Here is a 121,663-nt window from a genome sequence, read left to right as displayed (position 1 = left end):
GAAGTTTCGGACACAGGCAGGTTATTTAAAGATTAAGAGAACTTGGAATTAACGCGTCTACGGCTTAAAGTCATCATATTACATTTGAAGGAGTTGAGCGTCGTGAGCCATTTTTCACACCACCTAGAAGTATTATTAAGGTCCAGCTGAAGAAGGTGATACCCATCACATTATTTTATTTCACGGTATATTAAACAATCATCAGCAAGCAAACGCACACAGGATACTGTATTAGTTGGCAAGTTATTAATATAAATAAAGAACAACAAAGGGCCTATAACACTGCCTTGTGGAATACCCGAGATAACACAAGCAGATGACGAGGAGTAATGACTAAGAAAGGCAAACTGCACGCCAAAGGAAAGAAAGTTACGAAGCCATAAGAATGTTAGGAATTCGAGACGAAGGGCTGACAATTTGGAGATTAGACGGCAATGGGCTACACGATTAAACGCCTTCGAAAAATCAAGAAAGATTAAAACCATCTGTTCGTTTTTATCCATATTAAAATTCAGATCGCTTGTTAGCTCGAGCAGTTGTGTGTAACACGAATAACCTTTTCTGAAGCCGTGCTGGTTAGGGAAGAAAAAGTTATTAGACTCAAGATGACGGCGAACGTTAGAGGAAACAACGTGCTCGAGTAATTTACAACATATGCATGTGAGCGAGATGGGTCTGTAACTCTCAGGAGAACTTCTCTCCCCGCTTTTAAAAACTGGAATTATTTTGGCCGTTTTCCACTCTGCAGGGAGTTGACCTGTCTGTAATGATTGCTGAAATATAAAACATTTCGCTTGACATGGACTTTGTATACTTCAGCACCTTAGAGTTGATGTTATCAATTCCAGACAAAGTAGAAAGGTTGAGGTTTGTCGATTAGACGTCATATGCCTTCAGCAGCTATGGTATCAGGTTCCATATACGGCCAGTCGATTTCGGGGACAAATGGTACGCCGGAATGATCTTCCTTTGTGAAGACAGATGAAAAGAATTCGTTGAACACAGACGGACACCCTGTATAAGACACGGGCACGTGTGTGTCTCCACGTACAGAAATGTGATTCCTATCTTTATGCGGCGCAATCTCCTACCAGAACTTCTTTTTTGGCGTAGATTTCAGCATTGCAGGGGAGATCGTAAGAAAAGTGTTTATGCTTAGAGTCACATACAGGAAGCACGGTATGATTTGGCACACTCCTTATCATTCATCCAGTCGGACTGATTACATTTCAATAAGGCTTTCTCGTATAAGAAAAAGAAACTTTATTGAAAAGAATGGTCCGGCAGCTTTGGTTGTGGTGGCCTCCGGTGGCGGCTCGAAGTCCTTGGACTCGGGCGGCATCTTGGGCTTGCCGGACGGCCCAGAGCTGGTCTGCCAACTCTGAACTTTTTGAGAGGCGGCGTTTATTTTTATTTCTAAGTCTTCTTGAGGATGTGTTAAAACAAGCATTTTACTTTTCGTTGCTCACGTGGGCTAACGGGACGTGCAAGTCGACCAACTCGCATGTCTTATCCCTGAAAAGAACCCAGTTTTCACGAACCGTTCTAGAAGAAAAATGTGTCAGAAACGTATGAGGAAAGAAGATTTCAACAGCAGCGTTCATTTGAGAGTAGTTAGCCTTATTGTAGTCACGTATCTTTTTAATTTCGCGACAGGAGTGCCTGTGCGCCTTTCCTATTGTTAACTGCATTAAATTGTGATCGCTAAAGTCATCATAATATGCAGTGTCGCCGATGCTATCAGCAATGCTGCTGAGAAAGAGGTCGAGAGTATTCGGGCCACGTGTAGGATCGTTAACAATTTGAGACGGGTTTAAGTCCAAGGCCATATTTAGAAAGTCATGGGATGTATTGTTAGCGGTAGGTAAAGAAGGCCAATCAATATCTGGAAAGCTGAAGTCACTAAAGAAGTATATGTGGTAACAAGATAGCAGTTTCAATGCTATGGTGTAGATTTTCAACAAAACAATGACTGTGGCCCGGTGGACGGTAACATACACCAATAAGTGCCTTTGTCAAAGACGAGACAAAAGTCCGTCCAGACGATTTCAAGTGTCGAAAGTGTGTCAACTACAAATGACCCTATTTTTTTTCGTTTTTTTTACGGCTATCAGAACACTTCCGATTTTCCTTTCTTAGCGGTTATGACGATATATGCAATATGTGTTATTGTCAGGAAGAATGTCACTCTTATTTATCTCAAGGGGAAGCCAGGTTTCTGTTAGTCTGAGAATATCTGTGTCGTTATCATCAATGAAAGAACATATATGTGTTCACGCTTCGGAAGTCAGCTGCGAATATAAGCGAAAGTTACTGATAAAGACGGTACCGATGTACTTCTTTCAGCGAATGTATGTGTGTGCGGGACTCTTTCTCGAGCTAGTCAGCTGCGTGAGACGACGGAATCTGTTGCACCGTCGTAAAGATAAGTCCTGCCATCCATGCGCATTTTGTCAAGAGACAACCTGAACTTCTTATCCTCCGCTTTGGCGTAATGTACCAATATGTTTCTCGCGGCAGCCGTGTGGCAGCAGAAAAATCCTCGCTGATAAGAAAGCCTGAATCTTTGCGTTTCCGAGCAGCAGCTAAGATCGCTATTATTGGCCGTTGCTTGTCAGGAGCAAACTTTCCTCTACGGTGGGTTCTTTCGAATTGCGATCCGGTAATTGTATTTGCTAGCTGTTCTGAGCAAAAGTCCTAATTTTGGATTAAAGGCTAGCCAGTCTTCTTTAGGGTCATCACTGATGCCAAAGAACAGCAAGTTCGAACGCCTAGATTTATTTCCAGCGTTATCGCATCTTGAATGAATAGATTGTAGTTGTTTTGTGATGTCGGACATAACATTATTGTTAGGCGAAACACTGGTTGTAATGCCGCTGGGGGAAGTAATGGTAGTTTCTAGGTCACATACCCTGTCCATCAGACATTTGCTTTCGCTGACAGTGGCTATTTGTTTGTCTTTAATGCCCCTTACTTCATCCAGCATTTCCGCGTGCCCTGCCTGAAGTCTTCAAATTACATCAAGAACAGATGTAAAAGCATTATCATAAGGATCCGGGTTTTCTTCGATATGACCGCACATAATGAGTAAGAAATCAAGCAATAAAGCGCGAATATGCGACAACAAAAAGTAACCTTTCGTCCTATCGCACAGTTCTGCTGGGTACGACACCGGTACAAAACAGTAGTTAGTGCTTTCAATACAGGTGCAATGGTTCAAGTAACTAACCTGGAAAAGTGAGCATGGGTGAGTACCCCGTTCTGGTAGCGGTGTCGTACCCAAACGAGGCCGGTGAACGTGGACGTTTGTATGTCGCGCCGAGTACAAGTTATATGTAAACTGGTAGCGAAGCCGGCGAAGCTTCCACAGAAACCCACATGTCAAGGAAATGGCGGCTCGTTGCAACCGTCGCCATCTACGTATCGGGGCACAAGTAACAGCAAGAAAAAAAATATAAACAAGTGACGTCACAACGGGTAATGGCAGCGACGTCAAGATATTATGGTGCTTGGCGCAAATGTGTGCATTTCTTTAGCGTCCGGCATTTGGACCGCTACGCCAGCAGTTATTTTTCTTTTGAGGCTGAGCAGAGCTTGCGACTCACCTCAGCTGAAACGCCAGCATGTCATTAAACTATAGGAGTGACGTATGTCTTAATGTGAACATGACTAGGATGTTATTCACGGCAATTGCTCCTGCAGGTTCTTGGGGAAGGTGAGCGAATAGGATGGAAATAAATGACAGTGCCACAGAGGTTTCAAAAGCATGCATCATCACTTTTATTCGTCTAAAATAATGCAACAAATATAACTGACCAAGCAAAACTTGCTTCAATGGATGAAAAGTAATATCGCCAGCCCGCAGTCGTAATGTATAGCAACATATGCGAAACATTTTCACAGGATCCGTCGCAATTCTGTGCGCGACAGAAGGGTTGAAATTCGGGCCAGTTGGTACATAGTTGAAGGAAAATAAACCAGTCACGAAAGACTAAAGACAAGAGGAGAGGTGAACCTCTCTTCTTGTCTTTTGTGACTGTTCTTTTTGTTTCTTCAACTGTGCGACAGCATCTATTCAAATCCAACAGCTATCAGACATTACCTCACAGTGTCATTTAAAAAGCATTCGACTTAATATATTATTTTTCTGCCCGTCGGACACTCAGTGCCTGTGTTAAGGAATGAACGAACATAGCGCGACGTTTCTTCGCAGAGCGTTCCGCATTTATCGTCGCGACGAGACACAGCGCGTCGGTTGCCGCAGCGTGAACTTGCACGATAACAAAAATCCTGCACTCACACTTTTCACCAATGAATGCCGTGCGCTAGGACACGCAAGATTTGAAGTGAAGCGCACGCCACACTCTGAACAAACATGCGAGGAAATGAAAAAAGAAAACTGGGATGCAAACTCCGCGTTCCAGTGAGCAACACCGTTCCGCACGACATAGTAGCTGGTGTGCACAGTTGTGCGAACTCTTGCGGTCACCAAGAACGAACTAATAAGTTGTGAAATAGAAAACATTAACATTTGCTGTTTTAGCACACCAAAAATATTTGAAACGGTATACGTACTCGTATGACAGTACTCTGATTAAAAATTTTCAAACTTTTTTTTTCAAATAGGTTTTCTAGTTTCAGTGTTTGACACCCCTCCACACACACACTCATCTAGTCGCACTCGTGCACCACTAACTGATAACTCTGGCTGTGTTCCAATAGTCGCCGTAGACGGCAAAGTAGACGGCCAAGTGGACAGCGGCCATCTTACATCTCGTTCCAATTCTCACAAAGACGTCAAAGTAGACATCTTCGCGAAGGCAGCATCGAAGTCAAAAACGATGCAGGCTGCTCTCCTCTCCAAACAAGATGGTGGCTTAACAGGACGCTTGGCCGATTTTTCTTCAACTGCGAGGCTTTCTTGCTGGGAAACCTGTACGGGTTTCCTTTGAAGCTTCGGGCTACAATTAGGATGGATGCCGATTCGCTGACGATGTTTAGCCATAAGGCCAAGTATGCTGACGTTGATCATAAAATAATAAACAATGGTACTGCATGCGTTCCTCTTAGCAGCTCTCACGCGTGGCAACGGCAGCAATCATGGGAAAGGGGCGAGGTTCTGTACCGCGATGTCATGAGGCGTCCGCCTCCTCGGTACCGAAGCCGTAGCGGGCTCGCAGAAACAACTGCTATATTCAATTATTTAGTGTGCTCTGATTATTTCCAGTATTCTTGCCATGTATAGAGGGTTCGGACCTTTCCTGAAGGGGAAGAAATATTAGGTCGGAAATGTCTTCTAAGTTAGGAGGGAGATATGAGCATTATGAATATCTTGGTAAAACGAACGAGAAGAAAGGGGGTTAACCGAGACCAAGGGGCCCGATTTTTATTACTCACATCATAAGAAGCCAACAAACACTGACACCAAAGACAACATAGGGGAAATTACCGGTGCTTAATAAATTAATGTAAATTAAGGTGGATGAAAAAACAACTTGCCGCAGGTGCGGAACGATCCGACGACCTTCGCATTTCCCGTGCGATGCTCTACCAATTGCGATACCGCGGTGCCATTTCCCCATCCCCTTTCTTGGGTATTTATGTTTCCTAGTAGAACCCTGGGAGTGTTAGCCAGCGCCACCACTCACAGACCATGGCGGTGGATGTGAAACCTCCTTTCTGACGCAGGCGTCACGAGAACGTGATCTTTTTGGGTGAAGGTAACGGTCAGACGATGAAACGGCGCCGCGGTAGCTCAATTCACGGACGGACGGAAAAAACTTTAATGGAAAAAGGACCTGCGAGGTTGCCAGCCCGGGCTCAGGCCACCCGGGCATTGTGTGCGGTGAGGCATAGCCTTTCCACCACTGCCCGGGCCCGCTGGATAGCCCATAATTGGTCGTGTAGTTCTGAGCTAGTCAGAGCGCTTAGCCATCGCTCCTCGAGAAGGTCCTGTTCTATCTTGTCCTCTACGTATACTGAACCGATCTGTGTGCACTTCCACAAGATATGTGCCATGTCTGCGTGTTCGTGTTTGCAGAGCTTGCAGCTTGCGTCTGGATATTGTGTTGAATTTATTCTGTTTAAGTGTACTGGGTTTCGGAACGTTCTGGTTTGCAATCTTCTCCAATCTGTTTCTTGAGACCTGTCGAGTTGTTTGTGGGGTTGTGGGTATGCTTCTCTTTGTTTCGTGTAGTGTGTCAGTATGTCCTGGTACGTGACCAGTCTGTCCCTGTCGTCTTTTATCGCTTCTTCGTCGTCCTCGCCTCCTCCGTCTTCTCCATCGCCTCCGCCGCAGTCCTTTCCTCTTCCCCAAGGGTTGCGGGGTGTTGGGCCGTCACTGTCCGTGCCGCGGTGGGTTAGTGTTCGCGCGACTCGGTGGGCCTTCTCGTTGAGGTTGGGAGGGGCATTCATGGTAACTTCTCCCATATGTGCCGGGATCCATTTGAGGTATTTGGGTGTAATTGTGCCGTCCTTGAAGTCTTCTGCTCTGTGGTTCAGGATTTTGGCCGCCTCGGTGGAGACCCAGCCCTTTGTGAAATTCCTAATAGCCGTCTTCGAGTCGCTGATTATTGTTCTGTATTGTTGCCGACCGCTGATTATAGCCAATGCGATTGCCGTTTCTTCCGCTGCCTCCGAAGATCTAGTCCTTACGGAGCCCGCAGTCACGGTCTTTCCTTTCGTGCATACGACCGCCATTGCGAAGAGGGAGTTACCTTTGTCAGCGCCGACACCACCATTGTCGTCCCTGTTTCGGGGGTACCACGCGGCGTCTACGAAGAGCACCCCCTCCCGCGCGCCGTGATTTTTGAGAATCGTTTTCGTGCGGCATTTTCTTCTCTCGACATTGTGCACGGGGTGCAAGCTCAATTCACGAGTCAGGCAATGAGGTGCGGATAAGAGATGAAATGACGATGACAAAAATAGAGACACAGATTCAACGGCACATTTACGCCTTCTTAGATAAGACTTAAATATTCAACATTTACCATCTTTGGGGCCCTCTACCCCTGGTCAGGTATGTTGCCGATGCCATTCAGAATTTCATTGCAGGGTCAGAAAAATTTCGACTATAAAATCAGAACTTAGGGTTTTGTTGTGTTCGTACATCATTAATTAGATTAACTGTATTTTTTTCTATTTATTCCTTCATTCTATCGAAATCATAGGCTAGAATCTAACAGTTATTTCTCGTATGCCAATTCACAAATTGTGTTTACATTTTATCTCTTCTTTATTGTTGTTATGTTGAACTACCCGGTTCTTGGCCAATCCCGCACAGAGTGTATGTGTCACTAACATATATACTGTACATGTACATCTCTAATACCGATAGCAAATGCCGTGATCTATAGGGAATCACGACTACCTTCCCTAGAAATGGGATTTGAAATACTACCCGTTCAAACATCCATAAAGCTCTACGCGTGTCCACTAAGGAGGTCCTAATCAAGCTTTATCAGTCAACCAGCTCGGTTTCACAAGCTACAGGTGATTATAACACAATCGTTATTGAGATCGCTAAATGTAAATATAAATTATGTAATCACAATGAGCAGTATCTCAAATTCATTGGTTATTACTTATGATTACACATACCCGAACAATCCAAAACGGCTCCTCTGTCATATTCTTAACGGCCTCCTCCAGCATGTACATGCTGAAGAATATGCTTTTCAGTGTGAGAAAAGGCCGTAGTTGGTGTTTTCTCGTCGTCATTTGACTGGAATTTTTCTGTTCGGCCAGCAGACTTCATTCCAATATTCCTGGCGAAATTCCTTGCTGTTGTCCCAGGATTGCGTAAGCAATACAGCCTTCTACGACAAGAGGGGTGATAATCACAGATTCTCTATCGTTCCGAGACTAAATTGCTGCTCCCGGCAAGTCGCATATATTAGTCACTTGCGGAATTTAAGATTATGGGTACCTGGACACAAATACATTATGAATGATGCGGCCGGCAGTTTGGACAAGGCTTCCATGGCAGGCCCCGTGTTTTCACGTATTCCAACAACGAGTTTTATCATGTCTGTCAGATTTCGAAGATACGCCCTTTTGAAATCGAAATCAAATCTAACGTCATCAACGGAACTACACCACTTACAGTTAGTTCCCTTGGAGGAGAAAATTTTGCAAAACAAGAGACAGTTGTGATATTAACGAAACTACGATGCCGAGTCCCACCCCTAAATTTATACGTGCATCGATCTGGCCTGGCGATTTCCCCTTTGTGCCATTTCTGCAACACATTAGAAACAATTGAACATTACTTACTGGACTGCCGGCGCTTCTCCTCCCTGAGAAAAAGGACAGTGCAAATTACAGTGCGACAGCTCGGCCAGCCATTGAACTCTCCGGTGCTTCTGCCTTTCGGAGCTTCTGTGCTTGGACACTCACACAGGAATGTATGCATCGCCATGAAGAACTTCATAGTTGAATCAAACCGATTTCGTTCTTAATCGCATTATTCATTTCAAACTTCCCTCACTGCCTCACTTCATATATATATATATATATATATATATATATATATATATATATATATATATATATTTATTTATTTATTCTGCGTTCTGTTCGTTTTCTACTTGTTTTAATTTATCAAAACCATGGATATCTAAACGTATTCACTTAACACATACGTAAAATCTGCCCGACACTCGGCCAAATAATTACGGCGAGTGGGTACGTGCCAACGACCTTAAAGTCACCCTCCCCATCACCACCAACGCCGTCCACCGCAACAACGGTTACATGGAATTGAGGCATTACAGTGCCTTCCGGCATCGGTGGTGTGCAAACGGTCGAAGCGATCCGGTATTTTAATACGAGGCTGCACCACAAAACTCTTAGCGCATGCGAACGAAGGCCGCCACATTCGTTGCCATCGCGTCCGTTTCGCGAGTCTCCTGCGAACGTCATCAGGACTGCTTGCATTGCGAACCCCTGCCACCGGCGTCGCTGCCGTCGCGCCGACCCCCGCCTCCCGGGTCGAGGTTCTCGCGCCCCGAGTCGACGGCCGACGGACTGTCGTCGGTCTCCTCCAATGGAGGCGACCGCAGGCCCATGCTCGGCGTGCGGCTGGTATTCGGGACAGCGGTACAGCCGCTGCCCGGGGACATGGGTGACTTGGTCCTGGACGAAAAAGCCACGCGATCGGTCGCACTCAAACTCCGCATCCAGTTAAAAAAATACAATCCTCCTTTGTAGGGACACTAAAAAGAAAAATTATTTGACCTGCATTTGACTAGTACCCCTTATACAGTACCAGAAAACGGCACTCTTCACGTGAGAGGAGGTTCGAGCCAGAAACCTTTAGCTTCCCGCGGGACCGGCAAATATGGAATACGTGCTATTCTAAAGGAGCTAGATGCTACAGTCAGCAAGTGTCGAGAGGTATTACTGTACCACAACGGCCAAAATACAAAAAAATAAATCGGAGACACCTGACGTCACAATACCGTGCCGGTGTTGGTGTCTCCACGCGCATTTGAAATATCGCAGGTATATAAGCTGCCTAATTTGCTAGGTCCTTTTCCTCAGGAGCAACGGCAAAAGTCCGGCAAGTAGTGACCAATGAATTATAAGTCACTGTAGCTGACAGCGCATACAGTGCTGCTCTGGACATCCGTGCCAGGATCGAGCCGGAAGTCGTAATAAAGCCGTTGTTACTCAACTTTCGCAAGATTGATGCTCCCTGTCTGCCTGGGTTTTTGCGACACTCGGTCGTACCACAGCTCGTCGATCGCGACCCTGGAGCCTTGTCAGAGAGGAAAGGGTTCACACTGCACAAAGTGGACTCGCCATCCGAAGCTAGAGCTTACCAACCATTATCATCCTTCATAATCCGTCACGCTATTTGCAGCTGCTCTCCACCTGCAGGCACGTGGACTGGAGAAAGGTTGTCAGCAGACGGCGCGGAAGGTACTGGAGCCACGTGCCACCGTGGTATCCAGGCACCGACACTTTTTTTTTTTTTTCACAAATCAACGCCATAATTTAGTTCACGCAAGTAGCGGGGACTTTAGATGATGATGATCGTGATGACTAGTATAGTAGTAGTAGTAGTAGTAGTAGTAGTAGTAGTAGTAGTAGTAGTAGTAGTAGTAGTAGTAGTAGTAGTAGTGACCTCCGCATGGAAACGGGGCGGCAACAAACAGACACTTCACAACACGATGCGCGGAGTCGTGTCCGGACTTTTGCAGCAGCAGGCGCATGCCTAGTCCTCTTGCGAGTATATGTCAAATGGCAAGGCACTGCCCATTGTGTTATCGCACATACTTTCTTGATTTGTTTCTCACAGTATTTGTAATTCTTCGTGAATTTCTTTCTTTCCATCCTTTGCACGCAATTAACCCTCTCTGTCTTTCAATTTTTTTTTTCTGACGCCGGGTTGTGTATTTACACTTTCAATAGCCATTTACGTAACTTTCTTGGCAGCTTCGTCCGTTCTGTGTTCACGCTTCTAAGGTGCAGATATTTGTGCACTTTAACCACCCATTTCTTTTCATCCATGTTCCTGAGTCTTCAAAGCTAATTTTACTCTTCGCTTCTCTGACTTTACAAGAGACCCGTGTCAACCTGTAGTGCCTCCCTTTTGGTATTAACGGGTTCCTAATTCCAATCGGTCGACCGACCTTTCGTTAACTTCCAATTCTTACAAGATCTCTGGTTTGAAGCACAGAACGGGATTTGTGAATTTTAGCGCTCGCACCATCACTTTCCAAATTTCCATATTTCCCCCCGCCATATTTATTGCGGCCCAATAGTGTTCTATGTTTCATTATAGCTGCATTCCACTTCGCCTCAATGCTCAGATTATCTTGGTCGATGTTTGAGTAGACTTTTCCTTCGTTAATGCAAACACCCGGGAATTTATATTGATTCGCTATTTGTATGGCGCTGTTGAATTAATACCACGTCATTACTCGGCTCTTCTTTAAAGGTCGTAATTCCCGACTTCTCGGTGTTAAACTTAAGACCTGAATTTGTCACTTCCCTGCCACAAACATTCGAAATTAAGCCTCTGTAAATACCTTGCGCGTTGTCCGTTAGTAGCATACTGTAGTCCGCATACATCAGCCCGAGGGCCTTCTGTTGCACCTTTTGCCCATTACGAATGTGAGATAGATCAAGTCTTAACTGCTTTCCAGTCACTCTCTATGTCCTTAACATAAAGCGTGAACAGAAATCGAGACAGTGGACGTCCTTGCTTCAGTACACGGTGAATTTTCGCTAGTTCTGTGCACTCCCAGCCTTCCTATACTATTTATACTCAGTTGTCACTGTACACGTCCCTGAGCAGCTCCAGAAAATTGTCATCTAGTGCCCTCGTGTTTGAGAATATCCCACAGCAATTCACTGTCTACGTTGTCGTAAGTTCCCTTAATATCTAGAAATGCTACTCATACAGGTCTATTCTGAGCTATTGAAATTGTAGTGCATTGATCCTCTAAGCATCTGCCTGGTGTGAATTCATTCTGTAGTTTCCCCAATACATTATTTTTCTCCACCAGTTTCGACAACCCTAATTCTGTGCCTTTATTAGTCATTCTATGTATCACCAACCTTACTGTAAGAGTGTACGAGCTCCTCGTATTCTTATCAGCTTTGCCTTTATAGATAAAGTTCATCTTGCCTTCACGCCACCCAATCACAATTTCCTTCGATTTAATCAGATGCTCGATGACCATAGTAAGCTGTGTCTTGCTCTTTGGACTAAGCTCTTTGATCACCTCAACTGGGATTTCACCGGGTCCTGCTATTGCGTTATTAGGGAAATTTCCAGCTTTCTTTTTCATTTAAAGTTCTTACGTTAGATGTTGTGCTCTTTGTGCTGGAGTTGTTTGAACTTACTTTCTTATCGAAGTTTTCCCGAATAACGTCGATGATCCATCGCACCAGGTCGTCTTTTGCGAAGACGTTATTGTCTTAACCAAACATAAAGGTTCCTGGAATTCCGAAATTCTGAATTTCCGAATAACGTAGATGACACACCGCACCATGTAGTCTTTCTCGAAGACGTTATTGCCTTCCCCCCGCATGCAGTTCCTGAAAGTTTATTTCATGCTCCTAGATCTATTACATAGTCTCCGAATCTTTTTTGTTTGCCTTATCTCTTTTGTCATGATTATCTGTTAATGCAATGTTCTCAGTGTTCAATTGTACATCTAATTATTTGTTGTACTAATTAAATCCTCGCTAAGTAGACGGCAAGCGACGACATGGCGCCTCTTACAAACAGATACATATCCGAACCCGGTGGCCTACCACCGCTACTACCCGAACCTTTAAACGGACAGATGTAGATTCTGTCAAGAAAGGGTGGTCCTACAACATATGCCTTGGGCTTGTCCTCAGACACCCACACAGAATAAAATACACAATACCAGAGAGCGGTGGGAGACCGCGTTGCCCAGCTGCGCACGGCAAGACCAACGTAAGGCAGTCCAGCAGGCCGAAGATGCCGCCAGGGCCCTAGGGCTCGAGGCCGTCATCTAGGTAGAGAGGCCTAGGTCTCAAATCTGCTGTCCACAAATAAAGTTGATTCGTCCTCGTAATTCACTTTCCACCCTTTTATTTTCCCGCTACTTAATTGTTCCACCTAAGCAGTACCTCTTCGTGTAGACCCAACGTTCTGGCTTCGCTATGACCCCAAGGTCCCTGTTCACGCTTTTCTATAGATTGCTTTATCTGCTTTTTCCACCATTTGCGTGGCTTCTTCTTTCCACTCCAATGAATTTGAGCCATGTTTGTTTTACTTAAAGCTCGTATGCCAGCTTCTTGTAAACCCAGATCACTGTATAGGGAGGGTCTAACCATGAAGCATCAAAGCCTGATGTGCGCTACTCTTCCCTGGTTCGTCGCGGACACCTGTCCAGTGCCCTGCTTCCTGGATGTCAGCTTCCGGTAGTTTTGCTTGCGCGCTTTCCGCTTCCTGAATTTCTGTTTTCACTGATTTTTTTTTTCACGCCGGTACTTCCATAGAGATTCGTAATAGAATTACAAAAGGAAACTCTGGCCGCTGCCATCACTCCCGTACCATGAGGTAATGGTCAGCCCACGGATCTGTCTGACCTTCGTCTTTCTGTCCTCGTTTACTGCGCTTCAACTGCCCTAATTGGCTGCAATTTCGTAGCAATCCTATTTTTCTAAACGCAGAAGTCAATAAGACGCGTAATCGTTGAGAACAGTTGCATTCCTAACGCAACGTTTTCGTTCCAAATTATCAGTTTGCTAAGTCACAAAGCCATTCGAAGCCACAAGGACGAAGTTTAGGCGAATCCATGTGCTAACCATCATTTCCACGCTAACTGAACGACCACGCTTGCAGCTCCCGTCGACACAAGGCGCCGTTCCCTATACATTAGAGACTTTTAGCTTGTACGCTATTCCGGTAAACGGGAGCGGTTTGGGCGGATTACCGGATGGTCGGGGCGTAAACGTGAGCGGTGAAGCCGCCTGGTGTTGTAGAGCTCAACCAGACAAACGCATAGCTAAAACTGCAGTAACTCACCATATCCTGCTTCGCCACTCGTGCAAATTTTTGGCAGCGGCGTAATTGTGAACACGATTACGCCACTGTCGAAAATTTACCCCAGCAGCTAAGCAGAATACAGTAATTAGCTCTGTGTTTGTGTGGTTGAGCTTTGCGCCACCAGCTGGCGCCACCGATCGGGCCGCTCACCTTGACGCCCCCGCTAAACCGGGAAACCGCCCGCGCTTGCCCGAATACCGGACACGCTAAAGGTCTCTATTAACTGTTGCAAGAAACTTCGTGTGCTCTTGGCTTACGCAGCAGTAGCAGAAAGCAGATGACGTCACTTCCACTCGGACCAGAAAGCGAGGCGGCGTAAGTTGGGCTTGACACCGGAAGTTAAAAGGATGACCTAAACGGGAGCGGAAAGGAAGCGACAAAGCTTCCCACTAGGATTCCTCGAAATGACTCTGGCTGCTGCGACAGTTCCGCTTCCATTAATATGACAGCTAGTGCATGGATATGCCCGATCTTCGGGCTTGTGATGCGAGACGTTCTTGTGGCTTTACTTGCAACGTGGTATCTGTCTTTATTGGCCGGAATTTCAAAGAAATTTTACTTCTCTAGATGCACAAAGTTGTGTTCCAATACTCGACGTAGACGGCAAAGTAGACGGCTAGGCGCACAGCGGCTATCTTAAGTCTCTTTCCACTTCTGACGACGCCGCCAAAGACAACGCCAAAGTCAAAAAACGATGCGGAATACTTTGTTATCCAAACAAGATGGCAACTGAGCACAAGGTTTGGAATCGGCGGTAAGGTCGCCTGCGCACAAGAAAAAGAAAACGTAGTCCCACTTTACCTTAACATAAGCTACATTGCGTTTCTCATAGGTGCGCGCACGCAAATAGCTAACATACAAAGATAATGAATGCTTTTCTTAGCTCTTTCATTTCAACGCAGGTTGGCGTCACGTCGCACGCTTCCAGAAAGTTCCAGAAGCGTTGTATTACTCGGGCTCAAAGCTGTCTTAGATGTCTGCGTAGGTTCTCTCCGGTCGTGGACAAAATTGGAGCACACCTTTAGAGGAAACTATAGCGTTCCGATCGTTCAGAGGGAAGGAAATTTTCCTTCTGGGCGTTCGTTCAACCGTTGTGCGAATACGTGAGCTTCGCGTACGGTGCGTGGAGACCTTTGCCTCACGATCGAAACCTGCCTTCCCCGATTCCCTACAGTACTACGGAGGAGGATGCGCTTTGTCCCGTTTGTCCCTTAAGCGAGCTGCACTACGCGACAGTGGGACGGGCGTACTTTGCGTCCACGTCAATGATGCTGTGCGCGGAGCGAGTGCTTTCGTCGGTTTCCGTAGAAGGCGTGATGGCGCCCATGCGACGCAGTTCAGGTAGGATGAGCACCGACGATGGCCTGCGAATGGAAGAGTGCCAAATGAGTTCTTGTTGGACAAGATTTCGCTATTTTATTCGCATTTGATTTAAGAATTCGAAATCTTGAAACATCGAATATTAATTTGTAAACTGGCACAGACGACAATTACTGCACGGAGAGCGGTAACTGTAACGCTGGTACAATCGTTCTTTGTTAAACCATATTACCAGGAAAGCTAATTAGCCCATCTAAATGAGTTAGAATTGGATAAGATATCGCTATTTTATTCGCACTTCGCTTCAAAAATTCGACATCGTAAAGCATCGAATATTAATTTATAAGTGTCTACAGGCGATAAGATTTAGCACTAATGACTACACGGAGAGTGGTAGTTCTGTAGCGTTGGTACAACCGTTAAAACGTATATTAGCAGAAAAGCTAGTTAGCCCCTCAGCCATTCCTGCAAGAACTGTTAATTTTTGGAAACTGTACTCCATGAACTCTTATTACTGTGATGAGGCACGTATTTCTGAGTTCACTTGTGTACCGGCATTTATTTATTTATTTATTTATTTATTTATTTATTTATTTATTTATTTATTTATTTATTTATTTATTTATTTATTTAATGTGTCAGCTAACAGTAACGGCTTACCCTGTGTCTTCATTGACAAGGAAACAGATAGCCGAAGGCGCTGCGTCACAGCAAATGTCGACAAAGGATTTGGCGCGTTGCTCTTATCTGGCGTCACCTACGCCAAGCCTGAGCTCAAGGCTCGGTGAGGCACCACGTCGACGTCCACGCCAACCAGGCACCATTCGTGGGTCACGTCAGCGAATATGTCATGTCGAACATAGTGGACGCACAACCAGTGACTTTGTTCTGTTCTGTTCAGTTGGCTGAGAACTCTCGATCGCGCCTTCAAAATATTCGTTGACAGCATGTTGGGTCCATGCATTCAGTTTTTCGAGATCGTTGTAGGGGTTCCGCTCTTGTAAGCTTTCGCAACATAACGTCGAATGTGCGTTAATGTTGACTATTGCTTGTAGTACTTCCTTTGCGGTGAATTCCATGCTCCCTACTCATATATTTGAAGCGAGCAGCGCGAAAATAACATTTGAACGAAACGTAAGGAAAACGAACAGAAGCCAGGTACCTACCGGTAAAATAGGTACAAGCGTGACCCAGCCCTGGTGCTCGGCAACTACAGGAGTTCGAGACGCTTTAAAGGTGATCGGCCTATTGCGAAATTGGCGACATGGGGCCGCAAGGCTCTCTCCTTCTTTTTTTTCTTTTTTTTTTGCGCGACCGAATGTGTGCCAATTTTCCGAGCCATCAGCCATCGGCAGAGTGCGAGGTGATTTCCCTTTTCGCAAAAGTGCTCGTTCCTGAACAACGTACAGCAGAAAGGCAGTCGTCCCGCAGACGTCCCTTCTTGTGTTGAAGAAAGCTTGTTTCAATTTTTTTTATCAAAAGAATCGGAGCAAGCTTTCTCCAGACAAGCTTGTTTCAATCCTTTTGACAAAAAAAAAATCCGAGGACACCTAAACCCTTCTTAAGTGTTGTGAATGCGAAAGCATTAATTTCCAATTGAACGCCGCTGAGCGGTCCTTGGCCTTATGAACTCCTTGCGGGCTAGCAAGCGGGTTGAGACGCTTGACGCGTTTCGATCTGCCTGTGTGGCCAAGGGGCAGTTAGAACGCAGGCGAGAGCTCGCGAGGTTGAGGAACGCGCGGCTACCAGAGGCGTCCGAGAGCGAGAGCGAATGTGACGTGGCGTCGCGGCGATGCCCTTTCTCGTCACGCAGCACCTACGCTGTTGCGGAGCCAGTGTAGGTGCTGGTAGGTGCAGGTGTAGGTGTAGGTGCAGGTGTAGTAGGTGCAGGTGTAGGTGCAGGTGTAGGTGCAGTGCAGGTGTGTAGGTGCAGGCCCGAGCAAGCGAGCGCGGGCCAGCATGACGGCACGCTCGTGACGAGGCGTCGCAGCCAATGGGAAGTTAGGGGTGCGATCTTGTACGCGTTCCAAACTCGAACGGAGGCGGTCCGTTCTTTATGTCACGATATAGGCAGTCCGTTCCGTTGCGTTCGTCCGATAGCAGACGGCACGGAAAGATTGAGAGCAGATATCACGTCAGAATTGACGTCATGGCGATCGTCACGGTTCAAATTGACCAATCGTGTGCGGCTCGGTGGAACGGACTGCCTCCGTTCTATTTTGGAACGCGTACAAGATCGCCCCCTAGGTGCCGTTTCGCTGCTACTTACGCCGCCAGCTTTTTCGCTAAATGGGCCATTTGACGCTTTCACATCAAAACTCCTTGCGCCCGAGTGTTCCCTCTGCCGAGTGAGGCGACAGGCCACGTCGGCGTGACACCCGTCTCCTTCTCGTGCCGTCCTTCTTGCGCTAAAGCTTACTGCATGAATACACACTAATAGCCCGTCAATGCATTCTGCCCGTATATATATATATATATATATATATATATATATATATATATATATATATATATATATATATATATATATATATATATATATATATATATATATATATATATATATATATATATACTACCTAGAACAACGCCATGTACCTGCGCAGCAACTGACGCCGACGCCGCTCCGCGTGCTCTTGCGAGTTCATCTCGAACAGCAGCGTCTGGAAGATGCCCCGCACCGACGGGAAGCGTCCCATCACCTCGTGGAAGTCGGTCGCCAGCAGCGTGAGAACGTTGCAGTGATCCGCGGCGACGACGTTGTCCTGGCGAACCTTGGCGCCCATCAGGGACGATTCTGCGCGATATACAGTAGCAAATATTGCTCGGAAAATCGGATATGCGACTGAGTCGCGCGTATGCTGCAGGACGCATTTCCGCCAGCAGACAGCACCAGTTTGTTACCTATCAGCAGCGCTGCCGAAGCTTCAAAATAAGAACTTTTGCACCTTTAAAGGGACACTAAAGCCAAACAATAAATCAGTTTAGACTAATGAAGCGTTGTTTGAGAACCCAGCAGGCAGTCATTTCAAAAAGATTGTTTGGTTATTGGATGAAGAAATGAAGGTCCAAGTATCAGTGTTTGAATTTCGCGCCGAAATCGCAGCGCCGGTACGTCAGCGGGACGTCAGGGATTCCAAAGCATGTTTTCGCATATGGGCCGCGTTTGCTGAATAAAGGTTCCCAAAACTTGCCATGTTTAATATTTAGTTCCTTTAGCACACAATGTAGTCAATCTGTACCGCTATATATAATTAGTAGGCCCTAGAAAATGCCATCAAAATCCAAGACGTCACAGCCCCCAGGTGCGCGAACTTAAGCAGGCGTCGCCAACCGTATTTCATTCTTGCGCTTTTTCTGGCTTACCAAACGTTTTATCGTTGTAAGAGTGGTGTTTTTGGTGTTGTAGAACGGTAATTTGCTGATGCAGAAGAAATGATTTTTCACTTTAGTGTCCCTTTAAGCTTAGAGTGATGCTTTGTCCCATGGCCAACACCTTGCCCTTAAGGGCGTAAACAAGGTTTACCGTATACATGAACGCCAGCTCAATCTGCAGCTGCAATGAGAGAAGCTGTAGTTGAAACTGTGTACCGAATGCTGGCCACCTAGTGCACACCAAAATAACTAGCACGAGAGCTATACAGCGACGGCTAGCAAAGCTTCTTTCATGTAGTTTACATGGCATCTGTTTTTGTGCAGTCATGTTTACTCGCCAAAGAACGCCGCCAGGAAGAGAACATTTGTCCGGTTCAATGATTCGACCTACCCCTTCAGGTTATAGGGTCGTAGGGGCAAATTTTTTTACTCTGTAGGCAAGTTAGTGCGGCCATAGAAATCTCCCTTCGCGCATTTTGCGGCGCGGTTGTTTCTGATCTGCGACACTATCCACGGAACATAACTACTTGATATGTTATAACGGCAACTCGTCGGTACAAGCTTACGTCGAAACACGTATTATTTGTGCCTCTTCGCACTTCCAGTATGCGAAGTACTATGTGTTCTCGTCGCTATATATATATATATATATATATATCGCAAGAGTTGCCGCTGGTTGGAGACCGAAACTTGTCGCTCCCTTCGCTCGATGGTAAATAGGCTCTAAATTGGAAGCACCTTCTATGTAATAAATTGCGTCATATTCTTTGCGACACGAAAGCACGAGATTTCATGCCACATCGAATTACAGAGACCTTTCATACGTGACGCGACGCGACTTCTTCGTCGCGAGTGTTGGGGGTGAGGGAAGACTTCGTATCGTTGCCCGTTGTGTATACGAAATGGAGCACTGGGGCACGGCCGAGCCTGACCGCGACTGAATACGAATGAGTCTAGTGAGTAGTTGTAAGCAACGCGGCAAGTCTCTTAATGACTCCCACAAAAGACAGGTTTGTCAGGAAAGAGCGGCTAAAAGGTAACACACAGGCATCATCTCGAGAGAGATACCCGTCGTTTATCCTAAAAAAAAAGGCATAAAGACGTACACGGCATCTATATATATACGCGTCTCACAGCCACAGTCATGAAAAAAAAATTTCTAGTTCATTTCTTCTTCTCATGCGAACACAGCCGGCTATGTGGGTGCGTCTCAATGAATGAAACCGCGACACAGAGGTTCAAGGGAAACGAGAGAAATAATGTACCGAGTTTGATATCCCCCCTTCCTCCCGCTCCCTCCCCCCCCCCCCCTCAAGAAAAAGAGAACGGGTTATCATGTCTGTTGTGCCGCTTTTCGTAATCACTTAAGAATTTCTTCGAGAATGTGCACTGAATACATGGACGCGCCGCCTCCGCTTAACTAGCCAAGAAGCGGGTTTCAATGGACTGTCCAGCTATACTGTAAGGATAATCGCATTTTCGGGGTTAGATTGGATGTCCAAACACCCTTCTTGCACCCTTACTTTCTCTCAAAATTTCGAAAATGACTGCATTCCCTAGCAGAACATCCTTACTGCGCCCTTTCAATAATCTCAGGGTGCCGAAAGGGTGTTTTGTGCGAAACATACACCTTGCAGAATTGAAGAGTGCTGGGACCGTACTACATTTCAAGCAACTAAAAAGCCATAAGTATGTATTTTCCAGAGGTTTGCGCGAACCTGCTGTTCGAGTACGTGATGTGGTCACAGTCGGCTGTGGATGTCACCCTGTTCCTTCGTGTGCATAGCACTTCCGGTGCATGGTGAAGTGGAAAGACGGAGCTATTTTTTCTTTTATTTCCTATCCTTACCTTTCGTTTTTTTGACCACTGGCTTCGTTTATGTTTTTTGATCTTGACGTTGTTTTATAGATCAGCTGTCAGTTATCAGCATATGATAGTGACTCAGCCAATCATACTCCTTAAGGTGCATGTTCTTTCTAGTCTAGCATCAGGGCCGGTGCTATATTTATGTCTAGCGCCGTTTCATGCAGTATAGGTTATAATGAAAATGCGCAAGTACATGCGGAGCAGTGTGCTAGCGCTAGGAACACAGAATTTACTGTTGAGGTGGCACGTGCCAGTTGCAAAATGGAAAGTCACATTTACTTTGTCCCGTTCTCGCCTCCCTGCCTTTTCGCATCTCACTGGTAGCTGCGCTTAGATTGCTTCACCTTGGGTCGCATTTATAGATAAACTGAAGCATTAAGAGCGTGGCGTCCGCCTATCACAGCAGCCAAAGGGCGCTACTGTACTTTTAAAGTGCTGTATTAGGCACAGTATTTGCACCGGTAGAGTGGCCGAGGAATAGCATTTCCGACTCGCAATTCGTATGTCTACAGTTCGAATCCAGGCTGTGCTAATATTTTTAACCATCTCAGAAAACGCTTTGGGATTACTATACCGCGGGCGTCCGAAAGACTAGGATGGTGATATAAAGAAAGTTATGGTTGGCAAAAATAAGACGTAGGTGTACTTTGACAAAACGCCCACTGGGACACAGGGTGCACTTAAAGAAAAAAGTCACCCTCTCAACTAGCTGTATATTAGTTCGCTATACACCCTTTTCTATGGGCGTAAGAAAGTGAGTTATAGAGGCGAGAAAACGCCCTTAAGGGCTCAATCTTTCTTAGTGTGTAGGTACTACGCGATATATCGTAAACAGTAGCTGGACAGGCAATACTTCCTTCTGTGCTAGTAAGCGGCGACAGCCATCCATGTATTTAGTCCACTTTTTTTTTTTTGAAGGATACAATGAGCACTGCGCGCAGGGTCACCTGCACAAGACCATCTACACGCCTTCAAGCCCATGGATGCTTCTCATAGAAACATCGTGCCAGGGCACGCAACTCGGCTAACGCACGACGTGTGTACGGATAAAATATCTCACGGCCGAAGTAGCCTCCCGTGGTGTAGGTGTCGAGCAGCTTTCCCTCCTCGCTGAGGGCGTTGGCGACACCAGACCGCACGAAGTACACCTTCGTACCCATGGTGCCGCGTCGGGCGATCACGTCGCGCGGCTGGTAGTACTCGGCGTTGAGTCGCTCCGCGATCGCGTTCGTGAAGTCCGGCTCCGCTTGCGCGAAGAACGGCACCCGCGTCAGCGTCGCCGAGTAGTTGTGCCGCAGCACTTCCTGCGTTTCGCGACGGGAAAAGCCGCGCTTTCATTGCGCGCCGACCCACCACTGCGGATCATACGCGTTTTGAATGCGTGGAATACTATTTGCTTCGTACATGGGCACTTTGCGGTAGGCGCGTTCCTATCTCGCATCGTTTCAGGCCTCTTTAATCAAAAAAGAAATAAAAACAACAAAAGAAAAAACAATTGTGGGGTTTCACGTGCCAAAACCACTTTCTGATTATGAGGCACACCATAGTGGAAGACTCCGGAGATTTCGACCTCCTGGGGTTCTTTAACGTGCACCTGAATCTAAGTAGACGGGTGTTTTCGCATTTCGACCCCAATCAAAATGCGGCCGCCGTGGCCGGGATTCGATCCCGCGACCTCGTGCTCAGCAGCCCATCACCATAGCCACTGAGCAACCACGACGGGTAACAAAAGAAAAGGATTATGCACCCGATTGGTGGTAATCCTCCACTCACCCGGCCACTCACGTTTTTCTTTTCTTTATTACTACAGTAAACAATCCAAGCGCAGCAAAAAAGGATGTTCCGAGCAACCATGCCTCCGCGAACTGGATTTGCAAACCCCAATTAGAATTTGCGCATGCTTAACAATGCTTCAAGTATAAGGACATATTTTGGCTAAAGCACTAGTAAAATTGTAAAAATTGTAACTGTACACCAGTTTTAAAACTCAGATCAGGAATTGGTCAACCTACTTCGCTCGCACGTACGGCGACTAGCGATTTCAGGTGGCTCGTGCATCCCCCATCGCACATTGCAGTAATATCCGTTAATAAATCGAAAGCACGCGCGCGCGTCCCACAGACGCAGGAATGTAACATAGAAACATTGACACCCTCGTCCTTCGCACGCATCACGTCGCCTAGCAATAGGTTGCTTGAAAAGCGAGTGCGTCGCCGTTTTTCCCAGTATTTGCTCGATATTTCGCTCTTCCAGAATTCGCGCCGTATGATGGTGGTATGTTTATTATTATTATTATTATTATTATTATTATTATTATTATTATTATTATTATTATTATTATTATTATTATTATTATTATTATTATTATTATTATTATTATTATTATTATTGCCTCAGTGTATATAATGTACTCTAGAATAGTGTCCATCTGTTTTGTTCTTGCGTTTGTTAACGACATTGTTGCTGCGTTCCTGTGGGTACTAAGAACGGGACCAAGAATCTTTTTTTTTTTCAGGGCATCAAGTAACGGCTTTTTTTTCTTTGACCAGCGCTGTGGCCATACGGCAAGGCCGGCGTGAAGTTGAGGTCGCCGATGACTTTTGCAAATTACTCGTGAGCTCCTCGAACGATATACCAACCCATTCACGACTGACTTTCCCGTCATCTAGTGATCACCGTCTGGACTCGCCTTTCACTATGCACGAGCTCGACGCTGCGATATCTTCTTCCCGCCGATCAACTTGTCCAGGACCAGACGGAATTACATACTCCGCGATTTGTCATCTTGGAGTAGAAGCTCGAGAAATTCTCCTGGTGCTCTACAACTCTACGTGGGACACAGCAACAGTGCCTAATCACTGGAAGTGCAGTCGTCTTGTGGCTTTGCTAAAACCTGGGAAATGCCCGCATGATCTCTCACATTATCGGCCAATAATAGCCTTGGCAAGCTGTGTCGGTAAAGTGATGGAGCGGATGGTACTGAGCAGACTGGAATGGCTACTCGAGAAAAGTGGTGGACTTCCTGATTTCATCAATGGATTCAGAAGAGGCCGATCATCCATTGACGGTGTGATCGACCTAGTATCTTCTGTTCAACAGGAAAAGAGACGCCGTCGTCTGGTATGCGCAATATTTCTGGACATCAAAAGTGCCTACGACAACGTCTTCCACCATTCGATTCTTCAGGCGCTTGAGGATATTGGTGTTGGTGGCCGGATATATGCATGGCTGCAGAGTTACCTCAGTGGCCGCACCATTTTCATGTCCACTTCGGATGGCGAGACTGATAGACATGAAGTTCGCAGGGGTGTTCCGCAGGGTGGTGTCCTTAGCCCAATATTGTTCAATATGATACTGGTGGGCCTTGCAGACGAGCTACCTGAAACAGCACGTATCAGTACGTACGCGGATGATATTTGTATTTGGTCATCTGGGGCCACACGTCCACAAGTGCGTGCAAGGCTTCAACGTGTGGTTACCATAACGGCGAAGTACTTGCGCCGTAGAGGCCTGCAACTCTCAGCAACTAAGTGTGCAGTCATGGCATTTACGCGCAAATCGATGTCAAATTATCCAATCGTTGTCGACGTACGGCGCTCCCTTTAGTCACCCACCACGGATTTCTTGGCGTGATAATAGACCGCAATCTTTCTTGGACCAAACATGTTACTGCGCTTAGGGCTAAACTGACCAACTTCATACACGTTCTTCGTGTAATATCAGGACTGAGATGGGGCCCCTCTGAGCGAAGTTTGCTCCAAGTGTACCAGGCACTTTTTGTCGGCTACATACGCTACAGCATGCCTGTGTTATCTAACATGGGGTCATCTTGTATACGCACGCTGGAGAGCCTTCAGGCTCAAGCACTACGGAAATGTCTTGGCTTGCCACGCTGCACGTCAACTAAGGGCACAATAGCGGAAGCACGGGCTTGTCCTATCGACATATACAGGTCTTGTGAACCTGTGCGAACCTATCTTCGCCTGCTAACCAGACACTCACACCATCCACTGTCAACGCTTCCAAGCATCAACCTTGACTGTGCTTTTTCTAAAGCTATTGCATGTCACGCAAGCATTGTACCTGCCAGATTCCAGGCACCCGACATCCCCGCGACACCTCCATGGACATTGCCAATACCACTAGTCAGGCTTCAGATACCCGGAATTAGAAAGAAATCTCACGTTGCCTCCATTGGCTTGAAGCAGCTCACCCTGTCCCATATATTTACTTTATATATTGGGACTGTACAAGTATATACCGATGGTTCGGTCACGCCATCTGCCACAACGGCCGCATTTGTCATCCCACAACTTGGAATTACTCAACGATTTCGATTAGACCACAAATCGACATCTACGGCTGCGGAACTTGCGGGAATACGGGAGGCTGTCCGTTTTATGAGAACGCAGACACCCCATAAATGGACAATATTGTGCGATGCCAAATCAGTGCTACAGGCGCTAAAATACTTTTTAAACAAAGGGTCATACTATCTGCTCGTGCTGGAAATCGTCGAACTTTATCACAGTGCCGAGTTAAGTGGCCACGTGATCACCTTTCAATGGGTGCCTAGCCATTGTGGTGTTTTTGGTAATGAACTCGCTGACAGTGAAGCAAGATCGACCTCCTCTTCCTCTGATGAAGTACGGATTGCCTACTCGCGACCTGACACCAACTCCATGATCAAGGCACTCATGCAGGACCTTACGAAGGCTTACAGAGCCCACTCTGATAACATCCACAGACGTCTACGTATGATCGACCCAGACGGTAAATTCTGTTTGCCCCCGAAGCTTACACGGAGCAAAACATCATTGCTACACAGGATTCGGCTCGGCGTTGCTTTCATCCGTCGCTACGCACACCTCATCGGCCAATCGAACAGCCCTGATTGTGTACACTGCCAGATGCCCGAAACACTGCAACACGTACTGTGCGACTGCCCAGCATGTATGCTGGAGCGAAGGACGTTGGACAGTTTCCTAGCCAGCGCTGGCAGACAACTACTGTCGGAGGAAGCTATCCTCGGCCCATGGCCTGACACTGCAATTTCTATGCGTGCAACAAAACTATTGTTGAAGTTCCTGCAGGACACCAAGCTCGACGAGCGGCTGTAGCGAGGCAACTGTCTCATGTACATAAGCACTCACCACTTCTCTTATCATCATCATCCATCCCAATACTTTCACTCCCCTTCCCTCTTCCCCAGTGCAGAGTAGCAGACTAGAGCGCACTAGCTCAGGTCGACCTCTCTGTCTTTCCTATCAATAAATTATATTCTTCTTCTCTTCTTTGACCACGTTCGCTATATGTAACCGTCTAGAATACACAAAAAGATACTGAAAGAAATCAATGATGAAAGTATCAGCAAACGGACGTAACATAACCCTGTATGAGGTAGAGGGGGAGGGAGGAGGAGGGAAGGGCTGACTGACAAAGTAGTACTACTAAGCGCACCTCTTGTTCTGCGCAATAAAAAAAAATCCGACATGCAACTGGAACATATGTACGAGCAGTAAAACAGCGCTAAACAACAGGACGAGGAGAGGGACACAGACAACAGCGCTTAATAACAACCAAGTGCCTTCATTCTTTCACTCAACATAGATATACTCCGCCGCTATCTGAAAGCACAGAATCAACAGAATTCAGCATGTGCAGGGAAGAAAAATGCAGTTAATGCGATAGGAAGGCAATCTCCTTCGGAAGAAGAGAAATAGAGGGAAGGCTTACACATGCTTCGCCGCTAACATGGATGTGGGAAGCTTCGGAAATAAGATGTGCGCGGTCATCGTGATATTTTGACAGGTAGATCACATCTTTAAAAGACGGCTTGCAGTCGTATTTATTGCAATGCAGTGATAAATGACTATCTCTAGCTCGTTCTTGAACTTTGAGTTCGCGCGAACACTCAAAGTTCAAAAACGAGCTAGAGATAGACACATCAATCAATCGTCAATCGTTACATAATTACCATGATTAATCATTATCTGAAATCGTCTAGTCAGATCCGTCTGCTCCTAGCAGGGTCGAAGCTGCGACACTGTGCTCCTCGGCCAGTGTCAGATACATCTGGTACCAACAGACAATTGTCAGTAATCAGCGACTTCGACGGACCACCGGCATTCACATGAATCGTTCAATAGGAAAAATAAATTATGGGGTTTTACGTGCCAAAACCAGTTTCTGACTATGAGGCACGCCGTAGTGGAGGACTCTGGAAATTTCGACCCCCTGGGGTTCTTTAACGTGCACCCAAATCTAAGTACACGGGTGTTTTCGCCCCCATCGAAATGCGGCCGCCGTGTGGCCGGGATTCGATCCCGCGACCTCGCGCTCCACAGCCTAACACCATAGCCACTGAGCAACCACGGCGGGTGTTCAAGCAGAAAACGTCATCTGTGTAGTTCCGATGTGCTCTGTTCGCAGGAGATCACGTGAAGACAAGCAAGGCTGCATGGCTACGTCACTTTTCCACAGTGCCATGTGAAGCCGGCACGCTTGGCGGCAATGCAGCTAACGCTCTTGCTACTTGTGGAAGCTGGTAACATTTTCCATTGCCGATTCATTATTAACTACAGCGCGACAGAAAAACAAAGGACAAGGACAGAACGACAAATGGCAAAGGACGTCCTCTTGGGCCCAGGAGGACGTTTCTAGTGTATACTAGAAGAATTAATAAAGTTGAAGTCGAAGTTGGAACGAAGTGAACACACAGAGCGCGGCTCTCAACTGCATTCGTTTGAAGAAACAAACAAGAGGCAAACAATGATACGCATGCGTAGATTTCACGTTGCAAAACGCCTCCCGGGCTCAAGCTAGACGTGTTATGCAAACATTCCTGCAAGCTACTCCATCCCATCTCTCTCTCTACATGCGCACTTATACATTAGGAATACGAGGAAGTGAGGAAAAATTCGAAGCCATAACCACCATCTCTTTATGATGCACGCCACAGTAGGCGGACTGGCGTTAAGGAATCCAGCTGGGGTTCTTTAACGTGCACCCAATTCACGGCACGGGGGCGTTTTTCTGCATTTTGCCTCCATCAAAACGCGGCTGCCGCGGCCGGGACTTGATCCCGCGACCTCGGGCTTACCAGCGCAACGCCAAAGCCATTGAGCAACGACGGCGGGTCAACAAAGTGAGAAAGCAAGAGTGAAACGTCGTTCGTGTATATTGTCTTTCTGTCGCGACGCTGTAGTTAATGATGAACCCGTACCAACTCTCCCGACTTTCAATTATTTTCCACTGCTGATACATAAAGACCCATTAGCGTTGCAGGCTTCCCCGATTTTGGCACGTGCGTGTGTTCATCGTCCCGAAAGGGCATGTCCGCGGGTGTGCAAAAGTAATTGTTTATTTCACACCCTAAAACAATATTACACCCTTTGGGTCGTATCTTGCCACACAACAATAAACGTCGTCTGTCTTGTCCGCATTTCCTTTCGTTAACGCTGCGAGCCCGATACTTCCCAGTAACGAACGGCATGCGCGTTAAAGAAAGGAAATGCGGACAAGACAGATGACGATTATGGCTGTGTGGCAAATATACACTCCAAATGGCGTAAACTTTTCTTACACTCTTAAAACGGTTGCACCCTTTGGGGTGTATATCTGTCCCACAACAATAATCGTCATCTGCCCTGCTTGCGTTTCCTTTCCTGAAAACTCGGTGCTCGCTACTTTCCTGTCGAGAATGCTGCGTCACACTGATAACGCGCATGCCATTCGTGACTGGAAAGTGCCGGGCTCGCAGCGTTAAAGATAGGAAACGCGGGCAACACGGATGACGATTATTGTTGTGGGACAAGATACGCCCCAAAGGGTGTAAATTTTTCTAAGAGTATAGAGTGTAGAGCGTTCTTATCACACTAGTGTGTTTGATCCTGCACTTTATTACATTTTCAGAGATATTGATCTAAATGCTGGCCTTCGTGATGCAGACGGCCTGCTGAAAAGAAGCCAGGACTTCCAAGCTGCTATTACGAACAAATTAAATTCATCGATGCAAGATTTGTGAGGCAGAAAAGCTTGGCAGCAGAGTTGAGCAAGAACTCAAGTGACACTCAAGGTCAGATGAAAGATATAAATAAGGGGTGGTGTGTCTAAAGGGATGTGGTTGGAATTATTTAGGTATAACCGAAATCGCATATAATTATCAAGTTTTTAGCAGACGAAAAATGTTAAGGCAACGTACCTAAATAAATTGTTCCACTCCGTATTTCCCCCAACGCAGTCCGAAGCGATATCGTTTTCTGTTAGGAATGCATCACTCGTCGCGCCAGTAGAAGTCAGCGTAGAGGGTATTAAACAAAAAAGTTGATAGAACAATTAGATGAAACCGATGCAGTTGGCGCGGATGGTATCTCCCCTCGATTGCTCAAACATTGTGCAACGCCAGTCTAACGTTATCTATGCTTGATTTCTAAGCAGTCACTGGAATACCCTCTAAAAACCGTTGCACCCTTTTGGGTGGATATTGGCCACACAACGATAATCGTCATCTATCTTGACTGCATTTCCTTTCTTTAACGCTGCGAGCACGGTACTTCGAAGTCACGAACGTAATGCGCCTTATCAGTGTGACGCAGCATTCTCGACAGGAAAGTAGCGAGCGCCGAGTTTTCAAGAAAGGAAACGCAAGCAAGGCAGATGACGATTATCGTTCACTCTTAAAAAAATTTACACCCTTTGGGGCTTATCTTGTACCACAACAATAATCGTCATCTGGCCTGCCCGCGTTTCCTTTCTTTAACGCTGCGAGCCCGGTACTTCCCAGTCACGAACGGCATGCGCGTTATCAGTGTGACGCAGCATTCTCGACAGGAAAGTAGCGAGCGCCGAGTTTTCAAGAAAGGAAACGCAAGCAAGGCAGATGACGATTATCGTTCACTCTTAAAAAAATTTACACCCTTTGGGGCTTATCTTGTCCCACAACAATAATCGTCATCTGGCCTGCCCGCGTTTCCTTTCTTTAACGCTGCGAGCCCGGTACTTCCCAGTCACGAACGGCATGCGCGTTATCAGTGTGACGCAGCATTCTCGACAGGAAAGTAGCGAGCGCCGAGTTTTCAAGAAAGGAAACGCAAGCAAGGCAGATGACGATTATCGTTCACTCTTAAAAAAATTTACACCATTTGGGGCTTATCTTGTCCCACAACAATAATCGTCATCTGGCCTGCCCGCGTTTCCTTTCTTTAACGCTGCGAGCCCGGTACTTCCCAGTCACGAACGGCATGCGCGTTATCAGTGTGACGCAGCATTCTCGACAGGAAAGTAGCGAGCGCCGAGTTTTCAAGAAAGGAAACGCAAGCAAGGCAGATGACGATTATTGTTGTGGGACAAATATACACCCCAAAGGGTGCAACCGTTTTAAGAGTGTTGTGGGACAAATATAAACCCCAAAGGGTGCAAATTGTTTTTAAGAGTGTGGCAAATATACACCCCAAAGGGTGTAAGCCTTTCTTACACTCTTAGAAAAATTTACACCCTTTGGGGCTTATCTTGTCCCACAACAATAATCGTCATCTGTCTTGCCCGCGTTTCCTTTCTCTAACGCGGCGAGCCCGGTACTTCCCAGTCACGAACGGCACGCGCCTTATCAGTGTGACGCAGCATTCTCGACAGGAAAGTAGCGAGCGCCGAGTTTTCAAGAAAGGAAACGCAAGCAAGGCAGATGACGATTATTGTTGTGGGACAAATATACACCCCAAAGGGTGCAACCGTTTTAAGAGTGTTGTGGGACAAATATAAACCCCAAAGGGTGCAAATTCTTTTTAAGAGTGTGGCAAATATACACCCCAAAGGGTGTAAACCTTTCTTACACTCTTAGAAAAATTTACACCCTTTGGGGCTTATCTTGTCCCACAACAATAATCGTCATCTGTCTTGCCCGCGTTTCCTTTCTCTAACGCGGCGAGCCCGGTACTTCCCAGTCACGAACGGCACGCGCCTTATCAGTGTGACGCAGCATTCTCGACAGGAAAGTAGCGAGCGCCGAGTTTTCAAGAAAGGAAACGCAAGCTAGGCAGATGACGATTATTGTTGTGGGACAAATATACACCCCAAAGGGTGCAACCTTTTCAAGAGTGTATACTCTTAAAACGGTTGCACCCTTTGGGGTGTGTATTTGTCCCACAACAATAATCGTCATCTGCCTTGCTTGCGTTTCCTTTCTTGAAAACTCGGCGCTCGCTACTTTCCTGTCGAGAATGCTGCGTCACACTGATAACGAGCATGCCGTTCGTGATTGGGAAGTACCGGGCTCGCAGCGTTAAAGAAAGGAAACGCGGGCAACACGGATGACGATTATTGTTGTGGGACAAATATACACCCCAAAGGGTGCAACTGTTTTTAGAGTGTAGTGTGTATTGGCCTCGAGGGCCACCATGCACAGGAAAGACTGGCGATGCTATCGCTGTGACGTATAGTAAACGACATCATGTGACTCGCCTTTGCCACCGCCAGCCACGCCAGCACTGCTCGCTACCTTTAATCCCGAAGGCATGCATTTGGTTTATTGTTTCACATGGGTTTACTGCTCGGTGCAGCTGTGCCGAACATATTCGACGGAGCCCAGTGCACTCGTTTTCATGCGTACCCCAAAACCAAGCAGAAGCAGGATGCATGGTTGATAAAGCTGAGGATGGAGAAGCAGCCCAACATTCATCATCGCGTGTGTAGCAGGCACTTCCGCGAAGAAGGATTTGTGTATGTCGTTGGAGCTAAAATGTTCGGTTAGTACGACGTGGAACTTCTCGGGACTGCGAGCAGACAGCAGCGCTAAACAGGACGAAGAGAGGGACACAGACCACGGCACTGACTGACAACCAAGTGTCTTTGTTCTTTCAGTCAGCATATATATACTGTACCGCTATCTCAAAGCACTATAGCAACAGAAAATTGAGAATACGCAGGGGCAATAAATTACAATAAATGAGATAGGAAACAATCGTGAACACAATCATGAACCAACCAACCCAAATGCGTACTCTTCCCGGGACTGTACCTATTAGAATTTGCGACGTTTATTCGCGCCAGGTTCGAAAAGACGGTGCCTTGTTCCCGGAGCAGTGCTGTTGCAGAACCTTCCTGTCCGGCGTCCAAAACACACCGAGCTTCGCCGCAATCGGGAGCTGGAGATAAATAAGCTCGTGGCTGAATTCCTTCGGGTTGCATAACTTGTGGGAGGTTACGCGCAACGTGCAATGCGGAACCATACGCTTTGATAGCCCTTGTGAAGCGCTCGGTGTGATTTCATTGCGTAAAGTTTTTTATCGCGAGAGCAATTATATGGACACTCCAAGCTCATTTCGGCCGTCGCCGTCACCGTGAGGTTCTGTATGAAGTCCAAGGGCGATAACACCGTCGCCGCGCAATACTGCCGCGGGACCGGTCGCTCGAGGCGCTTAGCGTGTATTCGTGGGCTTCTTTCACGCTCGGAAAGCAAGGCTACCATATGCTTGCATTTGTGCTTCCCATAAAATAGTAAAAAATAGTCAACTATGTATTAGCGTGGAGAAGCAAACTTAGTTCCTATAATTGAATAAGTAAGCTTAATGTCTTCTAAGTTCAATTTCAATAGCAGGATAATTGGCTTGAGCAAAAAATAAATATATATTTATGTATACTGTCGCGAGAGGAAAAGGCAAGCAGTCAGTTCCAAGCGAATGGCCGTTTACTGTCTGTTTCTGCAGCAGCTTGTCGTTGTTGTTGCTGTAGCCTGTGACTCGTGTGGCTCCTACCCACGATGGGGGATTGGCCAAGAAATGGGTGTGTGTGTGTGTGAAAACTTTTATTGTACAGAGGTCCGGAGGCTCGACTTCTCAAGCCAAGGCGGGCCGCTCCCACGTTGGCACTGTCAGGCCAAGCCTTTCAGCGACATCATGGGCCCTCTGGACTGCCCTTAGTTGGTCCTGAAACAATGGGCTTTGAATCCTTTTCTCCCACTGTGTCCATTCTTCAACGAGGTTGGGGAGAGTCGCGGGACACCCCGCCAGCATATGTCTGATTCCAATGATGCCATTACAATCATTGCATTCCATCTTAATCTCCCTCTCTGGATATATTTTATTAATGGTGTACGGTGTGGGATATGTACCCGTTTGCAATAAGCGCAGTGAGACTGCCTGAGCCCTGTTCAGTTTTGAATGTGGCAATGGGAATTGTCGGCGTCCTAAATAGTAATGTTTGGTAACATCATTGTATGTTAGTAAATGATCTCTGGATTCCCTCGCTTGATGGTGAACGGCTCGGTTGTGACTGTCACGGTTAGCAAGTCCTCGTGCCAAGTCATGAGCAACCTCATTGAGGTTTACCCGAGTCTCGTCCACTTTCCCCATATGCGCAGGAAACCATCGGATTTCAGTTGTCATAATCACAATGTTTTCAAAAAGTTTAGCTGCAACTCCAGCTACGTAGCCTTTGTCAAAACACTTTACAGCGGTTTTCGAATCACTGTAAATGAAGGCCCACTTATTACTCCTGATGGCTAGAGCAATTGCCGCTTGTTCCGCCACCGTGGGGTCCTTGGTAAAAATTGTGAGAGCGTCTTGCACCTTCCCTTGATAATTTGATACAATGGCCGTATAGGCTTCTTTACCGTTCACCCAGGCGGCATCAACTATAGCTGCCAGTTGGTTCTGCTGCTCTATTTCCTTCAAGAGTGCTTTAGCTCTTGCCTTTCTCCTTTCGACATTATATTCTGGATGCATGTTTCTGGGGAGAGGATTGGTTCTGATCTTGCTCCTAACTTCAGTCATTAATTCTACTTCAGCCTCTATTGGACTCCTCGATGTATTCAGTTCTGCACCTATTGCCTGTAATATGTTCCTGCCAGCTCGTGACTTTGTCAATCTTTCGTGTTGCGCTAGCTGTTGGGCCTCCGCAATTTCTTGCATTGTATTGTGCACCCCTAGACTCATGAGTTTGTCGGTTGCAGCGTTACTGGGTATACCTAGGGCTACTTTAACGAGCTTCCTGAGCATCACATTAAGTTTGTTAAGTTCTGCCTGCTTCCATTTGAATAATCCAGCCACATAAGTGAAGTGACAGAGAGCAAAGGCATGTATTATCCTCAAAGCGCTGTCTTCTCCCAGGCCTCTGTGTCTATTGGTAATTCTCCTTAGTCATGGATAGTCTCGCAGCCAAATATCTCCCACTTAAACAACCAAACGAAGGAGAGGAGAGCCCCGAGTATACGGGAGGCATATGTGAAGAACTTGACCGGGACTTCACTGAGAGTGAAGTGAGGGCCGCTCTTCACAGTCTTAATGGTAGATCGGCGGCTGGACCTGACGGAATAACTAACAAGATGTTAAGAAATCTAGATGATGCATCAATCTATTATCTAACTGAACACTTCAATGAATGTTGGAGAAAAGGGGTATACTCAGAGGAATGGAGGGTGGCCAATACTATCCTCATACCAAAGCCAGGCAAACAACTCACTCTAGACAACCTCCGTCCCATTTCCTTAACGTCATGTCTAGGCAAAGCTATGGAACATGTCATCCTAAATCGACTCACGAAATACGTTGAGCAGAACGAGATCCTCCCATACAACTTGATCGGCTTTCGTCCAGGGCTGTCAACTCAGGATGCTATGCTGCTGATCAAACATCAACTTATACAGGCTAGCCCAGCGCATACGAAAGCTCTTTTGGGATTGGATGTGGAAAAAGCTTTTGATCGTATAAAGCATAAGGCAATACTTGACGTTCTCTCGGAGATGGGTTTGGGTAAGAGACTTTTTAACATGATTAAGGACTTTCTTAGAAATAGAACTGCACAACTCATGCTGGGTGAGCTTAAATCAGAAGCTAAGAATTTGGAAAATAGGGGCACTCCACAAGGGGCTGTGCTCTCACCCATGCTATTCAATTTAGCAATGTCCAAGGTTGCAAGAAATCTGGAGAAAATTGAGGGTATACGTTATGTGATATATGCAGACGACATAACCATATGGAGTGCCAAGGGCAATATAGGACAGACAGAGAACAGATTACAGGAAAGTTTATACGTTGTAGAGAACACACTGAAAGCCATGGGGTTGAAATGCTCGGCAGCCAAATCAGAACTCTTAGTCATTAAACATTGCAGAAAGGGTCGTAAACCAAGAGGTTACATTCCGGAAGATGAGCCTAAAGTGTGCTTATATACTCATGAAGGATCCGCAATCAGGCTAGTTGAAAAAATCAAGGTTCTTGGGTATCACATAGACGGAAACAATACTAACTACAGAACAATACAACATATCTCGAATAAAACAGATGAGGTCATTAGGTTACTAAGGAGAATTACCAATAGACACAGAGGCTTGGGAGAAGATGGGTGGATTATTCCAAATTAGTATAGAGCATAAATTTCCTCAAATCTATGGGAATAGCATTGAATAGGGTAGAATTACCTGCTAAAATAAAATCAGGAAGGTCATGTTCAATGAGTAATAATTAATTTAAAAGTAAGAACAACAAAAATAAGAATTTAGCAGGGTATTCGTTTAGGTTCTGTAAGGAATGTTTGGACAGCGAAGCATGCATCCCTGTGGCTGAATCCCAAAGTGGACGCCCCGAACGAAAGAATTGCAGGTTCTGTCAAGTCCAGGCCAATCCTTCAAAAAGGTATTTCCAACCATCTTTTTCTAACCGCAGTAAAGCGGCGACAAGATAGAAGAAAGTGGTGTATCGTCTCCTCCTCATCACAAAAAGAACAGAGTGGGGAGGGAACCAAACCCGACCTGTGTAAATAGAAATTTAGGGAGGGAATGCGGCAGCGTAATTTGGTGAGGCAGACCCAAGCATCTTTGTGTAACAAGATTCGCTATGCCAGGGAAATGCCAGGTGCTTATACTCTGGAGAAGCAGTCAAATGTGGGTTTGATAAGGCTAATCAAATTGATCGCATCCGAAATCTTGCCGCCGTGATCTGCGCTGTCACTGGTAGAGTAGGAAGAACAGGGCCGGATAGTGATGCATTTGCCAGTGAATCGGCAGTTTGATTAAAAAACAAACCTTTATGACCAGGCACCCAAATCAAATGAACACATTACACATGGGCAGGAACTAGTAAGTGGAAGAGTTTTAGCATGGGTGACTCATTAGTAGCGGTAAGGCAAGAGCATACAGAAAGGGAGTCGGTAAGAATAGCAGCCGTTGTAATCATTTGATCTAATTTACGTAAAGCTAGGATTACTGCAAACAACTCGGCCAAAAAAATAGGCACAAAATCAGGCAATCTTAAAGAAAAAGGCCAGTTGAGTGCAGGACAAAATATTCCAATGCCAGATTTTTCTTCGCACTGTGAGGCATCTGTTGCAATGATAATGTTTGTTTCTAGGGTGCTTAGGTGGTCTTGCAACATGGCGTTTAGATGGCGTAAGGGAGTAGTTTCGCGTTGTTTGGAAAAATGTCATCGAACCTGATCTCTGGGTAATTTTAATGCGTAATATTAGGAAGCACATCGCGAATTTGCACATTTAGTGGTCCAAGTATATGTTTGCACAAATATAATCTGTGGTCTATGAAACCTAGGCCAATGAACAGGAAAATATAATTCTGGATCGGAGATGAAAATAACTTGAGGACGGTTTAATGGCGATTCATACAGCCTTAAGAGGGTCAGTACGGCCAGAAGGTGAAATCGGCCTAATATGGGTCGGATTCTTGCTTCCAAGTATAATACGGCGTTTGCGACGTATTTTGGAAGGCCTAAGCACAGACGTAGTGCCTCTCGTTCTATCAAAACTAGCGGCCGAAGCTTGTATTATGGAACACCTGAGAATAAAACACATCCAAATTCGAACACCGGATGAACGTACATATTATATACCATCAAAAGGGATTTTATTCGCATACCTGTTCTTCGATTGCTTAACTTGCGCAAAATGCCCATTGTACGAGCTCCTTTTGTCGCAATATATTCAATATGCGGCCGCCAGTTAAGATTTCCGTTGTAAATAACTCCAAGGTACTTTAGTGACTGTACTTGTGGAATATCTTTGAGATGATAGTTAAGCGATATGTATACTGGGTCTTTAACGGAAAAAACAAGTATAGCACACTTATTAGCATTCAGGTTTAAGTGTAAGCTATTCAGCCAGTGTTCCAGTTCCCTTAGATACGACTGCAAAATTTCGTAAAGAGAGTTTTTTTTTTAGTAGTAGTAGTAGTATGTTTATTTGGCCATATTATATACAATACAATATGCCCTCGAGGTGAGGCTAAAGGAGGTAGACAAGCATACTTCCTGACAAGGCCTAAACCCCGATCACACATCATGGAAACGGGGGCCGAATGGACAGAGGAAAAAAAAAACAATGAGCAAACATGATCACAATAGAAAATAGTTAATGATAGACAATAATAAATATCCATTAACAATCAACAAAACATTTCATAATGTGCACAATCAAAAAAGAAAACTAAGTATACAGAATTAGCTGAAATTTAACCGGGGGGGAAAAGAGTCGTCAGTTTTTTCTTAAATACAGACACACTATAACTTTCTAAAGCAATCTGAGTAAGAGACTGGTAAGCATTACATAATGTTATAATTTGATAATCGGTTGTTTGTTTACCATAATTTGTTCTGGGTCTTGCAGTAGATAGGGCAACGGAACGTAGACCATACGCAACGTTTCTCGAATTATAAGTATTAGAAAAAGAGTTAAAGTCATGTTTGACTTTATAAAAAATGTGAAGAGCCAAACTAAAATTGTATAAGTGAAAGAAATTGCGAACATGAAATGTTTCGAAAAGATTAGCTTCAACAGATGAACTTGAACTTAATGAACGTAGAGCTCTTTTCTGGAGAGAAAGCAGTTTGTGTGAATCAGTTTTGTTGCATGTACCCCACACTAGGTTGCAATACACCAGGTGAGACTGAACAAGGGCAAAATATAACTGTTTTTTAATTTGTAGTGGGAGGAGATGTCTAACACGATAAATAACATAAATAGATCTGGCCATTTTTAGTCTAATGTAGTTTATATGATCACTCCAACCCAAATCGCTACGAAAAAACACTCCAAGGAACCGGCAACTATGAACTTGCTCGATGTTTGAGTCATTAAAAAATAGTTTGATGTGATGATCTAATGGTTTGTTTTTTGGATGGAAGAGCATAAACTTTGTTTTGTTTACGTTTAATTGAAGTTGATTAACATAGAGCCAAACCGCTAACTCCTCAAGCCAGGTATTACATTGGTGTTCAAGTACTTGGAGACTGGAGCCGGAAAAAAAGAGATTAGTATCGTCGGCATACATCAGGATATTAGGAGTTAATGGAATGTTTACAATGTCATTAATATAGAGAATAAATAAAAGTGGTCCCAGAATTGAACCCTGAGGGACACCGAATTTTATCATACCAAAACTGGATTTTACATCATGAATCTGAGTGTACTGTATCCGTGCAGTTAGATAACTTTCCAATAGTGAATTTGCCACTCCACGGATCCCGTAAGTTTTTAATTTGTGGAGCAGTATTGTATGTTGCACAGAATCGAAAGCTTTGCGCAGGTCGAGAAAAATTCCAACAGAAAAAAGCTTAGTTTCAAAATTGTTAATTATAGAGTTTTTAATATCTAACAGAGCAGATTCTGTTGATTTACCGGCCTGAAAGCCATACTGTTGGGGGCAAATAAGATGTTTAGCTTGTAAGAAATTGTTTAGTCGCCTATAGAGTATACGCTCAGCTAACTTCGAAAACAGAGGCAATACCGAAATAGGACGGTAATTATTTGGGTCATTTTTGTTGCCTCCTTTGAATAAAACGGTAACGCGCGCGACTTTTAATTTGCTAGGGAATACACCAGAAAGAAGCATTCTGTTACAAATATGCGTAAGAGGGCCAGCAATAATATTTACAGCACATTTGATAGGAAAAGCAGCAACTTCGTCATCTCCAGGTGAGCAGGTGTTCCTGAATGAATTAATGATAGAAATAACTTCATCCACTGAAGTAGGGGACAAAAATATAGATTCAGTAGTGCAAGAGGGTAAGTATGAGTCAACAGACCGAGTTGAATGACAGCTAGCAGAGGGTCGGTATGCTCCGGCAACTAAAAAGTGTTCATTCAGCATATTGGCAAGTGAAACTCCAGCATAATTCACCCCATTGACTTTCAACTCAGAGGGAAGATAATTCTGCCTGTTCCCTATAATAACGTTAATACCTTGCCAAAGTAATTTAGGATTGTGTAAGATTGACGAAAACTTATTTATATAGAAAAAAGATTTAGCTTTCTTTAGATCTGAGTTTAATTTATTTCGAAACTTCTTAAACTTAGCTAAATCATCCGGGCATCGCGTTTCTAAAAAACGAGAGAACATTTTGTTCTTTTCTTTAATTTGTTTCAAAAGTGCCCCTGTCATCCATTCTTTTCTAGCCTTTCTATGTTTTCTTATAGTTTGAGTTGGGAACGCAGCGTAATAGCATTCAAGCAGCTTCTGAATAAATATATCATAAGCACGGGACGAGTCATTTTCACCATATACATCTACCCAATTAATTGTCGACAACAAGTGACAAAATCTGGAGATGCTCTTTTCATCATTAACTCTACGAGCGTGAACGCGTTTATTCAATTTGGTCGTATCAGGAAAAAGTGAAAAGAAAGGTAAGTGATCACTAATTCCAGAAGAAAAAACACCGGATATGCAACCCTGAGGTGGGAAATTAGTGAAGCACAAATCAATTAATGTTTCAGAGTGCAAGGATATGCGAGTAGGCAATTTAATAGTGTTGTCACAACCATTAGACAGCATTATTTCATTCAAGTTAATCTTCAGAGCGTTATCCTCCAAAAAGTTAATATTGAAGTCACCTAGTACAATGATACGCCAGTTGTTTTGGTTAGCAAACTTCAGAAAACAATCAATGAAGCGAAAAAAATTGTCAGAATTTCCTTGAGGGGGGCGATACACAACCATAATAGTAACTCTATGAAAAACAATGCAAACAGTTTCAAAATCAGTACAAACAATTGAATAATCCGACAAGACCTCAAAGCACAAATAATTTTGCACATATAAAGATACACCACCACCACGCTTTCCATCTCGAAATACTGAAATGGGCTTGTAACCAGCAAACTCGCTGACATCTGCATTTGAGGTAAACCATGTTTCAGTGAAGGCAATAAGGTCAAAATTAAAGTTCAGTTTAGTTAATTCAGCTTCTACTTCTTCCGATTTATTTTTTAGGCTTTGACAGTTCAAGTGGTAAAGAGATAGTGTGTTGCGAGGATGGTAAGCACTATCCTTTAGAAAGTCGGTGAATGACTCGGCAGTAAAATAAGCCATTTTTGAGCAGGTGTACTGCGCAGTCTCGCAGCAACAGTGATTAAACCATCTTATCAATGTCCTCCTCACAAGCGATCCTGATGGCTCGTGCACCAGGTTGCTTTCGAGCGTAGATCTTTCCTTCCTTTGACCAGACGAAAGCGTACTTCATTTCCTTAGCCTTCATTTTAGCTAGCCACAGTAAATTCCTGCTAGAAGCCGTCAGGTTATCAAAGAATCGAATGTCATCTTCGCATTTTTTGCGCTTTGAAATCCAGTCTGATTTTGTGGATCGGTTGGCAAAACGGATCAAAACCACAGGCACCTTGTCTGGTTGAGATGGAAGGCGGTGTAGCCCTTCAATGTCATTTGCTGCAAGTGTGGGCACGTCAAGCTTTACAGCAAGGCTGTTTACTTTGCTCAGTAAATCTTCATCATCTGTCACAGGCATTCCATGTATTTCCATGTTTTGCCGCCTACTGTACTGGCTCAGGTCGTTCAATTCCTGACGCAGTTTTCGAAATTGCTGACCGTCCTGGTTTGCAATTTTTGCAATGTTTGCAACCAAGTTTATGTCCCTATCCATACCAAAAAATGTCATCATTGTCATTGTCAATGTCAGTGTCATCATTGTACCAATCTCATCAGCATAAACGTAGGTACTGAAACCTAGGTGAACGGGGATTCTGCTCAGTAAAATATTAAATAATACTGGTGAGAGTACCGATCCCTGAGGCACACCTCATGTTTGCCTATGTTTACTAGAAGAATAGCCGCTTCGAAAACAATAGAATTCCCTGTCTTTTAAAAATTCATGCACCCATGCTACAATATAGCATGGAAAACAATGGCTCTGTAACCGATTTGTTAAAATTGTGTGTTCAATGCCGTCCTAGGCCTTACATATATCTAAGGTAACTAAAGCCGCGTATTGTTTTTTCTGTCTGGCGATGTTAATTCGGCTTTCAAGGTCTACCATGTGAGTGCCATATTGAATAGCCAGATTGAAATCCAATTTGGCAAGGACTCAACAATTGATTTTCGACAATAAACTCTATTATATGTCTGAGAAGCACTCTTTCAATAAATTTCACTATGTTTGATGTCAACGCAATTGGTCTGATGTTGTCGATAGTGTACCCTGCCCCTTTGCTTTTTAAGTAACGGAATAATTTTGGCGATCTTCCATTCTTGTGGAATCCATGCATTACTAACAGAGTAGTTTACCAAGTTCAGAAGCTCACGTGGATCTTCTTGAAAAAAAATCTTTAACATTGAATTTGTTATTCCGTCCTGGCCGGGCGCTGTATTTGGCAACCGTAACATAACTTGTGCGACTTCCGAATAGGATATCTCTATGTCGTCCGAAAATGCAGGAGTAAAAATAGAAGTTTGAAGGTGCGTTGCGAACCGGCTCTCGAATCTTTTGGCCAATAGCTCTAAGGACTCCTGCATTTCCTGTGAGGTATAGACGATTGAGCCTACATTAACGCTCATTGGGAGTTTGTTTCTAAAACGAAGGTAATTAAATAAAGCACGCTTGTTATTGGAATTAGATAGATAATCGAAATGCTTTTTATCGTACTCATCTTTTGCGTGTTTAATAGTACGTTTGAAGGTTGCCGAAATAAATTGATAATCTTTCCAATATTGTGGGCTCTGATTATGTAGAAGTCTCTTCCAAGCAGCTTTCCTTCTTCGATAAACTCGTGTGCGCTCACTGTTGCACCAAGGACAAGATGGAGAACGCTTAGCGGTCTGAATTACAAATTCAGACTGTTGTCGGGACATCTTTAACGCTGAACAAATATTCAAGCCAGTTTCTTCGTCATTGAGTTTTAGAATTGGGGGCCCAAGCGGCTTGGGGCCCCAAGAAAATTGCGCGCGACAAATGCGCATGCGCAGAACCCAAGCCAGTCTTGGGTTCTTGCGTTCGCGTTAACCCAAGACCCAAGAATCGAAAACTAGCGTGGGCCCCCAAGCCGTCTTGGGCCGCCCTCGCGGGTGACAGCGATGGCGTACAGCAGATGGTCGCAGAGCAAACTTTATTTACTTCGACTGATTTTCGCCATTTCACGCGGGTGAACTCGCAGTTTTTTCGCAGCGCGTCACAAGAAAACACCAACTAAGAGCACTTGGCTTCGGTTGGCTTTGCTTGGCTTAGAATCGCACACTTAATTCGTAATGCTAACAGGTACTAACACAGTTTCTTACATTTTATTGTTCGTTCTTTTTGCTCAAAAATGCATTCTGTTTGTTTTCACTTGGAACAAAAGTGGTTCATTGTTTTTTCTTTCAAGTACCTTTCTATTTTCCACACTGCGGCGCCCCGAGCGCTCAACCCAACGCTGTCTGCGTTCGACCCAATCCTCAAACTCTGCTGCTCACCTAGACCCAAGAGCAACCGACGCAACGCGGCTTGGGGGCCCGGAGCCTTGCGCCCCCAATTCTAAAACGCTCTATTACTATTAGATGCAATGGTGGAGCGCAAGCAGTCTTTAAATTTTTTGCAATTCACAAATATTCTGCCGTGTCGTTGAACTGATGTTAAAGGGCATGCAATTTCAAAGTCTACCGGGAGATGATCACTGTTTGTACCGAAATCAATCGTAGCCCAAGATGTCACGGTGACACTTGTGCTAGAAAACGTCAAACCTAACACTGAGCGAGATTGCCCACGGAGAAATGTAGGTTGTCTGACATTAAGGCATGAAAGATTTTTATCTATGGTCCAGTCCCATAGACGTGTCCCACATGCATCTGTTTTGTAACCCCATGACACGTGATGCGAGTTGAAGTCTCCAGCAAGGACGACTTCTATTTTGCAGCTGGCAAGCGCACTATCCAATTGGTACGTACTGTGCACGCCCGTAGGGAAATAAGCATGTATAATCGAAAATGAACGGCAGCCTGGGATGCTAGGGTGCACTGCCGAAATTTAACATTCTGGAGACATTAACCTGAAAGCTAATTTCGCCTTATGACAGAATTTAGATGATAACAAAATCATTACACCATCTCTTAGTGAAAGGCGATCTAATCGAAAAAATCGAAAATCTTTAAAATGAACATTTTTCTCATAAGTAAGCCAGGTTTCTTGTAAGATTCTGACATCAGGATTAAGATGAGTTGTAAAGCAATTTAAGTCGGTTGAAGCAGAGAACAAGGAACGACAGTTCCACTGTAGCACTTTTAAAAAATCTATGGTGATGATCTAATTGATATAATTACTTCAGCGACTACCTTCGCAATGAACTTTCTTGGATGCCCGAATGACAAATCGGATTACCTTTTTGTTTTTGGTACAAGGACAAGAAGCAGTTACTGGAGACCCAGTTCGCTTTTGCGGCCTGGTATCATGACACGTTTCCATGTCGACCTGCGAGTCTGACTGAGGCGAAGAACAACGATCGGATCCTTCAAATGTTGGGCCCGATGTGGTACTCGGCGCTAGGACTGAACTGGCTACCTGTTCTGCGGCGCAAACAATCGATTTGGTGATTGGTGTGGCAGCTGTTTGCAACAGCTGTGTCATCTGCGCAGCAAACACTTGGGAAATGCATTCGGTAACACTTGTGACAATATATTGCATAGCCTTTTTCATTGCTTTTTCTACTGCTGATCCAATGAGTTTCGACAAGTTGTCTTCCTGTAAAGTAGATTGCCTCGCAGTGACGCCAGCGTATCCAAAGGCTCTTTCCTTGACGACTGCAATAGCTTCTCGCTGCGAAGATCGTCGCCCGTCAATTATCTCGAGTAACTGCATTTCGTTAGCTCTAGCCGAGCAGTTTCCATAGTGAGCGGTATGGTTTCCTCCACATAGGCAGCACGTTTCGGCTTCAGCTGTGCATTCATTGGGAGAATGATATTCACCACAGGCGCGACAGCGTCCATTTGATTTCCAGCCTCCTGCACTATGGCCAAAACGCCAACAGTTCCGACACTGAAGTGGACGGGAAGCGAGAGGTTCCGCTCACACACTTCATCATCCTCGGCTTCCAGCGTTACTAGCGCGGGCCAATACAATATCTGCGTAGACTGTGCAAAAGCTAGGTGCAAGCGGAAATTCAGTGTTGCACAAAAGTAAATGCTTCCTTTTTTTTTTTGTCTGGTAAGAATGCGCATTCATACCCTGCTTTGCAACTGCACAATGCGGTCTCCACTACACGGCCCTTGATCCCGACCTCGCGGAGAGGAACATTTATTCCACCTGTTTGCAGCACAAGGGCGGCGAGAGTGAAATTGTCCTCATGCTGTTCCTTTACGCTGCATATTCGGACGGGGTCAGCCTCACACACTGCCTCTCCTTCTGTTAGCAATCGTGACGTGCTGAACTGCTGGTCAACGAATTGGTTGGTGCTAGAGACCGACAGCGTCACTGAAAACGAGATATGGTGATCGTAATTACGAGTCGAGCAACCGATGCACACTGGGCTTGCAGCGTGCTCACTTGACATCACATCAGTGACCAGGGGCGTAGCCAGGTGGGGGGGGGGGACCTTTTGGGGCTTAAGCCCCCCCCCCCCCGAAATTTTTTCGTGTTTTGATGCACCGCCGACCAAACAACATGCGGCGCCGGAAATCACTCTGGATTTTGTCTAGAATATATTTTTCACGCACGAAAAGACATTTCTGCGCGATGATTGTGAACTCGGGCTGGATTTCGTGGCAACGCCCATGCACCTGGAGTCACATAATGCGAAGATCATCATCCGGGCACAAAGTTTCAAGGGTGCTTTGATGGCGAGCGGGCTCCTCGCGGCATTTCTCAGAGGCCGCGGTATCTACAGAACGTATGGATTTCACTTCCGAAATTTTATGGGCGTAAAGATCACATAAACTTTTGATGTGAAAGGTGCATTGGCATTTCCAAAGTCGTGCTTTACAGTTTCAATTCCGGATTTTTGTGATTTTAATGTTCTTGTAAACATTTGACGCCAAAGCTGCATTGACTTTTCTAAAGTCGCACATCGGACCATACGACGAGTCAAGCCAAGTCAACACACTATCAGACAAGTTGGCAAAGCACGCAGCGAGGTCCAATGAGACGAAGCGTTGTGATGGTTCATTTGTCATTTGTGCCGTCATGTCACAGAAAAGAATATCAAAAATTTTTTTTCACCTGCGCCAAAGCGTCCATGTCAAGACGCTAAAGCCAGCAAAGGTAACTTCGTTCTTATAAATTTTCTCTACTTTGTCTTTTATTCGCAAGGACACATTGAGCCTCTTCAATTTTCTTGTTCTTGCTACCCGCGGAGATGCCAGAACCAGCCAGAGGTCATGCGTTTTTCACGTGTTGCCCTGACAACTGCGCGGCGCACATTGGTGCGCGTTAGTTTTTCTCTTGCCGAGTGGACTTTGGCCTCAGTGAGCTTTGAACGCTTTCTGGCTAGTAGACGACAAAAAGAAGCAATGGTCGCTCGCCGCCACCATAGTGGGGACTCGACAGATTGCAACCCGTTAGCTTGACGGTATCACCATCATATCGATCTTATCGCAACGTCTACGTAAAGTATTTTATCTCGCCAGTGTAGGCTAACAAGCAGCATGCATATGGTTCTCTGTGGACCAAGCGTCACCACGTCTTCTTCAATATTCCTTGGGTAGCAACATAAGGTGCCCCAAGCAGGCATTCAATTGTGGCCAGCATGCTTTCCTTTTCGTTTCTTCATTTCGATGCCCCCGCCCCCCCTCACACACACACACACACACACACACACACACACACACACACAAAGACATTGTTGCGGCGCAGTGAATTTTCTCATGGTGAAAGTTCGATTTTGTTCTTATGCGAAATGTAATGGGCCACGGGACTTTTCAGTTGCCGGATACTCTTCTTATATTGTTGCGATACAATTATATAGACACTCAAGGCGCATATTTGCCGACGCCGTCGCCGTCATATTCCGTATGAAGTCGAAGGGCGACAGCATCGTCAGCGAGCGCCGCATGCTGTATGTGCGAGTGAAAGCGCCAAGGGGGGGGGGGGGGGTGAGCCGACGATGGTGGGTCATTCTTGCGTGCGCAACGGAGAAAAGCGAGGAGGAACCGCGCCGCCTTCCGTCGCGCGCGATTTTTCGACGCAGTGGAGGGAGGGTGAGCGGGCCTTAGGATTCTGTGATCTAAAATTTTGGGGTTTTATGTGCCAAAACCGCTTTCTGATTATGAGGCACGCCATAGTGGAGGACTCCAGAAATTTCGACTAGCTGGGGTTCTTTAACGTGCGCCTAAATCTAAGTACATGGGTGTGTTCACATTTCGCCCCCATCGAAATGCGGACGCCGTGGCCGGGATTCGATCCCGCGACCTTGTGCTCAGCAGCCCAACACCGTAGCCACTGAGCAACAATGACGGGTGTTCTGTGATCTGTGAATTTGTGATTGCGCAAGATGTTTATTTGCCTTGTTTCACGCATTATACAGGGTGTTATCACAAACTTTATCCAGATTTAGGAATATGCCGATGCACTTTAACACGACGCGACCAAATGCATGTTGCTCACTTTGGTGTGCAGTGTGTCAGGTATACTGAAAAAATTTTGCGCCAAAAACACAACACACACAAGGCAGTGGAAGCCTTGGAACATTGGAACATTGGAACATTGGAAGCCTTCTACATCAAGAAAGCGGGTCCTAACTGTGTTAGCGATACATCGGTTTTTCTTTACGAGGCTGAGCTGAAGTTTCTATCACGCCTACTTTGATAAAACTATGTACTCTATGTTGCCTTGTACGCATGCGCGGTGTTTTGGAAGGCTATATATGTCGAGTGCTTTCACCCTCATTAAACAGTTGAAGTAGCGCCCGTGGTGTTGTCGTCTTTATTGTGTGTGTTGTGTTTTTTGGCGCAAAATTTTTTCAGTATGCAAGATCACCAACTAGCCCAGCAGTTAACTCTTCTAAAGTGTGTCATGCTATTTTTGTATTTTGTTTAATTAGATAATTAGTGAAGATTAAATACTAACCTCTGAAGCAGCGAAGCTAGGGAAAAAATTCCATTAGAAAGTTGCAGAGCGGTTTGAAAAACGTCCGAATAAACAGTTTCTGTCTTTCTATCTATTAAGTATTAGTATTTTTCAGCTCACTGCGGATTCCCTGTAACATAAAAAAAACAGCCTGACACGCCTGCTTGCGCGTCGTGATTGCACTGCTCCCAAGCGTTATGCGCACAAACGGCTACGGGTGCACTGCCGTTTAAACAGTGACAGGGCAGCGACGCAAGCCCTGTCGCTTTTTGGCTGTTCGATTTAAGCTTGCAACCGTTATCTCCTGCGCTGCGTAAAGCGACTGACGGACGTGGTGGTGGTGATAGGTGGTAGTTCCAGACAGCGATAAACAGACTATCGTGCATCGGCTGTTAAAGCGCGGTCATTTTCGTGACGCCTTTTTCCAACGAGGAAAACGCAGACATGATCTTTGCCGTAGGAGCTGCAGGCGGAGGGAGACGGCAGGCTGCAAGATTATTTCGAAGCTGGCACCCGGGTACGTGACCGAGCCTAATGACAATATTCAACACCTACGAGTCGCTGAAGCAAGCCAGCAGCTTTACAAGAAAGAGGCAGAGAGCTTCACTCATAAATAATGAGGTTCGCTACAATGTTTTGTTTTTCATGGCGGCTAACTCGCACGCTAGCACGCGCAGCGCGAGCTCACAGCTCGGTGTGTCCAACTCAACTGCCTGGATGATTTTGAAAACAGCTGGACTGCACCCCTATCATATGACGTAATGTGGTATTAGCACGACGGGGCCCCAGCCCACAGCTGCAGCCAAGCACGAGCATGGCTTAATGTTACCTTCTCAGGGCAATGGATAGGTTGAAACGGGCCTGTACTATGGCCGTCAAGGTCATCCGACCTCAATCCTCTTGACTTTTGATTGTGTGGCTATATTAAGGATCACTTATACACGACGGAAACGACGACTCCAGAAGGCTTACAGACGAATATAACTGAAGCCTGCCACAGCATTTCACCGACGGTGCTCAAGGCAGCGACAGCAAGCTTTGTCAGAAGATCCCAGTGTTGTATCGCTGCAGAAGATTACCTCTTCGAGCGCTTGCTGTGAAAGCGTATGAAAAATAAACGTAAATTCAGTGAAAGACTGCATCAGGTGAGTTAGGATACTCTTATTCTGCCCTTTCAGCCTTCTAAAAACTGAGTTTTTTTATGTAAGGATGTTCAATTTGCTTACCGCTATCGCGAAATGACGGACCTGTTACTTCCGGCAGCACAAGCGATAAGCGTTGTGTCTGACTGACGCTATAACAAACTTTTGCGAGGGGAGCACAACACTGGCGTAAATTGCACAGCCAATGCCTACGTGGCTGCCTTGTCGCGTTTTAAGCGGCAGCGCGCCTGTGGCTGTTTGTGCGCGGAACGTTGGGGAGCAGTGCAATCATGACGCACAAGCGGACATGCCACTCGGTGTTTTGTATTTCGCAGGCATCATCAGTAAGCTTAAATACACTAATACTTAATAAATATATAGGAAGACAGAAACTCTTTATTCGGACGTTTTACAAACCGCTCTGCAATTTTCTAATTAGAATTTTTATAGCTTCGCTACTTCATAAGTTGATTTAGTAATCTAGACTAACAATTTAATTAAGCAAAATAGAAAAAATAGAGTGACACATTACATACAAAAGTGAGCAACATGCACTTGGTAGCGTCGTCTTAGAGTGCATCGGCATATTTTTTAACTCTGGCTTAAGTTAGCTGAAGCACCCTGTATAAAGTGACTTTTACGTAGATACGTAGAATTATTGGATACTTATACGTATATTTAATTATCTTGTTGCGAGGTATTGTGCATACATGCAGTGAGCTTTGTTTCCAGAGACACTTTTTTGCTTTTTATCAAGCTTTATCTTCGCAATTTGTGTATTCAATTGTACTTCGCGTTTTTAACGTATATTTTGCAAAACTTCTGCTTTTATACGGTATCCCTGTTGCGACTACAATTTCGGTGCAATTACAATACACGACTGGTGACAGCTGCTCCTGCGCAATACACTGGAACGAAGAACAGCGTCATTGTGATTTTTCCTTGGCCGTTGCATACGTACAACAATGTAAACAAAGTTCTTGAATGACAAAGTTTCATTAGAATATTTGTCCTCAACTTGTTCATTTCACAGCCTTTACATTTATCGTATCAGCGGTATGCACTGCTTTGCTGGTTTTGCACTGATATAGTTCTAAAGTTCATGTGATATTTTCTTTCTTATTGAACAGGCAAACGATATGGAAGCATTGATATCCGTTATTTCTGGCCCAATTTTTGGGACATAAGAATATATTCTTTTACGAAAAAATACATATTTTACCTGTCTTGACAGTGCGCGCGCAGCGTCCAAAAATTCGTTTGCAGCAACTTTGGCAATGCCAATGCAGTTATTATTCATGTATTTCATCCCTCGGAAAATCCTGTGAGGAAGCCAAGCTCCAACGTAAGCGCCCCCCACCCCCCCCCCACCCCCCCGATCGAAATTTCTGGCTACGCCACTGTCAGTGACAATACCCTGTGCAGAGAAGCGCAAATAGTGCAAGCATGGATTGAGGACACAAAAATATAATCGGTTAGAGTTCCACTTAATAAGATATACTCGTGATAAATCATCGTCCCGCGATAATTCTGGCGAAAGTGGCACGCCGCACTCATCACGACGAATGCTCAATAGTGCATATGGCTGCCTTTATTAAAGGTCATGCGAACTTGATAAGCAATATCAAAGCATCATATGCGTCGCCAATTTAATTACGCGCTCAAAACTATAGGGCGAAGCATTGTCGTGATACATGCACGGCAATCAACGCAAATCGAAGTCTTACCTCTCAGCCGCACAGAGTGCGTGCAAAAGCAAGAGATAGGTGCGCGCAATCACACTTGCCTCGGCAAACATAAATGTACACGAGATGTGCGAGTGCTTCGAGTTGCAGATTACTGGGTAAATTTCATAACAGCTCCCATACGCGCGAGTGGCCTCTTCACTCTCGTCGTCCACGGCGCCGCGAGCACACACCCCAACGAGAGTGGACGATGCCGTACGTTGGCCCGCAACTTTGTTGGCCTGCACACCGGGTTGCTTTGCAGCTAACGCACACATTAAGCACTTGCAACACGAAAACAACGATGGCGGAACTGGCTGAGCCACTGCAGACGTCGAACACTTCGCAATCGGTATCACGTGATGACGTTTACTGCGTCAAGGAGAGATTCTGGCAGACGACGCCACGCTATGTCCTCGACGGCAATTGCACACGTCCCAATTAACAAAGGTTGCGGGAAAAACGCGATACAGAATAAGCCTATCGCACTGACATCTGTCGCATGAAGGTAATGGAGTACATTATCGGCATAGAAAATTATGAACCACATAAAACAGCAATGTCCGAATCAAGGAACAACATGGCTTCCCTAACTTCCACGCGACTTGCGGAATATTACCGTGATATAGTGTGAGATGTTGACGCTGAAAGCCTGATAGATTGTTTATTTTTAGATTTCCGTAAAACTTTTTCGACACTGAAAAACCCTCTCTTCTCATTTACAAACTCAAGCAGGTAGGCATAGATCAAAACGTTATTAGATAGATTGAAAATTACCTGTCCGAGTGCACGGTCGTACTGAGTGACAAAAAGTCACGGTACGTGGATGTTATTTTTGCTGTTCCACAGGGTTCAGTTATGGGACATATCTTATTTTTTATTTGTAATAATGACATTTCTGCGGGTATTTCGTTACCCGTACGACTGTTTACAGACGACCGCGTTGTATATAGAAAAATTAAAGTTGAACATGATTTGACAGTTTTTCGGAATGATTTGGAGAGGGTTTATAAGTAGTTAAACTAACGGAATATATATCGTAACACTAAAATGTGCATTTGTGTTTAGTTTATTAAGGAAAGGAAGCCACTTATGAATGAGTACATTATCACTAACGATGCGGATAAGCAAAGTCGATGCTCAAAAAATATTTAGGTGTGGCATTTTCTGCTGACTTCTCCTGGAGCGAACTATATAAATGAAATAGTCGCAAAAGCTGACGTAGCCCTGAACTTTGCCCTGCGAAACTTAAAATGTCGCCAGTGGGAATTAAATCAGAATGCGTGTACGTAACATGTGTAAGACAGATATTAGAATATGTTTGCCCCATATGGTTTCTACCGGAAACCACTTTAATTTCTTATATACAACCTATCCAAAACAGGGCGGCCAGGTTTGTCATGGGTCGATAAAGAAGAACGGAGAGCGTAATCATAATGGAGCAAGATTTGAGTTGGAGACCACTGTCGTTGCGACAAAGAAAGTTAAGGTCAAAGCCATTTTTTCCATATATCCAGTAATGAAATTGGCATTAACAAAGAAACATAAAAAAAAACTATTTTACATTTCCAACCGAGATCATCACGTCCTTAAAGTACGATACCAGCCGAGGACGCACTCATTCGCTCACTCCATTTTTGCGAAGAGCATCGTGGAATAGAACAAGCTGCCGAAGTGCAAGTGTGTTGCGAAAATGTAGACTTGTTATATCCCTGACGTAACCCCCCCCCCCCCCCCCTGCTACAATGCCTACTGGCAATGCGGGGCAATTCTTGAATAAAGGGTTTCAAAATATATGGTCCCTACGAAAAAAACAAAATATCATGCGTTTCTTAAGTCCCTTATCAAATTATCCCACATGCTGCTCGAACATGCGGCGTTTTATATGGGATTCCCATGCAATCTTATGGGATTTCGAGTATGGGCGTTATGGGACATGCAGGTCTCATTGAAAGGAGGCCCTGAGCGATATATCATGAAGAAGAGAACGTTCATGATGTCGTTGAAATATCGTGCAAAATTGTCATCTCGCAGAACTACCTTCGCCGGATTTCGTCGAAATTCTCACGCGGTAATTGCGGGAGCACCATAGCATCTGCTGCGTTTACAGAACGCTTCTCCTGCGGCGTACGCTTATTGTGAAGATTGTTAAATTGCCATCCTAGAAACGCCGCAATTATTTTTCTATATCGGGAGGCGACTACATTACAGAATCAATCGTGATTGAAAGGCCTACCACAGTTTTTTTCTTTTTTTTTCGCTATTCAAATCGCTAACAAACAACGCGCCTCGGGGGGAGGCTGGCGCGCTGCGATATCTCCGCCCTGCGAGGTCTCACGGTGTTTGTTGTTAAGAGACAAAGGTCGCTGATAAGAGAGACTGCTTTTGAAAAGCCCAAGAGAATATCCGCAGGCGTTGGTGTTTGGAATGTCGGCCATGCACGGCTCCTGACGTGCGATATGTGCCGCCGAACACTACAGTCCTCTTTTATTTCGGAATCCACCATAATTAATTTATTTCCTTATCAGTTTTCGGTGGCGGCGCCAAAGCTCTCCAACATGTTTAATTCGTTCGTTCGCATAATAAAGCTTTCTCCGCGCTTAGACACTTCTGCAGCCTTAAAATCGCTCAATAGATATTACATCACGCCACACACACCCATATATATATATATATATATATATATATATATATATATATATATATATATATATATATATATATATATATATATATATATATATATATATATATATATGTGTGTGTGTATGTGTGTGTGTGTGTGTGTGTGTGTGTGTGTGTGTGTGTGCGTGCGTGCGTGCGTGCGTGCGTGAACATGTTCTGTCAAGCAGACCTACGTAGTTTCATTGTCCGTTGTAGTTCCTCCGAATTCGTTCAGTTCAAGTACGAAACTCGCGCCTTCGCCGCTCGACCCAGCGCTATTTTTCGCGAACCTCGCAAGATGTCGCGCCAACCTCGCTACCGGGGGTTTTAGCTAGCGGCAAAATGCGCAGATTCCTTTTTTTTTTTTTTGCTGCGCTTTTGCGCGGCCTCTAACGGAAACAGGTTTCGCCATCGCTGGGCGAAGCCGGCAACACCGGTAACGCCGGCGTCTCTCCACCGAGACGCGCGTGTTTCGCACATGCGACGGCAAACCTCGAGTTTGAGCACGCCACGAGGGCTCCGCTGTTTTGGTTGTGGCATCGATTGAGAACTCCGAGGCAGACGGAGCGTAGAAGTAAGTGAACGGCCACCACGACCGTGCGCCTGTGAGTACCGCAAGCGGAAGCGACACGAAGGAAACCGCGCAGATCGCAACGTGAGCGAGCTTTGCACTTTGTACGGCCGATACACCAACACCGGTGCTTCCTCAAACTGCCGGCACCGCGCGTCACGTGGTGGCTGGCGCGCTACAATTTCTCCGCCCTGCGAGTTCTGACCGCGTTTGTCGTTACGAAACAAAGGCGGCTGATAAGGCCGACTGCTTTTGAAGAGCCGAATATCCGCGGCAGTCGGTGTTTGGAAATGGACATACCGCGATTTAAGGCCATGCCGGCCAGACGCGGCTTCTGAAATGCGATAAGATATGCGCCGCCGAAAACAATCGAACATGGTTCGTTCGTATTCATTGTCTCTGCCCGAAGATAGCGCGGACGTGAGCACTGCATCCTCGACTAACAGCGGAGCATTCGAACTCCGCCTTGTCGGCTCGAGTCCCCGCCGCCGGCGCCCCGTGTTCGCCGCGATGCGCAGCGTCGGCTTCAACGCCCTCCTCGTGAGGCGCTTCTGGAGTCTCTGCTCCCTTCTCGTGAGGGACAAGAAGGCGGCGCTGCTCCTCGCCGGTTTGATGTTTTTCGTCGTAACTTACGAGTTCGTCTCGTATCAAATGGGCCTCACCAACAGCCGCTTCTACTTGGTGCTGGGGAACAAAGACCTGCACGGATTCTGGATCCAAACGGCCCTCGGTCTCAGTCTCGTTTTCGCCATATCCAAGACGAGGGCTCTGCGCACTTTCCTGGCGTCGACCACAGGAGTGCACTGGCGCAAGATCATCACCAAGCACCTGCACGGGCTCTACTTTGCCGACAAGAATTACTACTGCGTGAACATCTTGAAGGAACTTGGCGGAGACCTGGACAATGTCGACCAACGAATGACGCAGGACGTCGACCGCTTCTGCAAGGCTCTGGCAGACGCCCTGCCGGCTGCGCTGATCGCTCCGTTCACGACGGCCTACTACAACTACCAAGCGTACGTGGCCACCGGCTGGATAGGTCCGGTCTCGACGTTCGTGTTCTTCGTCGTGTTCACGGTGCTCAACAAGTTCCTGATGGCGCCGGTAGTTCCGCGCGTCTACCAGCAAGAGAAGCAAGAAGGCCAGTTTAGGCACGCGCACGCGCGCGTCAGGGACCACACCGAATCCATAGCCTTCCTGGACGGGGACCCCGTGGAGGAACAGAATGTGAACGCCGTATTGGACGACGTGGTCAAGGCTCAGCAGTCCGTCGTGAACAGGCAGTTCCCTCTCGCCTTTGGCGTCCACCTCTTCGACTACACCGGCGCGATCCTTAGTCTGCTGGTCATCGCTGTGCCCATCTTCAGCGGCGTGTACGATTCGCTGACGCCGCCGGAACTGGCATCGCTCATTAGCAAGAACGCGTTCGTGTCCATCTACCTTATCAGCTGCTACAGCAGCCTCGTCGACCTGTCCGGCAGCGTGGCTGTGATCGCGGGAAACACGCACCGTATCGCGGCCCTTAGGGAAAAGCTGGTGGCATTGAGCGAAGAGCTACGCGAATTGCACGCCGCCGCCGACGCTCCCGACGACGACAAGCACCCGATGGAAGAAGGCACCAGTGACGACGACTGTCCCACGGTAGAGCTCCAAGACGTGACGTACAGTTCGCCGCGAGACGGTAGCGTGCTCGTCGAGAAGCTAACGTGGAGACTCGACTGCAAGCGGACGGCGCTCATCACGGGACCTAACGGAAGCGGCAAGACCACTCTGCTGAGAGTCATCAAGGGCCTGCGGAACGTCGACTCCGGAAGCGTCCACGTGACCAACTTGCAGTCTTTGGCGTTCTTCCCGCAGCAGCCGTGGCTGACGGTGGGAAGCCTCCGGAAGCAGCTCCGCTACCCCTTTCCTGACCGTTGTCGCAAGGGGCTCGAGGAGCTGGACGACGAAAACAAAGAAATGGTCTCGCTTCTGGAGCTCACGGGCCTTAGGAACCTTCTGAACAGCGCCAACGATCTCGACAGCGAAATGGACGCCGCGTGGTACGACACGTTGTCTCCCGGAGAACGGCAGCGGCTCAGCTGGGCCCGACTGCTTTACGCACGGCCAAGGATGGCACTGATGGACGAAGCGACCGCCTCTATAGACTCGGAGCTCGCGGATAAGCTCATAGCTGAATGCCGTAACAGGGGCATCAACGTAGTTGCCATCTGCCACAAGGGATGCTGGGACACTGATGCGGTGCTAGAGTTGCGAGGTACCGACGGCTACTGGACGGTCTCGTAAGGGGGCGACGTAAGCTGGAAAATGTGCTAGAAAGGATCGAGTGAAATGTGCATGTGTGCGATCGTGTGAGTGTTGTATCCTATCGGCTGACGTACTTTTATAATGGACAAGACGAACATGGAACGGTTTTAATATAGATGGACGTGAGAACTTCTGTTTACGAGATAAATATTTCTGCTATGTATCTTTCTTATTGTCGTGTGCACTGCAAGTATGGCCGTTATGTTCTTTCATAATTATTCGTGAGAGCCGAAAACAGAAACCAGAAAATGTATTTAAAGCCGCCAGGAATATCTCATTACTACCTAGAGTTTTATGATGATTCCTGACTATAGGCCTCGTCATCAAGCGGCAACAATATTAGAGAGTTATAGCTCAGCGAGCCAGCGAGCCAGTGGGCCCAGCAAGCCAGTGTAGACACCAGTGCGCATGCGCGGTAAAACATGCGCAGTGTTGTCGACGCTGGCTCGCTTAGCTATAACTCTTTTATTATGCAACTGTGAATGGTGAAAAGGCGTGACTGGTTCTTGATGGAAAAAAAAAAACGATCTCTTGACGGCTACACAATCGTAACCAGATCTTCGTAATTTCCGAGCATATAAGGAACCCTTACGAACAAAATAAATCTGCGCGTTTCTTTCCACATTTTCATTTGCCTTCTTTGACAAGGTATATTAAAGAAAAACAACGCCTTGAAAAACTTTGAAAAAGCACCGAAAATACTGCACTGCTGGCTTCGGCGCTATCGTGGGCTTGGCGACTCCATCAAGGCTTGCCTCTGCTCCTATAATACTGTCGTAGTTCGTGCCCCAATTCCGCGTTACCAATTTATTGTGACTGAGGCATTAGTTTTCGCGTAATTATTCGGGTTGAAAGGTGAACTGTGAAGATTGATTGAAAAGCAGCATGGTCATCACAGACATATATAGCCGCCTGCAGACTATGTTTTCTTTCGTATAACTATAATGGCAACTCTACAGAGAATAAGAAACTTAAAAAGAAAAAAAAAAGCGCGTACTACGAGAAATTTCTTTTATACAATATAGACGTGAGGAGGAGAGTAACTACAATTCACTGGACGGCTCCGCAAACATTTTCGCAACGAGGAGCGGCTGGCGCGTTTTCTTTACGAAGCGCTCCGGCGCGCGCGCCACTTCGTGCGGACCCAGATATCGCGTCTTATTTCTTCCTAGAACTGTTACTCGGATCATAGGAGTGAGTTCGACGACAGATTGACTACGTATAAGCCCGCAGGCTGTGACCACCGTTGCTTTAACGAGTTTATCTACGGGTAACATGCGATCCACCAACCATCCCGCCATTTTCTATTGCGGTGGTACACTGACTATACCACTCTGACGCCGTGGCTTATCGAGGCCGAGGGTACATCGGGCTAGAATATCCGAAATTATGCCACCAGCCGTCACCGTATATGTTCGCTCTATACGTGATATCTGCGATTATTTCTACCGTGGAGGTACTGCCGACTGCAGTTCCTTATTCTATATGTATCGCAGCGACATATTCCAGAAGATTAGATTTCGAACTTATGGCGTGCGCATCGTAAACAGCGAACGTGCTGGTTTACATTTTTTTTTTATACGGGTCACAGCAAACCTGAAGCGTTACGGATATATGCCACTCGCAGGGCTGAACGGAGTTTAGTATTATAGCCTTGGTTATACATATATACGTCTTTCTTGTGACCGGCCTCAAACTTAATGCGCTTAATGTATCCTCGTCCAACAGCACTGGAACTGCGGCAACCCCATTCGGCATTTGTGTACCCATTTATGACAAACGAGTCGATATTGCCGACGATAAACTAAACACGATAGCGCTACTTTTAGACGCGGCCAAACGGTACGAATGGCTCGAAGAATCAACCGCAGGGCATTAACATGCTCTCTGTTCACAAGCAAATTCGAACATCCTTTGCGAGCCAACAGTGCGCGATAGATACCGCGCACCACCGCGTTTACTCGTGTGAGCGAGTGGCACGCATCACATTTCAGCGTTCACAGTGGCACCTAATGCACGTTAAGCTAACTGTTGTTAGTTAGTGCTGTACCGCAGGCTAGGGTAGAAACTTGGACCCCTCCGTCCAAATCATCTTTGGATGCGCCGTAAAGGCACACTAAATAGAAGCAATAAAGCAGCGTAGGCTGATATATTATTACTTGGCAACTGTATTATCCTTGATTGTGCCGTAATGGCTTGACTTTTAGATAGAGAAAACGAACGCCAAAGTTACATTTCACGAATTTCGCGCCGAAAACCCAACGCTGGTAGGTCAGTGGACGTCACTGATTTCAAAGCATTAATCGGGTGTTCGGGCCGCGTAAGAAGGTTCTAAGCTTGCTACACGTATAGCATGTGGTTCCTTTAGAACTAAAGCTTAGGCCGTTTTAACCGAAAAAAGATTATCTAGGTTCGAGACAGGAGTCGCCTTCAAAATCCATGACATCAATTAAGGAAATCTGGTGCGGGACCTCCAAGGTGGCGGTGCCATAGCCTTTCGTTTCTGCGTCTTTTCTGGCCGTTCCGCGCTTCCTCACACGGTAGAAATCGCCTTTTCGGTATTGACGAAAAATACTTTGTTTGACGTTTCGCACAAGCTAGCACATCCGGGTGTTCCTGCCACGGAATATCTCATTGTGTCTCGCTTTGTGTGGCCGCGCTTGAATGCTGATATACGCCACTGTGTTCGCGCTCGTATAACGCTCTTGTCAGCGAGCCAAGGTAAAGGCACCGGGCGCGAGACGAGTTCGCACCGGCGACGCGCTTATGAGGCAGCGCCCCGAATGTAGCGGTACGTGACATGGCCTCTGAGATTCGCCACTTCCGCGCGCGCACCTCGGAGGCTATGCATGTGACGACGGGGCCGGGCGCAGTGCTATAGAGTTATTGCATATGCTACTCTAGTAACAGCAACTCCATAGGGCGCAGCAGGCGCACCTACCAGCTAGCTATACGTTTGTCGTTTAGGTTCAGACACTTACGTTTTGCGTTGCCGAAATACCACGTAGAACCAAATCCGAACAAACATGCTGCTTTCTTGGATGCACACTCGAACATGAATGAAGCCGGTCAGGCCATTCAGTTAGTTCGATGGGTTTTCATCGCGGCCTCACACATGGAACAGCGGCAAGCTTGGATATATGCGCGCTTTGCATACGCAACGGTACGCACATTTCCGACGCTGCTTTGCCGTTGTCTAGTTGTTCTATAACATAAATAAAGCAGACGAGTAAACTAGCGTTAGCTTCGTGTTCCATGTAAACTGTGCATTCACCTCCGCAGGTGTGAGGGCACCGAAGGCGAACACGCGTGTATGCAGTTGTCATTTCCTCTCAGCGGCTCAGCCTTTTCTTTTTTTTTTCTTTTGGGGCATGTCTTATACTGCCTCTCGTTTTGCAGCTCTGGAAGCGTCTGGTACACGACTTCGTGCGCCTTGCGTCGACGGCGAACGCCAGCGCAGCCGCGCGTAAATGTAGTACATGCACCAGCCGCAGCAGCTGGTTCTTTCTGGTCGTGCTAAACTCCAAAATAGACAAAGATTGAGGATTGACCTCGTTTGTAAGGCATAAAACTCGCCGAAGCTACGCAGAATAAACATGCTCACAGAACGGGAACACGCCTATACATGTGCGATCAGCGAAGCAGCACAAAAAAAAAAGGGGGGGGGGAATAGAAAAAGGAAAAAAAGACGTCCGTCGCCTTTTGTCCCTGATCTTTGTGCTGCTTCGCCAACCTACACGATTAAATACACGACAGTGACGACCTGCACAGCTAAGCACCTGCAAAATAACCGCTCAAAATCCACGTCTTAGGTTGCCGCACTGACTTTTGTTTGCGGGTGCATTTAATTGCATCGCAATTTGCGCTCGTCTTCTGCTTTGTATAACGCCTGTGCACCTGATGTCACGAATGTGACCTGCTTCGTACAAGCGGCGACATTTCTAAAAAGGCAGACATGCGAAAATTCGTTTTTTCGGTTCATCAGCTACGCCTTCAATCCCGCAGCACAAAATCATTGGAATCGGCGTGTTCGCCATCGCCGCTTCGTCTGTGCACGACACGCTATGGTGATCTTACTGCTGTCATTAGCTGCGCTGTTTACCCGTGCGCTAGCTGGCTACGACAGTTTGGTACTAGCATGCTACTAATGGCAAGCTACAGCGTGTTACTACATTGTTCTACAAGTGGAAAATGCGAGGGATCTACAGAGACTTGCTGATATAAGTGGCAACGCAGTGACGAATCTATAGGGTTTAAGTTTAGCACAGAAATCTCGAATGACAATCTCTAACGAAGAGACGAGTAATGTCGTGGGTTCAATTCAACAGGAAGCGCATACCCATTTGTCAAGGAATAAAAATAAAAAATACTTGGGTGCATATATAAACGAAGGAAAGACCTATTCAAGCGTCCACCGAGATAATCTATTAAAAACTGAAAGGGTAGCGGAGTGCAGCAATAATAAAACATACAGCACTTTGGGGCCACCAGGTAGTATGACAAATTTGGAAAAATCTCACGGTACCAGCGCTAACCTTCGCAAACGCAATTCTGTGCTATAAATCAGAAATCTGTGAGGGTTGGAGATTAACCAGAGGGGGGTAGGCCGACTGGTTTCGGGGGTCCACGGTAAAAGCTCAAATGATGCATAGCAATGGGACATGGGCTTCTTTTGAAGTCAGAGAAGCACGGAGCAAGCTTTGTTTTGAAGAAAGACTAAGAAACATGGATGAAAAGAAATGGCCGGTTAAGTGCCCAAATATATGTACCTCGAAGACGTGAACACAGAATAGATGAAGAGGTCAAGAAAGTTGGAAACCCAGTAGAGGGTAATTGAAAGCGTAGACAACCAGCAGTCGTAACAAACCAAGTGGGAGAAAGAGAGACGGCAAATTCGATGCACGGGATGGAAACAAAAAGAAAAACCATGGAGGTTTACAAAAACCGCAAGAAAAATTGGGAAGTAAAACCTGCATGATAACGTAAAGGGCAGAGAACAAAAAAGATACAGGAGCAAATATACGCGCGCCAGGATGAGGCGTGTGTGTGCTGCTGAAAAAAAAAAGAAGAAAAGAGAGAGAAAGCAGGCCAGAAACGACTCGGCACATGGTAATGGTATATGCCAAGATGTTGACCCAGCAGCGAGACCCGTACCGGAGGCCTTGGGATTCAAAGATGGTTAACGGCTTAACCGGTAATCAGTCGAGGCAAGTAGGAGACGATTAGGGTATGGGTGTAAGGAAAGCAGGAAAGTTACTGATACAAACTGGGTAATTGCAAGTGTAGGTAATAGTACAGTATAGTGACAGATGTTTTAAATACGATCTAGGTGAGATAAACGAAAGATATAGATAGCGATGGATGTAGTAAAACCTTATTTCAAGAAGCCTAGGGTACTACTTGTCCCCTCTCCGCTTCAAAGGGGATTCCGGTAAACATCAACGTATGGTAGCGCCTTACGACGGCGGCGCGGTGTCCATGCACCACCATCCCGTCCTTCAACCCCAGCGGTTTCTATTGGCCGGGGACCATTTCGCCACGGTTCACATTAACATGGTCGGCACTCCATCACCTTGCCAAGGCCACAGGGACTTAATTTACGTCGACAGATTTTACTCCGCGGCTTAGGATATTAGTAAATCTATCACCGACATTATTATACTTAACATCTTCTTGTGTCTCCTCCTATAAGGTCAAACTTCTTGGCTATTTCACATTCATACGAACTAAGTTTGAATATTGCTGCATAGTTTGGGATCCTCACACTAAACTTAACATTAAAAAGTCAGAAAGGATTCAGCGAAAACCTGTCAGGTCTCTCTACTCTAAATTTAAGCACACTGATCCTCCTTTTGAACTCATGAAAGCTGAGAACATTGAACTACTTGAATCGAGAAGAAAGAATGTCGTCTGAAGTTTTGAAACTTACTTCTTAACGGTAATATGGCTATTGATCAGACCCAGTTTCTTTCCCCATTGTCTACAAGACCTATGCGACATTACATAACACACTTTCTAACTCCTTACTTTGCAAGAACAAAAATTTATGTTTTCCTTTTTTCCGCGTTCTGTGTCCGACTGGAATAGCCGAACAGAACCTTATGACGCACTGTACGACTTGACGATCATGTCTTTTTTGTGTTCTTTCCTCGGGTGCTATCACACGTATTGTTGTTGTTCTTTTTCGTGTGTAATACAGATATATTGTAAATTGTATTTCCCGTCCTGCTTGGACCAGATTTGTCTGCAGTATCTAAAAAACAAATAAATTTATCACGGAAAGCACACCGGCCACCGTAGCAACAGCGTTCCCTGTCGAGCTGTCCTATCCATTATCGTATAACAGACAGGGGACGACAGTTCGAGTCATCACTTTTTACCTTGCTCAACTCATCTCACTTGCCTGATTTCCTCACAGACATGTTTTAATATATATATATTTTATTTTGTAGCCTACCATCCTATCCTAACTTGCCGGGACCTACCGCCCGATAGCTGTAGCAACAGCCTTCCCTGTCGAGCTGTCCTATCCATTATCGTATAACAGACAGGGGACGACAGTTCGAGTCATCACTTTTTACCGAGCTCGTACACCTTTTTTGAAGTGAGTCGGCTAAGCACAGCGGCATATCATCCGCAAACAAATGGTCTCGTCGAGCGTTTCCATCGCCACCTCAAGTCTGCCCTCACTGCTCGTGAAACGCCTTTCCAACTATAGCTAACGTTAGCCATACAGATCTTATCTCATGAATGCTGCATGACACAAGGGCACTTTCGGCTAAACCCTTATCTTGTTTCTCGGTTTTGTTGTGAAATTCCAGTAGATGAACGAACGAGGAGATTTATTGCTGGCACATTGAAGAGCTTCAAGACACTCGAACTTGTCAAGTGTTGTTCGCTGCAGCTGTAGTTATCGGTTTCACCCTGCAGAGATCCTCACCAATTGTTCTTTCGGGAGCTTTATTCTCGTGTTCGTACTGAACTGAACCGAAAGAAATGCTGCTCTTTGAGGTACCTGCTGGCTGCCCCACTAACTTATCAGTCTGACACAAAAGTCACCTCACGCAAACAAAACTTTCTCATAGCAGATAAATGCTTTTGAGATTCAGCATCAAATAAGGAAACGAAAAGAAAACAGTTCTAAACAATTGTGCAGACATTTAGTAGGCTCCCGCCAAAAATATCAACAGCTGAAAACGGATAACTAGAGACCCGCCATAATTTTACATATTCAATTTTTAGCTGGTGCTGAGTATCTCCAGAGACCGCTCAAGAGAGGTGCATAATAACATTGGTATAACTAATTGCGTGTTCTAGAATTTTACACCACATACTTTTTAGGGCTGTCGCTTCGAGATGTAAATCCTGCAGACTATCCTCAAACATCAGAAGCAATGGACATTCATCCAACTGCCTGCTAACCCGACATTTTTTATTCGAAAAATATTTTTATATCTTGGATATGAAACTTCATAACATACAACACGGCGAAACTGCGATGTCGTACGTGGTACGGTGCTCCGTACACGCTTGTAGACAGCTGCCAGAAAAAGCCAATGCTGCGCCGAGAGTCTAAAATTTCTCATGTGCCGAGTGAATGTTGCCGCACCTGGCCCTATAGTTTACAGTACGGTGAGAAAGTTGCATCTTCTATTTCAGCGGACCAGCGGAGCGGAATTAGTGAAAGTTGGCCCCGGTGCCGGAAGGCCTGCAGATGTGACCACACGAGAACATCCACCTTCTGCACACCAGTGACGTATAGCTGTAATTTGACCGTAGTGTCGTAGCCATACTAAGCAGCCACAGTTTGACACTAGGCAATTTACAGGCTGGCTACAAGCGCACAGAAACCATTCGTTCGAGGGCAAGCCCATAGCGTGTAGGAGACCGGTATTAAAATCCATTTGGGGAACAAATCACAGGTTTATTAGCCAAGCCGTAAGGCTCACGTATGGGCCGCACGGATCTCAACGATTTTTGTTGAAGTCCGTGCAACTGAATAAATCTGCAACGTTTCCCTTTGAAAACCCCCCAACCATATAGACGACCATCAGCCCTTTTTCTGCATTGAACACCTCTTCCTCCCACTTTTGTCGAACACGAAGCTTGCTAGTTTTCATCCTTTTCTTTTTGTATTAGCTTTTATTACTGTGTTTGCTAAACAAACTAGCCTTTTTGCAAGCTTTGTGAGGCCATCTATCCTTAGCAGACGCCTTGGTTATCATTGCCTCGATAGCTACACGACAGTTGGCCTGCACAGCGGTCCGTATCCCACCTTTTTTCATTCTTGCATTATTAACGCACCGTTATGCTGATTAACGTGTAGGGCATAACTCGGAGGTTAATGAAGACGTTTGAGAAGAAGTTAAGGGCTGCGCGACGAGCGACGGAACGAAAATTTATACGCGTAACATTAGGAGACAAGAAGAGAGCAGTGCGGATTAGAGAGCGAACGTGATAGACGATGTTCTAGAGAACATTAACAGGAAGAAGTGGAGTTGGGCAGGCAATAGCATGCTTAAGGAAGATCACCCGTGGTCTACTATCATAACAAAATGGGTGCAAAGGAAAGGGAGTCGAGGACGGCCGAAAATTATAGCTGGCGCGACCTAAGTGGGACATTTGCAGGCATGAGATGGGGTCAGCTGGCGCAAGACAGGGGTAATTGGAGATACCCAGAATATGCCCTAATCCTGCCATTGGCATTGATGATATTGGTGATAATGACTATGATGTCGCACAGACTATCCCAAGGGCACGTTTTGGTTGTTATCGCTCTGCACGCAGCGTGCTTGAGTTAACGAACGGCTTTGGAGATCCGCGTCCGGGCCTTTGTGTTATACCATTGCGACATGTGCAAACGCGGATGCTTCCGTAGCAAGGTCGGTTCTCGGCGAGTAACGTAATCTGACGATTGCGCAACCCTGCGATACGTGCACGAGCCTGCAGATAACGAGAGAGAGAGAGAGAGAGACACTCACCTCCCGCAGCGTGCCCGACAGCGAGGAGAGGATGTCCTTGTCGTGCAGGGACATCTGCTGGGCGTTCAGGTGCGACCTGATGCGCGCTCGCAGCCACTCGGGCAAGTCGTAGTAGCTCATGAACTCCTCGACCTCTTGCATCTGCGTTCGTCACAACACCTGTCATTCAAATGAACGGCTTTATTGGTTAGGCATTAGGTAAACGGCATGCATCCCGTAGCAGACGAACAAAACGCCGCACACTCCGTTTCATCAGAATCAGTCAACGCAGCGCTGGCTAGAGACCTCCCTTACTTCTCGCATTCACGGCCCCAACATATATATATATATATATATATATATATATATATATATATATATATATATATATATATATATATATATATATATATATATTGTTATTACATCACAAGAAGCCAACAAACACTGACACCAATGACAACGTAGGGAAAATTACTTGTGCTTAGTAAATGAAAATGTAATAAAGAAACGATAAACTAATAGAAATGAAAGTGGATGAAAAAACAACTTGGCAAGTTGTTTCCCGTTCGTCTGCGTTGCCGCAGCTAGCTCAGATGAAAATGTACAAATTCTGAGTTTGTTCGAACTTGTGGTGCTTAACGCGTGGTGAATTACCACGTGGTGAACGATCTGTGAATTCAATTCACATATCATTAAGTAATAGTAGCACCAGGGTAATGGAGCTCTTAAGCGTTGTAAGCGCGCGTGCGTACGTGCGTGCGTGCGTGCGTGTGTGCGGTAATTGTTACCGCGTGGTCTTGTCATGAAACAAATAATGAATAAATAAATAAATAAATAAATTGTAAGGAGGCAGACGCTCCCCTAGCTGCTTATTACGTGAAGGGCTGAGGAAGAAGACCCGTGCCATGATTTGCGTGACACACTGTGTTGCAGGCTAACACTATAATGCCTTCAAGCAGATATCGTTCTTATGATAAACCTCGTTAAGAAATAAATAAACAAACAAATAAATAACATAATATAATCAATCATTAATTAATTAATTAAACATTAGGAAAGCATTATTTTTTTCATTGTGTTTTAGGCTCAAACACGATGTTACCAATTTCGGTTGTTCACAGCTACAACTCTGTTAGCGTTAGTGTTAGCCAATGTTTTTTAAAGCATTGCTTGCTTTGTAGTAGAATTTCATTTTGGTATTTCTAAGAACACCTAAAAACACCTGTCCGCCTAAGAAATGAGAAAAAGAAAGAAAGAAAGAAAGAAAGAAAGAAAGAAAGAAAGAAAGAAAGAAAGAAAGAAAGAAAGAAAGAAAGAAAGAAAGAAAGAAAGAAAGAAAGAAAGAAAGAAAGACCTAGGGTGCTTCTATCTAAATAGATTCAAAAGGAGAATTCGTTTTTCTCGGCAACCACTGCAGCAAACTTGACAGGGTCTGACTTTATGACTTTATTGAAATTTAGACAATACACAGTTCTCCGGGTGAAGAGGGCTAAAGGTGACACACATGGTCACCTGACTAGGCCCTAGACATTTAAAGCAAAAACTTAAAATCTAGTGACTTTTGGTGTCGAATTTTCGATTTAGGTCGTCAATTTGTTATTAAAAATTGACAAACATCGCAAATTTCCAGAAAACGAGACTATCAAGTTTTCAACTCTGTAACTCAGTAACCAAAATGATATCACAATTATGTGAATTGCATCTAATATTACATCTAAAGCGGACAAATTTGATATGTTGCACATGAATCTTAACAAAGAAGTTTAGTAATATGGAAATACAACTTTTGCAGAACCCTTGTACTCAACGTAACGAATTCAGGTAAGATATAAATTGACTTATCGAATTTGTCCGCTTTCAATGATCTAATGGATGCTGTTTACAGAACCACCATATTTGTTCTTGATGCAGAGCTATTTTTGTAAGCATTGTGCTTCTATTTCTTTCTAGTTTTCGTATTTTTGAAACATCTCTTAACAAAATTCAGGCCGTAAATCGAAATTCCGCTTCCAACACTCACTAGAATTTACCTTTCTCTCTCAAATGCAACAAATTTTATTCAAATCGGTCCATGGGTTATCTCAGAAAAGCGTTTCTTCGTTTTACACGTATTTGAATAGGCCGCGTCGGAGCTGGGCTCGAGCTAAAGCTTCCTCTTAAAGGGACACTAAAGCGAAACAATAAATCAGTTTAGACTAATAAAGCATTGTCTGAGTACCCTTTACGCAGTCATATCAAAATAATGGCTTGGTTATTAGATGAGGAAATGAAGGTAGTAGTATCAGTATTCGAATTTCGCGCGGGAACCCCGACGCCGGTACGTCAGTGTGACTCCAGGGACTCCAAAGTATGTTTTCGCATTTGGGCCGCGTTGGCTGAGTAAAGGTTCCCGAAACTTGCTATGTTTAATATCTGGTTCCTTCAGAACACAATGTAGTCAATCTGTACCGTTGTATAAGCAAGTAGGCCCTAGAAGATGCCATCAAAATCCATGACGTCACAGCGACCAGGTGCGCGAACTTCAAGAAGGCGTCGCCACCCGTCTTTCGTTCTTGCGCTTCATCTGGCTTACGAAGCGTCTTATGGTGGTGAGAATGGTGTGTTTAGTGTTGTAGAAAGATAATTTACTGATGCAGAACAAATAGTTTTTCTCTTTAGTGTCCCTTTAAAGAGGCCGTTGACGTCCTCGCCTATAGTTTACGAATCGCTGCTATGCGCAATCGCGTTGGCGACTGCTTCTCAGCGCATTAGGACGCCATGCATATCCGTAAGACCTTAGCCGGTAACTAAACGTTTCTCATTGCTAAGCACGCACGCATTTGCACACGCACGCACCAGCTCAAGCACACACGCGCAGACGGAGCTCAACTGCGTGACCCTTTAGCACAGTTCACAAGGTGTTAGCGTGGGCGAGTTGGTAATCTATTTGAAATGGCTAAAGGCGCGTCACCGACGCCGTGGTTGTCTTAACTACGTTTCTTCGTACAAGTCCCGTCAGTAACGCGTTTTAACTACAGTTAAAACTGACAGCGCAAGCGCACATATGTATATTTAGCAATGCAGTACAAGCAAATATCAAACACCGACACTTGCAAGACCGTGGCGAATTCGCGCGTGTAAAGGCAACATTACGAACATTCTCCGACATTCCGCTGACACAGTTAGTCGGCGCGGAGGCTACCCCACACACGACCCGGGGTAAAAAAAAAAAAGTCCGGCAAACTGATAGGGGTGTAAAAGGCCGCGATAAAGCGGTCTCCGAGTAGACGGTTTCTGTCCGACTCGTTGACTTTTGCGTTTGCTGCAGCACAACGTCCGTCGCGTCGCTTTCGACAGTCGTAGCCGGTGCGTGGCGTATATCACGGCACAGATAACCTGTCATCGCGCCCTTCGGGGTCTTGACACGTCTCCTCTCTCCGTATTAATACCCTGATATATGTATGACTCCTTTTTTTTTCGTTTCTCTGAGTGAAGGTTTCTGTTATCTAATGAGTCAACGAGAGTCTCAAACTGCCACGTTCGTTCACCTTTTGTGTATTATGTTTTAGCGTTCAATGTGTTATAGTTCAGGGTCCCTTTTTGTTTTCTTTTCATGGCTTCGTTCTTCTTTTTTACTTTTCTTTACACACGATCAAACTTGCGAGCTTTGACTATTGTTATCATTCAATGCGAATATGAAACCTCTACCTGCGTGCATTACTGCACTGGACTCATTACCCATGACTGGACCCATTACGAGCTTTTAGCTACGGGTCAAAGCAGTTCGTGGAAATTCACTGTACGCTTTCTGTCACATAAAATTTATTTGAATTGAACTGAGACACCATAGCCTTTCTCTGTGAGGACACTGTGGAAATTATATTTCCTCTGAAGTATGGAACCACTGTACTTGCACGTTACGCCACTGAGGTAAGCTTAGCTACTTGAAAGTAGTTAAGCTTAATAACCGCGGGAAGCATACCTTCTTTTTTTTTCTGTTGCTGATGATGATGATGATAACGGTGATTTTTTTTTTTCGGGCAACTCATCGTCGCGTGGATATTACAATGAGCTATGCGATCACGTCGCTTCGCCGCAGACGGGCATTGTTGTCGCGATATTAGACTGTTCTTTGACAGCTGATGCTTCCAGCTTTCTCTCTGACTGTCGCGATACGCCTACAGTGTGAGCTGAAACTTAAGATAACACGCGATAAACGGCGGTTGAAAACCGCGGCATTCCGTTCGACTACCGCATGCATGCAACTTTCGCTGCCTCAATCATTTATCCGCGTGGTGTAGTCACGCGATCGCTCAACAAAAGTCGGGCTCCCTGCTGCCCCGATTGTCAGCCACCTGCCAGTGGGGTTTCAGCGTTATTGTTTGCGTGGCCGGTTACACGTAGGCGCCAGCGGTTGTAAAAGGAGACGCGCTGCCCGACAAACAAGCCCGGCGGCAGAGAGTTGCAGCCGTTGGGAGGAGCTCTTAGTTTACGGAGAGCGCGTATAAGCGGGCTAACTGAGACGGGACTACTGCCATTCGATGCGCGGAAGCAGTGGCGTTGCTGTGAAGTCAACCCATCGCCTCTTGACCGCACCCCTTTCGAAAGATTCCGCGAACGGGCCAGACGCCCCCAACGAGCGTAAAAGTGTTTGTGTCCTGCAAAGTGGTGAGAATAAGGAGTCCGCTGCACAAGGATTTATGGCAATAACCTCGAGACATTAGAGAGGCTTAGTTTAGGGGACGCAAGCGGCTTGCGTACGCAAGAACTAGGGGCGACAGCACTGCGCATGCGCAGAGCCGTCTGCGCAGGCGCAGCACCGTGGCCCCTAGTTCTTGCGTACGCAAGCCGCTTGCGTCCCCTAAACTAAGCCTCTCTATTGAAACTCCGGACTGCGCAACTCTGGAGGTGCGTGCGCACTGCACGTCGCAGTGTGATTGGACGAACGACGGGGCGAAGGCGATGTCGGGAAAGCTTTTTAAGTACGTGCAAAGCAGAGATTCGGCAAAGCTTGAAAAGACTGAAATTGTAGCGTCATTGCAACTTTTCACTCGCAGTATTTACTACATGTATGTATATATAGTTTCCGCTCTATCATTTGCGTATTCAATCTTAATAAACAGTTCACCGCTTGCAATCAGCGTCAAAGCCTTGCACACCTACTGTAATGTGACCTGGCGAGGTTTCGGTCAACGACGTCGAGGTGAACCTCAACTCTGCCCTGTCGTGCGATGTTAGATTTATTCTTGTATCTTCAAAAGCATCGTAGACCCAGAACCACAGGCCTGCACTTCTCCAGCGCACGCACAAAAATGACGCCAGTTTAACTTCACTGCGTACTGCTATTGTTCAGAAGGGAGTATAGGTTTAGTCATGTTGGGAATTCATCGTGAGTACACAGCGTCTGAGTACACAATGTAGTAAGAACAAAGGACAGGTAGAGAAAGGACGAGCTTGTCCTGTCTCGACCTGCTCTTTGTTCTTACTGCGCTATGTACTCTGTACAACGATGTCATTGTTCATTGGTCGCCGTGGTAGAGGGCTGCCTAAAGGTAACATTCGTCCATAAAGGCGACACTAGCGTGTTGTCTTTAGAAGCGTGTAGGTTGTGTGTTGCCTATAGGCAGCACACCAGGAAAAACAAGAATTCTTGCTGAGTTTCGGTATTGAGTACTGTGTTCCTGGCTAAACGTTTTCGGCCGACACTGAACGACAGGCAGCGAGCGTCCCTCGTTCGACTGGAGCAGGAGCACAGGACGAGGAACAAATTTCGCACGACTCCTTTTCTTTTGAAAGCACAGAGGAGACAGACCGATGCAAGATCCCCGGCTGCAGTTGTATCATGCTGGTAATGCGAAACAAATAAAACGCCCACCTATGTTTTATACCCGACGAGAACTGCGCGTACAAGTTCCAAACTAAGCCATGAGAGGCTTGCGGTGAAACTCGCTTTCAATGTTCTACCTGGTGCTGTCCCATTACTGCTGCAAAACGTTTCCTCAAAACATGTTTAAGGCGAACAGCTTTCTTTGGCTTTTTCTCCCGTTGCCTGGGTTGGCGGCGGCCGGACTTGTGATACAAAAGCGCCCAGGGAAAGGGTACGTGCCTTCGGGTAATAGAGTTGCGGGGAGAGGCGAGATAGATGGCAGCGGGGCGAGGGGGGAGGACAATCGCTCGATGCTTCGTTCGTTCGTTCGTTCGTTCGTTCGTTCGTTCGTTCGTTCGTTCGTTCGTTCGTGCTATGCTTACATTGAAATCCTCGTCGGTTGTTCCTGCACAGTTTTTTTCTGATCGTCGAATATGGTTATTCTAGTGTATTTTGCACATTTAAATGAGAAATAAACATTTCCTTCGGGTATATATATGTCTCCTCCTCTTACAGGAGTTAGATGAACGTGTGCTTCACAGCTTGAAGAGAGTTACTACAAACCACGTACACTTGTTTCCTTGCAGGGCTGTTGATCACTGCGCTATTCTTCTGTACATTAAAGAACGAACGCCACAAATTTATATTGAAATCTATAATGTGTCCTATCGTATGGGACAAGATTACTATGCCCAATAATGTAAGCCATGCGCGCGTACAGATGTATATGTATGCGATTGCAACGGTAGCGCCAGCAGCACGAAAGTGTGCCGTCGTTTCTTATTGCCTTCTTTTTTTTTTTTTTACTGCGACGCATTCTTTGCCTATTCTAGTGACTTTGCGGTTCCTATCTTGCACGATGCGCCAGGGAATGGGAGAACTGTGGATAGAAGTACGGAGCAGCAATTGGCTCGATCGGAAGGCGTTACGTACGTCATAGGTGTCGTCGCAGTCATCGTCGCCGTGCCATCATCGTCGACGTCTATATGTCACCGCCATCTTCCTCACACGGGGACACACACGGGGACACGTTGCGCCTTATGGAAACACTTTGTGCGACCCAAACAAGGCTCGATAGCCAGCTAGCGACAAAAAAAAAGTATCGCATAATATTCGTTTGCACAGTGCGTGGAATCCACAGAAATTTTGTAACAGTGCAGCTGCTAAGGGGAGGTCCTGAACTGTTTTCGTGGCGGCGGTGAAATCCGTCGGTGAAGGTCGGCGTGCGGTGGCGTGCACGAAGCACACCTAAAGCTCCATGGTGTGTACGTGGTCGATATCTATGGTCCGTCATGCACTCTTGTCATACTATGCCAATTTTGGCACATACGAAGTTAACGAATCGACCATGAGAGCACCAAGACGTAGGCGGCTGTTTCATGACTTACATGACACGCATGTCATGACAATAATGTAATGACCTATTATTTATGTTCGTCCTACATTCTTGTCATACTATGCCAATTTTGATACATGCCAAGTAAACGAAACGACCATGAGAGCACCAAGGCGAAGGCGGCTGTTTCATGACCTACGTGGCACACATGTCATGATATTCATGTCATGACCGATCATTTATGTTCGTCATACATTCTTCTCATACTATGCCAATTTTGGTACACACCAAGTTAACAAAACGGCCATGAGAGCACCAAGGCTTAGGCGGCTAGATAGATACTGTCAAAGTGGCAAATGTTCGCCAAGAAATGCTTCGCATTTAAGAGTTGTCATCCCGCTCGCATTAACGTTCGGTGTCGTCCACTACGCTTCATGGAGGGGCGAGAGTGCGCGAGAAGAAACGAGTGTGAAGCGGGGGAGGGCGTGGGTTACTAACTAAATACCAACAGCCTATGTGGGGGCCCCGAAGCGGTCGGGTGCTCAAATATGCTACATCACAAAACACGTAGCCAGCTGAAACGCGCATTCGGACGCCAGCGAAGAATGCAGGAACATGCGTCGGATATAACGCATACTATAAAAGTACTACGCTCGAATGTGGTGAAGCATGTGAAAAGTTTTCTTGTATATATAGCGAAGGAAGTGCAACGCATATAGTGCATGATCATAGGGGCCGGCGTTGATGCGCTGAAGCAACCTGATTTAGCAGCAAACTGCATCCCCGGCAGCGTTTTTACAATTGCTAGCAATTGCTAGTAGGTACAGCGGGGCGTAGCGCTTTTCACGGCGCTCGATGTTTCTGCGCAGGCGCGAGTTAAAGCGCGTACGAGAGAGAAAATCTGGGGGCCTTTGCTCCTTGAATATGTGAGTCTGCCTAGGCACAACGGAGGAGGTTTCTTAACGCGTGTTCTATGCGTATGTCCCTTAGACATGCCAGCATTGCGGAGTGTGGCCCAGTTTGTTTACACTCCGCCGCTGGCTGCCCGCGCGGTGAGGCAATGGGCACGGATGCCCCATTTGGTGATTGCTGTGTCTGAAGAGGGAAGGTTCTGATTGTTGTTGTATAAGTCGCGGGTCGCTTTTTTAGTCGCGACGATAGATTGCATTTCTTTACAAGCACTGCTCCAGGAGGGCACATGTAACCGGCAAACGGAGGCCGCAGGAGAGCGCCTGAGGTTATATGAAAGCAGGCGCCGCAGGATCTCCGGGACACCCAAGCTGTAGCGGGGGGATCAAAGCTGAAAGCAGGGCGGCCCCAACCCACAGGCCGCCCTACTTCCAGCTTCGATCCCCCCGCTGCCGCTTCGGTGTCCTGGAGACGCCGCCAATAATGCGAAATAATGACACGTTGTTTCAATTAGTAAAAACAAAATTGAATTAATATAACTGCGTCGAGCCTCCAACTTGCGATGCTAAGTTGAGCGCTATCGCGCCCCGCGACTTCTGCCAGCACACCTAGGGACAAGCGCATACAACACGCGCTAAGAAACTCCTCCGTAGTGCCTAGGCAGAGTCGTACATTCTAGGAGCAAAAGTCCCCACATATCCTCTCTAGCACCCGCTCTTATTCGCGCATGCGCGCAAACGTCCGTCGTCTCCGTAAATGCAATTGAAAATGCCCTCCCCGGCAGGCTTCTTTTACCCCAAAGAGTGCCTCGAAAGCAGGGCCGCCGTTGAGAGTGGTTGACCACCTTTGAGCAGCGCCGCGCCACTGTGCACCCCAGTGGCGACCCAGTACTGTTTGACGTGTTTCTTTGTGCCGCTGCTTTTAGCGTGAAACTTAAATATCTTGTCAAGTAGTAAAGCGGATTGTGGTATCATTAATCTAGCAGTGATAATAGTGCGTGTGCGTGCGTGCGTGCGTGCGTGCGTGTGTGCGTGTGTGTGTGTGTGCGTGTGTGTGTGTGTGTGTGTGTGTGTGTGTGTGTGTGTGTGTGTGTGTGTGTGTGTGTGTGTGTGTGCGTGCGTGCGTGCGTGCGTGCGTGCGTGCGTGCATGCGTGCGTGCGTTAAATTATAGGGAGTGGGCCAACTCAAATTTAGGGATGGGCCAACTAAAACATAGGGGTGGGCCAACTGCAAATTTGGGTGTGAGCCAACATGAGACTTTGAGGTGGCCCAATGTCCAAAACGCTGCTGAACGTCCTTCGAGTTTTGAACATCTCGCAGGCAAGCGAGCACGTTGAGACGTTTGGCGCGCTTTCATTAGGCCTTACCAAGGCGCAGTCAGGACGCAGGGAAGAGCTTGCATGGACAAAAAACGCGTGCATAACACAGGCTTTCGAGAGCGACAGGTACGGTGACATGGCTTCGTGGCAATGCACCCTCCCCTCACGCAATGCCTCACGCACTACTGAGGCAGCTGGTGTTCCCTTTCGACCGCTCTGCTCCGATGAGGCGCGCTCGTGCCCGGCGTTCCGGCTTAATTGGTACGATATCAATAAAGGGGCCGGATGCGGTGAGAAAATCTGGCAGTTGTCTACTAAAGCCTAAGCATTCTTTACCACCGGGAAGGTCATGGGCAGACATGCATAAGCTCGGAAAAGCAGGCAAGCAAAACTAAGCAAAAACGAAGTCACAGCTAGTCGAGCCAAAGAATGCCTACGCATTAGTAGACCATTCTCAGAATTTCCGTAGCTTTATTTTAACAGCGACGCGGTAAAATATTTAGCAGAAACAAACGTTGTAGCGCGACTTGCCCTCTCCCGCCGGACGTTCTTGGTGAAGTCCTTGTGGGCGAGCAAGTTGGCCCCGTAGCCCAGAAGTAACGCCTGCCAGAGGGCGCCAAAGAACATGCCCATCACCTGGATCCATTCCTCGACGAGCAGGCCGGTCTTCTGTGCCAGGCCGTAGTTGTTGGTCATCATGAGGGACACCGTGTTGTGCACAGCCCACGAGTACTGCTCCCACCAGTGTTTGTCCTGCACCCCAAGTGGCGTATGCGTCAGGACCGCTGGCTCGTCTTCGAAGAGCAAAGGTTACATGTAGAGGGCCTGCTGGGCCGGCGTCGTAATCACGCGTGTGCCTTCAATTCGTCGTCCTTGTTTGACATGCCATCACAGTCAAAGTTTACGCGGATACTTCTTTAGCATGCATGTCTAGCCCCTCCCCCCCCCAACCCCGCCACTATGGCATCTTGTTCTATCTTTTTGTAAGACGAGGCATTCGGCATCAGTACTTGTCTAGTTAGCCGATAAGAAACTGTAATACGATGGCATTATGGTATCCAATCTTTGGATGATTTCTATCATTCGCGTAAACTTCCTCCTCCTCGTACGGTCGTGTTATGGGCTACTGATGATCACTTATCTCCTTGTGATCTCCATTATAACCAACTGAGGCTGTCCAACGCTTTACACCCCTTGATGTAGCGACGCTGCCAACCTACTCGTCAGGAGGTTATGATCTGCTGTTTCTGTCTACTTATGATACATAATCTGCATATGCCTCCGCAAAGGTGGTTATCACGCCCCAGTGTCCGTAGTCCACTGGTAACACAGAAGCACTAGAATGGCAGCTTGGGCTTGTTGGTTTTCCATCCTGCTAGTAACAGCGCAAAATGTAGACAAGAGACGAGACAAGAAGACACCACAAGCGCTTGTGGTGTGTTCTTGTCTCGTCTCTTGTCTACATTTTGCGCTGTTACTAGCAGGACGGAAGCACTGCGACCGCGGTTTACGCGCAAAGCGCGTCATAAGACACGACACATATTTTGACATTCATGTCGTGTCCGTCCTATTGCAATCCTTGCTGGGACAGCAGCACCGGCGATACGTCAACGATATACTACACCGCGAAACGTTAGCCAGCCAAGGATAACTCAAGTCATACTTCTGGCGTATCAAGGAGGACGCTTTCGATACATATGTCGTGCGATTTTGGCGAAGGATCAAACAAAATAGAAAAAAAAGCTCTATTGTTACCCCACGTACCAGCTGTTGAGCATGCATGGTAACACCGTTGTGACAGAATAGTACCGTTCCGTGCATCAACACTCGCTACGTTCCTTTGCGTTTCTGTAATTCGTGATTTTCTTCCCCTGAAAATGTCCAAGCAGTGACTTGTGTGAGTGACGACAGGTGAAGGCATAGAACACTGTTCTTTTTTTTTAGTTCGGCATGCACGACAGCAGAACTTCCTATGGCGGAGGGTCGGGCGAGTTGGTGAGGTATGATCTACGCACACAGTCACACAAGAACGAGACACAAAGAGTGATACACGCACGCAGCGCTGACTCGCAACTAAATGCATGCCGGGCTAGTTTAATTGAAGGGAAGAAACGACGTTCACGAACGGGAGAAGACATAGTCAAGAGTAATGTACGAGTCATTTCACTTTTTCATCGTCCAGCGTATCACTGTTAGCCAATAGGAATTGTATATTGCTCTTCAATATGTCGTTTCTCGTTCGTGATCATTTTATTTACTTCAAGTATTGAATTGCATGCCCGGGCGTTTATATCACGTGTATTACCGGTAAATGTTTTACTTGAGAGTCGGCACTGTGTGCATGGGTCATTCTCTGTGTCTCATTCTTGTGCGCGCCGCATACCACGCAGAACAAGGGCAAAGCTCGAACGCGCAGGAAGTTGCGGGAAGTTGAAGGCAGGACGCCACCCACTTGCAGTTTGGCGATGGATATCCACGACTGCGGCGGGAAACCCATCAGGTTGCCGACGAAGAACTGAAGACAGGCGTGCCAGTGCACAGCCAGAAAGATGAGCGCCAGGATGTTGCCCAGCTGCAGATACACGCCCGTCGTCTGGTAGAACTGCAGCAGACGAGACAACAAAGGGAGCAGTCAAATGGAACCGAAACCTTAACCTAGCAACCTTTATGGAGGATGCACATTTTTGATTTCTTACGCACTTCTAAAACAGAGGCAATGCCGTCACCTTCACTTATTGAAACTTCGAGTAAATGTCCAGAGTACTTCGTCAAGGTTACGACATAACTACTCGGGCAGGGGCAACTCGGAAACTTCTCGTAATGTTTCGTTGAGTAAAAGTGCACAATATCTTTTTTTTTGTATCCATCGACAACCTCAACAGCCTTTCTGTGTACATAGTAATTAGATCGTATACCTCCTTCAGGCACCAAATGATTCTGTTCGTTGACAGTTATGCTTCACGGCATTTCTTGCATCTTCCGAATCATGAAAAGCGTACATCTGCAGCCCGGATCACGGACTTCCAATTCTCTTGGGATTTTGGTCCCGTTTACAGAATGAGGGCTCATGCGAAAACTCTCTACGGGAACCTCGGATATGATAAAATTAATTACTTCATGCCTAGCATACTTGGAAAGCCGCCTTTGAGCCACTTGAAACACGTACCTGATGTGAGACATTGTGAAGAACAATTAAAAAGGTGAACCCTTTACGTGACATTTTTAGCGATACCAACGGCAAGCACGCATTTCAACTCGTTGTAGTGGAACACTTACACGCTGTGGTGGCCTAGTGGCTTTGGTGTTGCGTTGCTAAGTCTTGGGCACGTGATCCAATCGCGGCCGCGACAGCCACATTTCGATGAGGGCGAAATGTAAAGACGCCCGTGTATCGTGCGTTCGATAAACGTTAAAAAAAAACAGGCGGTCAAATTAATCCGAAGTTTCCCGCTACGGCGTGCCTCATAATCATATCTAGGTTTCGGAAAGTAAAACTCCAGCATTTGATTTAATTAATCGGCTGGAATATCTCACGCACATTGCTCAAGCTTGCTGCACAGGTCCAATCAGAAGTGTTTCAAGATCGATGTGACCATTTTTAACTATTGTTATTTTCATCAGCGGTATTCTTTTGATGCACAATCCCGGCGCGCAGAATTGTGCACGCAGCACCTGAAAGGAATGTACAGACGAACAAATGTCTGGCCCACGCTTAGTGCGATCATCTGCTTTAGAAGGCCTGACATTAACTGATGCGTATTTGCTTTCGCGCTCGTCGTCATGACTCAGCGCGAAATAGTTTTGTTGTTTGAGTGACGTGATTCATTGCATTGCCATTGAAGCATAGTTCAATAGCGTTCCACACGGTTGTCGGTTGGAGCTGCAGTCGCAGAAGGCGCATTTGAGACAGACTGTTCGAGCCGTAGTATGCAGTCTTTTACGCAACCGCATCCGTTCCCTACCCTCAACTCGTCGTAATAAATAGTAAATCGTAAAAGTTTACGTCCTAAAGGTACACTCGGGCCACGAATGGTGACGGGCCCGGGTTTATTTTTAATCGACGCGTCATCCATCGACCTGATAACGCGCACCAAAATCCATATATATATATATATATATATATATATATATATATATATATATATATATATATATATATATATATATATATATATATATATATATATATATATATATATATTGTTACAAGCACGGGGAAAAGGGGTTTATTTAGGCGTGCGAGAACAGGAACGGCAGGCTACGAAGAACAGGAATGGCCGCTGCACAGTCTTCGTTCTCCTCTTCCCCTCTCTTCTTGATCCCCGCGTCCCTTTGACGCGCTTGGACGTAACATACCTCCCCTCGCAGACAAAGCCCCCTGGGCGAGTCAACTAGCTTGCCGTGGCGTGCATGATTTCAACCGTGCGACATGCGCGACTTGTGTCCTAGCAGAACGTCGACCAGTGTTCGTGAGGCGCGCGAGAGTATAGTTCACTTCGCTGACTTTGTCGATGACAACATACGGTCCGTCGTAGTTTGCCAGCAGCTTTTGACACAAACCGCGCTTCCTTGTGGGTGTCCAAAGCCAAACGAGATCACCAGGGTTATATGTAACTGGCCGATGTCGTGCGTCGTAGCGGGCTTTGGAGTTTTCTTGTGATGCCAAAGTCCGAAGACGCGCAAGTCTCCGAGCCTCTTCAGCGAGGCACAGCGTATCGGCGACCGTAGGATTGTCGTGGTGGTAAAAAGGGAGGACAGTGTCGAGCGTATACCGGGGTGGCCGAGCATATAGAAGGAAGAAGGGGCTGTAGCCGGTTGTCTCGTGCTTGGCTGTGTTGTATGCGTAAGTAATAAACGGTAGAACTTCATCCCAATTCTTGTGATCGGACGCAACATACATGGAAAGCATATTTGTGATAGTTCGATTAGTGCGCTCAGTGAGGCCGTTCGTTTGCGGATGATATGGCGTCGAGTGCCTGAGGTGCGAGTTACACAAACGCACAAGCTCTTCCACTATATCTGCCGTGAATTGACGTCCCCGGTCGCTTATAATAACACCAGGCGGTCCATGTCGCAGAACAATAGCGTGAAGTAAGAAGAGCGATACTTCGGTGGCGGTGGCTGATGGTATAGCCGCCGTCTCGCAATAGCGCGTGAAATAGTCGGCGCAGACAATTATCCAGCGGTTCCCCTTAGATGACTTTGGAAAAGGTCCTAACAGATCAATTCCAACTTGCCGAAAGGGTGAGCTGGGAGGCGGCACAGGTTGAAGGAGACCAGATGGGGCAGTGGTTGGGCGTTTCCGACGTTGGCACTGTATGCAGCTGGCGACATACAACTCAACCGAATGTCGCATCCGGGGCCAGTAAAAGCGTTCTTGAATGCGATAAAGGGTGCGCACAGTGCCTAAGTGACCGGAGGTAGGGTCATCGTGCATAGCCTGAAGGATTGCTGGCCGGAGACACTTCGGCACCACTAGAAGGAAGCGTGCACCCGTGCTTGAGTAGTTCCTTTTGTACAGCAGCCCGTCACGTACACAGTAGCTGCTTGTTGCACTTGAATGGGCAGAAGTGAAGAGTGGCTCCAATTTGGTGTCTGTCCGTTGTTCTGCTTTGAACGCATCGATTTCTGGAAAAGCGGATGTCACAGAAGCGACGAGATGATCAAAATCGTCTGCGTCGCAGTCCGTCGTAGTAAGCGGCATACGGGAAAGGCAGTCTGCGTCAGCATGTTTTCGGCCACTCTTGTAGGCCACAGTGAAGTTATATTCCTGCAACCTCAAAGCCCAGCGCGCAAGGCGACCACAAGGGTCGCGAAGGTTCACGAGCCAGCACAGGGAATGGTGGTCTGTGACGACTTGGAATGGGCGTCCGTACAAGTACGAGCGAAATCGCTGAACCGCAAAGATTACAGCGAGGCATTCTTGCTCTGTCACCGTGTAATTCCGTTCAGGTTTGCTTAATGAGCGGCTTGCATAAGCAATCACGTGCTGACGGTCATCATAGCGTTGGACCAATACGGCACCCAGACCAACGCCACTAGCATCTGTGTGGATTTCTGTCGGCGCAGTAGGATTGAAGTGGCGAAGGATAGGTCGAGAGGTTAACAGGAACTTCAGCTGACGAAATGCAGAATCGCACTCGGGTGTCCACTCAAACCGTGCGTCTTTATGTAGCAGATTTGTCAGAGGATAAGCGACGTCAGCAAAACCAGGAATAAATCGGCGAAAGTAAGAACAAAGACCCAGAAAACTACGAAGTTGCTTCACTGACTGCGGTGCACTGAATGCTTCGACAGCTGCCGTCTTGAGGGGATCAGGCCGGATACCGTCTTTGTCAACAAGATGACCCAGCACAAGGGTTTGACGGTCACCAAATTTACATTTCTTGGAGTTCAGAACCAGGCCGGCGTTTTTGATGCAGTCGAGGACAATATTCAGGCGCGTATTGTGCTCATTGAATGTGCGCCCGAATATAACAACGTCGTCAAGATAGCACATACAGATGTTCCATTTTAACCCACGCAGAATGGTGTCCATGAACCTTTCAAAGGTTGCTGGAGCGTTGCACAACCCAAATGGCATCACATTGAATTCGAATAATCCATCCGGGGTTATGAAGGCTGTTTTCTCTCTGTCTGTCGGGTGTATCGGGATTTGCCAATATCCTGAGCGCAGGTCCACTGAAGAAAAATAAGAGGCCGAATGAAGGCAATCAATTGCATCATCAATCCGGGGCAGCGGGTAGACATCCTTCTTAGTCACGGCGTTTAATCTTCGATAATCGACGCAAAATCTCCAGTTACCGTCTTTCTTTCTGACGAGTATGACCGGAGCTGCCCAAGGACTCGAGGATTCTTGTATTATCCCATTTTTCATCATGTCACTCACTTGTTCCCCGATTATCTTGCGCTCGTTAGGCGACACGCGATAGGGCTTTTGCCTGATCGGGCGCGCAGATCCCGTATCTATGGTATGGCGCGTTCGTGACTCGGGAATCGAGAACGCTTTGTCCGGCTGCGCAAAGTCAAACACTGACAGATGCTTAGAAAGCGTATCCACCAAGGTATGGCGCTCCCTTGTGCTGAGCGACTTGTTTATCATAGACAGAAGCTTTTTGTCTGAGACTTGGCGAAGGTCAGCAGGTTCACACGGCGAGTCTGTTAGTACGGCTACGGACGAAGACGTGTATTCTGTAAAGTAGGCGAGTTTCAAGCCGTCTGGAAGCAGGACGAGTTCTGCCGAGCAGTTGGCCGTCCACAAGCCTGCACGCCCGTTGCCGATGGATACCACACAATGAGGGACAAAAACGTTCTTCTTCACACAATTTAGATGCATTGGCTCTACGGAGGCATCGAAACTGTCTCGAACTTCACCGCGACATACAACCGGCACGCACACCGAGCTGGACGCAGGCACAACAGTATCTGCACACACACAAAGTTCACCTTGACTGCAAGTCTCCTCTAAGAGCCCGGACGAAACATGACCATCGACGCAAACTTCCCCCGTGCGACAATCAACGGTCGCACCACACTGCCGCAAAAAGTCGATGCCCAAAATCACTTCGTGCGTCGATCGGGGAATAACTACAAACTCCGTCGCGAAAATTCCACCAGCCAGGGACACTTCAGCAGTGCACACACAAACAGGGCGTAAGGACTCGCCGCTCACTCCACAAAACGTTGCAGCCTGGTCCCACGGAAATACAACTTTGCGCCCCAACCGACCTTTAAAACCGAGACTCATTACGGATACAGTTGCCCCGGTATCCACTAAAGCCATTGTAGCAACACCATCAACTAGTACATGCACTTTGTTCTTAATCATAGCAACTGCAGGGGGCATTTCTGTCGATAGCACGTGTCGAGCGACCTCACCCCCATCGGCCGCGCTAGCTAGTTTTCCGGTTGTGAAGGTGAGGCTGAGCGGCGCACTGGCGATGGAGATTGACGTAAACGCGGTGCACGAGAAGTTGGCGGTGGCGTCAAACTCCTGTCAGATGCCGGCGAGCGGCTCCGGAAGCTTCTCTGCCAGTAGTCGTTGCCAGGAGGGACGCCAGCTGACCAAGGGGTGGTGCATGACTGTTGAGTTGTCCTCGCAGGAGGTGTGGTCCTTGTTGAAGGCCCCGATCGACGATTCCACGTTGTTGGGCGACGATTGCAAAATCTCGCTATGTGGCCCACGACACCGCATTGGAAACACACCGGCAGATGCCGGAAATTTCGATGTTCCTGCACGTAGTCACGCATGTTGCTGTCGACTGCATAGCCAGCAGATGGGTCCCATTCATCGTGGCTAGGCATCTGCCGCACGGAGGCGTGCGTGCGGCGAGGGCGTTGGTCGTAGTCATGATCTTGATAGCTTAGGGTCCCTCTCGTTTGTGGGGTAGACCTATACTCGACGGTCGCTGAGTGAACCGTGGGTTGCCATGCGGTCGAAACGGCTGTGTTTCGCATCTCGTGTGGTAAGTACGCACCAGCGATGCCGGGTGTGCAACGGTACATCTCTTCCCGATGGAGCAACTCTTCGCGAACAATCTGCCGTATTGTTGATGGAAGGTCAACACACGAACTCGGGTCTACACTTGCCACCGTTGTGACATTAGCCAGGCGACCAAACTTCGGTATTATCCGTCGCATTTTCAGCGTCTCAAAGGTCCTGCAGTGGCGAATGACGTCAGACACGGAATCCAAGCTTTCTTTGCCGATCAAAAAATTGTAGACGTCTTCGGCTATCCCTTTCAACAAATGTCCAACTTTGTCCTCTTCAGACATTTGAGAGTTCACTATTTTGCACAGTTTCAGCACTTCTTCGATATACGTCGTACAGGTCTCGCCGGGAATCTGAGCTCTTTGCGAAAGCGTCTGTTCGGCGCGTTTCTTTTTTGCGCTGGAGTCTCCAAAACACGCTCTGAGCTCCTCTACGAAAAGCTCCCATGAAGTGAGCGTGTCTTCGTGATTCTCATACCAGACGAGTGCTGTGTCGGTAAGAGAAAACACAACATTTGACAACTGTGCGGTCGAGTTCCAACCGTTAGATCGGCTCACCCTTCGGTAGTTTGTGAGCCACTCGTCGACATCTTCTCCGGCTTTTCCTCCGAAAGTGAGTGGCACCCGGTAGTATTGCCACGGAACGCCAGGTGCTGGCCTTGAAGCGGCGTCAGAACCTTCGGGAATCTGGCAGGCGTATTCAGTCATGTCAGGCGATGGTGGCGGAAGTCCGGCAAGTCGACGGCTTCGGCGAAGTTGTAGCAGCGTAGGCTCCGTGGTTACGAGGTGTACCCCACACCTCCACCAATTTGTTACAAGCACGGGGAAAAGGGGTTTATTTAGGCGTGCGAGAACAGGAACGGCAGGCTACGAAGAACAGGAATGGCCGCTGCACAGTCTTCGTTCTCCTCTTCCCCTCTCTTCTTGATCCCCGCGTCCCTTTGACGCGCTTGGACGTAACAATATATATTGCTACGGGGTCGTATTCCCACTGACGAAGAGCCGAGCAGGAAGACGACGAAGACGACGATTGGAAGCTAGCGCGGGCTGTTGCCTCTTGGTCAACTGCGGCGTATTGCCTTGTAAATATACCTGTAAATAGCTTTTCGTCGGTGTCTTCCTACGTAACATATTTGGTGGAGGTGGACGTTCCCTGTACCTCGTCACGGAGCTTCGCAGTGGACGGTACGTCGAGCCTACCTTCATGGCTCCCGGCGACGCCAACCCGACTCCACCGGCTCCGACACCTGCTGCCACTTCGACGACCTACATCACCCTCTCCGCTCCCCGTGATCCTGGCGTATTCTCGGCAAAAGATGGGGAAGACGTCGAGGACTGGATCAGCCTTTACGAACACGTCAGCCGCAATAACCGGTGGGACCCAACTATCATGCTCGCCAACGTCGTCTTTTCCCTCGGTGGCACACCTCGAGTTTGGTATCGAACGCACGAAGATGAGCTGACCAGTTGGGATTCGCTTAAGCAAAAGCTTCGAGACTTGTTCGGCAACCCCTACGGTCACCAACTTGCCGCGCAGAAGGCGCTTTCCGGTCGTGTGCAGACGTCAACGGAGCCCTACGTCACGTACATTCAGGACGTCTTGGCTCTATGCCGCAAAGTTGACGCACACATGACTGAGTCCGACAAGGTCTCCCACATCCTCAAAGGCATTGCCGATGACGCCTTCAACTTGCTCGTATTTAACAACGTCGCGACGGTGGATGCCGTTATAAAAGAGTGCCGCCGCCTGGAATTCGCTAAAAGCCGACGTATCGACCAACAGTTTGCCCGTCTGCCCAACACCCCAGCGACATCTTCCTGTGCCGACGCTCCTCGTCCCAACTACACTGGCGATGTTACCAGGATTGTCCGGCGTGAGATCGAGGCCGCCTATCCGGCTGCGTTCGACTCCAGCCCCTCCAATGCACCTGCAGTCACTGTTTCCCTGATCCAGGCAGTTGTCCGCCAGGAGTTCGCCAACATGGGTATTCACACCATCTGCTCGGCCCATCGCCCTGATCCCCACCCGGCATCTTCGATTCCACCCCGTCCCGCACCTTCTTACCCACCTCGTTTCCGCAACCCCTCTGAATGGCGCAGTGCAGACGACAAGCCAATTTGTTTTCACTGCCATCGAATTGGGCACATTTCTCGGCACTGCCGCAGTCGCTGGAGTTCCCTGAACCAGTCTACATATACTGCCTACTCTCGCCCCGCAGGTGGCCTTTCTCGTCCCTATGCTGCCCGCTCAGATAATGCCGCCACCGATTCTCCTGCGCCGAACCGCCCATATTCTCGTTCGCCTTCGCCCCAACGACGACAATCTCGCTCTCCCCAGCCCCGTCGTTCCTATTCACCGACTCCCTTCGGACGCCGCTCCCAGCCGGAAAACTAGACGATGCAGCGCCTCGAGGTGACGCTGCATTGCTCCATACGCCGCCAAATCCTCTCCTGACGTTGCCCACTCATCTGAACCTTCTTGACGTGCAAGTCGACGGTGTTCCTGTATCAGTTCTCATAGACACTGGGGCGCATTTGTCGGTAATGAGCGCGGATCTTCGTAACCGGCTGAGGAAAATAATCACGCCCGCCACGACGCCTGTTGTCCGTGTCGCCGATGGCGGAACAGCCCCCGTAATTGGTATGTGTGCCGCCCGCGTCTCCTTCGCCGATCGCTCCACTACCGTGCTATTCACAGTCATCGCTCACTGTCCCCACGACATCATCCTCGGCTTCGACTTCCTCTCCGCACATTCTGCTCTCATCGATTGCTCCGCCAGTACTCTCCGCCTCGACCTGCCTGTTCTGGATCCCGCTGAACAACACCTTCCTCGCCTCAGTTCCGTCGACTTCGTTCGCTTGCCACCTTCGGCACTGACTTACGTTGACTTCGTGTCATCCCCACCAGTGCCCGACGGTCACTACATCGCGGCTCCTATGCGAGACGTCCTCCTTACACACGGGATCACACTACCTCATACTATTTTATCTATTACGGAGAATTGCGTCTGCCTGCCAGTGGTCAATTTTGCCTTGACGACACAGGTGCTGCCACGCGGGATGTCTCTGGCCCAACTTTGCTCATTCGAGGATCACTCTGTAGCATCGATTTCAGTAGAAGACAATTCAACCGATCCTCCTCTACCATCGCAGTCGGCAACTTGTACCATCTCCAACTTACAGAAAATGATTGCACCCGACATGCCGTCCGAGCACGCTCGTGCGCTCTACCGCGTCCTGATTTCCTACCAAGATATTTTTGACTTTAACGATCGTCCTTTGGCCCAAACAACAGCTGTTCAACATCGCATTAATACCGGAGATGCCCCTCCTATTCATCGCCGCCCTTATCGAGTATCACCGGCTGAGCGTCAAGTGATTCACACCGAAGTTCGCAAAATGCTTGCCAAGAACATTATTGAACCGTCATGTAGTCCATGGGCGTCACCGGTTGTGCTGGTAAAAAAGAAGGATGGCTCATGGCGCTTTTGCGTGGATTATCGGCACCTTAACAGGGTTACCAAAAAGGACGTGTATCCCCTACCTCGGCTTGATGACGCCCTTGACTGCCTCCACGGTGCTCGCTATTTCTCCTCTATTGACCTTCGCTCCGGCTATTGGCAGATTGCCGTGGACGATCTCGACCGCGAGAAGACTGCCTTTGTAACACCCGACGGTCTTTATCAATTCAAGGTGATGCCGTTCGGCCTATGTAACGCTCCTGCCACTTTTGAACGCATGATGGACTCCCTTCTTCACGGTTTCAAATGGTCCACGTGCCTGTGCTACTTGGACGACGTTATAGTATTCTCCCCAACATTCGCTACGCACCTCGAGCGCCTCTATAGTATTCTCCCCAACATTCGCTACGCACCTCGAGCGCCTCTCAGCAGTCCTGGACGTTTTTCGGCGAGCCGGTCTGCAACTCAACGCATCGAAGTGCCAATTCGGCCGTCGCCAGATTACCGTCCTTGGACATCTCGTTGACGCGAACGGAGTGCAACCGGACCCAAGCAAGATCCATGCTGTTACGCACTTCCCTGTTCCGAAGTGTGTCAAGGATGTGCGCAGCTTCATCGGCCTTTGCTCGTACTTCCGCCGTTTCGTCAAAAATTTCGCGGCCATAGCACGACCACTAAACGAGCTTTTGAAAAAAGACGCCCCTTTCCAGTGGGGCGATAACGAGGCCTCTGCATTCTCGCTTCTCATCGATCTTCTCACAACGCCTCCCGTTCTGGCCCATTTCGATCCTTCTGCGCCTACCGAAGTCCGTACCGATGCCAGCGGTCACGGAATTGGTGCAGTACTGGCACAACGCCAGCGTGGCCACGACCGTGTTATCGCATACGCCAGCAGGCTCCTCTCGCCCGCCGAGCGCAACTATTCTATCACTGAGCGTGAGTGTCTGGCCCTAGTTTGGGCGGTTGCGAAGTTCCGCCCATACTTATATGGCCGACCCTTTTCCGTTATCACAGACCATCACGCGCTTTGTTGGTTGTGCTCATTGAAAGACCCTTCAGGAAGACTTGGTCGCTGGGCCTTACGCCTCCAAGAATATTCGTTCTCTGTCACCTACAAATCTGGCCGACTACACAAGGACGCTGACTGCCTGTCTCGCTACCCGGTAGACGAGCCTGGCGCCGCCGACAGTAGTACCGCCGACGGCATTTTCTCTGTGTCTGCCTTCGCTAACATCGCCGATGAGCAGTACCGAGACCTATCGCTGCGAGTACTCATCGAGCGTCTGCGCTCTACACCTACCGACGCATCCGTTCGCCGATATGTCCTCCAGGGCGGCATTCTGTACCGAAGGAGCTTCCTCCCTGATGGCCCTGATCTTCTTCTTGTCGTGCCACAACATCTACGACAGACTGTGCTCTTTCAGATGCATGACGCACCCACTGCAGGACATCTTGGCGTAACCCGCACGTACGACCGCGTCCGCCGCCGCTTCTATTGGCCTGGTCTTGCTCGCTCCGTCCGACGCTATGTTGCTGCCTGTGATCCCTGCCAGCGTCGGAAAACGCCTCAGGTGCTACCTTCCGGTCATCTCCAGCCGATCCCCGTCCCCGTGGAACCGTTTTTTCGTGTTGGATTAGACCTCCTCGGTCCCTTTCCCACGTCATCCTCTGAGAACAAATGGGTAGCCGTCGCAACTGATTACGCCACCCGATACGCTATCACGCGGGCTCTACCTACCAGTTGCGCCACTGACGTCGCGGACTTTCTCTTGCGTGACATTATCTTAGTGCATGGCGCCCCGCGACAGCTGCTTACTGACCGTGGTCGTAACTTCCTCTCGAAAGTTATCGCCGACATTGTGCGTTCCTGCTCTATTCAACACAAGCTGACTACCTCATACCATCCTCAAACCAATGGCCTGACAGAGCGCTTAAACCGTACTCTTACCGATATGCTGTCCAAGTACGTTTCGAAGGACCACCACGACTGGGACGTTGCCCTTCCTTACGTCACCTTTGCTTACAATTCTTCCCGGCACGACACCGCCGGATTTTCTCCATTTTATCTACTCTACGGTCGCGAACCGACCTTGCCTCTTGACACGGTACTTCCTCCTGCTGCGACCTCAACAACCGAGTATGCGCGCGACGCCATCGCCCTCGCCGATCATGCACGCCAGCTTGCCCGTGCTCGACTGACGGACTCGCAAACCACGCAGCAGCGTCAGTACAACGCCCGCCACCGTGACGTACAGTTTTCGCCTGGTGCACTCGTGCTCCTGTGGTCGCCCTGTCGTGACGTTGGACTTTCCGAAAAGCTCCTTTCGCGATACACAGGGCCCTACCGCGTGCTGCGCCAGGTGACACCTGTGACTTATGAAATTGCTCCTGTGAGCTCAGCCTCGTCATCTACTCTGGCGTCTAGTGATGTCGTGCACGTCAGTAGGCTCAAGAGCTACTACACTGCTTCAGAGTCCAGCCTTTAGTCGCTCCGGGACGGCGCTTTTGCCGCCGGGGGTAGTGCTACGGGGTCGTATTCCCACTGACGAAGAGCCGAGCAGGAAGAAGGCTAAGACGACGATTGGAAGCTAGCGCGGGCTGTTGCCTCTTGGTCAACTGCGGCGTATTGCCTTGTAAATATACCTGTAAATAGCTTTTCGTCGGTGTCTTCCTACGTAACAATATATATATATATATATATATATATATATATATATATATATATATATATATATATATATATATATATATATACATACATACATACCTGTAGAGGCACCCCGGTGAATGCTCCAAGAACACAAGCACTATCTGCACATATTCGCTTAACTGCGTACGTTTTGTCAAGGTTAACATCTTATGGCGGCCATATTGACGTTGATATTATGTTCCTCGAGGTTTTAATAAAGCATCTGTCTGGCATTCCTGTAACTAAACAGTTGATTTTAATCAATACCCGCATCCTACGCGTGCGTCGCAAACCGCTAACCTCAAATTCACCTCATCGTGCAATGAGAGCTTTCAGTTCGAGATCTGCCATGAAAATAAGTGCCTCCCAACACCATAGTAATTGCTTCTGATATCTTGATAAATATAATGACTGTAAGGTCGCTCCGATTGTTCGTGTTCTTAAGTGTCACGAATCGGCCGCGTGCTTTGTGTATAGAGAGGGGGTTCACTTCCCCCCATGTCAGCGGGGCGACAGTTGCTGTGTTATGTGGGGTCACAGGCACCGCGCGCTGTTGGGTGACGCGTCGCGGCAGGCGCCAGGAGGGCGAGTGCCGATTCCGGGAAGTCGGTATTGTGCGCACGGTGTTGGCAGTCCGCCGACGGTCACACAGACCAGCCTTGAAAGGGACCGCTGTACAAGGTATTGTGGGTCTGGCGCCCGAGTGCCTGACTAATTGGAGGCGCCGCCGAGGTTAAGAAGGGCTTAGCAACTCTGACCCCGTGCCGCATGTAGTGAGCATGGACCTAATCTTCTACGCGTCCGGAACGCAATCGCCAGCCTTGTTGTTGGGTGTGACAGCCTGTGTGGTGTCGAAGGCCAGCTTACAGTGCACGCTGTAGGAATGCGGTGCACACGTAAAGAGTGCATTCGGACGACGGCGTCTTGGAAACACGCACTCGGAGAACTTTGTCTTGTAGACAATAAGTTTCAAGGACAAGGAGGGCCATCCGTCTCCCTCACGGCCAAACTTTGAGTACAGCGGCACTACGTGGTGTCGATGCCCCTGCTTCCGAGACATTTGCGGCCTAGACGCCGTTGTGATTTGAAACGGTCTAGCGATAACTTGTTCGGGCCTGGCGTGTTTTGCTGAGCCCGTCACTAACTACGGAGAAATGGGAGGGCAACGGAGTTTTGGTGAAGAAGGAAAAGAGCTTTGTTTTCCAATATGTTTATTTTTAAGAGTAAGCCCATCCCTGTGGGTTGTGGCTTAACAAACGGTTGACTCTGATTGGCAACTGAACCTGTGGTACGGGCCAACAGCCCTACCGCCTTTTTTTCTTTGTATATTTGGGCTATAAAAATTGGGACGACATGCTGTCCCTCAGACTTGGCTGAAATCAGGATTGCTGATAGATCAGTGAGCCTCCGTACTATGTACGTTAAAACGAGTCTGGGCTCTAACAGTCATTGAGACAGTCGAAGAGTGAGACTTTGTTTCTCAATTGTTCAAGTTTGTAATGTATTTGTTTTACCTACCATGTATATAGAAAAGTTTACGTATAAATATTTCTTGTACATCTGATCTCATCGTTTCCTGCCTGCGTTTGATCAACAACTGCCGATCATCGTCCGAGAAGCTTCAAGTTCCAACGGTGAAGCGAGGACGGAGAACGAACAAAACTTTACTATGACTATATTTCTTAAACACTCGTAATAGGGAGCAGTCCTAAAGATCTAACAGTGACATTAACGAATCGTGGTAAAAGCGCATTTTATTAACTTAGTACCGCCGTTATCACAAAGTTGAGCTATATATTCATAGGTAAACATACCATCATCGTGGCCAATTCTTGAAGAGAACTCTATGAGAACTGGATACCGAAGCAATTTTAAGGGAATCAAAAATATGCGCTTCCATCTTGTGAAATTGCACAGAATAAAAGGGGTACACGGTCTATATCACACACACAGATTCTTTTTGGAGGGTGAGGGGGGGGGGGGGTTGTGAGGCATGAAGGGCAACCTAAGAAAAAGCGCGATGTCATTGTCTACAGCGGAAGGTGCTTCCCTGTCTGCTTTCGAGCTGCGCATGACGACACCAAGGCAATCACAGCGACAAGTCGCATCACACTAAAAATTTTAACACTCTTGTGGGCGTATGAAGAGTGCTTGAGTTGTCCCTTGGCTAACAGCCTCAACCTTTTCAGATTGAATCATTTAAGGGGAAAGGTGCATGGGGCTTCTTGGCAACTTCTCGTGCCAAGCGACATGGCGCACGAAAACTGCATGAAATGGTCTTACATACATACATACATACATACATACATACATACATACATACATACATACATACATACATACATACATACATACATACATACATACATACATACATACATACATACATACATACATACATACATACACACATACATACATACATACATACATACATACATACATACATACATACATACATACATACATACATACATACATACATACATACATACATACATACATACATACATACATACATACATACATACATACATACATACATACATACATACATACATACATACATACATACATACATACATACATACATACATACATACATACATACATACATACATCTACCCATCCATTAACTTTAGCACCTATCGCTGTCAACCTCTCGTCTGAGATATTTTGGTGCCGCACCAACTGGTCAGAATATACAGAATAGTAAATAGTTGGGCTAGTCAGTTCGGCATAGCGTCTTTCCTGCCCAGTCTCTTTCCAGGCCAGTTCTGCGTTCCCACTTCTGCGACAGAAAACACAGTTTAGAGCTACAGCTTCTCTCACCCGAAGTGTAGCTTGAGCTTGATATTGCGTACAATGAAATTTATAGCCTTAAGAGAAGGAACATTAGCCAAGGGACAATCCAGCATCCTTAAGAGTGTAAAAGTTTGAGTGTAGAATCGAGCCATACTGAGAAATCGCTACGACTACCGGTATTCATGGCGACAGCACGTACACCTGCGTGTAGATCCGAAGAGCGGAGTAGGCAAAGGCAAATTCGCATCTCAGGCGCCCGTTCCTGTGTTGAGCGTCGGCATCCCTCGGCGTAACAGAGCGAACAACAATAGCGAAGGATGAAAGAGCGAACGCACAGCGCAGTGGGGCATGAAAGACGGTGGCAGCGAGGAGGAAAGCGGAGTAGGAGAGTGTAGCGGAACCATGGTGCGGAAAGTGCAGGAGAAGGGTATGGTGCAAGCGTGAGAACAAAATTATACGGACTCCACGGGCTCTGGGAGTCATTGTAAACGAAGCTTTCTCTGCTGTTTATTTCGATTAGCGATAATATCGGTGATGTTGACGGCGAATGTTTAATTTCTTCAACGTTTAGTCCAACATAAGAGTAGTGAGTTGATGTTAAACGTTACCTCGCGCGCACCGCTGCTATTTGTCTGCGTAGTGCACAGAACACACAGGGAGAAACGTTTGCACCAGGCGTTGTTGTGCGCGATACGATCATAACCTCTGAGAGGGTTGAGCATTGTCATTGCCTCACATGGCACATCGCATCGTGGAAGAAGTAATAACCTTGAATTGGATTATGGGGGTGTACGTGCCAAAAACCACAACAGGACAACGAGGCATGCCACAGTGGCGGTCCCTGGATTTTGACACAGTGGTGTTCTTTAACGCGTCCCAAAATCTAATTGGACGTGCGTATTCTATTTCGCACCCATCTGAATGGTGCTGTCGCGGTTGGGATCAAATCCGCGACCTCGAGCAATGCCATAGCTGCAAAGCTACCGCGGCGGGCACAAAGTGTTGATTTGACGTGCGACCGCTTCCGTAGGTTCACCTGGACCCTACGGTGCACTTTATTGCAGTTCTGCTTCTGCACGCCCTGCGTAACTTGCTCGCTTGACAAATTTGCTTGATGTTTATTTTTCAGAAATAGCAGAGACGTACCGTACCGTGCCTTGAACCTAAATTTACACCGTTTGCCTGAAACTGCTATCGTGTCCTCATGCCACGTATTCCCCCCCCCCCCCCCCCCCCCCCCACTGTGGAAACAGCGCTACATGAGCGGAGGTCTGTCTGCGGCGGCTGTTGTGAATCACGCCCACGCGTCACCTACGCGCTAGCGATCTCCAGATTAGCGAAGCACTCACGCAACACTTGGCTCCGTTTGCAACGTGCTGCGCGATACAGATTGTTCGCGTCAGTCAATCTATCGCGAAATGAAAACACGTATATAGCTGCGCTAAAATTTCGAATTATGGTGTCATATTAGTCAGTGAATTTTTCTTTTTTCTTTTCAGACAAGGCCATTAACAGCGTTAAATCTTATTTTAGCAACCCTGATCCCAAAATGTGATCTCGTAAAGTTTGAGCAATAGCAAAGCCGCGGTAAGCGCGAAATCTTATTGCGAAAATTTTGAAGGAAGTACGCAGGTCAGTGTATCTTTTGTTTTTTTTATATATATTCATAACTCTGCACGATTACTTTTTTTCTTCTCTTAACTGTCTCTTCGAAAAGCTATGCAGTGTCCCTTTTAGGAAGGAGCGAAACCAGAGGCGGTTTATGCTGAACCCTGACCATTATCTGCTCGGTGCGCCCTCCGTATCGGAAGAGACGGCTGATCTTGGTAAGCTTGACGAAGCTGAGGAGCTTGGCGAGTTGCGATAACCTGGAGCGGAGACCGAAGTTTCTGTGGTCCCTTGTCGGCCATGCCCAGACGATGAAGTCCAGTGGAAGGCTGCTCAACAAGTCCACGGGGAACCATCCTTTTAGGTAGTGCTGCTTGATTTCAGCTGGGTCCATGATAACGATGCCCTGCTTGCGATCGTCAATGCCTGAGCGTAAAATTATGATCGACGATTACTTCAAACACAATCACAAATAGCACAGTCGTCACGTGTCAACACGGCATTTGTCGTTCTGATCACACATTTATAACTGGATTATCGGAAAGTAGGTCTACCTGAAGCTTAATTAGATGTGATTTACGATGAAATTACATATGAAGAGATATATATTTACCACCATAGACAAGTGAAACGTAAACTGAAAATGACAAGGCAGAACAATTTTCACGAGTGTCAAGACATTTTTAATTACAAGTAATATATATTAATTATTATTTAAGAGTGCACGTCTACCATCAAACGATAAGATTATTCTACTTACGCAGTTCCAAAGTATATTGTAAACACAGCGGACCGACCAAAGCGTCCATATTTGTTTGAATTTTCGATATGCGTGTGATCAAACTATATGGAATTCGTGCGACTCAAAAGCGGAGTATAATACCCATTCGTCATTCACATCTCTCGTCGTTGGAACACCGTCGCGCGATTCTCACTGTCGGCCATCGTCCGTATAATGCTGAAGGCCGTCGGCCATGTAACGTTGAATGCGCCGGTTCTCATCACATCACCAAAATTAAGCAGCATTGTTCTTTACCCGTACTTGCGAGGCTGAGTGCTAGGAAACGTCGCTGGAAAAGCTACAGGGATGTGCGTGCAATGCGTCAAGCATAGCCAGCAAAGTCTGACAGCTGTTTCTGTTCCCGTTTTTTCGTGCACTTACTGACTCAGCGTACCTTGCTACCTGTCACGATTTCTCATTTGCCGAAACGCGGAAGGTCAAAGCGAGAAAATAAAATCTAAATAAAAATAAGCGAGACCCAGAGGAAAACCATCCGTGTTCGCAGCTTAGATTACTGTTTGTTCCACTGAGAACAATGTAAGCACCACGGTGTCGGAGTGGTGGTGATGGTGATGTTGCAGGCGGTTTTTAGCCTGGCAGACGAGGCCGGCTACTGCTGAGCCTTTAGCGTCTATTGCTGGGAACACATTTCGTCACCATACCAGGAGTGGTGCACACTCAGCTGCTCGGCAGGAACGCCCTAAGTGTTCGTGTGTGCATAACGCTCATTCCAGCAACGGAAGGCCAAAACGCTGCCCATTCTCCATAATGCAAAACCGACTGGACGAAGCGGGGCGCCCCTTGGCGCCAAATTCACAATTATCATGCGTACCACATGACGACTGGCTACAGCGCCTGCTCTTGTACCAACAGTTCCAACGCACAAGCTTGTTTGTGAACACGGACCCTGATAACTTTTATCGTGCGTTATCGTAGCAGCTCGCCATTTCAGTATACAGTAGCGAAACGGGAGGGGGACCTGCACCTCCGACGGTGCAGGCCCTCTTATATGCCCGCGTTAATTGTGCGAAAATGTCAAAATACGAGCCGGACAGAAGCAAGGTAATGTCAGTTGTTTGCCGCCGCATAGCGCAAGTGAGACTACTTCGGATGCGAAAGCATCAAATGGGCCATTGAGCGAGAAAGCCAGCGTCTGTCTCTGTAGCAGCGAAACGGAACCTAAACTCGCATTGCCATTGACTGCAACGCCACGTCACGAGCTGCGCCTTGACGAAGCCGAGCGCACGAAAGGGAAACACCTGCTGCGCCGATAGCGCGCCAGGTGCTACGTCAGGGGAGAGGGCAACGCCACGACGCCACGTCATCCACGCTCTCGCTCTCGGCACGAGCGCTCCTCGACGGAAAAGAGCCAACGCCTCGCAGAGCAGGCGACAAAGAACACCTGCTGCGGCGATAGCGCACCAGGGGCGGTATTCTGTAAGAGTCCACCTAGTGGACTGTCCAGTTCTTCTGCAGTTGATTGGCTAGGGCTGCTCGTCTCTTCCTTGCTCGTACAGCTGCATCCAATCAGCAGCGGCCGAAATGGACAGTCCACTAGGTGGGCTCTTATAGAATACCCCCCCAGCTGTTGCGTGAAGGGAGAAGGCATCGCCACGTTGGCGGCATGCGGCGCTGGCACCGCAGGCTGGTGCTGCTTGCTGGCTCGGGCAGTACGTACCGCTACGGCACATTACTCGCAGCTAAAATCTCGAAGTACCGCTTAGTGCCGTTCAATTGGATATCAATGCTTTCACATTCACAACTCATAAGAAGTACTTAGGTGTCCTCGGATGTTCTTGTATTTCGCCTAATTGCGTACTTAGTTACTATTAATTGATCAACTTCTTAAAATCCTATATTCAGAGAAAAAGCGTAAATGAGAAAATTGCAGGCCTCTCTCAAAAATTTCCGATCCAGCGTTCGGTTACGCGGCACGCTGTCGGGCTCTTTCGGGCTGGCAAAAAACTTTTATGTAGACCGTATTGAGCACGCATTTAATTTATAATAACCAATTATATAATCATGCGAAATACAGAGTATAGTGCGACTTGCTCCAAGCGACGGAAAACAACATTTTACTTCGGTTCCGTCCAGCTATACGCTTGGCACTTGCATATTCTAAATATTGGCATAAGTTACGTAGGACGCACACCCTCGTATTTTAGAACGCTCCTCTACTCAGCACTCCACCTCGATTAAAGAAAGTTGATCACAGCGCCGCGCACTCGCCGTGGTTGCTTTTAGGGGCTATGGTGTAGGGCTGATACGCACGAGGTCGCGGGATCGAATCCCAGCCACGGTGGCCGCATTTCGATGGGGGCGAAAGCACCCTTGTACTTAAGACTTGGGTGCAAGTTAAATCACCTTAGGTAGTCAAAATCTTCGGAATTCCCTACTACACCGTGCATCATCATCAAACTTTTTTTTTATGCGAAGCATATTACGAGAGCTCAACCCAGCTCCTCAGGCGCGGCGGTGTCGCCTTGAATACCACGTGACACCGTGACGTCACGACAGAGGAGAAGTGGCTTTGGCTCAACTCTTGCAAGATGGCCTGGGTGGGAATCGAACCAGGGTCTCCGGAGTGTGAGACGGAGACGCTACCACTGAGCCACGAGTACGATGCTTCAAAGCGGTACAAAAGCGCCTCTAGTGAATGCGGTGTTGCCTTAGAAACGAGCTGTTTCTAAGGCTCAGGCGTGCATCGCTTGCTCAGGCGCACATTTCGTTGCCGCGCCGAACGCTGCGTTGCTCGACGCTCACCGCGTCCAATGCGGGGCGTCCAAGGCGAAGTAGAGTAACGCATGAGTTGTTTCTTCGTCTAGCCGAACCAAATATAGCCAAGCAACAGCAGTTCACCAGGCTAAACAGTGGTTCAACAACTAAAATAAAGGCTAGTATGCTTCGCATCCTGTGCTTAACCTTACCTAAGCCGCAGCCATTTTTTTTACAGCGCCGCCCCTCGACAGGAACGGTCGCTGGGCTTCACTGACACTCCACGGCAGTTCTTTAGAAGTGTAGTGTCTTCCGAAGCCGAGGCGCGGCGCTGTGCTCAACTCAGTGCAGCGGAGGAACAGCTTCGAGTTGAGCATCATTTGAACATACGGAAAGGGGGGGGGGGGGGGGGGGGGTAGTACTCTTACCAGTCCTGAAGTTGAGCAGCATGTCTGCGAGGAGCATGAAGTCGGAGTAGAGAGAGTAAAACGCCCACACGATTCCCGTCGTCGGGAAGAAAGCTAGCTGCATAGGGACCAGTACCAGGTTCATGAGGAGCAACAGCACGATGAAGCCGTCCCACCACTTCCTGCACGACCCACGACGGGTGGATGGAATTGTTCGCAGGGCCAACAAATAAACAACTCCATCACAAGGTTAGCTGGTTGGCTCGCCGCCAATCACTTAGGCAGGTCTGTAAGTCTGTGAACCAGCCGATCAGCTGGGCAATAAAATAAATGAATAAGTTTGCTTTATGAAAGATTGGCTCCGTGGCTATGCTCTGGTGTAAAAGATGGAGAGGAGTATAAAAAAGGACTTCTTCTTTCTCTTCTTCTTCTTCTTCTTCTTATTATTATTATTATTATTATTATTATTATTATTATTATTATTATTATTATTATTATTATTATTATTGTTGTTGTTGTTGTTGTTGTTATTGTTATTGTTGTTGTTGTTGTTGTTGTTATTATTATTATTATTATTATTATTATTATTATTATTATTATTATTATTATTATTATTATTATTATTATTATTATTATTATTATTATTATTATTAGAACACAATACATCTGTACATAAAAGAAGCTCACAATCGTCAACCAGAACGGCGCTTGCGTGGTGATGCCCACCAAAGGTGGCGGTTGCTACAGTGTTGAATGTTAAGTAATATGCGTTACATTTGCTAAAAAGGTGTACAGAGGTTACAAACTAAAAGAAGCAAGTAAATAAATACATTAACAATTGGCTAAACAAAGTTCAGTAGATCGCATTTGATTGCGTGAAGTCAATGAAAATGTGTCATTCTGAAGACCATTTAAAGTTCCAGGTATGTAACAGGACCTCTGCGATTCAGCGCAGTGAGTACGCACTACTGGCAATGCGTATCGAGGCAAAATAAATAAAATTTAGAAATAACAAATAAAAGTGAGTCAGTAATACTGAAACTGGGCCAGCACACTATATAAAGCAACGATTCTGTCTCAATGGTATATTCCTTTTCCCGCTTCACCAGTGAGGCCAAGTCGCGCTCCGCCCTTGTTAATTAGCGCCGAGATTTGCTTCTTGTCAACCGTGAACGACAGAGGAACGCAATCAATCGACAGTAATCCGCACATTGTACCAGCCCTGTTTGCTCACTAATTGCACAGCGAGTATCTCGACTCTGGCAACCATGCTATGCCTTGAGCTATCCGCAGCATACGAAGGCTTATTGGCTAGTCGCCTGCTCTTAAGTGCTACTGGACTCCTTTGGTTCAAACGATGGTCCGCATTCCGTGAATTGGCCGTGAGTTGCGCAGGCCAACGTTCCTATGACTCTACGTTTAGTGAACCGCAAGCGGACGGACGCGCAGCCGCGGCCGAAGGTGAATAGGCCTATTTCACAAAGAGTAAATTTCACTAAGCAACCGCTGGCCCAAAGCATGCCGTTAGTAGCACTACTTAGCGGGCTGAAGTGCGACTACGGCGACGTTAGGAAGGAGGAGGTTGTAATTAAGAGAAAGGAGCAGAGGTGGGCAACTATCATCATAATCATCAGCCTGGTTACGCCCACTGCGGGGCAAAGGCCTCTCCCATACTTCTCCAACAACCCTAATTGTGGCCATGCCGTCCCTGCAAACTTCTTAATCTCATCCGCCCACCTAACTTTCTGCCGCCCCCTGCTACGCTTCCCTTCCTTTGGAATCCAGTCCGTAACCCTTAATGACCATCGGTTATCTTCCCTCCTCATTGCATGTCCTGCCCATGCCCATTTCTTTTTCTTGATTTCAACTAAGATGTCATTAACTCGCGTTTGTTCCCTCACCCAATCTGCTCTTTTCTTATCCCTTAACGTTACACCTATCATTCTTCTTTTCATAGCTCGTTGCGTCGTCCTCAATTTGAGTAGAACCCTTTTCGTAAGCCTCCGGGTTTCTGCCACGTAGGTGAGTACTGGTAAGACACAGCTATTATACACTTTTCTCTTGAGGGATAACGGCAACCTGCTGTTCATGATCTGAGAATGCAACTATGGTGCGCTTCTAAGCATGTTGCGTCTGTACACCACGTCAGACCCGCTTACCCTTCGAGATCAATATGCAGGGAGGTAAGAATAAGTTTCCACAATAGCAGCGGATGAACAAACGCAGCCTCCCCTTCCCAACTTGTTCCTAAAGTTGGCCTCAACAGTCGACAGTGCCACTGTCCTCGGCATGGTTCTTCAAAATTGGCACCTTGAACTCAAGCACACCGGGAAAGCAACGAGTACTGCCGGTCATCATGGCACCGAGGCAGGGTTCAGCTCCCACCATGTTGCGTTTTCTTGCGCACTGATTTTCATTTTTCTTCAGTATGTCTTCACTTCAACTTCTAAAAAAGAAAAAGACAGTTTCCCTACCTTAGGCCTTCCTTTTCTTCATTATGGCTGTTACTAATAGAAATATCGATCCCCTCGTCGTGCTGAGTGTTTCTTGCTCAACCAACTGCCATGGTATACGCATGACACTCGTGGCACGCGTGGCAGCACGGTGTGCAGGTGTTCTTACGCGCGCTGGCACCTTCCATATGAAAACTGAACCTGGCTGCTCCGAATAAGCTTAGCGCTCTTTCCTGTCTTGTCGTTACTTCACATCATTTTGCGTCCCCCCCCCCTTTTTTTTTCTTTACACCACAACAACGAAACAACTATCCCGGCAACAAGTAGCAATAATATGCTGCATATGGACAGCCCCTACGACTGCGCTAAACTGTTTAAGAAGTGCAGTGGTGTTGAGTGAAGCGCGCATTTGAGGCGAAGGCCAGCTCACGCACCTGAACCTGGAGCGTGGATGCACGATGCACCTGTGCTCCGTGTGCGCCTGCTTCTTGAAGTCCAGTCCAGAGTACTGTTTCCTCGACGCGGCATTGAGCAGCTTCTTTACCGTTGACTTGATGGCGCGAAGTTGGGCTGCATATTCGAGACCGCTGCAATGAAAACTGTGCGACTCTGCACTGCATGTTGTCGGTGCGTCGACGTCACCTCGCGCGTTCCTTGTTCGCGTTCAGACATGCGCGATAACTGCTGTCGCTTGCGACCGTGTTTTCCTGGCCCATGGAAAAGGGTCTATGTTCATCGTCTACGGAAATGCGCGCTGTCTCTGTGCACTGCCGCTCTGCACGAGCACGTGGCCTCGCTATATACCTCTCGGTGTACGCCTGCTCACACTGCGTTACTGAACGGACGCCGAAGTTCGAAAAATCTACTCCAAGAAGCGTAGTTATCAAAGAGATCCTGTTCGCTACATGAAAAACGACCTACTTGAGAACGCTTTCGACAAATTTCAACGCGGTGCTAACATAGATCTCTAGGTTCCTGGCCAGTTTGTTACCCCGCACTTTCGCCAAAGTATTGCGTGCGGAGAGACGCAAACGAAGAGATTAATTACAATGCATTTACGAGAGCAGCGCAGCCAGAGACTAATATGGAAACCAGCTTGTGCGTGTCAAGCCCCGATGCCAGTCTTCGTCTTGCTTTGCGCAATGTCACTCAAGCGTCTGTTGTATTGAGACAATGTGAATAAGTAGCCCAATCAGCTAATCAAACTACGCGGGAACGTATACAGAGCTTTATTACCACACAGCTAAAATCTGCCGAAAGTGCTGCCAAACGGATCATTTTCATACACAAATCAAATCCTAATTGATAACGACGGTTCTTGGAAACGTTTGATTTTTCGAAGCACGACGTCCATTGAGTTACGCAGCGCTGTGAGGACGACCTCCAATACAACATAATTTCTCCAAGGAAACTGCGAATGCTTTACGATGTAATAGAGACTCGACGGGAGTTTTTACAAGCACTTGAAATATGGACGCTCTTCAAAAGTTGGGGCTTGTTGGTCGAGGCATAGCAATCACAAAATTTTGCCTGAGTGACTCTGCTGCGGGGTGAACAACTCCGTATCATATCCACTTGCAAGAGCTGTAATGTACGCGCGCGAACAGGAGGCAAGCTGTACGAAGATAACGCCCGCTTTCAGTGATATTGCAACGGCTGTACTGCTGCACCGGACTACGGAATGCTGCTTGCACAAGCCTTATCGAAGGTCGTCTTTCTAGCTGGGCCTTGAATGAGGTTACGCAGTTCTCGCAAACAAGAAAATCACCATACGAGTCTACGCCGGCTCTTGTTATCTTCACATAGGCATGTGTTCGAACCAAGGCACTCAATTTCCTCCGTTTATATCCCTCAACGCGGAGCTCTGTGATAATTTACTTATTTTTCCTAGTTTGAACAAATAAGTGACACGCAGATATGCTGGGTGCCAAAACAAAAGCGCATTATTTCGGCTTTCCCAAAGGTAAAGCACTGCAGGACGCCTGCGCTCGCTGTCGGCAATTAAGAACGATTGCATCCCATTTTATGCTGAAAAGCGAATGATATGCGCCTAATCTGCCATCTGTAAGCCACGTGTCAGCAATGTAAGAGTCGGATGGTCGTCCAGGAAAAAAGAAAGCATATCTAACGACTTGCCTATGAAGAATCAGCCCACGCAAGCCTCGGCTTTCGACGCAAAATGCCACACGGGGCTGGTGCATACCATTCACCCCAGTAGAACGCACGAGAAATGCGGACCACATTCAGCGATACTCCTGTAGAATGCCTTAGAATGAGTGAGTGGGTATAGGGCACAAAAAACTATAGACCCGGCCCCTTCCTCCACTTTCTTGAACCAGTAATGTATACCGTAGTGTTCCCACTGAACATGCTTAAGCGAAAGTTGAAAGAAAAGATGTCCATACACAAAAAAGTCGCAGTTTCGCACGAGAGGCGAAGCATCGATTGCGATAGCAAATTAGTGGACAGCCATACGAAGTAAGGATAGTGGCTTTATCGGCCGTATAAACTCGTAAACATAGGCATACTAACTAAATTAACAAGCATTGCGTTAGGCGCGCACAAGCAAACGTGAAAGCATCTCACTCAATACCCGCGGAAACTCGCTGTCAGAACGCTGGAGTGAGCAATCGCGGCAGCAGCAGAGAGCGAATTGACCTTCGTGTTGTGTCTCGCATCAAAGCGAACTAAGCCGCGGAAACAGCGCGCGGCGGACTCTGTCCCCATTGCAGATGGCTTTCAACATACAGTGACCCGGGCGGCCCGGGCCCCTCGTAGTAGAAGGCCCCTCCCTCGTCGCTACCCTCCCGCCGAAGCCTTTGCGCGCGGCGGAATATCGCGCGCTTCCTCCCCAATTTCCTTGCTTGCGTGCGCGAGATTGAGCCGTGATCGCCGGCTCACCCTCGCACGCATGTAGAGCATAAGGACATTATACTGAACCTCACGGCGACGGCGACGGCGCTGCCGACATAACAAATGCGCCTGGAGTGTCCATACAGTTACTCCGCAATAAAAAAGCTGTAGTAGCAAACTATACTCTTCGGCAATGTCAAAACAGTCACCGTGAGCGCAGGCTGGCTAGGGCGATGAAGACGCAGAAATGAAAGACGGGTGGCGACGCCGCTCTCAAGTTCCCGCACCCGCTCGCGCCGTCACGCCACCGATTTTGACATCGCTTACCTCGTGCATAGATAATTCTTTAGCGGTAAAGAAGCGCTTCACTGCGGTCGGGAGGATCGAATGAATCACCCTGGCTAGTCTCGAGGGATTTTCCTGAGGCAGCACAGCCCCATATGCGACAAAATACTTTGAAAATCCCTGACGTCACACCGACGATCGTGGATGTCGGTGCGACATTCGAGTAAAGCTTAGCCTTTGTTGCCTCAGTAATAATCGGCTCTCTTCACCCAAGACGAATAAAAAACAGAGCCGCGGGTCGAATGCCCGGCTGCATTTGACCACACTCTGATGGGGGCGCGAAACGTGGCCGCTGCGGCCGGCACGCAAACACGTGACCACGTACTCGGCAGCCATCTATCGACGAGACAGCGTACATACAGAGACACGCAGGCGGCATATACGCTGCCTGAAGAGCGCGCAATACATGTCGGCTCGGTTCAGCGGTTTCCTTCACAAGGGGAATCATGTAAAACATGTTTACATCGCTTTTATGCACGGGGAGACATCATCAGAACTTTCAAGCTGAACTTTCGAAGTCTATCAACAAGCGTAACACAGCTGACATAAGGAAGTATAATATGGATAGAATTGAACATGCTCTCAGGAACGGAGGAAGCCTAAAAACAGTGAAGAAGAAACTAGGAATCGGCAAGAATCAGATGTATGCGTTAAGAGACAAAGCCGGCAATATCATTACTAATATGGATGAGATAGTTCAAGTGGCTGAGGAGTTCTATAGAGATTTATACAGTACCAGCGGCACCCACGACGATAATGGAAGAGAAAATAGTCTAGAGGAATTCGAAATCCCAAAGGTAACGCCGGAAGAAGTAAAGAAAGCCTTGGGAGATATGCAAAGGGGGAAGGCAGCTGGGGAGGATCAGATAACAGCAGATTTATTGAAGGATGGTGGACAGACTGTTCTAGAGAAACTGGCCACCCTGTATACGCAATACCTCATGACCTCGACCGTACCAGAATCTCGGAAGAACGCTAACATAATCCTAATCCATAAGAAAGGGGACGCCAATGACTTGAAGAATTATAGACCAATCAGCTTACTGTCCGTTGCCTACAAACTATTTACTAAGGTAATCGCAAATAGAATCAGGAACACCTTAGACTTCTGTCAAGCAAAGGACCACGCAGGATTCCGTAAAAGCTACTCAACAATAGATCATATTCACACTATCAATCAGTTGATAGAGAAATGTGCGCAATATAACCAACCCTTATATATAGCTTTCATTCATTACGAGAAAGCGTTTGATTCTGTCGAAACCTCAGCAGTCATGGAGGCATTACGGAATCAGGGTGCAGACGAGCCGTATGTAAAAATACTGAAAGATATCTATAGCGCCTCCACAGCCACCGTTGTCCTCCATAAAGCAAGCAACAAAATCCCAACAAAGAAAGGCGTCAAGCAGGGAGATACGATTTCTCCAATGCTATTCACAGCGTGTTTACAGGAGGTATTCAGAGACCTGGATTGGGAAGAATTGGGGATAAAAGTTAATGGAGAATACCTTAGTAACTTGCGATTCGCTGATGATATCGCCTTGCTTAGTAACTCAGGGGACCAATTGCAATGCATGCTCACTGACCTGAAGAGGCAAAGCAGAAGAGTGGGTCTAAAAATTAATCTGCAGAAAGCTAAAGTAATGTTTAACAGTCTCGGAAGAGAGCAGCAGTTTACAATAGGCAGCGAGGCACTGGAAGTCGGAAGGGAATACATCTACTTAGGACAGGTAGTGACGGCGGATCCGGATCATGAGACAGAAATAATCAGAAGAATAAAAATGGGCTGGGGTGCGTTTGTCAGGCATTCTCAGATCGTGAACAGCAGGTTGCCATTATCCCTCAAGAGAAAAGTATATAATAGCTGTGTCTCACCAGTACTCACCTACGGGGCAGAAACCTGGAGGCTTACGAAAAGGGTTCTACTCAAATTGAGGACGACGCAACGAGCTATGGAAAGAAGAATGATAGGTGTAGCGTTAAGGGATAAGAAAAGAGCAGATTGGGTGAGGGAACAAACGCGAGTTAATGACATCTTAGTTGAAATCAAGAAAAAGAAATGGGCATATGGGCCGGACATGTAATGAAGAGGGAAGATAACGGATGGTCATTAAGGGTTACGGACTGGATTCCAAGGGAAGGGAAGCGTAGCAGGGGGCGGCAGAAAGTTAGGTGGGCGAATGAGATTAAGAAGTTTGCAGAGACGACATGGCCACAATTAGTACATGACCGGGGTTGTTGGAGAAGTATGGGAGAGGCCTTTGCCCTGCAGTGGGCGTAACCAGGCTGATGATGATGATGATGATGATACATCATCAGTTGCTCGGGAATCAGCATGGGCTTAGAAAAGGCAGTAGTTTTCTGCAGCGCGAATCGGTGCGCGGGATTCAGAATAGGTCCAACCTCCGAGAGCACAGATTCCTTAAGGTGGGAGGCCACCTTCGAAAGCCAATTTTCTTGAACATTGAGCAACATTTTGTAAAGGAAATTATCTTGCTATAACCGATAGTTTGGAAGTTACAGTGAGTTTTACAACGCACACTCTCGTATCGCGAAACCAAGAGTCATTACTATTTCTTTTATACAAATGTTATTCAAAATACCTTTTTTTTTCATTTTATGCAGTCGTCGAGCGGAGACACGAACAAAGGAGACTCTAGTGCATCTCATCGGGGCTCCTGCATGAAGCTGGTGCATTTTAGGCCTCTATGATGTTTTGATATATTTCACATAGTTCGAAGATTTCTTTACGTTTTTCTCGAAACAAAATATTCTGCTCGACCTGATGCCACGCAAACTTTGATAACTTTTTTAATGAATATTTGGTATAAAATGTTGCGCACTCATACCTCACTTGGAGATCTGTGCAACGAAATAAACGAAAGAAATTGATGAAAAATTTTTGCATTTACCGCCCATCTTACAAATAAATTTGGTCATTTGCTTACTTTTTCGTACATTACTGAAATGTTTATCTCATTGCATTTATCCTAGTTCATTGCATAGGTCCCACAATTAGCTACATAAATACCAAAGCTTTACTCAATTCAGCAACTCATTATTACTTGTCACGGCTGGTGCGACCAGCACTTCTACCATTTTGTGACAAAGATTACCTACAAAAAATAAAATGAACCATTTTCTGCACTTTAAGGTTAAGGTTAAGTAAGATTACTTTAAGTAAGATTACTTTAAGGTTAAGTAAGACACGTTTATTCAGGAAAAAAAGTTATTAAATCTTGGCTTCCGATTTAAGGAAAGTTTTTGTGTGTGTGTGGCCTACTACCTTAAAAGTATATTTACAGCATATCGGTATATAAAGTATATGCAGTATATATTTAAAGTATATATGCTCTGTACGAGTAGTGTTTTATGATAAAGGAGAACAGCAGCTCTCTTAGATCACATAACAGGATCTAATAATTTGACGTCCCCATAACCTCTCTATATAGAAGAGTGTGTTTGGGCAAATGACAGGAAACGAAAGCAATTCTCCTAAGCTAGAGCATCCTTATTTTTTTAAATCGACGCCCTAGATCAATAATCCGCTTTCAAAAACCATGAGGTTTTAATTGTTTTTTATTGCAATAAACCTCATCAAATTTGGTGCAGTGGTTTTGAGAAAAAGTCGCAGCTTGGCCCGAAAGGCGAAGCACTGATTGCGATAGGAAATTAGCAGACATCCATACGAAGTAGGGATAGTAATTTGATCGGCTGTATCAACTTGTGCACATTTGCTTATTAACTAAATTAACAAGAATGGTGTCAGCGCGCGCAACAGACATGAACACATCACGCTCGATGACTGCAGACAATCACTGTCAAAACGATGGCGTGAGGAAACGCGGCAGCAGCAGCGAGCGAAGTGACCTTCGTGCTGTCTATCGCTTCCACGCAAACTGAGTGCCGAGAACACACAGCACACACTAAGCTACTAGCTGCCGACACTCGTGGACAACTTTCTGTGGCTATGAAGAGAAAACTTCGGCGGCGGAGCTCCTGCACATGCGTTACGGCGCCAGCGTTTCACAGTGCTTTTGGTTGCTCGGGACTGCGAATCCACGCAGCTTCCACATGCGACAGTTTCGCGTTTGCCCAGACCCGGAAGAGAAAAGCCGCAAAATAAGTAAACCTTTATTACATTCAGTGGTGTATTTTGTCCTATTTAACTGCTGCTAATAAAGTACGTGGATGAAAACACGGGGCTCTTTTCAAAAGCGCTCTCACTTGTGCGCGCTTTGCCTCCGTAGCTTTCCCTTCACAGCCACAGAAAGTTGCAACAACGCAGATCGCTCTCAAGTACGGCCGCGCGCAGACGCCACACGCGCAGTTGCAGTCTGGGTAGAACGCCGCGCCCACCTCCATCCCCTCCACCCCCCCCCCCCCAGCGCCTTGCAACGTTGGGTGCCTCGCGCGCGACGGAAGACGGCGCGCTTCCTCCCCGCTTTCCTCCCTCTTGCGCGGTCGAGATTGAGTCGCGATCGTCAGCTCCCCTCGCACACCTTCACTCGCACGTACAGTGTAGGGCGCGCGGCGGCAGTGACCCTTGTCATCATCATCAGCAGCAGCCTGGTTACGCCCGCTGTAGGGCAAAGGCCTCTCCCATACTTCTCCAACAACCCCGGTCATGTACTAATTGTGGCCATGTCGTCCCTGCAAACTTCTTAATCTCATCCGCCCACCTAACTTTCTGCCGTCCCCTGCTACGCTTCCCTTCCCTTGGGATCCAGTCCGTAACCCTTAATGACCATCGATTATCTTCCCTCCTCATTACATGTCCTGCCCATGCCCATTTCTTTGTACCCTTGTACTTTATACGGAACATCACGGCGACGTCAACAGCAGCAATGAGTCTGGACTGTCCATACAATTGTTATCACACTAAGACTATCTTTTCCCAAGTATTTATATAGGAGACCCCGAACCAACGGTTCTCCTTAATATTAAACTGGAATATTCACTACCCCCATTTGTTTTCTAATCCACACCGCTGTCTTCGTGACTCTTAACGTTCCACCTAACATTTTTCGTTTCACTGTTCGTTGCACAGTACTTAATCTTTTTTCCGGCTTCTTAGTTAACCTCCAGCTTTCTGCCCCATATGACAGCAGTAGAATTACGTACAATCAGAAATAAAATATTGCCATATTACAATACTAGATTAATGAAACGTCGAACCAGCATCCTGCTGGTTTCGACCACGACGCGGTTCCACTATAGGCCAGGAAGGCGAACAGCGACGTTGATGTCGACGTGCAAAGCAGAGAAGGTGACATAGACACATGGTCTTAACGTCACGTGGACAACTTGGCTGTATTTGAGAAACTAGTGCCTTTTTTCGCCGTCGAAACTCACGGCACGTGGCTTCAGACAGCCTATAGAGAATCACTGTTTTAGTCACCAGCTCAAGCTGAGATTGTACGGTATATAGTTTGCAACTATGGCTTCGGTGAACAGCCCAATCCGTATCTACAACCACGGCCACTATCGGAATTCAGCGCAGCCGTTCCCCAACGTTCCTGGAGGAATGCTCCGCCATATTGTGCCCGTTATCGTGTCTGAAAGTTTGCTTCTTTTCACCACTGGCAACTTAATTGTTTGGACCGTTTACTGAACTATACAACGACTCGAATACGAGAAAATACTTTGAAATCTATAGTGTCATACTAGCGTAGCGGCTCTATAGGGCACCAGCGCGATATTGAAAAAAATGAGTCTGGCCTTCATTTTCTACTCTAATAATCATCATCTTACCGTGAAATTACAAAAAAATAGAGTTTTGAATAAAACTATCAATCTAAAGTGATATGGCGTTTCTCTTTAGTGCCCTGTTAAAGGACACGTGAAGGAGAGTCACTAGCCATAAACACTCGAAAATGTTAAAAAGAAAAAGCGAAGACAGACACAACAAAAGAATGAATACGAGCATACATAGATTAACTGCCCGTATCGCCGCTAAAGCTAAGACAAGAACTGCAGGGCTGAAGGAAAAGCACGGCTTCGTCAAGTGCACCTTTTGAGTGTTACAGAATGTATCGTCTTGCGGAAAACACTGCAACTACCAGACGGGTAAGTGGACGTCAATGACTGATTCAAATAAAATGCCTTGAATAAAAAGAACAGTGTAAGAATGCACGCACTGGGCTGCACTTCTTACCTCCTGCTGTTGTGGGGCGTTGTTTCGAGCAACAAAGATTAGCTACAAAAGCTTCAGTGAGAATGCCCGTTTTAGTGGGAGGCGCGTTCGATATACAGTCGAACACGGTTATAACGAGCACGCGTACACGCAAAAAATTATAATAATAACAGCTCGATATATCGAGTACGTCAATATACCAAAACTCACCTATAACGAACTTAAACGAACTCATGTGACGCGTTCATTATATGGGCACTTATTCGCAGTGAAGATAGGAAGCAAGAAAAAAAATATTTTTAAAGCCCAAAACTAGGCGTAATATAGGCACAAACTATTTTCTGTACCTTCAAACGTTAATCACTAAGAATGGTGTTCTCGATGCGCAAGATTGTACAGACCTGCTCCAGTTCACTTTCCTCGTTGCTATAGGTGGTGTTCAAAACATGGCGGCTATTACGTATTTCAGACTCCAGAAATCGCTTTCGGCGCATGTAGTCAGTGAAAGCACAGCCTTCGAGATTCCCGTTTTGTTGCTCAGAGGAAGCCGTCGTTAGAGCGTGGATATGCACACCCTGGCAGACATTCGATATAGACAATTGTTCAGTTCATTATAAGTTATTGTACACGAGTATCAGTAAGTTTCGCGATTTCTATATCGCTTCAGATTCGTTGCTTTTTGGACGGTCTTCTAAAGGTTGCTGCGAATTACAGCACCTTGCAACATGCGAACGCATTCGTTACCTTGAGGGCGCTATGCTTTCGACGGGCGCGTGTTGCTCTCCTGAATCTGGTTCATGAAACTTCGGTTCATGGCTACGTACGAGTAAACAGTGATATACGAAGCGAAGCACTTTACTCGCATGTTGAGTTTCTGAGCCCGATACAGCTATTCACCAATTGACTACCGCTTCATTGTGAATGGACGCATGGTGTTGTGCCATTACCACAAGCCCGGATCCCGAATCTGCAAGATGCAGAATCTATCCTGCGAGCGCCATAATTCTCCCTTCACAAGTCAAGATGCTGCGCCTTCGTGCGGGAGAAGCCTCGGCGGAGCAGCGTGTTTTGACGTGCCCGCGTGTGCCCGACGGCCCGGCGCCGCACCTCCCTTGCCTGGAGGTCACCGCGCGCGCGAACTTTGAACCGAGTGGCCAGCGCGGTCGCTGGTTGGACCCCTCGGACGACCGTCGTGTGCTGACTTTGTATTGGGCCGGTTGAGTGACAATGGGCCTCGGGGATTATAAAAGCAGTGACAAGCCGCCTGAAAAACAGGATCCGCCGACCCCACCTGGAGAGAGGGTCGCTCCCGACTGGGGTGAGATGTGTCACGCGTTTTCGCCGGACGCCGTCGTGCGAGAACAGTCGCGTTTGTGTGAGCTCTCGGCCCCAGTGCCGATCCGTTTATGTCCTGTATGATAACCTGTATATAATGTATAAAGTCCCTTTTGTTATTCTCATCGACGCCAGGCTCGGAGTCTTCGCTACCAACGCTCTGTCACGAAACGGGTGAAGAGCGCTACGGGACCACAAAGCCGTAATCGTGGTGCAGCGGTACAAGTTCGTAACACTGGTGGCAGCGGTGGGATGTCGTAACACTGGATGGCAGCTACGGGATTGACCGGCATCAGCTACCTCGGCGCGGTGAGTGCCTGAAGTTTACCTCAAACACCAGACTTTCTTTGACACAGGTTATAGTAGCTTAAGGAAGGATTTGGTGTTGCATTGTGATAACCTTGTGTGTTTCAAGCCTAGTAAGAGTGTTTTGGAAACCAGGGGATGCTGAGGGGGTAAACAGGGCAGTGTGTGAAATACTTGCATATGTCTTACTGGTAGCATTATAGTAGCGTTCGGCAGGTATTTTCAAAAAGGGTAAACAGCAGGAGGACAGTGTGAACGATGGAGAAGTACAAGGTGAAGGAACTTCTCGAAATTTGTGAGGAGTTGGGCATTGAGTTGGGCTCAACCAAAAGAAAGAATGCGATCCTTGAGGTCATGAGGACCGGGGACGTAACGGCTGAGGAAGCCGCTGAGGCCTGGGCGGGTATCAATGAACGTCGGGAAAGGGAGGAGAAGGAACGTTGCGAGCAGGAAAGGAAGGAAAATGAACGACGGGAAAAGGAGGAAAGGAGAGAACAGGAACGTCGCGAAGAGGAAAAGGAGGAAAGGAGAGAACAGCAACGTCGCGAGGAGGAAAGGAGAGAGCAGCAACGTCGCGAGGAGGAAAGGAGAGAACAGCAACGTCGCGAGGAGGAAAAGGAGGAAAGGAGAGAGATTCGTGAGCACGAGCTTAAAATGAAAGAGTTGGAGACCCGAAATAGCTCGCCAGCGCCTAGTCTCACTTCTAATGTTCCAAGAATACGCGATCAACTTCCACCCTTTGTCGTCGGAGAGGATATGGCCAAATACCTCGTGAAATTTGAGCACGTGTGCGAACGGAATAGCATTGAGCGATCCCTTTGGGCACAGAATCTGTTAGCCTTGCTTCCTGGGGAGGCATCAGACGTAATAACTTGCTTATCGAAAGAGGCGTTTGAGAGCTACAGTGATGTGAAGGAAGCGCTACTGCGGAAGTACAAATTGTCGCCCGAAGCTTTCCGGCAGAGGTTCCGGTATGCAAAAAAGGGTAAGGAGTCGAATGTTGACTTCGCGTTTCGTCTAAAAGCCGACTTGGTGGAATGGCTGAAGGGCGAAGAGGTTTACGACGACCGCGACAAAATTGTCGAATGCATCGCGTTGGAGCAGTTCTACCGTTGCATTGATGAGGATGTCCGGCTCTGGCTGCAAGATAGGCTAAATGAGGTTAAGCTAAACAAGGCAGCAGAGTTAGCGGAAGAGTATTACACCCGCCGCAGCTTGCACAGCAAGGCAGTGCGCATAGACAAAGCAGATAGAAGAGATGGGTTTTACGGGAAGCCCGACGAACGGAAGGAAATCACGCGTCGCGAGTTTCGGGACGACGAGTCCCTTCCCAAAGAAACTGTAAGGGATGGACAGAATGCATCTCAGAATGATGACGATGGTCCGAAACAGCGAAACGAAATGACGCGTTCTTTTGAAAAACGGAGACCGTTAACCTGCTACAATTGCAAAAAGCAAGGGCACATCGCTGCAAGCTGCCCAGAGAGAATTGCGTTTGCAACGATACAGGAAACTCACAAAAACATACGTCTATTGGAGCCCTATGTGCAGGAAATTAAGGTAAACGGCAAGAAGTGCCGTGCACTTCGGGACTCTGCAGCAACTATGGACGTTGTTCACCCGTCTTTCGTCTCCTCGAGTAATTTTACGGGAGAGTGCGTTAGGATACGGCAAGTGGCCGAGAAGGAGAGTGTCTGTTTACCGATCGCAACGGTTATCATTGAAGGAGAGTTTGGAAAACTTAACACCGAAGCCGCTGTGTCAGCCGCCCTCCCGGAGCAATTTTCCTACCTCTTCTCCAATAGCTCGGAGCAGCTGCTGAGGGATCAGGGCAAATCATTCTTTGCCGACGTGGCGTACATGGCCCCCACGCGATCCAAAGCGCGCCCGCTGTCGAGGGAACTTGACTTAGCGTCGGTGAGCGAAAGGCGGTGCGGCACACGGACCGATCACGGTAACTTGAGTGGCGAGCAGTCACGGGAGAGGCAGAGCTCGGAGGCTGGCCTAGGCGAGCGGGTCCTGGAGGTGAGTGGGAGTGACGCGTGCAGTGCTAGCCGCGATAGAGACGCGACGCCGCAATTAGGCGACGCGGGCTCCACACTCGCTCCGGTTTCCGCCAGCTGGCAGGAGCAGGCTGCAGTTGAAAGGGAAACTCGGATTCGCGAACAACAGGAAGATTGTTCACTAGCCGATCTGAGGAAGAGCGTCAAACGGGGAGTGAAAGAAAAGGGGGTTTCATTTGGCAAGGAATCTGGCTTATGGTGCCGCCGCTACACGGATAAGCAGGGTCGCAAATATAAGCAGCTTCGGATTCCGCGAAAATATCGCCGGGAAAAATGAATGACCTCATTTGCTTCCTCAGAAGTATGTTTTCGGTCCAAAGCGATTTCAAGGGGACCATTCTATTTGTCATTATTATTGCTGATTATTAATTGTTTCTATTTTGTTATGTTGATGATTTGAAAACTGATTGTTTAAGCCTTGTGTGCTAGATCGTACACCTGCCTCTTGTTGCAGCGGGAGAAAAAAAGGGGAAAACAATTTAGTTAGGTTGATTTGAATTATGGCCTTGTCTGGTGTTTGACGGGAGACAGAGGGCACTTGTTCGTGTTGGGTGTTGCCTTTTGCCGGTCGGTTTTGCAAGCTGCAGAACGACCAAGCGGGACCAGTGGCGAGAAGCAAGGTCTTAGGAACGACCCGAGCGGAGCGGGTCAAGGTGCCTTGGCGACGACGTGGTGAGCAGAGCTCCTGTCCTGGCGAGTCGGACCTGGGCACGTGAGGTTACCTGGCGTCCCGACACTGGACTTGAACTTGGACGAGCCTGACGAACGTGCGCGCCTGGCATCCGAGCCACGTGGAGGCAGCTCGTCTTCCCGGCGCCTTATCTGAGGGCGGGGATGCTGTTGTGCCATTACCACAAGCCCGGATCCCGAATCTGCAAGATGCAGAATCTATCCTGCGAGCGCCATAATTCTCCCTTCACAAGTCAAGATGCTGCGCCTTCGTGCGGGAGAAGCCTCGGCGGAGCAGCGTGTTTTGACGTGCCCGCGTGTGCCCGACGGCCCGGCGCCGCACCTCCCTTGCCTGGAGGTCACCGCGCGCGCGAACTTTGAACCGAGTGGCCAGCGCGGTCGCTGGTTGGACCCCTCGGACGACCGTCGTGTGCTGACTTTGTATTGGGCCGGTTGAGTGACAATGGGCCTCGGGGATTATAAAAGCAGTGACAAGCCGCCTGAAAAACAGGATCCGCCGACCCCACCTGGAGAGAGGGTCGCTCCCGACTGGGGTGAGATGTGTCACGCGTTTTCGCCGGACGCCGTCGTGCGAGAACAGTCGCGTTTGTGTGAGCTCTCGGCCCCAGTGCCGATCCGTTTATGTCCTGTATGATAACCTGTATATAATGTATAAAGTCCCTTTTGTTATTCTCATCGACGCCAGGCTCGGAGTCTTCGCTACCAACGCTCTGTCACGAAACGGGTGAAGAGCGCTACGGGACCACAAAGCCGTAATCGTGGTGCAGCGGTACAAGTTCGTAACAATGGTAAACGAGAAGTCTCTTTTAAAATGCTTTTTTTTTCGTTTAGTTCGAACAAATTCTTTTCAATACCGAATGGAGCATCTAGAGCGATTCGCTCTACTCAGGTAGATTACCTGGAGAAGCAGAAATTGGTGGCACGAATATGTCGTAACGTCCAGTTGGCTAATTTAAAAGATTCGCTTATTGATTTTTCAAGTTACACTATTTAACGTACATGCTGCGATCGCAAAAGTGAAGCCTAGCGATGGTGAAGGCATACGTATACTTAGCGCAAATCCTGGGACAGTAGGACTAGCCCCACTTGTGAGATATACGTGTCCAAAGTATGCTAAGTATTGTATTTCTGTTAAGAAACTATTAACTGGAACGCGAATATATTTCGCCGCATATTCTGGGGGCCAAATGATATCGAAAATGGTGCTAATCATACCAGCTCTACTAAACAAGCATAACTTCAGTAATGCCCGGCTTCAGTTTTGCAACTGAAAAGCGTATCCTAAAGTGAATAATTAGAAAGTTAGTAATTGTTTTAATTAGCCACCTGGGCACATCGAATTCTTTAATGCAGGCAATTTCACGTCTTCCAGAAATGCGCCTTTTTGAAAAGGCAGGATAACTCTTTCTGCCACACTCTTTTTTTTTCGAACTAAAGAAAGTATAATAAATAAACAGATGACATAGAGTGTTACAGGTAAACTGTGGCAAGCCTTAAAAACAAAAACAAATGTGCGCTACGCGAATGCAACAAACTCAGTATTAGTTCACTGTCTTCTTAAGCAATGTATTTTTACTATGAACTCACTTCCTTACTTAAGAAATAATTGACAAAATTTTTAAATATTGGTTTCAATGCAAAAGGTACAACGTAGAAGTTGACTGATTGCGAAGCATTGAAATCATTTGATTCTGTGAACACGCCAGTTGCGGTTTTAATTTTAAGGAGCCGACAGCAGCGCCGGCATTTGAGATTGTCGAGCTCGAAGCCACCCTAATTCATTTTTGGGCAAGAAAATACTCAAAAGATTCTTTTACCGATTGCCACGAACAACTGATCTAATAGGCCGAAAGACGCAGCTACAAAGGTAAAAGGAATGCGCTTCGTTGTACCTATCGCTATGCCGTTTCGAATGTATATATATGTTCACGAAACGAATTAATGCATTCATCTGAATTTATGTGAGTTTACATTTTAATTACCTTGCGCTTCGACCCGTTTATTATCTGTCACGCCGAGTGTAAAGTTTATCCCGGCGGTAACGGGCGTGGCGCCAAATAATGACAGAGTATCAAAAGGGATGGAATCGAAAGGAATCGTTACGGAATAGGTTATTTGCATTCAAAGCTCACGCTTGGCCCTGGCGTCCAGCGAACGCTCGGATTCGGTGTGGGTGTGCACGGGCGCCCTCATCGAGTGGACGCTGCTCTGCCTGCTGCTCAGCTTGGGCGACCTCGGCGTCATCGGCGACCTTCGAGAGGACCCCAAGAGTAACGACGCCGAAGCCTGGGACGCGGGCGTGTCCCATGGCATGTACAGCGTTGACCGCACCGAGGTTGGCGGCGCCGGTGCCGCGCTCGTCATCGGCGACGGTGTCGACGTCGAGGACGTAGTCACATGCGAGTTCTGCCGCACCTTCAAGTTCCGTGACGTCGGCAGCAGTGACGACACCGAACCCGGTGGCACATCCGAATTCTGCGACGTCAGCGACATTTTCCACGGTGGCACCAGCGAGTTATGAAGTGACGTCGGCGACTCTGACGACGCCGAGCCCGGCGGCATCGGCGAGTTCCGTGACGCCGGCAACTTTGAAGGCCGCGAACTCATGGTAGCGCTGCCCTGCGCAACGTGGACACGGTCTGCAAACGCGGCATATTCAGGAAAGCCAAAAGGAAACACGAGTAAGCAACGTCGGCCCCGAGGTATTAGTCACAGTTCGCCATTTTAAGATTAACTCCAAGTATACACAAGCGCGATGGAGGAACCAACGCCAGCTATATAGCCTGGATACCACTTCCTGTATTTTCAACTCTCTCCATCAGATTATTTCTCGAAAGTGCTTCAGCCAATGCAGATCGAACTTGCTGCACTATATACAGACTCAGACGCTACTACTATACAGCCTGAATATCACTTCCTGTATTCTCAACTCTCTCCATCAGATTATTTCTCGAAAGTGCTTCAGCCAATGCAAATCGAACTTGCTGCATACCAAGGGCTATATACAGACTCAAACGTTACTACAGGGCTACAAACTTGCTACAGAGCTGCATTTAAATTTTGCCGATACAAATCAGGTATAGCTACGAAGCACGAGCCTTACGACTTCAGCTCCAACCAGACTTGTACACGTTACAGAAAAAAAAGAAACCGATTATTATTGCAATTACTTCATTCAAAAAACGTAATTGATTACGGTTAATAATTACTACCTTACGAGAATAGTTGAGCAATTACTAAAGAGTAAGCGATTAGTTTATGTTGCTTTCGTCCTTACATTTATTAACATTGCAAAGGTACAGTAGATAGAACCAGTTGGCCTGACTCTTTCAATGCGTCCTCTGTAGCCATTCTCGCGTTGTTTATCTTCATCAAGGATTGCTTTGAAGTTTTCGTTCGGTAATCTTTCCTCGTTTTCTTGTGAAGACATCTGGGCAGCTGCACTGAAAACTCGCTCGATCTGCGCGTCGGAGGGAAGGACTGCGTGGTAACTTGTAACGTATACGAACACCTTGCTCACAAGATGGTTGGTACTCAATGCCTCTACGTAGCACAGCGCTTCATCATTGCTGGGCCTAGTGGAAGGCGCTCCCGATAGGGTCAGTAAAAAAAAAATGGCTGTGGCTTAGCTAAGGTTAAGCCCAGGATGCGAAGCATACTAGCCTTTATTTTAGTTGTTGAACCACTGCTTAGCCTGGTGAACTGCTGTTGCTTGGCTATATTTGGTTTGGCTAGACGAAGAAACAACTCATGCGTTACTCTGCTTCGCCTTCAAAGAGTGGAACGCGACAGCGTTCCCGTCGACCCGCCAAGGGGTGTAGGACAATGGGCTACGGCGCAGCGACTACGCGCCCCGCATTGGACGCGGTGAGCGTCGAGCAACGCAGCGTTCGGCGCGGCAACGAAATGTGCGCCTGAGCAAGCGACGCACGCCTAGAAACAGCTCGTTTCTAAGGCAACACCGCATTCACTAGAGGCGCTTTTGCACCGCTTTGAGGCATCGTACTTGTGGCTCAGTGAAATAAAGAAAAAAAAAGTACTTGTGGCTCAGTGGTAGCGTCTCCGTCTCACACTCCGGAGACCCTGGTTCAATTCCCACCCAGCCCATATTGCAAGAGTTGAGCCAAAGCCACCTAGAAACAAGCGCAGCTGCTTATATACCGCCGCGACGCCGCGAGCAACGGCGCGAGTTGGAGCCCCGTTTCTCTTGTTTCGTGACGTCACGGTGTCACGTGGTATGGCATGGGGTCAAAGGTCATTGAAGGCGACACCGCCGCGCCTGAGGAGCTGGGTTGAGCTCTCGTATTATGCTTCGCATAAAAATGAAAGACCATCCATATAAGCGACTGCGTGGTATCAGTGTCCGAAGTGGCCATCGCTATCGAGCCATAGAAGCTCCATTTCAATTTGTTCGCCAATATCTGGTGGATCTCCACCCGGCAGATTTTACTCATTAGCCATTTAGACTTGAACGGCTAATTCGGCTAATTGTAACGGACTCCAGCAAACTCCCACTTTCCTTGAAGAGGTGGCCAGATCTTTAATGTCATTCAATACAAAGCTGCATCTCATCAATCACAAAAATAGGTCTACATGAGTCACTCATATTTCAAACAGATGGAAACATATTCGTTTCATGGCCGAAAATTCCCGTGCATATCAGAGAGATGAAGGCAGCCTTAGAGCACTTCCAGAAGAGAGAGAGAGAGATAAATTTAGCATAAGGGAAAGGCTCAGTGGTCGGACTTCCAAGAGTAGTGTGCTAATCCAGGCATAGCTGCAAGACGCCGATGATGGGAAGGAGGTTAGCCATGCACACATTTTTAATCCCTTTTGAACTCGGTAGTTCCCGCCAAATTTCAGTGCTCAATGCTGCGTCCGCTCTTATAGCTTCTTTCGTCAAAAGCTGCAGCTAGTTACATGTAAATGGTTACTGAAAAAAGTAGTTGCATTAGAGTGAGCGTTACCGAATAAACAACGTAATCGTTAAATTACAAAATTTCCAGGGAACGTAACTGATTACAAGTAATTATTTACATGTAATTCAGTGCGTACAAGTGGGGCTCGAGCCTGTTTCTGCAATTACAAACAAGACGAGAAAGCTTAGAACAGAAAAGATTATTCTAAGAACGGCGTGTTAATTGGCAGTAATTGCCAACATAGATTAGGCATTAATTGCCAACCTAGATTAATACGCCTTGCTACGAGATTATTATTGACGTTTTCAGATCAAACACAAGTAGCCCGATACACCCTTTCTCAATTTTAAGGCGTTCCGCCTCTGCACTTCTCAATTGGCAAGTGCTCTGCGCTGTACATATCGCTTTTTCTTTTTATGCGAAGCATATTACGAGAGCTCAACCCAGCTCCTCAGGCGCGGCGGTGTCGCCTTCAATACCACTTGACACCGTGACGTCACGACAGAGGAGAAACGGGGCTCCAACTCGCGCCGTCGCTGCGCTTGCCTATGCTAGACACTCACGAGGTGAGATGCCTCCTGGAGACAGAGCTGCTCGTTGGAATGAGAAGCGAAGGTTGCGGCGTGCTACAGAGACTGATTTTCTAGGTGTCTTTGGCTCAACTCTTGCAAGATGGGCTAGGTGGGAATCGAACCAGGGTCTCCGGAGTGTGAGACGGAGACGCTACCACTGAGCCACGAGTACGATGCTTCAAAGCGGTACAAAAGCGCCTCTAGTGAATGCAGTGTTGCCTTAGAAACGAGCTGTTTCTAAGGCTCAGGCGTGCGTCGCTTGCTCAGGCGCACATTTCGTTGCCGCGCCGAACGCTGCGTTGCTCGACGCTCACCGCGTCCAATGCGGGGCGCGTAGTCGCTGCGCCGTAGCCCATTGTCTTACACCCCTCGGCGGGTCGACGGGAACGCTATCGCGTTCCACTCTTTGAAGGCGAAGCAGAGTAACGCATGAGTTGTTTCTTCGTCTAGCCGAACCAAATATAGCCAAGCAACAGCAGTTCACCAGGCTAAACAGTGGTTCAACAACTAAAATAAAGGCAGGCTAGTATGCTTCGCATCCTGTGCTTAACCTTAGCTAAGCCACAGCCATTTTTTTATCTGTCGCACAGAGACGTATAGTAGCTTTGACGAATATTTTGCTGCACTATGAATGCCTGTGATATCTTCACAAGTTGGGAAGGAAACGGTGCTGTAAACGATAAGCGGGAGTCTTAATTTTGCGGAAGGATGTACAGCTCATTCTTATTACTGTAGCACAGGAACGCTATAATAAAGTGAATCTTATTTGCTTGGGATGAGTCGGTGACACCCAGTGGGTGGAGGACAGCCGCCTCGACGCTCTCTTTCGCGCGCTCAAAAATGTCGGCGTGTAGACTAACCCGATAACCTGAGCGATGATCGAGAAACGGATTAAGTGACTCGGGTATAGGGAGCGCTTACGTGGCGTCACGGTAGTAGGCCAGGGCGGCCTTCAGCACGCCAGAACTCGAAAAGAGGTACTGGCCGACGCGCATTTTTGACAGCGTTGGCTCAGGACTAAAAAAATGGCTGTGGCTTAGCTAAGGTTAAGCCCAGGATGCGAAGCATACTAGCCTTTATTTTAACGCGACAGCGTTAAGGAGCTCGTGTCGCAGAAAAGCCGGTGTCCGGCGTCGGCTCAGGCGTGCGTCGCTTGCTCAGGCGCACATTTCGTTGTCGCGCCGAACGCTGCGTTGCTCGACGCTCACCGCGTCCGATGCGGGGCGCGTAGTCGCTGCGCCGTAGCCCATCGTCTTCCACCCCTTGGCGGGTCGACGGGAACGCTGTCGCGTTCCACTCTTGAAGGTGAAGCTTAAGCGTCCGCTTTGCAGCTGTTATGACGTCATATGGTAGAAGGGTTGAAATCTGGGCCAGTTGTTACATACTTGAACGTAAAAACCAGTCAAAAACACAAAGGACAAGAGAAGAAGTTCACGACACAGTCGTTGTGTCGTGAACTTCTTCTCTTGTCCTTTGTGTTTTTGACTGGTTTTTTCGTTCAAGTCATATGGTAGCTACGCGGCCGTGCGCGGCGCAGCAAGGGAGAGCGTGGTTGTGCGGCTAGTATGCTTCGCATAATATGCGACATGCCTGCAATCGACGAGCGACGCCCCCCTCAGAGTAAGAGAAGCGAACGTGATGCAGCGTCAGAAGGAGGGGTACTTGTAAAGTGCACGACTCTGCGATGCGCCGAGGCTCGCTCTTAGTAAAGCAGGCCAGGGAACGGTACGAGTAGCTATTACGCTTACGTCACTCAACTGCAAAGCGCCCGTTGGAATCAGTTTACCAGCTAGGGCAACGGTATGAGACGGCGGAGGGCGGAAACAATCGATGATGGAATGTTAACGACGATTTGGACATATTGGGGCTAGTGGCGTAACCAGGAGGTGGCAACCGCACACTTGCCCTCCTTCCTTCTCCCCCCCCCCCCCCCCCCCCCCCATAAAGAAAGCTCTTGCTACGCCACGGCTTGGGGTGCTCATACCGCTTTTGATTGACGTTGTGCTTGCCTTTACTGCACATTTACAGTTATCCGACTGGCGTCCGCAAATCATCGACTTACATGTATGAGTTCACAACCAAGTGCTTTTCTCTCCGGCGTGCGCACGTGTCAGGCGCGATGTACTTATTTGAACACTGGTTTCACCGCTGAACACGGAAACTCCCGCTGCTTGCACGCGACCTATACAGTGGGGCACTCGAAGAATCTTACACGGTACTCAGCATCGTTACTATAGAATAAGCCTACTATTAACACGGAACGCAGCATCGTTATTAACTATCCACACCTTAGTTCTCCACTCAGTGGTACTGTAAAGAACGGTCCCTGCCCGGCCTCCAGCTGTACTGTATGTCAGCCTCACAGCTGTACTGTATGGCTACCGTAATGGCATCTGCGGTGGAAATAAGTGGCGTTGCAAAGAAGTAGTCAGTCTAATGAAGGGCACACTGGGTTTATGTACTTACGAGTTACTCCTGGCTGGAAAGCAGAAAGACATATATACGGGTGACAGCTAACAGTCGTGCCATCATTCGGCCAACGTACCTTTCAGCGCGGCAAAGCACAACGTTCGCCACCACAGAGCTTTGTTCTTCTTCTCCACTTATGGCAATGATGATAGTGACCTCATTGGCTGCGGCTCACACCGACTAAGGAGAGAGAGTAGCACAAGCTTAGCGGGCTGAAGTGCGACTACGGCGACGTTAGGGAGGAGGAGGTAGGGGAGGAGGAGGAGGAGGAGGAGGAGGAGGTAGGTAGGAGGAGGAGGTAGGGAGGAGGAGTACCCACTAAGGGCAGCACTACAACCTGGCACCTCGTTTTAAAGGAATCCGAAGGTGGTGAGACTGGCCAGATAGCAAATTGTTTTTATGCGAAGCATATTACGAGGGCTCAACCCAGCTCCTCAGGCGCGGCGGTGACCATGAAATCACGTGACACCGTGACGTCACGACAGAGGAGAAGTGGCTTTGGCTCAACTCTTGCAAGACGGGCTGGGTGGGAATCGAACCAGGGTCTCCGGAGTGTGGGACGGAGACGCTACCACTGAGCCACGAGTACAACGCTTCAAAGCGGTACAAAAGCGCCTCTAGTGAATGCGGTGTTGCCTTAGGAACGCGCTGTTTCTAAGGCGTGCGTCTCTTGCTCAGGCGCACATTTCGTTGCCGCGCCGAACGCTGCTTTGCTCGACGCTCACCGCGTCCAATGCGGGGCGCGTAGTCGCTGCCCTGTAGCCCATTGTCTTACACCCCTTGGCGGGTCGACGGGAACGCTGTCGCGTTCCACTCTTGAAGGCGAAGAAGTAATGCATGAGTTGTTTCTTCGTCTAGCCGAACCAAATATAGCCAAGCAACAGCAGTTCACCAGGCTAAACAGTGGTTCAACAACTAAAATAAAGGCTAGTATGCTTCGCATCCTGGGCTTAACCTTACCTAAGCCACAGCCATTTTTTTTGTCTAAATAGAGACAGCGAATTCGAAAGCTGGCTAAGGCAAGACATGCTTACTCAACTGCTGGTAACTGTTGTGCATAAGTGATCTCCTCCGATGGGTTAATTGAGAAACTGAGTCGTCTGCGCAACAACCGTAATCCTCCTGCGCCAGGATCATTCAGACGAGTCTCCATTTGCATCAGTCTGCCAAAAATACAAATAAAAAGAATGACAGCAGGCTTATGTGACCTTGCAAATCAGCTCAACTTTTAGCGAAGCCCCAATTTGTTTCGAAAGAAACCACACAACTTCAAAACGTTGTCTTCATACATGACTCGCCTGTTTGAAACATTGCCCCCATATACGCTTTCAAGCACTCAAGCAAGAATTAGTTAAGTTCAAGCAAGAATTAGTTAGAAAAGCTGTAATTCATCTACACACACTATATACCTTGCTACGCACATCGGACGTAA

At 47.2% G+C, this 121,663-nt stretch overlaps 1 protein-coding gene and 1 pseudogene across 1 annotated transcript; one reads left to right on the top strand and one right to left on the bottom strand.

The window, feature by feature from the left end:
• Positions 1-8,689: 8,689 nt before the first annotated feature.
• Positions 8,690-120,326, bottom strand: LOC135905121 (potassium/sodium hyperpolarization-activated cyclic nucleotide-gated channel 1-like). The gene is made up of 12 exons (XM_070532325.1): positions 120,308-120,326; positions 114,404-114,910; positions 98,978-99,113; positions 96,112-96,272; positions 92,357-92,613; positions 75,587-75,736; positions 73,666-73,887; positions 63,744-63,884; positions 21,160-21,403; positions 17,456-17,654; positions 14,788-14,901; positions 8,690-9,135 (listed from the first exon to the last, which is right to left on the bottom strand). The coding sequence occupies exons 2-12, from the start codon at positions 114,876-114,878 to the stop codon at positions 8,922-8,924; spliced, it is 2,313 nt and encodes a 770-aa protein (XP_070388426.1). The 5' UTR covers positions 114,879-114,910; positions 120,308-120,326; the 3' UTR covers positions 8,690-8,921.
• LOC135905120 (lysosomal cobalamin transporter ABCD4 pseudogene) lies at positions 52,303-55,386 on the top strand (annotated as a pseudogene).
• Positions 120,327-121,663: the final 1,337 nt, after the last annotated feature.

This window comes from Dermacentor albipictus, chromosome 1 (assembly GCF_038994185.2).
Source record: "Dermacentor albipictus isolate Rhodes 1998 colony chromosome 1, USDA_Dalb.pri_finalv2, whole genome shotgun sequence".
NCBI classification, from domain to species: Eukaryota; Metazoa; Arthropoda; class Arachnida; order Ixodida; family Ixodidae; genus Dermacentor; species Dermacentor albipictus.
This window is presented reverse-complemented; position numbering and strand designations above follow the sequence as displayed.

Coding starts and splice junctions, on each gene's coding strand:
- LOC135905121 (XM_070532325.1), bottom strand. CDS start 114,878: ATGAGTTCGCGGCCTTCAAAGTTGCCGGCGTCACGGAACTCGCCGATG. Junction 17,655..21,159: donor CACGGGAGGCTACTTCGGCC/GTGAGATATTTT, acceptor TATATCGCGCAG/AATCGTCCCTGATGGGCGCC. Junction 9,136..14,787: donor ATCATTGACGTGGACGCAAA/GTACGCCCGTCC, acceptor TTTTTCGTCCAG/GACCAAGTCACCCATGTCCC.